The 144,179-nt window shown below is 41.2% G+C and overlaps 3 protein-coding genes, 1 long non-coding RNA gene and 1 pseudogene across 4 annotated transcripts; all 5 read right to left on the reverse strand.

Moving 5' to 3' along the window:
* Positions 1 to 169: 169 nt before the first annotated feature.
* On the reverse strand, positions 170 to 3,233 carry LOC142368243 (saxitoxin and tetrodotoxin-binding protein 1-like). Its single transcript, XM_075450374.1, has 6 exons — positions 3,114 to 3,233; positions 2,645 to 2,790; positions 2,172 to 2,266; positions 651 to 776; positions 376 to 495; positions 170 to 210 (listed from the first exon to the last, which is right to left on the reverse strand). The coding sequence occupies exons 1-6, from the start codon at positions 3,231 to 3,233 to the stop codon at positions 170 to 172; spliced, it is 648 nt and encodes a 215-aa protein (XP_075306489.1).
* Positions 3,234 to 16,546: 13,313 nt separating this feature from the next.
* LOC142368244 (uncharacterized) lies at positions 16,547 to 19,621 on the reverse strand. Its single transcript, XM_075450375.1, has 6 exons — positions 19,502 to 19,621; positions 18,304 to 18,449; positions 17,608 to 17,672; positions 16,907 to 17,071; positions 16,711 to 16,815; positions 16,547 to 16,610 (listed from the first exon to the last, which is right to left on the reverse strand). The coding sequence occupies exons 1-6, from the start codon at positions 19,619 to 19,621 to the stop codon at positions 16,570 to 16,572; spliced, it is 642 nt and encodes a 213-aa protein (XP_075306490.1). The 3' UTR covers positions 16,547 to 16,569.
* Positions 19,622 to 22,848: 3,227 nt separating this feature from the next.
* LOC142368246 (uncharacterized) lies at positions 22,849 to 35,791 on the reverse strand. Its single transcript, XM_075450376.1, has 6 exons — positions 35,672 to 35,791; positions 35,047 to 35,192; positions 24,808 to 24,872; positions 23,172 to 23,336; positions 22,982 to 23,086; positions 22,849 to 22,892 (listed from the first exon to the last, which is right to left on the reverse strand). Exons 1-6 carry the CDS (start codon positions 35,789 to 35,791, stop codon positions 22,849 to 22,851), a joined length of 645 nt encoding a protein of 214 aa, XP_075306491.1.
* Positions 35,792 to 37,558: 1,767 nt separating this feature from the next.
* Positions 37,559 to 70,679, reverse strand: LOC142368247 (uncharacterized; annotated as a pseudogene).
* A 2,160-nt stretch (positions 70,680 to 72,839) lies between these two features.
* Positions 72,840 to 80,203, reverse strand: LOC142367436 (uncharacterized). The gene is made up of 3 exons (XR_012767093.1): positions 79,896 to 80,203; positions 79,537 to 79,691; positions 72,840 to 77,932 (listed from the first exon to the last, which is right to left on the reverse strand). It is a non-coding gene; the product is annotated as an uncharacterized LOC142367436 (long non-coding RNA).
* Between the last annotated feature and the right edge of the window lie 63,976 nt (positions 80,204 to 144,179).

A 144,179-nucleotide genomic window follows, 5' to 3' on the forward strand; every position in this document is an offset into this window, starting at 1 on the left:
CAAAAGCAGGACCGGAGATTACAGACTTCAATTAAATAAAGATAATGCTTTTGGTCTGAGAAATAAAAGAAACACATTCAGTGTTGAGATGTGCTTTTATTATAGATACATCTTATAGATACATCTTTTGATAGATGGTGGCCATTTCCTTTTGTTTCATTCAGGGCGTCTAGGAACTTGCATCTGGAGCAGATTTCTTATTACAAAGATCTGTGACGAGAACACAAAAGGAATGTTAGGTTTTTCTATGTTTTTTTCAAATAAATCAGTAAATATTTCTCATTATTGATTATTTATCTTCCTTTTAAACACTTATAAGCTGGTCATGCTGACTGTCTTTCAGTGATAGTGCACTGGTGGTTCACGCTCGCTCACCTGTGAGTCCATCATAGGTGAACGGTTTGTCATGGATGAATTTCAGACATTCGGCCGTTTTCTTAAGGCCATCGTGGGCGGTTTTCATCTGCTCAACATCCCAATTTGACCCCTTCCTCTCTGTTATGGAAAAATACAAACAAACATCAATGAGATCATACATTTCAGCTAAACTTTGGGTTTAATGCACATCCCTATCACAGGGAAGAAACTTTGAACTATTGCTTTAAGTTTTTATTATAGTTTCATGGCAACAAAATGAATGTGTGTCTTACTGTAGCTGAGCAGGAGTCCGAAGATGGAGGTTTTGTAGGTCATCAGCAGACAGTCGTCGCAGCTCTCATAGAAGTCAACGTCGCCTGTGTCATTGTACTCCTGAACAACCCCATCCTTCTCCACTCCTAACACACAAAACAAATACAGAGCACAGACAACATTAATAACACAGAACACATCAACATTTAACAAATATCAATACAGACAGTAACAAAAGCAGCAATGTAAGGTTAGTATCACACAGTTCTACCTTTTTATATATATATATATTTACTAAGAGTTTACTGCACACAACATTTATGTAACACCAGAATCAATTAATAATTGTATTAGTACGACCAAAACCAAACTTTTTAAAATGTGAGTTAACATTTTTTTCTGACTGAAATAAACAAACAGACAAACAGACCCAGTTAATGGAGCTGGACGTCTAAGTACTCCTTTATGTATTTGCTTAACTGGACTCAAACTGGCCTAGCCCGTCCTTGCATGCTCCAAAGTTTTCATCCAGTATACAGGAGAATGTTAAGATGGTAGCAACAAAGAATAACCACGAGGGATAGAGGGTTTCGTTTTGAAAGAACAGCAAAGTACAAGTGGATATTAAGACAACCAAATTCCAAATGAAGCTGTTGTCATTCACATATTTTGCTCTCTGTCAAATGGCCAAAATTCTAACTGAAAGTTAACTCATTAAGACTAAGTCTGAACACATGGTCGCCCAAAGTGTTTTCTCACACAGTTCAAAGCAGTGTTGCCACATTTCATCAAATGGTCACAAAATCGACTACAGCATCACTTTTAACAGTTTAGATGCCAGAAGAGGTCGAGGATGGAGCCACTCGCACTCATTTGCAGAGTCGAGGAGGAAACTAGGTCTTGTCCCAACCACTTGTATTTTCAGTCAACTTTGACATTTTTGCATTCGTGTGCTGTTTCATCGTATTTTTACACATTACAAACTTCTTGGTTAAGGTTAGGCATTTAAAATGAGATGATATAAGGTTAAACATTATTCATTTAATTGTTTAAAGTTATGCATTTAAGAGGTACTTGGTTGAGATTTGGTATTAAAAGGGAGGCAGAGGTCAGGATCATGGGTTAACATCATGGCTTGCATTGAAACAGACACTGTAACAAGGTATTATATTAAAATATCTCATTTCTGGATAAGTGATGACCAAGTGTCATCCCCTCAACTAAACTCACAAAACACAATTGGACAGATAGACAAACACCATTCTTCTGTCATTCTTCTATCTGACTTGAACATTTCCAGAGTAGAGCAAACCACCCTCTTGGCGACATGACTACAGCATAACATAACACAACAACAGCCCCATTTAACCAATTATTATTCAAAAGGGCAGCTACTACCCAAAATTTAGACATGTATGTTGTATATATGTAGAAGATTAATCTGTGGTTGTAAAGAGCACCACAGAATGGATCACGGATAGGGAATAAAGTAGATCGCACACAGACTGTGGTGTGTATGTTTGTGTGTTAGTAGTACTTACTGTTGAAATCAGCTTTCAGAGTGTGGTGCTCAGTGCTGTCGTCAGTGGGCAGCGTCATGTTGATGAAGAATGTGGTGCAGGAGTCGAGACTACCACTGAAGTCAACACAGAACAGTCAGAAAAGTCAGCCTACCCTCAGAACAGACAGAACCTTTTACAATCTAAAAATCAACGATTGCTTCTGGTTAATGATGGTTAGGGTTACTAAAGTGCAAATTATCTCATAGTAGCTCATTTTTCATCCACTTCAGAGGGTTAGCACAGTTCCTCAGCTCCCCTTTTCTGTTTGTTATTTGTTTTATGGTTGGTTATCATTCTTCAGTAATCCATAGCCGGATGTGTGGAGTGTCTCTTAACTTCTCGATATCTCATTTTAACGTAAAGCATGTGCTTAGACGTGCTTCTTATCATGTAAACCCTCTTTATTTCATCCCGAACCACTACTGGAATTGTCTTTCGTGTAAAAAACTCACAGGTAGACGTTCCTCTCGATGTACTCAATTGTTTTGTTGTCAGCCAGGAGTTTGAAATCAACGTGCGAGCTGGAGATGTTTGCCAGCAAAGAACGACCCGTTTCACGGTCAGTGACAGACCAGACCAGAACCCACTTTCCAAAAATCTGCAGGAGGAGAAAATGACAAGTCAGAGTCAGAGGCGAAGCTTTGATTGTGTTTCTCTGGGAGTGTCCTGCAGAGGAGGAAATTTGTTTAATAACATTACTAACAGTGAAAACAAAATGAAATATTAGTAATGGATCAACCATCATCAAGTAGACTAATAACAGAATTTTACATTAATAGTCAAAATATGTGTAGATAATATGATTAATGGTAATGGAATAAATTAAAGAAACAAATATTTCATGGTAAAAACTACAATGGAACATGGTGGCTGGAGGTGATGATGGATCTGAGGCGCCACGCTGATCAGAACCACACTCACCTTGTTCAAGTCTTTACTTGGCAGCCTTTTGGTCAGACCCTCACACTCTTCGGCGGATGGCTCCGCATAAGAGCCAATCACAGCCAACAGCAGCAGCACCGCTACCTTTGATACACACATCGTGCTCTGAGATGAATGACAAACACACCAGGTCTGTCAGAACAGCTGACTGACAGGATGCACCCTGGTCATTTTATAAAGAACTGGGGCCCCTTGTGACCAAAAGTCAGTCCGAAGAGCATGTGTGCTCAATGGGTTACTTAACTTACCCTTTGATTTACTCTGTGCTTGTCGATCTTCAGCTTTGTGGTTCTTTGATTGTTTGATGTTTATGCATGCATGCTGTTCCATCACAAGGCCAAACCAATAGATGTTCTAAGAATTTAGAACTGACTACTCAGCATATTACCACCTTGATACTCTTTGATGGATTGAGGTAACTGTGTGATCCAGAAATGTTTTCTCCATATTTTGGCACTACCACGCAGAGCCTAAAGTAAGACCAGAAAGAAAATCATAATCTGTCCATGTTACACATTTTTGTGGGGCTCTGAGTGTTTTTATTTGTGTCTTAGAGCAAAACCACCCTGAAACAGTTAGAAAGATATGTTTAATTTCTCTGATTTAACAACTTTCTTGTTAACAAACAGTAAACACAAACAACTTAAAGTTGTGACTTAAAGTACCTATGATACAACTTAATATTAACAGATTTTTTTATGAGCTGGATATCAAACCTGGGAATACTTGACCAGTCAGAAATGTTCAGCCCTGCAGGCCCCAACCCAAAAGTACTTCCAACCATGCTCCTTTTGGGGGCTGAAATTTCTTTTAAATGCTAAATGGACTGTATACTCACGTAACGCTTTTCTAGACTAGTTAACTATTCAAAGCGCTTTTACATTACAAGCCACATTCACTCAAGCATATACACACGCTCATGCAGCATGTCTTAGTCTGTACAATGTTACAGGCTACACCGTGATTTTTTCCTCTTTTACACATATGCACAAACCGATGGATGCATCAGGAGGCAACGCCGTGTTCATGGACACTTTGACATGTGGTTCAGTGAAGCCGCAAACAAAAAAAGAAGTGCTCATTATGCAAAAACTCCTTTTCTGGATTTCATACATGTCCATGATATGCTTGATATCACTGACACATGTGCAGGTAGCCTTTAACTGATTTTATGGAAAAGTGATGCATGATACTTTGCACAGCATCAGCGTAAAAAGAAAACTGCCCTTTGCTTGCTTCTATTTCAAATTGGTTTGCTTTATACATAAATCAGTATAGCTGTCAAATCCAGACTCATACAGGACGCGGCAATAAATTCTGAGAATTTGTTGAATAAACTGGTTTGATTGTTGATACAATCATTCATTTAGAGATTTAAGGGACTGATTTATTTACTAAAATTACACAATAGTAATGTTCTGTGCTGAACTTGGTACCAAGTTGTGTGCGTGGGTGTGTACAGTGGCAGGGGTGGACCCAGGATTAACCAGTCAGATTTCAGGGGAGGGTTGCCAATGGTTCTGTTGTGTTGAAACCAAAGTGTATTACTTAAAAGACTCATCCACTATCTTACGATTACTCCTTTTTTCCGGTTTGAATCACTGTCACTGTTTTGGGACAACAATTTCAACAGTGCTTTGTGAGCGTGTAAACATGATAACATCACCACGATCATAGAAAAAAAATCGTCAATAAATTCAAGCCAATACTGACTTGGTCAAACACAAAACTTTACCGGAGATCCATAAAGTAAGCGTCACAACAAAAATGGAAAGATAATATGAAATAGGAGATAATACAGTCCAGAAAAAACACACATTTAAATAAAAATTCTAGTCAAGAGTCAGACTGTTCAAAATTAAACTGTAAATTTAAAAAAAAAACTACACGTATGTGCACATGTATGTATGTATGAATAGAATAGAATAGAATAGAATAGAATAGAATAGAATAGAATAGAATAGAATAGAAGTACTTTATTCATCCCAGCTGGGAAATTACTTCGCAGTTGCAGCATACAAACTGTAAGGAGCGTTTCAGACCTGATGGCGTGCATCCCAATCGAACTGGATGCAGATTACTTGGTGCACATTTACGTCACGCTGTTGGGACGGCAAACCCAAACATGAATGTACAGTTTAGACTGAAGGACACAGCAGCGAGGCAAACAACCCCCAGCCCTCCCCCCTCACCAGACCCTTCACTCCACATCACCCAAGGTCTCAAAAGGATGTCTCTATCCCAGCTAGGACTCCAGCGACCACCATCAACCGAGAAACGCAGGGCACCCCCTCCTCCTCCTCTCACATCATCTGTCCTGGCAGAGCAGGACACGAGGGGATGTGCAGGATGTTCAAGGAGCAGCACAACACCCAGAGTTCAAAACAAAGATAGCACTGTTCAAACCAAAGATACCATGCCATGATGTGTTCAGGGTCCCTGCTATAGAAGTCCGACTTCTGACAGCTGTTCTGAGAACAAGCTGGGGCCCAATAGGATTCCTGTATTAGTTAGTAAAAGAAGGAATCAAAAACAGTCAACCTGCTGGGTGAATTTATCTAATCTGTTAACGGTACCACGTACAATTCAAAATACAACAGAGACCACTGTAAACTCCACAAAGCTAGCCTTACTTAATTTTAGATCTCTGTCCAATAAGTCACTGTTAGTTAATGACTTCATAATTTCACACAATTTAGATTTTCTTTTTCTGACAGAAACATGGTTAACAGAGAGCACAAGTGTTACTGTTCTTAATGAAGCAGCTCCCCCAAACTTTAGTTTTATGGATAAATGCCGAAATGGGAGGAAAGGTGGGGGGGAGGCTGCCTTATTTAAAGATACATTCCAGTGTAAAGAGATCTCATTTGGGGAATTCACTTCTTTTGAATATCTGAGTTTTATTTTAAAGGGTGTTCCTAAAATCCTGTTCTTAATCATTTACAGATCTCCAGGATACTGTGCAAGTTTTATTGATGATTTTTCTGAATTATTGTCTGTTATTTCGACTGATTTTAACCATTTTATCTTGACCGGGGATTTTAACATTCACATGGATAATATGACGGATGGTCCTGCCAAAGAATTTTCTTCTGTGCTGGACATGTTTGGTTTGTGGCAACATGTAACAGAACCAACCCACCTTCAAGGTCACATTCTGGACCTGGTAATTTGTAAAGGTGTTGATATTTCTTTTGTTGTGGTTATTGATTTGGCCTTGTCTGACCATTTTTGTATTTTATTTGATTTACATATTACTCAGAATGTTCAAACAACCAGCTTCTCAGTTAAGAAGAGGTACATAAATGAGAAAACAAGTTCTCAGTTTAGGGAGGCCATAGTTTTGTTACCAACAATGAGCGCAGAGTCGGTTGAAGGACTGCTGGATCATTTTAACTTGGAAATTTTTAATGTAATGGAAGCTGTTGCACCGATAAGAATCAAGAGCACCTTGATCAAACAGAAAACCCCATGGAGAAACACCACTACAGTCAAAAATCTGAAAAGAGAATGCAGGAAAGCTGAACGTAAATGGAGGAAAACAAAGCTTCAGATTCACTATGAGCTATACAAAGAAAGCCTGCGTAGTTATAACAATGAGCTGTGCAAGGCCAGACAGCTGCCTTTATCTGAAATGATTAATAAGAATGTCAACAAGTCTCGAACTCTGTTTGCTATGGTTGAAAAACTCACGAATCCTCCTAAACAGTCAAACCCATACCTCCTCTCCACTGAGAAATGCAATGAATTTGCCAACTTTTTTAGCCAAAAAATCAAAACAATTAGACAAAACATTAACGCAACACAGACAAACAAGAAAACTAATCTGTGTCCAAAACCTAGTACTAACTCTGACGTTATGTCACAATTTAATATTGTTAATTTAAAAATCCTAGAGGAAACAGTTCGGCATCTGAAATCAACAACTTGTTCTCTGGACATAATACCATCCGACTTTTTAAAAACTGTTTTTACCTCAGTAGAAAGTGATCTCCTACGAATAGTTAACAGCTCACTGGCATCAGGCATTTTTCCCAAGTCACTAAAGACAGCTGCCATTAAGCCACTCCTAAAGAAGAGAACTCTAGATGCCTCTATGATGAACAACTACAGACCTGTCTCTAATCTCTCTTTTATATCCAAGATTATTGAGAAAGTTGTTTTTAACCAGCTCAACGACTTTCTGAATGAAAGTGGAAGTCTTGATAACTTTCAATCAGGCTTCAGACGTCATAACAGCACTGAAACAGCTTTGGTCAAAGTGTTAAACGACATTAGGTTGAATACTGATTCTGGTAATGTTTCAGTCCTGGTTCTGTTGGACCTCAGCGCTGCGTTTAATACTGTAGATCACAGAATCCTTTTGCACAGGCTGGAAAACTGGGTTGGACTTTCTGGAGCGGCCCTTAACTGGTTCAAGTCCTACTTAGAAGGCCGGAGTTATTTTGTTACAATTGGCAGCTATGAATCTGTGCGAGTGGCCATGACTTGTGGAGTCCCCCAGGGGTCAATTCTTGGACCTCTTCTGTTTAACTTGTATATGCTCCCTTTGGGTCAGATATTGCAGAATTTTAACATCAATTATCACAGTTATGCAGACGATACACAACTTTATGTGTCTCTGTCACCGGACGACTGCAGCCCAGCAGACGTACTGTGTCAGTGTCTGGAGGAAGTAAACACCCGGATGAGAGAGAGAATTTTCTACAATTAAATGAAGACAAAACTGAGATCATTCTGTTTGGTAGTAAAGAGAAGAGGGTCAGCATTGGTAAATATCTTGAGACTCGGGACCTTACAATCACTGACCAAGTTCGTAACCTCGGAGTGTTGATAGACTCAGATCTGACTTTCAGCAGCCACATCAAAGCTGTCACCAAGGCAGCTTTTTACCACCTCAGAAATATCAACAGCATTAAAGGTTTCGTCTCCCAAAAAGACCAGGAGAAACTCATCCATGCATTCATCTCCAGTAGACTCGAGTACTGTAATGCTCTTTTAACTGGACTTCCAAAAAAGAGCATTAAACATCTGCAGCTCATCCAGAACGCTGCTGCTAGAGTTTTAACCCGGACTAAGAGATCTGAACACATCACACCAGTTTTAAAATCTTTACACTGGCTTCCAGTCAGTCACAGAATATATTTTAAAAGCCTGCTGATGGTTTACAAATCCCAGAATGGTTTAGGCCCAAAATACATCTGTGATATGTTCAGAGAATATAAACCCAGCAGAGCTCTTAGATCCAAGGACTCAGGTCAGCTGGTCCAGTCCAGAGTCCAGACTAAACATGGAGAAGCAGCATTTAGCTGTTATGCTGCAAATAAGTGGAACAAACTGCCACTGGAGATTAAAGCTGCAGTCTGCAAGATTTGTTGTTGTCATACGTAAAGTCCTACTTTTTGGCATTTTAAGAGTTTACATGATCTATCAGAACGCTTGAAGTTGAAAACAGTGACCTCAGTAGTCGCAAAATGCAAGAAATGCTTATTTATTAACCGAAAAATAAAAAGTTATTCAACTTCCTGTCCCGCCCCTTCAAAACACATGAGAACTCGTGCACGTAGACGTGCACGCCAGATCCGCCTCACGACTCCTCATTCATCAACTCACCTGTCATTTGCGATCATGGAAGACACAGTAAGTAGACTAGCCCGTAATGAAGTTCAATAGTCCAGATAAATAAGCGTGGGGACGAGCCTACCTTGTATCGCGCGTGCACAATCAGTGATTGAAGGGCAGCAGAGCCCAGCTCGTAAACCTGATTGGTTACCTTTTACCGGTCCGGTCTGCAATTTTGTAAACAAACCTGCTGGCTTTGGAGGGACCTAGCGGGACATATAGGGGACCTAGAGAACTCTTTTTTTTTTGTATTGGGGTATTTAATGTACTACTTTCAGAATCCCTGGACAGTTCCAGGCATTATGCTTGAAAAAGAGTTGCAGACTGCAGCTTTAAACTTTCACCAAATGTAGACATTTTTAAATCCAGGTTAAAGACATTTATTTTCTCATGTGTCTTTGCATGAAATATCTTTTAACTTATCTAGACTGTTGCCTGATTTTAAATTCATTGAAATGATTTTATTTGTTTCTCTTCATATTATTTTATGTATTTTTAATGCTTCTTACACTCCCTGCTGCAATGCTTTTATTTTATGTAAAGCACTTTGAACTGTTTGTACACGAAATGTGCTATACAAATAAATTTGATTTGATTTGATACAGAAAAAAAATAAAAATTAAAATAAAATAAAATAAAATAAAATAAAATAAAATAAAATAAAATAAAAATTATATGTACAGCAAAAAGTGCAACAATGCAGTTGTGCGAAATTGAGATGACCATAATGACAATTAGTGCAGAACTGTGGAAGTTGCCTTTAGGCGAAAAGATGAGCTGAAAACTTCTCACATTAAGACTCTGTGAGTCGCGTTTATTAACTGACAAAAACTCTCAGTTCCAACTGACAAAAACTGACAGTTCCAACTGACAAAAACTGACAGTTCCAACTGACAGCTCGTGCATCAACAGAACAGCTGTTATCATGAAACGTCACCGGATCTCTTAAAGAGACCACAACTATTAAATGCATCATAACATTAAAGACGATGAACCAACAACATAACAGATAACAGAACACACATAAGAAAGTGAATTATGCCGTCAGTGTTGAGAGCACTACACATGCCCCCCCAGAATTCACTCTAACAGAAAACCTGAGAAAAAATATCAACGGCGTGGGGGGCGAATCAAACGTCCAGTGCGGCTCCGCCGAATTTGAGAGTGCGGAACCGCCCCCTCAGTGGCTGTCTGTGGGGCTCCCCTGCGGCATGGTCGAGGGGCAGGAGGAACGGAAAGGGGGGGCCTAGTCAAAGGCCGTCCCCGTTTTGGGGGCTGCGCCAACTCAACTGGCCTGGCCAGATCAAGGTGAGCTGGTTTAAGGCGGTCCACAGAAATACAATCCGGTTTGCTCCCAATGTACACCACAAAGTGCTTGTCCCCAGTTTCCACAACACGGAAAGGGCCCTCGTAAGGCGGACGGAGAGGTCCACGGTGCCCATCCACACGAATGAAAACATACCCAGCAGACTGTAGGCCACTGGGGACATGAGAGTTTGGTAGACCGTGGCAGGAGGTAGCAAGTGGAGCAAACAGCTTGGCATTGTCTAACAGGCTGGAGCGCTGGAGTGTGGCTGACCAAGGGGTCGTGGTGCTGGGGACGAAATCCCCGGGGACCCGCAGTGGCTGACCGTAGACCAGCTCTGCGGAGGAGGCCTGGAGGTCTTCCTTCGGCGCTGTCCTGATGCCCAGCATGACCCATGGGAGCTTGTCAGCCCAGGAACTGTCCTTCAGGCTGGCACGCAGGGAGGCTTTCATGGACCTGTGAAATCGTTCACAGAGGCCATTGCTCTGGAGGTGGTAGGCCGTGGTGCGATGGAGTTTAACTCCCAAGCTCCCTGCGACAGCATTCCAAAGCTCGGAAGTAAACTGAGCGCCACGGTCTGAGGAGATGTCTGAAGGGGCGCCAAAACGGGACACCCAGGTGCCAATAAATGCCTGTGCCATGTCCGTTGATGTTATGGATGACAGTGGAACAGCCTCTGCCCACCGTGTGGTCCTGTCGACCATAGTGAGTACATGAGTGTAACCCTGCGAGGGTGGAAGTGGGCCAACTAGGTCGATGTTGACGTGGTCGAAACGTTGTTCAGGCACTTGAAATTGTTCCAGTGGCGCTTTGGTGTGGCGGTGTACTTTGGCACGTTGGCACTCTACACAGGTGTTCGCCCAGTCCCTCACGTCCTTTTTAAGTCCATGCCACACAAACTTTGCTGCCACCAGCCGTTGTGAGGCCTTGGTTCCGGGGTGTGAGAGGCTATGGATGGCGTCGAAAACAGGCCGCCTCCACTTCGCAGGCACAACAGGCCTAGGGGAGCCCATAGAGATGTCGCAAAGCAGAGTGGTGCCAGCGTCGTCGAATGCCACATCCTGAAGCTGCAGCCCAGTAGCGGATGAACGGCAAGCCTGCACGTCCGGGTCTGTGGCCTGCTCTGTTGCCATGCTGCCGTAAACAACAGCAATGGGAGAGGCAGTCTGCAACCTGGTTGTGCTTCCCAGAAAGGTGTGCAATGTCCGTCGTGAACTCTGAGATGTAAGTCAGCTGCCGCTGTTGCCTGCCGGACCATGGCTGAGTGACTTTGGACATGGCGAAGGTCAGAGGCTTGTGGTCCACAAAAACGGTGAACTGGCGTCCTTCCAGCAGTGAACGAAAGTGTCGGATGGCGAGGTACACTCCAAGTAGCTCCCGGTCGAAAGTGCTATACTTCCGTTCTCTGGGACGTAACTGCCTGCTGAAAAAGGCGAGAGGCTGCCAAGCATTACCCACCCACTGCTCGTAAACCGCACCGACCGTGTAGTCCGAGGCGTCCGTGGTAAGTGCGATTGGGGCAGAGGAGGCGGGATGGGCCAACATGGCAGCCTTAGCCAGGGCTGTCTTAGCGTCCACAAAAGCCTTGTCTCTTTCCGGGTTCCAGTCCACAGTGTGCTTAGGCTTGGCACCTTTCAGAGCCTCGTACAGGGGCCGCATGGTTTGGGCAGCCCTGGGGAGAAAACGGTGGTAAAAGTTAACCATGCCAAGGAACTCCTGTAAGGCTCTGACAGTGACTGGGCGTGGAAAAGTGGTGATGGCCTCCACTTTTGACGGAAGGGGAACAACCCCGTCCTTCGTGACTCTGTGCCCCAGAAAGTCTATGGTGGACCGACCGAACTCGCACTTGGCTGGATTGATGATGAGCCCGTGCTCGGTAAGTCGCTCGAACAGAGTGCGAAGGTGCGAAAGGTGCTCTGGAGGTGATGAACTGGCCACGAGGATGTCGTCAAGGTACACAAACAGAAAAGGCAGATCCCGTAACACAGAGTCCATGAGCCGCTGGAATGTTTGAGCAGCATTTTTGAGCCCAAATGGTGTGTGCAGGAACTCAAACAAACCAAACGGTGTGATTACAGCTGTTTTTGGAATGTCGCGAGGGTGTACGGGCACTGGATGGTATCCTCTGATCAGGTCCACCTTTGAAAACATGACCTTACCAGCCAGGTGCGCTGAAAAATCCTGGATGTGCGGCACTGGGTAGCGGTCAGGCGTTGTTGCGTCGTTGAGCCGTCGGTAGTCCCCGCAAAGACGCCAGCCCCCCCCTGGTTTGGGGACGAGGTGTAGGGGAGAGGCCCAAGGACTGTTGGAGCGTCGAACAATCCCCAGGCGCTCCATGGACTCGAACTCTGTCTTGGCTACGGCAAGCTTGTTCGGCTCGAGGCGTCGAGCGCGGGCGTACACAGGTGGGCCAGTGGTGTCGATGTGGTGCTCTACACCGTGCTTGGCTGTAGAAGAGGAGAAAGTGGGCTGGGTGAGTGCTGGAAACTCGGCGAGCAGCCGTTGGAAACTGTCCGTGACAGAGAGCAGGCTGGAGAGGTGTTCTGCGCCAGAGTCGCTGAGCGCGCAAGCATAAGAACAGAAAGTGACGGCGTCGATCAAGCGCTGATTTTTAATGTCCACTAACAGTCCAAATGCACACAAAAAATCTGATCCTAAGAGGGGAACAGTGACTTTGGCAGTCACAAAGTCCCAGCCGAAGCATTGGCCGTCAAAACACAGTTCAACATGCCTTGTGCCGTATGTACGGATAGGACTTCCATTGGCGGCTTCCATGGGGGGGCCGTGGGTGTCAGCCACCACGTCCACTTGTGAAGCAGGAAGTAGACTCCGCTGTGCCCCTGTGTTGCTGAGGAATCGCCGGCCGGAGATGGAGTCGTGGATGAAGAGCAGCCCGCCGGCATGGCCGACGCTCACGGCCACTAGTGAGCGCCGGCCTTGGCGTTTCCCGCTCCACTGAAGCTGCATAGAGAGCGGCATCGTTTGGCCTTGGGGCCAAACCTGGCATGGTAGTAGCACACACCTGAAGACTGCTGCCGACGCGGGGCTGCTGCTGCGATGAGCATGTGATCATCGGATATTTCTGAGACAGCAACAGCACCAGCAGGAAGAAGGGCAGCTGCGCAGGGCTGTTGACTAGCCAGGAAACACTTGTCAGCCTCAGCAGCCAGTTCTCTACAGTCAGTGCTGGCAGTGTTGGCCAAAGCAGCTCTCACATGAGCAGGCAGTTGGCGCAGGAAAAGTTGGAGGAAAAGGAAATCTGGCTTGTTGTCACCTTGCAGATCGAGCATTCGGTCCATTAGCTCTGAGGGCTTGCTGTCACCGAGCCCTTGAAGAGAGAAAAGCCTGCTAGCCCTCTCTGTGTCAGATAGTTCGAATGTTTTCAGGAAGTATTCTTTCAGAGTTTCATACTTTCTCGTCAGAGGAGGACATTTAAGAAGGCTCACTACTCTTGATGCCGTAGAACTTCCGAGAGCAGATACCACATAGTAGTATTTCGTTTCGTCGGCCGTTATCTGACGCAAGGCAAACTGTGCCTCAGTCTGAGCGAACCAGGCAGAAGAAGACGATTCCCAGAATTCGGGGAGCTTGAGAGACACAGCGTTTGCGGTCATGGCGATCTGGATACGTCCAGTAAACAAACGTCGGGGTCACCAGTGTGGAAGTTGCCTTTAGGCGAAAAGATGAGCTGAAAACTTCTCACATTAAGACTCTGTGAGTCGCGTTTATTAACTGACAAAAACTCTCAGTTCCAACTGACAAAAACTGACAGTTCCAACTGACAGCTCGTGCATCAACAGAACAGCTGTTATCATGAAACGTCACCGGATCTCTTAAAGAGACCGCAACTATTAAATGCATCATAACATTAAAGACGATGAACCAACAACATAACAGATAACAGAACACATATAAGAAAGTGAATTATGCCGTCAGTGTTGAGAGTACTACAGAACAATGATTAACAATTATTGTACAGAGGGACGGCAGGAAAGATTTCCTGTATCTGTCCCTTCGACAGCGGAGCTGAAGCAGTCTGTGTGAGAAGGTGCTCCGCTGTCTGTCCACTGTGTGGTGGAGAGGGTGCTGTTTGTTGTCCATGACAGCTTCTTCAGTGTCCTCCTCTCCACCACGGTTTCCAGGGACTCAAGCTTCTGTCCAAGTACAGAGCCGGCTTTCCTGATGATTTTGTCCAGTCTGTTAGAGTCGCTGGCTCTGATGCTGCTTCCCCAACACACAGCAGCAAAGAAAATGGCACCGGCAACAACACTGTGGTAGAAGGTCTCCAACATCCTGCTGCACAATTGAAGGATCTCAGCTTCCTTAGGAAATAAAGTCTGCTCATCCCCTTCTTGCACACAGCGTCAGTGTTGGATGCCCAGTCCAGTCTGTTGCCGATCACCACTCCCAGGTATTTGTAGTCCTCCACCTCCTCCACCACCTCCCCCTTGATCTTCAGTGGCTGTGAAGGGGTCTTCTTCTTCCTCCTGAAGTCAATCACCATCTCTCTGGTCTTTCTGACGTTCAGCCTCAGGTGATTCTGTTCAGACCACTCCACAAAGTTGTCCACCAGTGTCCTGTACTCCCCTCCTCTCCATCTCTTACACACCCGACAACAGCTGAGTCATCAGAAAACTTCTGTAGGTGACATGACTCAGAGTTGTACTGGAGATCAGCGGTGTATAAGGTAAAGAGAAAAGGAGAAAGCACGGTCCCCTGTGGAGCTCCTATGTCACTGACCACCACATCAGACAGGACACTGCCCAGAAGGACAGACTGTGGCCTGTCTGTCACGTAGTCAGTGACCCGAGAGATCACTGAGTTGTGGACACCCATCCTCCGCAGCTTCTCACCCAGTAGCAGGGGCTGGATGGTATTGAAGACACTCGAGAAATCAAAGAATGTGATTCTCACAGTGTCTCCTTCACCATCCAGGTGCATGTGGGCTCGTTGCAGCAGGAAGATGACAGCATCATCAACTCCCAAGTGGGGCTGGTAGGCAAATTGTAGCTGGAGAAGGTGATGGAGGCCTGGGGTTCCCTGCTCAGACTGTTGCGCCTGTGACAGAGTCCTGGATAAGCAGCAAAAATAGTATCTAATACTGTATATATACATATGTATGTATATGTATTTATACACATGTGTGACATAACATCAGAGCTGACTCTCCAAGTGTTCGGCAGCATCTTTATACTGTCACTGTCATCCACTGAGATGAGATTGCTTTTCTGCTGCAGGACGGCAGGGGACAGACATATGCAGAAGAATATATAAAGAATTAACTTAAGATACGGTTTTTGGGACATTTTTATACTGTCTATAACGACCATCCAACAGATCGTTGGTTACTACACGGACACTTTGTAAGGAACCACTGGGGGGGCAGCATATTACCAGAGAGGTGTGGTGTATTTTTCCACATAAATGTCACAAAGTTTTATAAATACAGAGTCGTTACCCTTTCTTCAACATTTCCTTGTTCGCTATAGTAGATTGATGTTTCATGTACAATCTGCACAGGTTACCAACCAGCTAAAGAGTAAAGGGGACTCCGATCTTATTAGTACGACTTTTTTTTTTTTTTTTTGCTGTGTACTTCAAAACATGACGTGGTTATCATGGCAGAGTACAAAAGCAGGACAAATATTCATGCTGATATCCGATCCCCTGCACAACCCGACCCCTTTTTTAGCCCCATAGTTAAACGAAACCAAAAACACTCAGCCATGTGTTCATGTTATGGAGTCTGTGTGTTTTGTCAGGCTCTGAATTAATGATAAAGACGTTTCTCCTTCTTTGCAGCGAGCAGATATATTTGATGTTTGTTAAAGTTTGGTAGAAGTTGACTGAATCATGATTTTACCAGTTAGTCCTGCAGTGTGTGCCTAAAAACACAATCCTAAAGGTGCAGAGCCCCCCACATGTAAAGGAAGATCTCAATGCAAGCACGATCCTTAGAGCTTTGTGGTAAACACATCGCCATCATGTCTGCCCTCCTGCCCAAAAATGATATCAGAATTCTGCCTCAGAACACATTTTTGTAAACACATCACATTTTTATAAACCGCTTGCTGTTTTTCCTGCGTCACATCATGATGGGAATTTCTTTATTTCAGTGAAAGAAAAAACATGAATCAGGCAGTTTGACAAAAGTAAATTATGGCGTGGTAGAATCATTCATGGCTTGCACTACTGCTTTCAAAAGTGTATTACTCTTTCGTTTGTCTGTGAACATTTAATGTTATCTCCACTGACTCACACATGGAGCCACGTTTTAGTCTGTTGTGTCTTTTATTTGCAGAGACGAAAATGTTAAATTGTGATTTAAAAAAAGCAAGTTTATTCCTTCTTTGGGTTGATCACAGATGAGGGGCCCAACAGTCCAAAGATCTTGGTGTTGAAGGGTTTTCTTATATCAAAATGGGAGGGCAGGTTGTCAAGAGGGATGAATTTGGTCATTGCGCTAATCAGGCGGAAAGTATCCTCCTCATTTCCCCCAAAATTCCTCTATGGTATTCTGATGCCTTCACCTTCTTCACATACACCTGCTGAGATATTAAATTCAGCTTGGTCTTAAATCACAGATCATAAGTTAATCTTGATTTCAATGATAGCAATTTTAAAAAGGGAAGTTTAAAAGTAAAGTACTTTTCTCAGGATCGAAGTGGTAATCAAGTTCTCCAGAGAAGCCGAAGCAGCTTGCTTGCTTCTTGAAATGTTCCAGGTCAGAGTCCTTCAGGGTCACCTCTGTGCCTGGAAACAAAAATGTAAAAATAAATGGATTTGGTAGTAAAATCAAGTGTTGTTTTCTACCTGATTTCTGACTTAGTAAGTTTCTTCCTACCATAAAGATAAACGGACCGAGCTTCAAACTCGTCAGTCCCAGTTGGGTTGCTTATTTTCATGGCCTCAAATAGCTTTTTGGTGTTTCTAATTGTACAATTGATAAAAAAAACCAAACAGGTGTCACAGCTTGGCAGCACTTGGCTTGTCGAGGTTGTGTTGGCAACTGGGAAGAGACACAGACAGTTTGGAAAAAGATAAATGAAAACAACATTCCCCATTTGAAACAGATGCCCAACAAAAGGAGATATACTGAAGACCTGCAGTGTAAGGAAAGATTGCGAGTTCGTCACAGGGCCAACACAGAAATAACAAAACAACTGCAGATGTTCAATTATGAAAATGAAAGGCAAAGCAAATGCAGATGTGAAATGACTTAAAGAGACCAAATGATTAAAAAATAAAACATCCACAAAGAGATGTCTTTCCAAACGAGATGTAAAATTACTTAAAAGAAACTTAAACTGACAAAAGACACACAAACTGACATGCACAAGATGTCAAATCAATAAGAAAATACAGAAACTGCTAAAGAAATACCTTATAATGTGCTGTATTATCATTGACATTTTGAGACAACTTATTCATAATTATTCCAGCCGAAATTTGTACAAAAATAAAAGGTCACAAATATCAGTCACATGATCTTTCCGGCTTGATTGTTGACTGAAGCTTTGTGTCAGATCTGCTCAGGAGACTTACATGTCACTGAAACAGTGTTGCCTTCGGTGGTCATGTTTGATGTCGAACCAAAGCAAGTTCCATTTCTGGGAAAATTGTCAGAGGAGGGGGTGATTCGTTAACCTCAAAGAAATCTTTTAAGAAACATTCACATTGGTTTAAGAAGTTTGATTCAGCTGATCGAGAATTTACGATAAATACTTTAAAAAATGCTGTGTGAGTGGACTTGAGTTGGCCCCTTTTCAAAAGTAGAATTAAAACAATTAATATGACTGAAACCACTGATGAAGTGGTGGATCTGTAAAAAGCCAGTAAGTGCGCGTTGAGTCAATGATGGTTGACCTGGAAGTAACTGCTCTAAGGAAATAATCTTGAAAATAATCTGGTCCATATCAGGTATTAAAATGAAACAAACACTACCTTAGATGAATTTCAACATTGACATAGTCTGTACTGTCCTCATCTATTCTTTTTTTGACAAATATTAAGCTAAAATGCAGAAGCAGTGCATGAAAAACTAAACGCAGCCCTATGATCATCAACCTGTAGAACCACTCTTAAACAGCAATAACCTGAAGTAGTCATTTTCTCTATCACGTCGCTTTGTTGTGGAGGAATTTTAGTCCATATTTCTTTACAACGCTGCTTCAGTTCATTGAGCTTACATTTATAAGCAAAGATAATAAAGCTAAATTGTGTTTTGTTTTGTTAACTCACATCTTGTTCTCCTGGGACATAAGAATTTCAGTTTTGCTGGACGGCGATGCTGTGAATTTTGTCCAGGAGCTGTCAGTTATCTTCAGGATGGCTTTATGAACTTCGTGATCAGTATAGCCAGCATGGAAATAAAATTTGCCCTCCATCTGCACACAAACAGGACACAGATACCTTCCAGTTAGCACATCTGAATATTGAACCTCTTTATTTTTGTGCCACCAACCAAAATTTGTATAAAGCTCAATGTTGAAAGTCTGATCTGAAGCTTAATCATGCAATTCCTTTGTTGAATTATTGATCTTTCTCATCATATTCTTTCATATGGTTGTACTCACCTGGAGCCTCTATGTACCAAGCTAGCTAAATTAAACAACAACACAAAAAAGTGTCACAAAATATTTTTTTCAAAATGCTTAATTAAGCTACATTTGTTTGTATTCTTGAACTTAACATGTAACAGGAAAAGAAATACTTTGACCACAATGATTAAACTGACAGCTTGTGCTCGTCAGTGACTTTAAGCACCCACCTGCTTTGAACAAAAACTGTGGGAATCAGGATATGTGAAATATGAAGAGTCATATAATTTGCAATTTTGTAGATTTTCATAATATGACTCATGATGGCATTGTCACTTGGTTAGGGTAAGAAAACAAATACAATACACTCTTTTTACAACGTGACATCACCGTCATAGATGCCATTTTTACCCTTCACATTTGCCCGCACACCCAACAGAGGTTGCATATTCTATTAATGTAATTGCTATGGGTCGTAGTGCTTGCATGAACAAACGACTCATAGGCACATTTTGGAGAGGAGGGTCTCAGAAAAATACACATAATTTTTTAGAGAGAAAATGTTGCATTTGATGTCTTATGTTTTTAAAGAAGATAACTAAATTAAGGCATGTGCGTTTTTTTAAATCTATATTCAAATTATTTGTAATTTTTAAACTTAAATATTAAAACCTTTTTAACTTTTAAGGTGTTGTCATTTGCTTTTTCAAACAAAATAGAAGAAAGCCACCATAGAAACTCTTTGGCAGGTCGTTTGCTGCAGAGACATCACGTAATGAAGATGCATGAAAACTGCACTTAAAGATTACACTGGCTTCTTATGAATGTAGCCCAAGATGGATGTTAAACACATGAGAGCATTAATTTCATAGACCAGTAAGGCAGGAGAGGAGCTTTACCACGGAGGGGTCGGCCAGAGACAAAGGCGTGACCAGCGGTTGGCATTCTTCAGGCGTCAGAGCTGAGCTGCTATGAAACAGCGCTGCGAACAGGAGATGACAACAGAGCCACAGATTCATGATGCTGGTTAGCTGCAGAGGGACACTGTGAAAAGGAGAAAAGTTTTGCTTTGCCCAAGGTGGATCTCTCAGGCACAGACTATGACTGATCCTAAGAGTCCCAGCTTTTATACAACATGACAGTTACATAATGTGTTTTCCGCTATTGCATAAAAAGTTCCTTTTTGCTTTAATGGTATTTCATCATAACACTGTTGAACTTCCATGTTAATTATTTACTGATTTGTTTCATGATCCTTTGCTACAAAAGACTCAAATGAGTGGGTCCAGTTCAACATTTGAACCTTTGGATCCAGGTAAAAAGCTGCACTGAGAAACACCCAGACCTCTACCAACATAATCTGAAATATCAAAGGTCAAACTTCACAATGACAAAATGTCACAAAGAATATCCAAAGCTTGGCATTTGTCATATGGCAGCATGGATTTACACTGTAAACCAATGTACTGTAATGTACTGTATTTCAATAACCACAGAGAGGACAATAATGTGTTAGCTACAACATCTGGAGGACTGTAACTGTCTGTTGACCTGAACAGTTAGAGATCTTTTAGGAATATATGGCTCTGTATATCCGTTTTTTTTAATAACATTTTGAGAAATATTTAAAGCTGAAATGATCTGTGTTGTAGAACCAAATACAGCAAGAGCGAGCAGCTTCCCCATATAGTGTGGGTCGAGGAGACATGGCGTCCCCAATTTTGCCCCCCGGGATTTTATATTTTATGTATCTATATTTTCACACACATTGTGAACATTGATAACATTTTAAGAGTAAAAGTGATCTGCTGTACATACATATACTATATATGTGCCATTGTTAATTTCGTCAACCAGGACGATGACGAAAATATTTCGTCAACCAGGACGATGACGAAAATATTTCGTCAACGCCCCTTTTTCCCATGACGATGACGCACAAAATTGCTTCCAGAAAATAGAAATATGACGAAAATAAAAAAATGATTTTCGTTAACGAGACTAAGACAAGACGAAATTTACAAGCCATGGACGAATGGACATTAAAAAATGTAATTGTTTATAATTAATTTGTAAGATTACGGGCTGTTGCCGTGTTTGTCCCTGCACGGCGCCTGTCCCACAGAACATTAGTTAGCTAACTAGCTCTGACAGCGTCACTCTGAGGGTGTTATTTGTTCGCCTGATTACGTCATACTCACGATTCTAGTCAGAATGTGAGTCTGATACCGCTCAATAGAGTTTTGGGTATGGGGCGTGTTTCAACCAAACCAGGAGAAAAAAATCCTCTTCGCTCAATTGGATAGACCTACAACCAATCAGAGCAACGTAGTATGTGACGTAGATTAAGCAACACACACTTGTTGTAGGAAGGACGGCAAAAACATCTTTTCTATCGATAAAAGCCTTTATTGCGTTCCTCTGTTCGTCTTTCAAAACGAATGCAATGTGGAGATCCTGTAGAACAGACTCGATGGCAGAATCTACACACCCTAGCTCTCCAGCGGCAGCCGTGTTCAGCTCTTTAGTGACGTAGTCGATAATGTCCCTGTTGATCATCTGTCCATCATCGTATAAAGCCCGCCCTGGCAATCTGATTGGGTCGACCGATTCTTGGTCGGGCATTATGGTTTCCCAACTGAGCAGAGCCAGACCGAACTTCCCGACCAAAACTTTTATGGGTTCGGCTAAGTTCGGCTGGCACCCAGGCTAGTTATTTGTCGCCCATATCAAAACAATTGGAGAGAGATGCTTTTACGCACAGAAGCTTTTGGAAACATTGGTCATGACTGATCATTATATTGAATTGGTTATTTTCTGACAAGCATGGTGAACAGCACTCAACGTTAACATGATCAGAAGTGTGTCAGAATCATAACAGTTAGCGTAGTGTGTTCGGACAGTGGGATAATGACAAATACACGTCTGCCTGTGTTGTGTTGATCAGAATATTTTGGCGAGTAAAATATGGTAGTAGATTCGCCAGACCAGAGCTAGCTACTATGAGTGGCAAATACTGACCGAAAAGAAGTCAAACTTAGATGCACGTTGTGTTGAAATTGATTGGGTATAGTTGTAAAGCCAGTCATGATGAACCTACCGGTAACTAGCTAATGTGTGTGTGTGTGTGTGTGTGTGTGTGTGTGTGTGTGGAGAAGTTTTTTAATCTGTACAGTGTGATATATGTTAAAAAGAGAAGCAGTGTGTGGAGGAGTTCTATTATGTACAGTGTTGACTAAAATTAAAATTGATTTTCGACATTGTGACTAAGACTAAGACTAAATTAAACTAGAAATGCACTCAGAGAGTGCAGACCTCCACCAAGGAAGCTTTATTTTATAAGTGCAGTTTTTTGTAATCCACCCATATATTGTAGTGAATGGTCTGAAACGATTAACGTCGTAATCCACCACGTCCGAGAGAAACGGCAAAGACGGCTTCCATTTGTGTTTACCTTCCCGCCTGCGCAGTCAGTGTAAGCTTTCCCCCTGCGCACCTCCTCCTACCCCTCCCTCAACAACAACGAAACAACCAAGCCCCGCCACCTTGTGGCAGGTTGCAAGATTGCAGCACGAACAGACAAACATCCAGACAAACCAACTGACTCGGGCGATCACATAACAAAACCAGAGTCAACTCATGAAACTTTTGCATTCCACTCTTGTGAAGTCCGTATGATCAATTCAAATTGACTATTAACTACACGATGATACAATAATATGGGATCTCCCGACCTACCCCCAGCTAACTACTCAATGTTTACTGTATAGTGACCCTTAAGGAATTATTAGGGTAGTACTTTGCAATTATCAAATATTTAGTCTTTCTTGATTAGTTTCTCACTTTTTTGAATAGCTGGCCATTACCTGATCATGAAAGTGTCCTAATAAGATGAGTTGCTAGTTAATCATTACATACTTTTTTGTGTATCTTATTGTAAAGCGATACCCTTCTTGTGTCTTTTGTTTGCAGAAGGACCTCTGATTGTGATCACGTGTATCGGACTTTTGACCCTGAGAAATGTGTAATGGTGTTTAAAAACATCTGTATCCCCCCTGTGAGGTGACTGCTGATGAGGGGCTTTGGAGTCTAAAAAACCTTGGAATTAAAGTTTTTTATTGAATAAAAAAATTCAAGACATAGACCACACATTATTGATGTTCAACAATCCTTTTTCTCTCTTCACTTTCTCTGTTATCATGATAGGCGAATGGTATCCCCTCCCATCGTCTTCGAAAATCCTCTTTTAATGGAATGGAAACTTGATGCCTTCACCTTCCTTACAGAAACCTTCAGAGACAGAGACATGCAGATAAGAAAATCAGTTATTTCCTGAATCAAAGATCAACAGCTCATTTTGGAGTTTAAAAGTTAAGCACTTTTCTCTGGATTGAAGAGGAAATCTAGTTCTCCAGAGAAGCCAAGACAGCTCGCCTGCTTCTTGAAATGCTCTAGATCAGAGTCCTTCACGGTCAGTTCTCTCCCTGGAAACAAAAGGATAAAAATCCATGAATGTTCAAATGTGCTCTAAGACAAGGTATTTCTTTCTCTCTGACTGTTTGTTCCTACCCAGGAGATAAAGAGAACGAGCACGGATCTCGTCAGCGTCGTCTGCAGTACTGACTTTCATCATCTCAAGCATCTTTTTGGTGTTTTTTACAGTGCTGTTTATACTTAATAGTAGACAGCCATCACAGCTTGGCAGTACATGGAGAGCCCAGGTCATGTTGGGAACTAGGGGTAGACAGAAAAAAGATATGAATAGAAACCACAGCGTTATGCATTTGAAGCACATAGCCAACCAAAGTCCAGGGGCCCAATGCATAAAACTTTGAATCTTTTTGCGTGATTTATAATGCCGTGCATACATATTGTTGTATTTTATGAATCCCAGCCATTGTGAAATTATAGTCACAAGCATGAACCTGATTTCCACTCTTGTCTGAAGCAATCAATCGATATAGACTGTCCACCTAATGAATAATTTGCTTATTACAGCCCTACTTAATCTATATGACAGAGAAAGAAACAGTAAAGAAGAAACTAATATTTTCTGAATATAAAATTGACACATTTTAGTTGTACCAGTTCTGAAAATAACCAAACCATAGTTTCTCTAAGTTCAGGGCAAAAGAGCCAAGAATGCTACAGAGGTAAGAAAAGAAATGCTTTGATTACGAACAAGTGACAAAAAAAAACACATCACACACAAAAAGCATCAGAGCAACAGCGGAGCCGGTCTATCAAACAACTCAATGAAAACAGTCCTATCCAACCGGAAGCAGTGCAGGAGCCCATGATGTACCGGAAAATTCAGGACAATCTCTAAACACTCTTTATCTTCTTAAAGTTGGATTCACAAAAGCTCATCACTTTCCTAAAACGTGACAATTTCACACATCTTCAGTCATTTATAGTATCAACAATTAAACAAGCCTATGTCAATCAAAACAAAATCACCAATTTTATTATGTTAAATCATGTTGTTTGTTATTCAATTTCGACCCAACCATGCCAACTTTGTATTACTCTGGAAACGTGTACACATGGTCTAAACTATGCATTCTTACCACACTTCCTTTCTCTGTGAAAACCACTATTTGTGCAGGAAAAAGTGAATAAATGTTTTTGTATGTGCACATTTCTATGTTAACTACTAAGAGGTGATATAGGTATCTTAAAAATAAACACAAATTAAAAAGATAGAAAATGACCAGGGATCCACAATGGACAATATAAAAAAAAAGAAATATATCAAGAAATAAATGTTAAACAACCGAAAAACTGAAAAATATCACACGTATTGTGTGTTGTCATTTTCACACTTCACGCGCAATGTAGAAAGACAAAAAATGAATTACCTTATCAAACAATACTGAGCAAGTAACTTGTAGTATGACTAAAGAAAGATGGACCAAACAGAAAAAAATACAGAAATGATTGAAAAGGGATATAAAAAGGCCAAAGAAACAGAAAAAAGTGACTGCAATGATGCCAAATCAATAAAAGATATTCAAACTTCTAGAGAAACATATCATGACTGCCTCATTTTCATTAAAAAAAAACCTATAGTTGATCTAAACCTGACAGCTGCAGACTGCGTCACTGTGGGGAATCTGCAACTTCTAATTTGGAATAAGTAACAAGATCTCTCCTGCTAGATTTGTGACTCAAGCTTTGTGTCAGATCAGGTCAGGAAACTTACGTGTGGCACTTGCAATGTCGTCTTTGATGGTCATGTTTGTTCTTGAATCCAAACAGATTCCATTTCTGGAATTAAACATCAGAGGAAGAGAAGAGTTCATCGTTCACGTTGGAATGAAAAGTTTAATTCAGCCGATGAGGACTGTGTGATAAATAAGGAATGCTGTGTAAGTAGACTTAGAGCTGCTGTTTTATAAATTGAGGTTCTTCAACACAGTCTCATAGTGTTGGATTAGCTAAAAGTAAAAAAATGCACCTTGACTTTGATTAACTATATTAATAGCTCAAAAAGTTACAGATACAGTATAAGCCTTTTTTTTCTTAACAATTCGAATTAGAAAAAGTTGACTGTTTTTATATTTTAGAAAAATTACATACAGACAAAACAAGATTTTAATATTCATGGAGGCACTGCAGAAAACAAACAAACAAACAGTCAAACTGAAAAAATAAAAGCTTTCGCACATTATGAGCTCAGTGGCAGAGGAGATAAAAATTAAACCTGAAAGGAAATTTTCGGGGCACCGTATAGTTGGTGTCCCATTTCGATGCAGCTGGCCCCAGTTTGAGTCCCAGCCCAGGGCCCTTTGCTGCATGTCTTCCCTCACAATCTCTGTCCTCTTTCCTGTCTAGCTACTGTCAAATAAAGGCCACCGGTGACCAAAAAAGCCTTTTCAAAGCCTTTTCCACTTTTATTTTTTGTGCTTCAACAGTCCGACACATATTGAAGTTATTGTCTTAGGACCTGAACACTCAGAAACAGCTAACAATCTAGTTATCTATGCCTTATCTTGGCATCTAGTGCAACTCTAAGGATGTCTGGATTTATTTTTGACCACACAAGAAGTTTGTAAGAATGCCTTCTTTCACCTATGTCATGAAATCAAAACTTAGAAAACTTAGAAAAATTTGCATTCTTTTAATACGTCGGCTGGAATACTGTAATTCCTTATTTTGAGACGTCCACACAGCACTCTTGAAAGTCCTTATAAGAAGTGTTATTCTATTTCTTCAAACTTTGCTTCCCATAATTGTCTCGCTGTAAAATCCAGAAAAAAACTTAAAATTCTTCATCTCCAACATAAAGCCCTTAGTAACCAGTGAATCTTAGAGGCCACATGGTTTCATATGTTTTACTTGGCTCTCAGGTTATAGGTTGTGGTTCCAAGAGTTTTGAAAAGTAAAATGAGAGGAGGAGCCCAGTTATCAGGCCCTTTTACTGCAGAACCAGCTGCAGTGATCACGTTGATGCTTGGATAGCAGGTGTTCATGAATGTATGGAGGAAGCAAGAGAAGCTAATGAAAATATTAAACCATCTGATAGCATATCAGAAGTATCATCAAAAAAGTCCAAAGGGTCTAAGGCAAGCTCTGGTCGTTCTTCTGCCTCTTCGGCACGATTGAAAGCAGAACTGGAAAGGGCTGCGCTTTTGGCAAGGGCAGCACTGAAAAAGAAAGAAGCCTTGGATAGGCAAGAAGTAAAGCTGAAAGCTGAAAAGGAAGATCTTGAGCTTCAGACGGCATTAGCTGCCACAGATGCTAAACTTAAGATTTTGAAGAAGTTTGGAGAAGCTGATGCTCTAAAAAAGGATGATGAACAGTCTAAGTTATGGGAGCAGCCGGCTATGAAAAAAGATGATTATGGAGAACCTGGAACAAGCAATGACGTGACTACTGGGCATCATGGGAATGCAAGACATAAAAACAAGTCACAATCACGCCCCAGTGCTGCACAGTCAATTTCATCAGCAACAAATGATGAAGATGACGACGGTTCTTCTTTGTTCGGCAGCTATGCTGAAAGTGTAGCAGTTGCAGTGGTTTTGCCCACTGAAAGACGACGTCAACAGGACATTACAGAATTACTGATCAAGCAACAAAAGCTTTCTACTTTACCACCGCAAAACATTCCCATCTTCAGGGGAGATCCATTGGAATATAGACTTCATTAGAGCGTTTGAGCATGGTGTCGAAGGTAAAACAGAGAGCAGCAAGGATCGGTTGTATTTCATGGAGCAATATACCAGCGGACAGCCCAGAGAGTTGATTCGAAGTTGTCTACATATGGATCCAGATAGTCGCAAGGCAAAGAAACTCTTAAAAGAACATTTTGGAAATGAATATAGGATCTCTGTGGCATACATAGACAAGGCTTTAAGCTGGCCTACAATCAAGGCAGATGATGGCGAAGGTATCAATGCACTGGCTCTCTTCCTCACCAGCTGTAACAATGCGATGTCAGATTTGGATTATATGGAGGAGTTGGATAATGTTGTCAACATGCACGCCATTGTCAACAAACTTCCGTATAAATTCAGAGAGTTGGAGGAGTGTTGCTTTTGATATCCAGGAGCAAACTACGAGAAGACCCAAGTTTAAAGATCTTGTCAAGTTTATTAACACGCAGGCTAAGGTTGCGCTACACCCTCTTTTCGGAGACATCAAGGACAGCAACAAAGGACAAGTCAAGTCTCCAGTAAACCTCACAGCAGAGAGGAAGAGTCACAGGACGACCTTTACTACGTCTGCAACACCTGAGTCACCAAACAGATGTTACCACAGAGTTAAAGGCTAGAAAGAGGAGTCCTTCTAGCTATAGCAGTGCTTTCACCAAGCCCTGTCTTTTTTGTCAGGGTGAACACAGCATGGCGCAATGTAAGAACCTAAGGAAATCGCTTCATAAAGAGAAGATAGACTTTCTCCGTGGGAAAGGACTGTGCTTCAGTTGCTTGAAGCAGGGACACATGAGCAAGTCCTGTGAGGAGAAATTACACTGTGAGGTCTGCAACTTGAAGCTGGTGACATGCTCAACCTCCGTCCCGTTGATGAGGATGGGGTTGTGTGTGCCACTCTTCTTCCTGAAGTCCACAATGAGCTCTTTGGTCTTCTTGGTGTTGAGGGCCATGTTGTTGTCAGCGCACCACTCTGCCAGATGCTGAACTTCTTCTCTGTACGCCACCTCATCATTGTTGCTGATGAGGCCCACCACCGTTGTGTCGTCAGCAAACTTGATAATGGTGTTGGAACCATGTACAGGTGTGCAGTCGTAGGTGAAGAGGGAGTAAAGGAGAGGACTCAGCACGCAGCCCTGTGGGACGCCGGTGTTCAGGGTGAGGGTAGAGGAGGTGTGCTTTTCTAGCCTAACAGACTGTCCAGGGATGCCATCAGGGCCAGCAGCCTTACGTGTGTTGGTCCTGCTCAGTGCGGTGCACACGTCGGTGGAGGAGAGGGTGAGGGGTTGGTGTCCTGTCATGAGTACAGCCTTGATGGCTGGCTCCTGGTTGTCCCTCTCAAAGCAAGCATAAAAGCTGTTAAGCTCGTCTGGGAAGGAGGCGTCATCGGATATTGGGATGGTGTTGGTGGCTTTGTAGTCAGTTATGGCCTGGATGCCCTGCCACATGCGTCGGGGGTCGGAGTTGTTCTTGAAGTGCTCCTCAATCCTAAGCTTGTGGCTGTGCTTGGCCTCCTTAATGCCCCTCTTCAGGTCAGCCCTGGATGAGCTGTAGGCCTCAGCGTCACCAGATCTGAAGGCGGCGTCTCTTGCCTTCAGCAGTAGGCGTACCTCTCTGTTCATCCATGGCTTCTGATTAGGGAATGTAGTGATCTGTTTGAGTGTGGTGACACTGTTGATGCTGGTGTTGATGAAATCCAGCACGGAAGAGGCATATGTTTCAATATCCGTGTGGGAGTCCAGTGTGGCCTGGGTAGAAAACACACTCCAGTCTGTGTGTTCAAACCGCTGCTGAAGTGCAGAGTCTGCTCCCTCCGGCCACACTTTAACTGTCCTCACTTTGGGTTTCACACGTTTGATGAGTGGTGTGTACTTGGGGAGTAGAAACAAAGGCTACGGCTACAGCGAAAACGAAACAAGGTTTTTTTTTAAAACGGGTACGAAAATTCTTGCGACCACACGGAAACGCGCTGCTGTAAAGACTCCGGTCCAGACGAAAACGATGAAACGATGCAGTACACACGCCACTGTGTCACGCCACGCTGTGAGACAATAGAGAAGTGTTAAAATTGGCTCACAGCGTCAACGTGTGACTGACGCAAAAACGTTTTAGCTGTAACAATGGAAACGAAACGAGGCCGTTTATTTTCCCACTCTGGAACCCGTTTTCAAAAACTATCGTTTTGGGGTAGTGGGAACACCGGCTCCGTGTGGCCGCGACAGCGAAACGATAAGAAAAAGTATCGTTTACAGTGAAAAACGTTTTCGTGTAGCCGCAGCCAAAGAAAGGTGGTCAGACTGTCCAAGGTGGGGGAGGGGGACTGTTTTGTAAGCATCAGCCATGTTGGTGTAACCATGGTCCAAGGTCTTGACTCCTCTTGTGGGACAGGAGACATGTTGTATAAATTTAGGGAGGACAGTCTTCAGGTTGGAGTGGTTGAAGTCACCCGCAACAATAAAGGCTGCCTCCGGATGTAAAGTCTGTTGTTTGCTAATGGCAGCATGCAGTTCTTTCATTGCCAGTTTAGCATTAGCATCAGGTGGGATATAGGCTGCAGTCACAATAGTAGATGTAAACTCCCTGGGCAGATAGAATGGTCTGCACTTAACCATGAGATATTCTAGGTCAGGACAGCAGTGACTTTCGATGATGGAAGTATCCGTGCACCACGCTTTGTTTACATAAATACACAGACCCCCACCTCTGGTCTTACCGGAGCCATCAGCTGTTCTGTCCGCCCGGAGCATGTAGCGTCCAGCTAGCTCGAAGGAGCTGTCGGGAATGCTGCTGTTAAGCCAAGTTTCCGTGAAGATCATGATGTTGCAGTCCATAATCCATTTGTGTGTGGTGATCCGCAGCCGCAGCTCATCCATTTTGTTCGCCAGAGACCGTACATTAGCGAGGAAAATGCTGGGTAGAGATAGCCAGTGAGGTGTTAGCTTCAGCTTAGCCCTTAGCGCACCTCTCTTACTCCGTCTTTGTTTACGGTCTCGACGCCGCCTGCGAGCACTTCCGGTCGGCGGGGCCGGGTTGATTGTCTCGGTGGTTTTGGCGATCTCCGGAATGAGTTGGAGACCATCGATAAAGTTCACAGAATTGCGAGATCCAATATCCAACAGTTCCTGGCGGCTGTAGGAAGTGTTCCCAAGACTGTTCTGAGTGAACAAACTTGAAACAAGTAGGCAGATAACTATTATTTTGCTAAATCTGGAGAGCATTACCTGAGAAGGAAATGGCGAACGGAGTAAAGGATCTCGATCTGGATTAAGATTCACTCCCCATGGACAGAGCATTGGGAGTACAATGGTGCATCGAGTCAGACCAATTCAAGTTCAGGATCGTCATCCAAGATAAACCTCCCACCAGAAGAAACATTCTCTCCTTAGTGAGTTCTGTCTACGATCCGTTGGGATTCTTGGCTCCAGTGGTTCTGTCAGCAAAAAAGATCTTGCAAGAGCTTTGTAGGCTAAAGCTCAGCTGGAATGACATGATTCCAGATCATCTTGCACAACAGTGGTTCGAATGGCGCAAGGATCTGCAGTTGCTCACAAAATTTGGAGTTGATCGATGTTTCTAGCCAGCCCATTTTGAAGAGGCTACGCATGCTCGGCTGCATCATTTTTGTGATGCGAGTGAAGAGGGCTATGGCACAGTTACCTACTTAGTCCAGCAGAACAGCAAAGGTCAAGTCCATAGCGCGTTTGTTATGGGAAAGGCTAGGGTCGCCCCACTCAAGCCCACCACCATCCCGCGCCTGGAATTGACAGCGGCGACTATGGCAGTGCGCATGGATGTACTGATAAGGAAGGAACTGGAGCTACAGCTTGCAAACTCAATATTTTGGACAGACAGCACGGCTGTGCTCAAGTACATTAACAATGAAATGACAAGATTCCGCACATTCGTAGCCAATAGAGTGGCGGAAATTCGAAAGGTGTCAACAGGATCTCAATGGAGGCATGTCAGCATATGCTTGAATCCTGCAGATTGTGCATCAAGAGGACAGAAAGTGAATTCCTTTGTGCAGAATCATGCCTGGATCTCGGGACCTGTCTTTCTCACCCAGTTGTCTAACAACTGGCCAGAGAACCCTGATCGTCTGAAAGATCTCAACACCGCTGATCCAGAGATCAAGAAGAATGCCACCATAAATTCTCTTGCAGTAGGAGAAAAGGTTGAGGCAATGCAGACGCTTATTGAGTACTACTCCTCATGGATACGCCTTAAGAAAGCAGTGGCATGGATTCTTAAGGTGAGGAACACATTGCTCTGCATGGTCAAGAAGAGAAAGGAGCAAAGAGCAACTATTGCACTGTCTGACATGGATAAGGATGAACAAATACGACAGTTGCACAAGTTTATGGTGAACTACAAGACAAGACTCAGCAAAGTAACCCTCACAGTAGATGATCTGAAAGAAGCTGAATTGGAGATCATACACCACTGTCAGAGAAAAAAGTTCCAAGAGGACATCAGCTCCTTAAAAAAGGGTGAACTTATCAAAAGGAATAGCCGCATCTACAAGCTAAACCCGATTCTTCAAGACGGTATTCTGAGAGTTGGAGGCAGGCTCAACCGCGCAGCCATGCCAGAAGAATCCAAACATCCCGCTATCTTGGCCAAAGACCTACGGGTGTCAGAGCTCATCCTTCAGGGGGTCCACAAGGAAGTAGGTCACAGTGGACGCAACCATGTCCTATCCAAGCTGCGTCTAAAATATTGGATCCCGAATGTCAGTGCTGCTATAAGAAGAGGCTTATCCAAGTGCCTTGTGTGTCGACGGCTACATGGTGTTACTGGGCAGCAACAAATGGCAGATCTGCCACAAAACAGAGTCTTACCTGATGAACCGCCCTTCACTAGAACCGGAGTGGATTACTTCGGTCCATTTGAAGTGAATTGAGGAAGGGCTACTGTGAAGAAATATGGTGTTATCTTCACCTGCTTAGCCATTCGGGCCGTCCACTTGGAAGTGGCTGCATCTCTTGACACAGACTCCTTCATTAATGCTCTTTGCCGGTTTATCTCACGAAGAGGTCAGGTTGTGGAGCTACGTTCTGACAATGGGACCAATTTCGTTCAGCAGAGCGAGAGCTCAAGAAGGCTATTCAAGAGTGGAACACCTCAAAAATAGAGGACACATTGCTTCAACGAGGCATAAAATGGATGTTCAACCCCCCAGCTGCCTCTCATCATGGAGGAGTGTGGGAGGGTTTAATCAGGCCCATCAGGACAATCCTCAATGCTACCCTGAGGACTCAGAATCTGGATGAGGAAAGCCTCCAAACATTTCTGTGTGAAACTGAGGCCATCATTAATGGTCGACCCATTACCATCCCTTCCAGTGACCCTAATGACCTAGAGGCACTCAGCCCAAATCAACTCCTGCTACTGAGGACCAAGCCATCTCTACCTTCAGGACTTTGCAGGCCGGAGGACCTCCATGCACGTCGAAGATGGAGGCAAACCCAATATATGGTGGACCTTTTTTGGAAACGTTGGGTAAGAGAGTACCTGCCTGAGCTCCAGATGCGCCAGAAGTGGTCAAGGGTGTCACGCAACTTTGTGCCAGGGACATTGTTTCGTTGGTGGATGAGGCTGCACCAAGAAACTCATGGGTCATTGGCAAAGTCATTGAAGCATTGCCAGATGAACATGGACTTGTTCGCCGGGTTCGTCTAAAAACTAAGACCAGTAAACTAGTCAGACCCATCACCAAGGTCTGTCTGCTCCTAGAAGCAGTATGAGACAGAGGTAAAGACTGTACTCGGCATGTCTGAAGAAAGAAGACAAGCCTTAGGATTGTTCTTAAGAATTTAATTGCCCCATGGTTATATCATTCATGTTGTTTGTAATTGTTTCCAAGTTTAGAGAACAATTAGGGGCCGGATATGAATGAGACAAGTACATATTTGCTGATTTCTTATTTCTGCTTAACTAATTTAAGTATGTGTTTTATATTCTTATGTTTGAATATTGTTCTTATTGTCATTGATGAGAAAGTTTTATTGAATACGGCTGGTTGTTCATATTTTCTGTTTAATACAGGCTTTTTCATTTAAGTTTAATACTGGCGGTACTGTAACTTTAAGAGGCTGCAGCTTCGCACGCTGGGATGTTACACCTGTGTTGTGAACGTCAGACCAGCAGTGGAGACACACGGTTTTTTACCGTGTCCCGTCCTATATTGAATTGAAAGCCAGGTGTATGGATACTTGAGTGACACATGTGGAATAAATTTCTATGTTTTCTAACGTTACCTGGACTTAAAGTGGATTTTTAAGGACAACAGCTTTTTAGACACGTGTAAGCCAAGAACATCTGCTAGTTGACTTCTGCACCTACATATAGTTTGGCCTGACTCAGGGGACTCTGAGCAAGCTCTGACTCAGATATCCTCTGCCAGGGCCGTAACCAGGATTTTTCAAATACCGAGGTCAAATATTGCGAAAAATCTTATTTGACAAAAAAAACATCCTAATATGTTGACTTAAAATACAGTTTGGAAATGTGAATAAACAGAGGTAAATCACAAGCCCATCAAGGAGGTGAATATGTAGGTGAACAAGTTTATTATAACAATGTGATCACAAAAGTAGAGTATTTGAGTGAGTGAGTGAGTTAGTGAGAATGAATGTGAGTGAGTGAGTGTGATTGAGACTCAGTTCTTCCCCTTTCTTCCTCTACTGACTCTCTCTCTTCAACTCCTTCATTCTCATCCTCTCCTGTGTCATCTGTTTTAAAATATCATCATCAGCATCACCATTAATATTATTGTTATTATTAATATTACATTATTATTATTATTACTATTGTCACCATCATCACCATGCATGTGCATGACCCACTAAAAGGTCAAATGAATGAGTTGGGTTATTGGTCTAATCGATGTGCAAAATCTTAGACACCATTTGCAATAAAATCCAAATGGTTCATTAGGAAAAATGCAATCATTTTACCTAAGTAACTGGTTGAATCCACCCACTAAATTAACATCGTAGAATGTGCCAAACAGACCACAAGGTGTTGGCTGTATTCTAGATGTAGAGTCTCAATTCAATCCATTCACTCAACACAGAGAAGACAGGTATCATGCTGGGCCTGACAACTAGCTAAATGCTGGTAAAACTTGGCTTCATAATGCACCATGAGCAGCACAACTAACCTCAAGATTGTGTCATATGAGAGAGTACACGGGGTATTTCATTCTGTTATTTTGCCCCATGTGCATCATCAATTGTTTTAAGTAAAATGAAAAATATAAGTTTCTGACCCATTTTCTATTAGTCTGCTTTATTTACATGTAGGAAGCCATATAGCACTGAACAAAACTGTAGCTGGTGAGGCTGAATGACCACTAGGCACAGTTGACACAAAACTGTCAAGCCCCGATTTAAAAAAAGTTAGCTTAACAGCCCAAGCCGTGTCACGATTCCCAACAATTCCATTACAGGTCGCTATTTTTTTTTTTTGAAAATTGAATTGAGAGAGAGATTTGTGTGCAGTGTGTTTGTGCCGACTGGAAAACAAAATTTTAACCAAGGGGCTTTGTGACTGTTGCTTGAAATACTGAGGACAATGATCTAGCATCCTCCTATTCCTAGCCACGCTTTGAACGCATATGAACATTATTAACTGTCACTCATTCTCACTGGCGATTGGCGAAATGAACTCACCTCCTTCTCTCTTTCTTTTCCCCTGGCCAGTTGGCTTTCCAAAGCTGAGTTTAGTTTGTTTAGTAGATTTCTTCATCTTGCTTCCATTTCCTAGCTGACTTTCACGTCGAAGCTGTGTAATATGATAAACATGTTTCCAATGGCGGGTGGTGTAAAAAAAAAAAAAAAAAAAAAAAAAAAAAAAAAAAGTGGGGTGGCGTTTTTACGCTCAGTTTTAAAATATAACGTGATGATAAAGGGATTATGTGGACTTTATTTTCAGAAAAACAAATGAGAATGCATGCTGATCTTTCCACCAATCAAAGTCAGAACGATTTTCATCTTATATTAATTTGACATTTCTCTGAATAAAAAATGAAAAAAATAAAAAAAAACACCGAGGAAAATACCGAGGTCATGACCTGTGTGTCCTCAATGCTGGTTACGGCACTGTCCTCTGCCTTACATGATGCACAATATGGTGCAACACAAACTACCACTTCAACCCTAATTTTCAGATGCTTTCTCACTGAATGTGCCACACTCTACTTCCTTGTAGATGTGGTAACAGGTTGTGTATATGAGTATTGATCCTGGGAAGTTTCTACATTTTGTATTTGTATGTCAACTCACATCTTGTTCCCTTCAGACATGACAGCTTCAGTAGGACTGGACGGCGACCCTGTGACGTTCACCCAGGAGCTCTCTGTTACCTTCAAGATGGCTTTAAAAACATCATGGTCAGCGAAACCCGCCAGGAAGTTCACTTTGCCGTACATCTGCACAAAAGTATGTTAGTTTGTTATCACAGACCGCTTTCATCAGGCCCTTAAAAGTCTGGTGTGTTACTGAATATTTTCTATTTATTCTCTTTTTTGGCATATTTCAAATAGCTGATAAAAAAATAAAATGAAAAAGGTTTTTGAAGGGAACATCTTTTTTTCCAGAGTTTAACTTATTCAAACAATGTCAGCCGCTGGAGGTTGTCTGGGGAGGAGACAGTCACCTCTGGAGACATGGGTTCAATATAATTGCGAAAAACAAGTCCAAGCTAATACAAATCTGCTCCCACCTCCTTTCACACTAAACACAAAGCTGAGTTTCCATTCACTTGCAAAGCAAATCTGAAACCAGATTGCTGCTTGCTGGGGATGCATCACATGATGAAGATGCAAGAAAACTGCACTTAAAGATTAATCATGTTGAACACATGAGAGCATTCATTTCATAGACCAGTAAGGCAGGAGAGGAGCTTTACCACGGAGGGGTCGGCCAGAGACAAAGGCGTGACCAGCGGTTGGCATTCTTCAGGCGTCAGAGCTGAGCTGCTATGAAACAGCGCTGCGAACAGGAGATGACAACAGAGCCACAGATTCATGATGCTGGTTAGCTGTAGAGTGAAAGGAGAAAAGTTGTTTGCTGGAACTCTCAGGCACAGCTAATGGAAGTTATCATGACTGATTCTGTAAGCCACTCTGCTTATATACAGTTTGGCAGAGTTACATAATGTGTGTTTTCCACAAATTGCATAAAAAGTATTACAGTTTGCTTTTCCCCCATAATTATGTAACCTATTTTCAAAGTCAGTACGTCTCTAAGCTGGTTCAGGGTTTGCTTTTTTCTGGTGGGATTTTGTGATAACGTTGTTGAATGTACTGTGTACTGTATGTGTTATTCATTTACTGACTTGTTTAGTTGCCTTTTGCTACAAAAAAATTCAAGCGATTGGGTACAACCTTTGAGACTTTGGATCCAGCTAAAACCTGACCTCTGCCAACACTGTACCGAACTATCAAAACTCTAGTGTGTTTATTAAAATGAGAAAAATATTGACACATGAAACAGAAGAATAAGAACCAAGGAAGTTTACTAGACGTTTGGCATTTGCCACATGGCAGCATAACATTTATAACAATTAAAGGTAAACACAAGAAACTTGTGCTATAGGAAAAAAAAAAAAAAAAAAAAAAAATGAACCAGACTCAGTGAATAATTCCCCAAACTCCCTATATAGATCTGTGAGCAGTGCTGACCAACATGTCATTGGGGTCATCAGGTGGGAACCTCCTTTCATCAGTGTTTCGTCTAGTTGGGCCCACAACACCTCCTGGAGGCTAGACAGTGATCACTGGCGTCCCAGAGTCACCCCCCTAATGCCCGCCAACACTGCTCCTCACACCACAACAACCAACTTTTACAGCCACAAGCTACCTCAGCCTCTCACCAACTGCACACCAGTCACAGCGGGATGGGGATGCAAACCCTGTTTCGGGTAGGGGGAGCAATAAAAGAGGTAAAGATAAGCAGGAATGGGATTCAAACCCTGGTTCGGGTAGGGGGTAATGACAGACATCCCAAGTATCCCGGAAGCTCCGGGAGTCTCCCTGATATTGGAACTTGGGATGTCTGTAATGAAAATATAGAGGGTGCCAGAGGTGGAGGCAGGACAAGACACACTAGCAGATTCAGCAGACAAACTCACCTAAAAAGTCCTACAATCACTAAAAATGCCAGCAAAAACAAAGCCATACAACTCACTCAAAGCCAACTCACCCAAAATGGCCACCTGGTTTCAAAAGGCTCACATGGGCCACACCCTCCACTTAAAACTAAACTCGTGGACGGAATCAGCTTCTTGGATATGTAAATAACCATAGCAACATCAAATTAACAACAGCATCTGGGAAACACAGTGTGGACTTTTAACTCGGACATTTAGAGATGACAACCATTAAATATGGGTGTTATCATTAGGGTATTTTATGTAAATTTTAAAGTGTTTAAAGCTTAAATTATCAGCTGATGAACCAAATAAATCACAGGCATGCAGCTTCCTCTATTGTGTTTTGGCCAAGAAGATCTGTAAATCTGTAATGAAATGGATCATCAAAGTGCTCATTCCAGAAACACTCTAGATGAAACTGTAGAAACTGCAGCGTCTTCCTGGCCGAACCTTAGCAGAGAGGATACTCAGAACATGTAGATGGTCTGCAGACTTCAAGTTGTCACTGCATTTAAAGGATATGCAACACAATACTCCAAATTAACACTTTTTATACACAAATCTTTGATCTCACAAAACTTTGAATGTTGTGTCTTGTTTCATCCACCACTTGTGTTACATCTGTTCATTAACTTTGACTTTTTATGTTTCATAGTTTTGAACCAAACTAGCGGTCAGCAGGTTGGAGTTCTCCGTGGGAGACTCTCCCGTCTGCAGAGCTCTCCAGATGTTCTACCAAAAGACTGCAGAGTGTTGTCTGGCCTGAGGCCAGCTAAGGTAGGTGCGTTTCTTCACCAGATTCCTCATGCGGTAGTATGGAGACAGCTGATGGGATACGATCTCCTCCAGAAACAGTAGGATCAACACGTCTTTTTCCCGTCAAACAGACCAAAACTGCAGCAGGACAGAGGAAAACAGACCATAACTGTTTGTGTGTACAGTTCAGAGGACTTAACATTAGTAATAAAGACTCATGTATTGATTTTCATTCATTTTTAATTTTGAGGAAATTTGTCTTCATAGATCAATGTGCATGAGCAATTAGCCTGTCTATCCATCATAAAGGCACCTGTTGAAAAGGAAAACATTAAAAACTGCTAGATAAAGACAAATATCTTTGTATAAAATAAGACTTTTACTTTGGGTTCAAACAGACAAAAATTAATATAGAGTTTCCTATAGAATGCCACATCAAATACAAGATAATACAATTTAAAAGATTGTATTATCTTGTAATTCGTTATTTGCATTTGGTGCTCAGTGGCATTTTAGTCCTAAGTGTTTCTGTAAATGATGCTCCTTTAGCTTTGTGCTGTATATGTATTTTTATCAATACACCATGAATTTTTAATCCAATAAACAGAGTTAATGAAGTGTGATGGAAGACACACACCCACCAAGCCATCTGGATCTCTCTGGAGCACCACTCGCTGTGCAGATATCGCCGGGTGATCACAGATGGTCTTCCTGCTGCCGTAGATGGCATCTGTGATGTTCTCTATGATGGGTTTACCTGTGGACACAACAGAGGGACTAAACCATGAACTCTCCTGATTCATTTGGGACACATTACTTTGCAATGCTGGCATTGAAACCACTCTCCAATGTTTTTTTTAAAGTGGTTACACCCGCTTCACACAGTGATCACTGATGGAAATCTGAGCGGAACGAGTCTGGCTACTATCGTAGAAAGAGATACAACCAAGGCAAAATGTGACACATACCACGTTAAAAGGAAGAACATAGATAATGACTAGAATCCAAAATAATCCCAAACTGACACAAAATGATCACAGAAAGTTTCAAAACAACCTTAAGTCAGCATGTTGGGTACATGGTAAAAACAGGGGAGCGATGTAAATTAAAGTCAGGTGAGGTTAAAGATTAAAGACACAAAGAAGAAGAGGACCCCTGAATGTAGACAGATGAGAAGACTTGATGTTTCTGTGTCGTTTTTTTCTTATCTTTCACAGTCAAAGACATAAAAATAAAAAGAATAACACCAGGTCTAATTTGGTGGAGCCATTTCTTAAGTGTTACAGCAGTTCATTAAGTTTGCAGTTTAACGCCCGGTCCCTTCACGTGTCAAAGTGTTCTTAAGAAAGACACTCCTGAGGTATAGACTAAGCAATGCTGTATGAATGTATGAAATGCTTTCTAGAACTTAGTCAAGGTTGAAAAGTGCTGTACAAGTGCCGAACATTTGCCGTTTTACAGAAATGATTGTATAACTTTGACTCACACCCAAGGACAGACAGAAAGATAAAGTTTACCACCTGGTTGAAAGTCTCTGTGGTGCAGACAGAGTCTCCAGCCCTGCTCTCCCTCCAGTACTGGAAGCATCTCTTTGTAAACCCATTCCTCATCCTGGACGTTGTAGGAGGCATCAAGGCATCATATTGATGATGATCTCCCTTCCTTTTATTCCTGCTGTTGTAGAGGAAGGCAAGAAAGAGATAGAAGCCATAGACTAGCTGCCACCTCAGAAAGTGGTAAATGAAGGATGTGAGGAGTGTCAGAACAACCCCACAAGTGGTGAATATGAAGCAGAAGAAGTTTGGTTCCGTCAAGCAGGACTGGATGTCAAAGTCCAGGAGCCTGGTTCCTTGTTTACTGGGAGGAAAAAAACAGCTGTACTGGTAGGCGTTTACAACCTGAGTTTGGTTGTTGCTCTTCACCCACTGAATGAAGCCAATCTTAGAGCAGTCGCATGTGAAAGGATTATGATACAAATCCAAATATGTTAGTGCAGGCAGAGACTCGAACACTGTTACATTGATCACAGTCAACTCATTCTTGCTCAGTTTCAGCAGGCTGAGTGCAGAAAGGTTGACGTGGGTCATAAAATCCAAAGATCTGAGCTTATTTTTGGAAAGATCGAGAGCCTCCAGGTCACATGCTATCACATGCTCGGTGAGTCAGTTTCTTTGTAAAGGCAGGGAGATTTACTGTGAGCCTTTTCAACTGTGGTATTCCTTTTAACATGTATTCCCTGATAGTTAAGGGTGAAAGAACAAGTGTTTCCACACTATCAAGTACTTCAAAAGTTCCATTTTCCAGTTCGTAAATTGAGTATGAATTCACATCTAAATACAGGAGGGAAGGCAGATCCCTAAAGTCTCCCTTAGAAAGCCTTACAATGTTGTTGTCTCTCATACTCAAAGTCTGAAGGTTGTGCAAACTTAGTGTGAAGGTGTCACGCACGTTAAATATTGGATTCCCATCAAATCCGAGTGATTTCAAATTCTTTAAGGGTAGGGTATGAGATCCTGGATTTTGAGTCCAGCGAAGCTGCATTTTGAAAATACACCGGTAAAAAGTCCCAACCCTTTTCTTCACTTTCCCCCCGAAGGCACGCCTCTAGAGTACATGAACGCGCACGAGCACGAAGGTGCACGAGCGCTGTTCTGACAGCAAGCATCGATCGTTGCCGTATTTAGTATTTAGTTTATGCTAAATATACGTTTAATAATGCTAGGTGCTAGCCAAGCTGGCTCTAGTTTAGCTTCCTGCCAAGCTTCTGGACGCGTAATTCGTTCACGGAGCAGGGTACGCGCACAGGGGGAAGGAGGGGGAGGGAGGAGCAGATTGCAGTTTGATAGACGGCATCAGAATCCAATCATTGGGAACGGTCCGTTCCCAATGATTGGATACTGTTTTTCCTAGATTGTACGTTCTAGAGGCCACTAAAACTTTTCATATTTGTGTCAAAACTTTTAATTAATTGGTTGCAATGGGGGTGTGAAGAGTATTTCAAGCAATATGTAAAAAAATGTTCCAGAAAAAGATCCCCTACCCTGCCTTTAAGTCCTTGAAAACACAAGCTCTTAGTGTTGAAATACCATTGTTGCCAAGGAAGAGCTTCGTTAATCTTGTTAAATTCAGGAAGTCGAAGCAACCCAACTCTCCAATGTCGTTGTTAAACATTGAGAGAACAACAAGTCTGGAGAGTCCCCTGATGGCGAGCGGCACTCTAACTAGGAAGTTGTAGTCTAATTCAAGATGCTCAATCTTATTAAGTGGTCTAAGAGAATTCTGAGACAGGTTGGTTATAACGTCACCAGCTAAAGTCAGCTTAGTGACTCTAGAGCAGCTCTGCAGCAATGTGTCATTTACAACATAAATGTTGTTAAATCTCAGATCAAGACTTGTCAACGCAGGGATCTGGCAGGCGACGTCTATCAGATTTTTGCCAAAACATTCTTCAACAAGAGGCAACCAGAGATACTCTAGGGACTCTGTGCTCTGAAGTATCATTCTGTACTTTTCAAAGCTTACTTTCATACCACTTAACAACAAACTAGTCAGGCTCCGGAGGAACGTCTGGTTGGAGACATTCCACTCAAAGTCGGTGCTGAATGCAGTCATACTCAAATACTGAAGATCAGGAAAAATGTCTCTTGTAATGCTGAACTTCGTTAGAAGATTCAATTCCAACAATAGTGTCCTGACGCTTGATTTATTTAAAGGCAGTTCATCACACTCAAAAGAAGAGAATCCATTTGCTGTCGCCTCTAGTTTATCCAAGTTTGGTAATTGTAAAATGGATGCAATTTCATTGATCTGATTTAGGTGGTTTCCATTCAGATTTACTCTCTGTAAGCTGACGAGGGGCTGAAAGGCCAGTGGGGAAATTTGTGTGATTCTATTCTTATTTAGAAACCGACTCAATAATTTAGACAAACCCTGGAATTTGTTTTCTGTCAGGTTTGTGAGTACATTATTATTGATATCAAGGTCTGTCAACTCCACCAAGTCTGCAAAAGCTCCATCATCGATATGAGATATTGAATTTGAGCTCAGTTTTAGATAAACAAGCTTAGATAAACTGCTAAAATCTGTTTTGTCGATTTTCACAATCTGATTGGAGCTGAGGTCTAGAGACAGCACATTTCTGGGAATGTCATCAGGAACTGCACTGAGGGCTCGATCAGTGCATAAAACTGCAACATTTATGACATTCAGAGAGTAACCGACGGTGCAGTTTTTCAGTGAGTAAAGCAGAGAGGAGTCAGATGAGGTGGCTCGGGCATCTAGTGAGAATGTCTCCTGGACGCCTCCCCGGTGAGGTGTTCCGGGCCCGTCCCACTGGGAGGAGGCCCCGGGGAAGACCCAGGACACGTTGGAGAGACTATGTCTCTCGGCTGGCCTGGGAACGCCTCGGGGTCCCCCCAGAAGAGCTGGAGGAAGTGGCCGGGGACAGGGACGTCTGGGTCTCTTTGCTCAAGCTGCTGCCCCCGCGACCCGATCCCCGGACCAGCGGAAGATGATGGATGGATGGATGGATGGATAAAGCAGAGAGGGATTAATGTTAAGCAGGAAAGACAGAAGTAAGAAGTGGAAAGATGAGAGGCAAAGCATGGTGGTCTCCAGGATCTGCCCTGTCGGAGTAAAGTTTGTGTTTATACAGTTGGTGAAAATACACAGAAGTAAGGCTGCAACAGTTTTAGATATCCAGATTCCAGCTTCTCAAAATCTCCCAACATGGTTTATCTTATTACATACAGATGATTGGTTTTAGACCGTTGATCGAAGTTAGTATAGAGAGACCGATTATGACTAAACAGAGACCTTAAAGGAAGTAAAATGACTAAAAAGACATGGATAGCAATTAAAAAAATGTTAAACAACTGAAGAAAGGCAAATTGATGAAGGTGAAAATAATTTAAAAAAAATTTAGATTCTAAAGGAGTATGACTGTAAAACAATTATAAAGTAAGAAATGTTGATGAAGATTCTCAGTCATCCAGGTCATGGCAATCATAAGAGCTTGAATAAGGGCAACTGGATGTCAGGGTGGGTGGGTAGGCAGGACATGGATGCGGACTCGAGTAGAAAGCAAATTTGGTTTTATTTTTAACTTAAGGCAAAACAAATGGCGCGGCTGAGCCGGATCACAAAAAACTCAAACTGTGGGACAAGAACATGAACATGACAAAAGAAAAACAAAAGACTTGGCAAAACGTGAAAAACCACTTCACTTTAACGTGGCGTTGTGGCATGAGGGGTGAAAATCAGGTAAAGATCTCACAAAAGGACAGGGGAGCCTGGAAACTAAATAGGGAAACTGGGTGATTGTGAATGAGTGCAGCTGGGGACAATGAACAGGTGATGTGAGCAAACTGTGGGGAAGACAATGGTAAACTAAATGCAAGACATGAACTGAAAAACCAAGACATAAAACAACTTAAAACATGAAACTAAAAACATGGGGAAAATCCCATGGGCTTGACACTGGACTTCTTTTTGGATCTTGGAGAGGTCTCACCTCTCATCCGAAAGGCTTCTTCAGTTCTAAACTAGATGGTGGGGAGTATCAGCTTATAAGCAGAGAGGGCCGTTACAGTCACGGTCACATTCGGTCCGACCGAAACTCGCCGTTTCAGGCAGGGAGACAATTCAGAGGTGATAATGACTCTAGCAACATGCACATTGGTCAGAGGGTGCAGTGACACATGGAACAGCCCTCTCTGCTCATTAGCTGATGAGGGGTGAAACCTCTTCAAGGTCCAAAAAGAAGTCCAGTTGCCCTTATTCAAGCTCTTATGATTAAAAGTAAGAAAAAAACATGCAAACAACATCATTAATAAAAAAAAAGACAAATACCAATATTTTGGTGCAGGCCTTCATGCTCTTATTATGCATTATTTGACGGAAGCGGCTCTCACCTTGATGGACGTCTGGATGGTTGACAGCAGTAAGTTCAGTCCTGAAATATTATTTCACTCTGAAACTTGCAGTATGCAGTACTTGCGGTATTTGTACTTACTGGCCCAATGAAGAGATATTCAACCACAGCGCTTAGTGTCCCTCTACACAAACTTCTTCATTGATTTGAGGAAGCGACAGTTGCACTATAGTCCTTCTGTTAACACTTTAAAAACAAGTAATGTGATTCTGAACATTCATAGGACTACGAAGAGGGAACAGGCGTGTGTGTGAACCCGCTTCATGGCTTTATTTCTAAGCTTACATGATGTACACTTAATGAAAACAAAAATAACACTGTAAGGAGCAACGCAGTGACAAGCATAGAGCTATTTGAGCACAACATGTGAACACTGCTGGAAATCAAGTGTAACACCATTACAGGCATTTTCAAGATGTCAAGAAGTAGAATGTCAAAGATCAAGACATATGGTTATAAAAATGTTTTTTTTTTTTTCCCACCATCATGAGCATCAGCAGGAAACAAAAAACCTAAATGAGGTAAAAGAAAGCTGAGGTTATGAGGTCAGACCAGGAAAAGGAACAGAAACCATCACCGCTCTGTTTGAATGACCAATCTAAGCCTGTTTTAAGTTGTTTAATGTTAAACTTAACTGCCCTCAGTTGCGTACAGCACTACATGGGACCTCACAGCCAACTCAGGTCCACAAGTAATTGTGCAACAAATATCTGTCCCCATGCCCAAAAATGTACTGACACAGAAATTGTGAGATGGTAATATTTCACCTTTTGTTTTGTCTAAGGAGGTGTCCTTGCAACATGATGCAAACCTGCAGCCACACATTTATTAATATCAAGCTTAGAAATGTGTTTTTTTTTCATGTGTTTCTAACCTTTTTCCAAATGTGACTGACAGCAAAGAAAAAAGTGACAAATACGGGGGCAATTTTGAACTTTGTTCTCTGGCATTGTGTCTGACATTTAGTGCTTTAACGCCCACATTCCACCCTTATCTTTCCCCTAAAAGTGATTTTAAACATGTAACAGTTGTGCAATATCACTTGTGGCAGTTTCACAAAATGCAAATTGTAGGTGGAAAGTATCTGCAAAGGAAAACGTAGGCATGTAAAGTTTTTGGAGCCTTGAAAATATAACTTTTACTGTTTTTGTACCTTTATTGTTAAACCGATATGCTTTTGGATGTGAATCAACAAAGCTATGTTGTAAGATCAGTACACAGGCAGTGATGACAGGGCAGTGGCTTGCACTTGTTATTCAAAAATATTTGGAACAATAAAAGCTTAAATACACTGATGAACTGGTGAGCTGAATGACAAATATTGTCTTGTTTATGCCGTGTACTGCAGGGAAACCTTGGATCTGAGCATTTATGTAGATGGCATTTTGTGAATGGGTTCTATTTGTATCCTAATTTCAACCTTTTCATCCTGCCCACCGTATCTTATCTAGAAAATGTGACCCGCCGATCATTCTGGAAAGGTTTCTGAGTTCTCCTAATGGCTGAAGTGAAGAGGCCGGCTGGTGCTTCTATGTCTAAAATGGCACTATAATGGCACTCATAAATATCTCAGGTCTGATTCACTTCTACAGAACTGAGATGAATCACAGTGTCATGGTCTCCAGCTCGCTTCCTGTGCCGACCTTCTTTGGTTCATCTCCTCTCTCTCTGTCTGCACCTGTTTTTGACCCTGATCTCCACCCAGCCCCTGATCGCTTCTGTAAGCTTTTGACCTGTCTGCCCTGTCTTGACCTATTGCCTGCTTCTTGAATTTATACTTTTGAATTGTATGCTTGGATTTCTCTGTAATCCTTGGACCTGACCTGGATTTGATCTTGTTTACTCCCTGAACTTGTTTTGAACAGTTTCCTCTACAGTGTGTATTTGGACTCCTGTGTTCCCCACCTGGCTTTCTGAATCATCTGTTTGGATAAGGAACTTTGGCTCCCAGAACTCGGACCCCTCGCCTGCCACCTACCTGCATCCATCCATCTCCCTGGGGAGGACTGACAGAGTCCTATTATTCCTTCCAGTGTTTTCCCCGAGCATCAATAAACCTTAACTCTCGTCCTCTGTCAGTAGTTTTTGAGCCCTGTCACCACTCAACCATTACACACAGTTTTTTGCCTTTTAGAGCTGTAGCTGTGCTCATCACGAGTTTTAAAGCTTCAGATTCTAGTCCTTGATGGATGAAATGCAGGATGAGCTGATTTAAAATAAACTCCACAAACAGGAAAATAATCATACCTCCATCTCTCTCTCTTATGAATCCCTCATTAAACAAATCCACAAGAGTTGAGGCTTTAAATCCTTATGTGTTAAATGAAGGCACCACATTAAAAAAGCATCACACTGAGGAGAAAAGTAAATCTTCTTGCAACTAAAATTAAATAAAACTATTAGCCGTTTGAACAGTTAATTATGGGGGTATCTGCCTGCTGTGCTCATGAGAAATCAAACCAGATTTTTACAGAGTTCAGTTAAAGGGTACTTGGGTGCTCTGATTGTAAATATAATGTATTACTGATTAGATCTCACAGGTACAAGCTTACAAACCCCCAGAACCAAAACCTCATTGTGAAGCAGCTGTTGACGGCACAATAAGTTCCAACAAATTAATACAAGTAATACAAGTAAGCCCAAATTGGGTCCTAAGCCCCCACCTACTGATGTAAAATAGGAAACAAAGCATGAAAAAGTTTAAGGTTACAAACACCTTGAGTAACTAAAAGAGATAATAATGTAAAATAATTTTTAAAAAAGTGAGGCCAAATAGATGTAAAACAAATTTAGAGACACGAGGACACGGATGAGACAAAACAGCAAAACATTTTATGTAACATGGATGGTGGTGACTAAGACTGAAGAGTCTCAAAGTGACTTAAAGAATTGTACATCAACTACAACAAGACACAAAAGGACTAGAGTCCAAAATGTCCAAAGGTTTGTTTATATTTAGTCACTGAGCAAACACTTTTATCGAAAGCGCCTCACAAGTAAGGAACAACATTCAAGCTGGGGTGTAATACGAAACCTGATAAGAGCGTCAAGTGCTGCGGTTCCATGCAAAGGTTACAAGTAGAGGAAATAAGTGCAATTTAGGGGTGTTTGTTGGACTTTTTTGATGCGGGGGGGATTAATTCAAACAGATGAGATTTTGAAACATTCTTGAAGGTAGAGAGGGAGCCTTGATCTGCCTCGTGCGTAGGGATAGCAGAACCAGACGAGGTTCTTGAGTGGAATTTGATGGTCAAGAATGAGCACAAAGCTTCATCCATTTTCTGCTGCTTATCTGGGTCCAGGTCACGGGGCCACAGGTTCCAGCCACCTCTTCCTGCTCTGTCGTTCCCAAGCCTACTGAGAGATATAGCTAGTATCTCCACGTGGTCCTGGGTCTGCTCGAGGCCTCGTCATGGTGGAACAATGTCCAAAATCCTTCAGTGGCGAACCAACTGGCTCTTTTTGATGTGGAGGGGCAGCCCTTTTGAGTGTACCACTGTTTATATTCAGTTTCATTCTGACTGCTTTAAGACAGCAGGTACAAAACTGGAGTACGGTCATGCAAGCAGTAGTGGCCTGAATTTCATCACTAAAGCCATGTAGGATGAACCAATTGTGGACTGAATGTTCTCCTTGCGCATGCGTCGGTTTTCTCCAAATACTCTTTCTTCCTCCCACCATCCAGTTGACAAAAACATGCCTGTTAGTCAACTGGTGAGACCAAACTGACCTTAAGTGTCAAGGTTTACAGGTGGGCAGGATCCAAAATGTAAGCAGAAATGGAACGGGTGTTCTGTTTACAATAGTGAACTTTTATTGTGCAAGAGTGGAGGCAGTGTTCTCCTCTTATCTATGAGGGAATAGACTGATTAACAGGATTACTTGGCAGCTGGAGATTGGAACCTTGGTAAAACAGTTGAGTACTGACCAATCTACCACCAAATTAGCAGATTAATAAATCACAATTTTTCTTTATCATCGTAATACTCTTGGGTCCCAGTCTCAATATTACTTAAAACGGCATATACAACTGATATGAATTGTATGATAACTGATATAACTCATCAGAAATCTTCACTTCAAAGGAAATTTGAACTGTTTTTTAGTCTTTTGTTATAAAAATATACTGTGTACATCTGTTAAAAACAATGAAAAATGTTATGCACATCTTCAAGCAGTATGTAACTGAATCAGATGCTTCTCAGCTAAAAAACAAACCAATAGTAAAGAAGGGTGGAGCCCACACTGAGGGCTCCAACCCTCTTTTTTTTTTCCCAAATGATACTATGTAGATCTGCTTGGTTTGTTAGATGGGAAGATTTTGATGTCTGTAATAGCAGTTAACAAGCACTAGGGGGAGGCAGAGTTTCACTAATTGCCGAACTCAAAACACACGAGAAGAAAACCAACACAAGCTCAGAGCAGCACATTTATCTATCTGTGTACATTACATTTAAAGATTAAAGTATTAAAACTCCACCTCTACCAGTAACATTAATACCCTAGTGCAGTAATAATTATATTCCAAAACAAATAAAACAATTTTGATTGTTGTAGATGTATATTCTTTTGAAATGACTTGTAACATAACAGATATGTTTGTCAACTGATGTCATTGACTGGTACTGGCAGATGTATCTTGTTTGATATGTGCATACATTTTCATAATTATTATATATATCTATTCTTATTAAACTCTAAGGATTGGGCAGTGTAGACCATCACCTAACTTGCTCTTCTCTCCGTGCTCCAGTTTCTTACCACAGTTTAAACTTTAAAGACATGCATGTTAGGTTAACTGGCTATTTTAAATTGACTGAAGTTTTAATAGAGCATGAATGTCTGTCTTACTGTGCTGTGTGATGGACATGTGACCCGCTTAGAGTATGGCCCACCTCTGATTCTTAATCTGATCAAGGTAGTGAATGTAAAAGTACTGAAAACAAAGAGTAAATATGACCTGTGGTGTAAAAGAATCAACACAAAGGCAGATGTTCTTATTTTGGGCTCCCCTTGTTTAGTTATTAATGTTGTTCTGTTCTGTTATCTGTTCATGAGAAAACATTTCTCAAGGCCATGGTTTGTTCATGTTCTCTAAAAGCTGGAGAATTGCTGCATTTCTTTTTTGGTTTAAAATCTGGGTGGACTTTCCAAAAGCTGAGCTCAGACACTTGAGCAAATGAATATGTCTCAGTCTGGTTCAATAAAGAAAAAACAAACACAAATCTTGATTTATTCCCCTGTCCACTATTGGTTTTAGGGCTTTAAATTCTGGTTCCTGCTGTTTTAAATGCAGGACAAAGTGACACATTTAAACAGCTGAGAAACACCAGTCAACAACATTGAAAATTTAGGTATTTTTTCATAATAGTATTATTATTATTATTAATTCTAACCAAACAACAGCATCTTTCCTGATACAGAATGATTGAAAAAAAAAAAAAAAAACTACCGCCAAAAAAAAAAAACTTTATAAAGTAATGTTTTCTAAAGACTGATTAAACCAATCCACTGTGTAAGAGTTAAAGCTTTAAATCCTCATGTGGGATAATGAAGCTGCTGTTTAACAAAAGCATCACACAGAGAGAGAAAAAAAAAGCAATTTACTCCCAGTAAACATTAAATAAAGACATAAATATTGTGACTAGTTTAACGGGAAGCATTAGAGTTGATTGGTTTTTATTAATATCATAATTATCAGTGAGGAAGAAACATTATGTGCTTAATGAGATCAAGTCTGAAATTCTGGGATTTGCCCCCTGCTGTGCTGGTGATGAATATGACTGATTTTAAAAGAGTTTAACTACCTCATCCTTTCTGCTGCGCCTCTTTCTCACAGCTGGAGGTGGTGCCGGTGTCAAGAGTCAGAAAGTGATGGGAAGTTGACTTGTTAATATCATGGATCCTTTACCCAACCCTCCAATCAGGTACAAGCCAAAGGCCCAGGACCAACACTTGAAACAGTGTGTTTTATTTAATAATAGAAAGTCGAAACAGTGAACACAGACAGGTGCAAAACAAGACCAAACATATATCAAATAAGAAACATTATATGTCTTAGCAATAAAACACATGACAAGAGGAATAAAAGAGACGTATAATGATAGAAAAGTCACGTAAAGCTTGTCATAAAATGATAGAGATGCAATATTAACAGACAAGGGTGTAGGAATGAGTTTAATATTGAGGGGGGGGGGGGCACATATCGTAAAACCTGACAGATATAAAATAATGTTTGGGTGGGACAAATGCGCCCGTCTCCAATATTGGGGGGGGGACACCGGAGACACTCTGGTGTAAAGAAAGTAAACCGTCAGATAGAACAAAAAGCGCTGTAGAGGCAGGTAATCCAAAAAAAAGTGAACAAACCTCCCTTCAGCAGAGCTACTGTGGTTGCCAAAGCTTCATTATAGAGGGTACGTGAGGTCATTTTACGTGTGACAGACATGTGATTGTACTCAATTAGGCCCCACTGAGTGGCAAAAATACTGTTCGACTGGCTTAAAAAATCACAGAAAACACATCTGAAAATGGGGGTTGTGCAACTGACTCTACTAACAGTTTAAGAAGGAAGTCAGTGTAATAAAATTATAAAAAGAAAAGAGCACACAGCTAAATTGATTGATGTAATTCATTGATACAACTGGAATCCAGGCTCAGAAATATGGATGTGCATTGATCATACTATTCTTCATCACCCATTTAACTTTTAAATAACGTTTTTAGCAGCACTGCTTTTGGTCTGCATTGTGGATGAGGGTTAGATGTCTGGTAGTGATGACCTTAAAGTATCAGGGTTGTTATATATCATTATTTATGACTGGGTAATAGGACAGTATTTCATTTACTGCTTTGCTCATAGTTTAGAACTGTCAGTTAACTGTTTTAGGATCCATTTTCTTTGACTAATTTCACTGATTTGGTAAAACCTACACGCCCTGGTTTTTAGTTGCAGTTTTCCTTTTGCGGTGCATCTTTTGTTTTGTCACTTAATACAGAATAATTTTTCCTTAACTAATTCCAACTGGTTCTAATGTTACTTCCCACTTTTCCTGGCTTAGCCGGGTCGTAACTTTAATGAAAAGCAGTGGAGTTATGACATAACGTCATAACTCTGACGTTATGTCACAATTTAATATTGTAGATTTAAAAATCCTAGAGGAAACAGTTGGGCATCTGAAATCAACAACTTGTTCTCGGGACATAATACCATCCGACTTTTTAAAAACTGTTTTTACCTCAGTAGAAAGTGATCTCCTACGAATAGTTAACAGCTCACTGGCATCAGGCATTTTTCCCAAGTCACTAAAGACAGCTGCCATTAAGCCACTCCTAAAGAAGAGAACTCTAGACCAGGGGCGTCTGTAGCTTGAGCAAACATTCGGGGCTGTAGCCCAGACATGAAAATAATTTTTAACGGGGGTCAGGGGGTTTTTCCCCCGGGATTTTTTTTAAAAAAAAGGGGGTGTTAAAATGAAAATTTAACACAGTTCATGACCAGCTGCTTAACATGTTGAATCCCGAGCTGTGAATGTTGGCATTCATGTTTTGATGAAATGCCGAGATCCATATATCCAAATGCTGACATTGTGTCTTTGTTAGCCTAATGCACAAGAGAGAGAGAGCGAGCGATTCTGTTGTCAAGAACCTGGGAGCTAATGTGCGCTGTTAGCACTTAAGCACTTCGTGGATACTACTGAAACGTGAAGATTGTGACGACGTGACAAATTTGTTTTGTTTAGATCAACCACTCTCAGAGATCGCATGAAACACCGATGACGGTGTCTTAGCTCTGTGTTTTGGTAACCCAGCTTGACCGTCGGAGCCCAGTCCACTGACTCAGTAGCTAACAACGCGCTGGGGCAGCCTTCAAAACAAAGCCCAAACGTAGCCCGTATTACATTACTGTTGATTGGCATTTAGCAACATAATACTTTACTGCACTACTACAAAACTGTTAGATTTACCACATACCTTTGAAAAGTGGTCACCGCAGACACGAGCATTTGCAAATTCAGCTCCTCCAGTCTGTAAACGTAGGTTAACTATCCACTTTTTGCGGCGTTGTTCTGTGAGTTTTTTTCCATTTCTCACCTCTATGGGCGATTACCTTCGGTACCCGATAGTAACCCTTTCCCTTCTCTCGGTTAGACCGATTGCTACATCCAAAAACGGCACAAAACTGAGGTATTTTGGGCAAAAAGTGGCAGACAAAACACAGTGTTTTCAATTGGCTCCAGCTCAGGCTGCCCACCACCTGGGTAGAAAAATACGGAAGTGACGTCAAGTGAAACCCTCCTATTAAAGGCACAATGTGCGATTTTTATGTCATTTTGAAGTGTATTGCATACAAAAAACACCTATACATACCATAAGAGTGTGCAGAAATGATCCTACTGGCATGTCCTAACCAAAGTTTATACGCAGCATAGCTGAGTTTTACTGCAGAATTAGCAGGCTAACTGATAGCGCCGGACCGGCAGTTTTTCTGGCCAGGAGGTGGCGATATAGAGTAAAATCAACCTCCGTTCAACCCCAGGCAGGAGAAGAGATCGCTGGTCTGGCGCTGGCGCTGCCCCCGCCCCCGCCGCCCCCACCCCACTCACTCCTCCTCAGAGCAGGTGGAGCCTGCGGTCTGAGCTGGTTACAAAGTTGCATGATGACAGCAGCGCCGCGGTAGTCTATCACCGCTCAAAGTGTGGTCCCGTGACGGAGCTCTCCTTCTTTTTCTTCTTCTTCGTTCTTCTTCTTATTATTATTATACATATTTTTCTTTATGTCAGTCCAGAGAGATTCGGGGCTGAAGCCCGGAGATTCGGGGCTGAAGCCCCGAATGACCAGGTCTCTCGACGCGCATGCTCTAGACGCCTCTATGATGAACAACTACAGACCTGTCTCTAACCTCTCTTTTATACCCAAGATTATTGAGAAAGTTGTATTTAACCAGCTCAACGACTTTCTGAATGAAAATGGAAGTCTTGATAACTTTCAATCAGGCTTCAGACATCATCACAGCACTGAAACAGCTCTGGTCAAAGTGTTAAACGACATTAGGTTAAATAATGATTCTGGTAATGTTTCAGTCCTGGTTCTGTTGGACCTCAGCGCTGCGTTTCATACTGTAGATCACAGAATTCTGTTGCACAGGCTGGAAAACTGGGTTGGACTTTCTGGAGCGGTCCTTAACTCATTGGCTGCCAGCCATTTTCAGTTCAGAGACACCCATACTGCCAAGTGTTTTTCAGTATTTTGATTTTCCAAGACCCACAGAAAAGTGTGTCTTATGACTATGTACACACCGAAATTACCAAAAGAAAGAGTAGACTCTCTTCTTTGATCAGGAAAAAAAAGTTTGTTTCTACCATTTTCAGTCTTTTAGTAATAGACAATAGAACATAGGTTGGTTTCACCAAAATCAGCTGTTTGACCCAAAAAATGGAGAAAACGAGCTCTTTTTTTTGTGTGTGCATAGTGGCACTGCTGCCACCTAGCGGGTAATGTTGCCAGTATATTCTCTGTTTAGTGTTTACAAGCCTAAGATTTAGTGACGAACTCCGCTAGATTGTCCCCCAGCCCGCTCCGTTAAAAACGCAATTGACGTCTATAGACGTCTTTGGCAGTGAACGTTTTTTTTTTAATTGACGTCTATAGACGTCAATGGCACCGAAAGAGTTAACTGGTTCAGGTCCTACTTAGAAGGCCGGAGTTATTTTGTTACAATTGGCAGCTATGAATCTGAGCGAGTGGCCATGACTTGTGGAGTCCCCCAGGGGTCAATTCTTGGACCTCTTCTGTTTAACTTGTATATGCTCCCTTTGGGTCAGATATTGCAGAATTTTAACATCAATTATCACAGTTATGCAGACGATACACAACTTTATGTGTCTCTGTCACCGGACGACTGCAGCCCAGCAGACGTACTGTGTCAGTGTCTGGAGGAAGTAAACACCTGGATGAGAGAGAATTTTCTACAATTAAATGAAGACAAAACTGAGATAATTCTGTTTGGTAGCAAAGAGAAGAGGGTCAGCGTTGGTAAATATCTTTAGACTCGGGACCTTACAATCACTGACCAAGTTCGTAACCTCGGAGTGTTGATAGACTCAGATCTGACTTTCAGCAGCCACATCAAAGCTGTCACCAAGGCAGCTTTTCACCACCTCAGAAACATCAACAGAATTAAAGGTTTCCTCTCCCAAAAAGACCAGGAGAAACTCATCCATGCATTCATCTCCAGTAGACTCGAGTACTGTAATGCTCTTTTAACTGGACTTCCCAAAAAGAGCATTAAACATCTGCAGCTCATCCAGAACGCTGCTGCTAGAGTTTTAACCCGGACTAAGAGATCTGAACACATCACACCAGTTTTAAAATCTTTACACTGGCTTCCAGTCAGTCACAGAATAGATTTTAAAAGCCTGCTGATGGTTTACAAATCCCAGAACGGTTTAGGCCCAAAATACATCTGTGATATGTTCAGAGAATATAAACCCAGCAGAGCTCTTAGATCCAAGGACTCAGGTCAGCTGGTCCAGTCCAGAGTCCAGACTAAACATGGAGAAGCAGCATTTAGCTGTTATGCTGCAAACAAGTGGAACAAACTGCCAGTGGAGATTAAACTTTCACCAAATGGAGACATTTTTAAATCCAGTTTAAAGACATTTCTGTTCTCATGTGTCTATGCATGAAATATCTTTTAACTTATCTAGACTGTTACTTGTTTTTAAATTAATTTAAATTATTTTATTTGTTTCTCTTTATATTCTTTTATGTATTTTTAATGCTTCTTACACTCCCTGCTGCAATTCTTTTATTTCTTTTATTTTATGTAAAGCACTTTGAATTGTTTGTACATGAAATGTGCTATATAAATAAATTTGATTTGATGTTTGATTTGATTTGGATTTTTTAAAAAGGATTTTTTTGTACTGTTAATTATTATACATTTGACTTTAAAGTATCAATTAAAATGGTATTCAACTGAGATGACATTAAGAAATGTCATTGTGTTATTATTAACTTTGACAACCCTACTAAAAAAAAGATATAAAAAGAAATGCTGCATTGATCGTGATGTAGTCAGTCAGAGGCCAGAATCAACCAACGTCCCAAACATTTACCCTTGCGCTGTAATGAATACAAACCTTCACCATGAGCTCCTTATGCCATGAATTCCTTTCAACTGATCGCATTCATTCAATTTGATTCAGATAACACACGTTTTATTAAATCTGTCATGTTGGGTAAAGTGTTGTTAATGTAAACCATCTTCAAACCCTTTTCTTCTTCTTCAGCAGAGTGGTACCCAACGGAAGAGTATTAGGGCCAGGCAGAAGAAAAAATATTTATATTTTTCCTGTCGAGAATAAAGTCGACGTGTCGAGATTAAAGTCGAAATGTCGAGAATAAAGTCGAAATGTCGAGAATAAAGTCGAAATGTCGAGAATAAAGTCGAAATGTCGAGATTAAAGTCGAAATGTCGAGAATAAAGAAAAAAGTCAACTCCTCTGGTCCATCATCAAATTAAGCAACTGGCCGCCCTACCAGAGTGTGTCCTTGGCATGTGATGGTGAGTCTCTGAAGTGGTCCAACTATATAACTGATAGCTGTAGGCTATCATATCTGTAATGTAAAGCCTAATCCTTTTAGCTTAACCTTGACGTTACCAACCTAGCGGAATTCAACTCATAAACCTAGCCAGCCACTATTTTCGGATAGCTAGCTAACTACACGCTATCAAATACAGTGCTCTTTCGATCTTTATTGTCGTAGATCTAACGATAACTATTCAGCTATCAGATATAATAGGTTATGTGAACCTCATGTGACTCTTTTATGACAGTTTTAAAGGACCATAATCCGCGAGAACATCGGCTCACTTGGACCTGGCAGATATGTCAATCACCGTGACAGGTTTCCTACAGGATCGGGGGGTCCCAGAGGAAGCCCTCACACTAATGGAGGAGCAAAAGGTGCGTTGTGGCAGATGAGATGCAGTACAGTTGACAGTCTATAGCCAGGTATCCCCTGGGTAAGGTTATCAAATGAATGAATGTATACAATGGTGACCCACTTCAGAAACCTTTCAGAAAAGTGTCATATTAACTACGGATATGATTATCTCCATTCCATGTGATTTAGTTCCTCTCAATATAAAATCAGGTTTCATTTGCATTTCGTAATGATTTTACACTCCAGCTTTTTTGGCCACCACTCCTGATTAGGAAACTCCTAATTGTAAATTGTCAATGTGTGGCTATCAGTGATTTATGATAGGACATGATAACAATTATCCACATGGGGTAATAAAAGACAATGCAGTGGAATCCATACACACTCGGACTGGGAAAGATTGACTATTTATTTGGTTCGGTACTGATTACTATGGATGTGAGATGACACCACATAAATGGAACATAATTAATTAAATAACCCATCAATGAATACTAACAGGCAAATGCAACACAGAAAACGTTATAAGTACATTCACCTCTAATAGGCATTCAATGTCAGAATATCAACCATAGACTGTTAAACTAAATTACAGTACTATTTCAATGGCAGACCAATTTACGCATGAGCAGAAATACCTGACAGTATGCATAAACATATTATAACAGTCATAACTATGGCCCTCTACAAGTGTGCGTTTAGTGTGGTGAATGTGTGTGAATAAGCGCAGAGAGCAGTTCAGAATGTTCACGTTGACTGGAGCGCTACTCTGAGGAGTGTATGTAGTGTATGTGTGTGAGTTAAGATAGCCAGAGAAGTGTACATAAGATGCCATTCAAACCAAATGCATGGGTCCATCTCACATGCTGCATGTCGGGGCTACATGCATACATAGACCAATGATCCTTCTTTTAGTCCACCCTCATATATTTAACAGTATTTCAGTTCTCAATAAGGTGTACAGTTCAGCAGCAGAATATGCATCTCTAGGAGCATCCCATCCTTTTTCCTGCATCAGAAGACAGCAGAGATCAAATACTGTGTCATCACATGGGTATTGGCTTTTGGGGGTGCACTCCTCCTTACAAAGGGCCAACTCCTCCATGTCAATTGTCTTGATATTGTCCTCAGCACCATACATCTCTGGAAGTGTATATATCAAAATAGGGCGACCTCCGATCACATCATGGCCTGCATTAGCTCTTATCTTGTGCGAATTCCAGGTTGTCACGATTTCATCAAGTTCATCCTGCATAAAAATAAAATACCAGACATAAGCTGGGGTTTTATTCATTATGGCTATATACACAAGGATATGTGAGATATATGTATGTTTACTAATTTTATACTGTGTGTAATATTGAAAATGGTCAGTCAGTTGTTTCACTCTGCACGTGTGTAATTGTGTTATGGAATGAGGAGAAGTGTGTTATCTCCTCCTATTCCATGGCTTTGGACAAAAGCGTCTGCTAAATGACTAAATGCAAATGTATTCGATTATCCATTCTCTTCCATGTGCTCTAATCAAAGCTATTTTGGTTTATATGGTTGGCATGTTTAAGGAAGGAGAAGAGGATAGGATATGTGTAGATATGATTGATAGAAGGGCCATGGTGATGAGTTTGCTGGCCTACCTGAACAAGGTTTAGGAAGCAGAATTGGATTAGACTTCTATCCAAGAAATCACCGGAGAAATGCCCGTCATCTTGGAGGGTTTGGAAAAGGTTGATCCAAAATTGTGCACTTTGTTTTCTCAAGATTCCCCACCAAGATTCAATCCGCTGGTTTGCGGTGCTGCGTCCATAGATGAAACTTCGGTCTCTTGCAAAAGTATCTGAGTGATTCATGCACAAAAACACAAGCATGTTTTCGACGTGCCCATTTTCCGTGCCTCTGTCAGCGCGCAGTCGCTCCGGGCATCCTCCCAAGCACGCAATGGATGTGATGAAGTAGTCTGCTATTACTTTTTGGGTCGTTGTTTGTTCTGTACGCTTCCATCCACACAACATAGCGACTAAAACCATCAATACAGCCATTGATGGCAATGCCGTATGGCTTCAGCTTATCGTACGAATCCATATGCCATAGCGCGTTAGGACCTTGTTGCGGTAATGCCTGCGTCTGAGACGTCGCGCCCGCCTGAGCTCCACACCTACAGGATCCATCATCTTTATCAATTGTCTTATTGTATCTTGTGATACAACATATCCTCTCTGTATTGCACGCAGGTGTAGCCATCGATATCCTTGTATCTGTCCATTACCAGCTATTTCAGTTTGCATGAATGCGGCCACCTCGTCCGAGTTTGTGTGGTTTCTCCTTCTGAACAGACGTAGTTTTCGGCACAATCTCTTCAAAGTCCGTATACTTATAACTATTCTATGCTTATGTGCTAAAAGACAAATGATTTCCTTATTATTAAACCCAATTTTGAAGTACAATGTCACCAATTCATCAAGACAAGGCATTTTGTATAGGCAGCATGTACACTAACGCTTTCTTCTCAAGAGTTTGACATCTTGAAATTTCAAGTTTATTCTCAACATTTCGACTTTAATCTCGACATGCCGACTTTATTCTCGACATATCGACTTTATTCTCGACATTTCGACTTTATTCTCAACATGTAGACTTTATTCTCGACATTTCGACTTTATTCTCAACATGTAGACTTTATTCTCGACAGGCAAAATATAAATATTTTTTCTTATGCCTAGCCCTAATACTCTTCCGTAGGTACCTGAGAGAACTGGCTCCTTTTATTCTACGCATTTGATCAATTAGTCAGCAGCTGTGGGACTGAAGCCTCTGCAGAGGACATACAAAATATATCACTGAACATTTCCATCATTTGTGGCTATATGATGTATTGATCAGCCACCTCATAAATAAATGAAAAGAGCTGTAATGTCCTGGGAGCTGTGCGAGTCTGCTGAACACAAAAATCCTCTGATCCTCCTACTCTGTGTGATCTCAACTCACTTCACTGCTGCTGCATGTCAGGGTGATATGCTGCGATCAATAAATGAATCAATAAATAATGGCTTTGATTTTACACTTTATTTTACACATAGTGTAAGTTGTAAGTACAGTCAGGCACACTGGAAGTCTTTCAGAGTTGGGGGTGCACTGGATAAAATGTTGGGCAATGTAAATTACTTTTGCTTTACTTTAAATAGATACATTTTTAAAGCATTTTTAAAGGTTCCCATAACAACCATGTTAGACGATACGTCATGTAGTGTTTGAAAAGCACTGAGCAAACAAAACAACTATATAGGGGGTTAGTGTTAGGGTGAGCTGTAAAACACACTGTTAAACCTGGAAGGATAGTTTTAAATCATAACCTTAGAGGATGAAATGTGATTGCAAGAATGATCTTGAATAATTGTGCGTTGAAGTCACTTAAACGTTTGGTAAAGTCATATTGAAGAAAATTAAAACTAGAACTCACAGCAATGTGTAACAGTGAAAGTAAGAGCATTTCCACACATACATTACAAAAAGACCTCAAAGTATAGGGACTAAACACCTTTGTAGCCTTTAGAAAACCATTGAGCTTTTAAGCTAATTGGAAAAAAAAATCTTAAAGTATTAAGTATTAACTTATCAATGTTCTGATGGGTCCAGATTTACCATCTTCTTGAGTGATGGGTGCATAGAGCTGTGGATAAAGTGATGCACTCATGCCTAATTTCTGGGGGTAGCTTCAGGATCTAGGGTTGCTTCGTAATGTTCACCAACATTACGTGCCCAAAAATGAGGTCCGATGACTACCTATATATACCAATACTACACTGAATGAGCAAGGTTTTCCATCAAAGATTGTTTTCTTCCCTGATGGCACAGACATATTCCAAAATGAAATGTCAGGATTCATAGTTGTAGCTATGAGTGAAAAGATCCAAATGCGGGACTATGGGAGGGGAAGTCCGGTGAAGTTGAACTGTGATTTCATTAAAACCTGAACAGAGGGTGCTCTTAACAACAAACTACAAACAGAAAGTAACAAGAACAAAACTCAAATGGAACAAAGGAAGAATCGCCAAGTGAAAAGGAAAAGACAACATAGAACCACAAGATAATGAGGAACATATACTGGGAGGGAGGATTGCAAGAATGGGTGCAGGCAAGTAACAATAATAAGGAGCAGGTGGTAACTTGGAGAAGGTAGAAAGGCAGCTGAGGACATATATGGGCAATGGCAGAATTAACTGACTAAACATGCCAGAAAATCTAAACTAAAACCAGACAAGAACCAAAACCAAATATAAACCCAATACGCAGAAACTCATACATCATTACACATTCATCCAGGATTCCTTATGCTCAAACTCTGAAAGAGTGGTTTAGGGAACAAGAGGCATCATTTTCACATGTGGCTTGGCCACTTCAAAGTTCAGATCTGAACACCTCTGAGAATCTTTGCGAGTGGTCCAGTGCTGCCAGTATCAATAGAAGATTGTGGCAAAAATCAATGCAAGTCTGGATGGAGATGAATGTTGTGTCACTGCATAAACATATTAAACTATGCAATGAACAGCTCAATGAGCCAGTTACGTCAGCAGGTATAGGAGACCACATGGAGGGCAAATGTAAATGAAATAATTTCATCCTCTGACTTTTATTACTGTATTTGCTTTTTTAAACCTTTGCTGATTGTCACAGTTTGTGCCTCAGGTTCTGGTTTTTGGTTCTCCACCATAACCAACAGCTCAAATGTATTCTTGCAAGAACTAGAACAAACTTGGATAAATTCACCCCCGGACGTCTTCAGGAAAACACCCGAACCTCATTGGATGAGGGTCTTAACTTAAGCTGATTCAATGGGAGAAAGGTCATGAGATCATGAAAATGAATGAAAATCATTTGCATTTATCATTGCAAAGATATACAGTTTTACTTTGGTAAGCTTTAAACAGCCATTTTGGAGTCATGTTGTTCAGGTAAGAGGATGGCATCATCATCTTCAAGACTTTCTTTGGCAAGGCAGAAGCACAAGGCAAAAAATAATTCCTTTGGCTAGAGTGGGAATTATCAGCATCACTGGAGCATGTCATGGAGCGATTCATACTTTTATAAATGAATTCCTATCATAACCCAACACAATCAGGCTCTCTGACCTGCTCTCTTCCTCTCTGTCCTGATCAGAAACCTGCTCAGGTTTTCCTGGAGTTTCATCTCCTTCATTAAAATGCTTTGCCCTCGGGCGGCTGTCGCCTCATGCATTTGCACAGGTGCAAGATAACGTAAGATTCTCACACACACACACACACACACACACACACACACACACACACACACACTCTGTAATCAAGGGAAAGTGAGGCGAGTCAGCTCAGAGCATCTGTAGGTTTTTACAGAAGAATCATCTCATGTTTTTAAGTGTTTGTTTGAACAGTAGATTTACACTATTCTCTTCCACAGTCTGTCTTGTTATCTGCAGCACTCTAGCTTCTTGCTCTGAGTTTAAACAGAATTCAGTTATTTATACCTGATTTTAACTTCCAAAGACACTATATTTATGGAGAGATTACTCAACGGGCTAAAGTATGTTGTAAAATGACATATAAAAGCAAAGTCGTAAAGGCTAAAAGGGAGTTTTGGGAGGTTTGCCAGTGGGCCGCTTACATGTTCCCATCAGAAAAACAAACAAAAAAAAGTGCCAGTGTCTTTTTTTCAATTTGTCCAATGAGTAAAGAGCTTATGGGACCACCAACAGAAAATAACTGCACCCAGCTTGTGAAAATCTCTTAACTTTTCAGACAGGTTCAGGTTCCCTGTAGCTACTTTTGAGTCAACCAATCGCATGACTGAGAAGCATTCTGTTTTTCCTGAGTTTAAGTTGTTGATCTGTCAGACACAAATGATCACAACAAGCACAGAGAAAACCCATTTAGGAGCAGCAGTTGATCCAGACACTAGTGCTGCTGTTGAGTGTTGTGCTTTTATCACTGTATGAGTTGCAAGTTGTTCTTCTCGTTCCTCTGCAGGTGTTTTTCTGCCATTAAAAAACTGGATGTGGACACACGTATTACTTTTACGCATTCACTTTCCACGCTAGGGACTGACTGCTTCCAGCTCGGGGAAGCAATCCCCCCGTCACAAACTGTCAAAGGTAGTAGAAGCAGAGTCTGAGCCAAGGCTTAACGTTTTTGTTTTATTCAGTCTCTTGTAGCCTTAAAAAGCATTTTGAAAATGTAGAAAATAGATACGATAAAGATGTGAAGATGGCATTAAAAGCTCAGGTGTAAAGACTTAAGGTTGTGGATGGTGACTCAGCTGAAATATGAAACATATTTTTCGAGTGGATAAACAATCACAGACGTGGCTCCAGGTACAGAGTGGATGATGAGACTGGTAATGACTGTAAAATGTCACATTGCCAATATATTATCAAGAAAGGTCAAATCAATGGTCATAGGATTTTCTTTGAATGTCATTTGAAGAGGAAAAATTAAACTGGTTCTTAAAACATTTAAAAATTGAAAAGCATGTACGATAAAAGATCCCTTCATGCTTTTGTTCCCTTTGAGCAGCAATAATATTTTGCAGTTTAGTAGAAAACAATCACACAAGGGATTTTATGTTCATATGATTCATATGTTCAGAGGTTCCTGAGGTTTACTTTGTAAATGAAAGGGACAGCCCAGTCAGTTTTATTCTTACATTACAAATATATTTATCTATTGTGCTGCGCTAAAAACCAGTCTTTTATTAATTAATGATGAATTAAAGTTGTTGAATGTCCGACTTAAGTTGTCATTGAGTAAAGCTTCTCAAAGGCTAACATTTGTGAAGAGCAGGCAGAGGCTCTGTGACTCAGGAGACCTCAGAGGCCTTTATGTTAATATCTATGCTGGTTTGGATTTGCCGCTGGAATTTATTCTGCCTTTAACTTTCTTTTTAAATCGGTTATGATGCACAACCATGACAACAGAAAAGTTGCATGTGGGAGCAGCTGATTCAGATTTCCAAAGCTATTGTTATGCCTGAATTAATGAATTGAAGAGATGACAACTAGGATGAAAAGCAGGAGCAAAACGATCGTTTCTGTCGGATCATATAATTTATCATGATTGTTGACTTTAGTATAAGCTCTAGATTATTACAACTTTTTGTTCTTGTTATAATGGCTGTTACCAATATATTGTTATCATTATTATAATCAACAATGACTGACATTTTTTATTTTAATATTATTATTACTTTTATTAACATCAATAGTTTGTCTCAAACATAGAAGTGGAGCAAGAGACTGTGAAAGCAAAAACTCTCAAAATGTTTTGCTAAACACAGGTGGCTGAGATTTTGCAGAACTAGAGGAGTTTTGCAAAGATCCTGCAGCTTGTTTTTCGCTATTTCAAAAGCCTGCAAGCTAAGAGTTATTGTGACAAACACTCACTTCAATGTACATCAAAAGTCAACCTACAGAAGGCTGGACACTACAGCCTATCCCAGCTGTCATTGGGCGAGAGGCGAGGTACATCCTGGACAGGTTGCCAGTCCATCACTGGGCCACATAGAGGCAAACAAGACACACAACAATGCACGCTCACTCTCACTCCTTGGGACAATTCAGAATCAACCATGCATGTTTTTGGACAGTAGGAGGAAGCCAGAGTACCTGGAGAGAACCCACGCATGCATACACAGGAAGAACATGCAAACTCCACACAGAAAGGTCCTCTTGCTGTGAGGTGACGGTGCTCATCACCACACCACTGTGCAGCCCTAAATATAAACTAAAACAAGAAAAAGAACTGTCTGCAATCTGAAATGAATCACATAATGCTGACCAATAGATATGCAGTATTTGGCATTTCAGCTTTTTGTTTATGGCTCCAATCAGGCAGTGTGATATATCAGTTATATTTGGCAGCAGTACCAAGGACTCTTGCCTCCCCCTTTGTAAGCAGCAGCATGTTGAAATTTGTCTTCCACCCATCGACCATCTGTCAGCCTTCACATATGATGACTCACGTATGCAGATTATGGAAAATACAGGCTAATATTAGCTCTCCATATGACTGTCCACAGAGAGATGATGAGAAGCAGCTTAATGTCCAAATGCTTTTTGAATCTTAAAATGCAACTTCCATCTTTTCATTCTGGTTTGTTTCTGCAGTTGGGCCCACAGAAATGACTTTATGTGAAATGAAAAGGCAGATCAATCCAGAATGAGAGGTTAAAGCTCCACGAGTACAGCAGTTTTAAGTCAGTGAAAGACACAAACAAAATACAACCAAAAGCAACACTAGGAAGCAGAAGGCAAGAGATAAAAAGATGAAAGAAATGAAAAAGGGAAAGTAGAGTCTTGAAAGACAACAGTAAAACCAAACATCCTTAAACTGAACAGTTTATACTAAACAGAACAAAAAGCAAAAGAGACATCATCAAAAATAAACCTGAAAAAAAATCTTCAAAAACAGAAAAAAAGGCCCATAAACAATCAAATTAGGTCCAACAGGAAGTTTTATTTATTTACAAAACAAGAGTGCAGTCTCAAAAAATTAGCTCAGACAGAAGGCAGGAAGATAAATCTACTCTTACAACTTCCAACTATTAAGAAAATGCAGAGGAGCTCTGTTCACACACTGATACACACAATCTGCACGTCACGTATACGGTTGAAAAAAGAGCAGATACAAACACAGCTGAGAAATCACTGCATTGCACATGTATGCAAGCAAATGAGTCAGAACCACTGAAACATTTCTTTATGCTCTCAACACTTTTTTTCCAATTATGTTTTGCAATTCCAGAATCTTAAATTTTTACATTTGACTCAACCAAACCAAAAATTTTTTTATTGTCATTGATCTGTATTTCTTGTCATGTGATAGCGTTGGATTTGACACATGTAATAAGAGAAAAGGCATCTCACAACAACCCAGTCTCACAAGAAAACACATAGCAGTCATGTTTGTCCACAAGTACAAAATGTAATAGTCATACAAAGAAGGCGCCGGCATTGTGAGATGGTTATGTTTGCCTGTTGTTTTATAAAAGGAACCAAGTATTTATCAGTATTCAAGCCTAACCGTATACTTGTCGTCCCTGACACTAAACACGTTTTTATTAATATCTAAACCTAGCGATGTAGTCTTTTTATGCTTAAGCCAAACAAACTGCAATGGAGTCCAAAGACTTTTTTCTTGGTTCTCTTGCATGACAGTCCACAGTGTAAAGACAATGTCCACCCATACCTACCTGCCTCCTTTATAAGCATGTTGCAGATGTGCAATATCACATTTAGGAAAATTTCACGATATGCAAACCATAGAAATGTCAGCCCATACAGCCCAGAATATGTAGAAATGTTAACATTTTTGAGTCTTTCTTGTGAAACTGTAACATTTTGTGCTGTGGACCAACGTACCTGTGACACTGACTCTGTAAGAGGCTGTGTTCATTAAAACTGCATTCATGTAATTAGGATAATTTTTTTCTGGATTTAGTCAGTCAAGATCTTAACTCACAAATTAATCTTAACAAACAAAAAGTAATTTGTGTTTAAATTTCTGTGTAACGCATGTTTCATGAACTCAGCCTAAAACATTTCAGCTTAAGAAATGCAGACACGTATCAAGTCAAAACAGTGCTTTGATTTCAGCTTGGTTCATGTTTTCATTTGACTTTAATAAAAAAAAAAAAAGAGTTATCATACCCATGAAGCGGCTACTTAAAATGTTTATCAAAACTAGAAACTTTGATGAACAACAATACAAGAGTAATATACAGTGTCAAACCTAATAAACATCTCAGATGCTTCAGTCATCTTGAGGCGACATGAAAAAGAACATTAACTCTGCCACCAGATAAAGACACACTGCAGAGAAGGACATGTGATTTGTACAAAATCCCCAAAACATTCAGCTGAAAAGTACATCAGTTTGTTTGTTTGTGTGACACTTTTTCACAGCCATAACACAGAAAAAACCAGTAAAAACAAACAAATCATTGTTATTTATTATTATTAAAAAAAAATCATTTACAACAAGATTTCACAGTTTCAAGGCAGAAACATTTCCAGGACAACAAGGTACTTCAGGGAAAAATCCACCTTTCGACCCCCATCTATAACTTATTTAGTATGTTTTAAATGAGATATTCTAAACACTGTTTTATATTCTGTATTCTAACATTCCCCCAGAACAGTGCTTTGGAATAAAAGCTTTCTCTAGTCTTTCTTTGGGTCATTTTCCATCTGTTTATGGCTGTTTTCTCTCTCTCTTGTTGACCTGGGTCTGTTGTGCTGTTGTGTCTGTGTTGTTTAGCATCCCTCACAGTAATTTAATATCTTTGTGGTTTGTTTTGCAGTAATTTGTGTCCATTTCTACTTCTTTAGGCCCCAGACTTTCTGACACTTCAGGCTTGTGAGCCGATGCCCACTATGCCCGATAACAATCCATTTATGTCTCTGGGTGGATTTTTCCTTCAGGTACAGTGTGAAAAACAAACGGTTGGGGTAAACCAGCAGCTCAGGGGCAAAGTTCATATATGAGGTTATGGCCATTCTCAAAGATTTACATAAATACACACATCATAGAAACAAACGGCCACCAGAGACAGACATCCGGTCTCAACTCCCTTAAAGGGTAAAAACAGCAGTGAGAGTGCTGCTAGAGTTGCTTATCCTTTGTAAACAGACTTAGTGTAAGGCAAGGAGGAAAAGGAGGATAAGCAGCTAGAAAAAGGACGTGAGGTTGAGAATGAGGAGCGATGAAGATGTGGGAGGAAAACAGGATAGTAAAGAGGAAGAGCAGGATGAAGATGGCTAAAAGGCAGCCAATAGAATTAAAGGGCTGAGAGACACAAACTTCTTCTGAGGGCTTAAACAATAAAGTCTGCTGCAGCAGAAAATCCTGCAGAAGAAAATGTTCAAACCATCTGTCAGTTTTTTAACAATGTCCTAAACCATCTGTGATCAAATCGGACAACAAAGGACAATAACCCCTCTTAAGCTCAAAGCGGTAGAGACTTTTACCGTCTTCACAGTTTTTTTTCCAATATTTGCGTCCCTTTCTCTGCTGTAATATTCCCTGATATCAAGTCAAATATCTACGATCTATTATTATAATTCTATATAATAGTTCAGTGAGAAACCACAAAGTGGACAAAGACCCAAACGCAGGACTACAGGAGGAGGGGGCAAAGACAGGCAGTGAACATGACAGTGGCTTTGTTAGAGAAACTAAAGCATGATGAATTAAAGCAGCAAGAGCAAATTATTAACAGAAAGTTACAAGGAGGAAACCAGAAGAGGAACAAAGGAAGGACTGATGGACGAACAGATTGACTGACAGACAAACTGGCTGTGAGGAAATGACGACAGAGGATAACGAAAGTTACGTATGTAACTACGGTTCTATGAATCCTGGATGACCGCCAGAGGCGGTGCTTTCAAGAACTGAATGATACATCTCGCGCATGCGCAGGTCGAGTGTTTATACCAACAAAGTCACTCGTGACCCCCTGCTGACCCCGGAGAGCCTATATCTTCCGGTGGCATCAGCAGATCGGTTCCTTCAGAATCTTCTCGCGAGTACACAAGGATTCTGAGTGACAGAACGCTCTGGCGGTCATCCAGGATTCATAGAACCGTAGTTACATACGTAACTTTCGTTCTATTTCATCCTTACTGACCGCCAGAGGCGGTGCTTTCAAGCACTGGATGACTCATACCAGAAAAGTCACGAGGAATCCAGCACCTACTCACTTTACTGAGAGGAAGCAGCAGAGTCGGGCAGCAGGACCACAGCCAACGGGTGGGGAATGGCAACATTCACTCGATAGAACCTGGAGAAGGTACTCGGTGACGCCCATGACGCTGCTTCACAGATGTCCTCCAGGGGAACGCCCCGTAGGGCTGCCCATGACGTCGAGACAGCTCTGGTGGAGTGGCAGCTCACCCCAGCTGGCGGGGGGTGCCCACTTCCCTTATATGCCTGGGTGATGGTGTCCACCACCCAGTGAGACAGTCGCTGTTTAGAGAGTGCACAGCCCCTCCGAGGGCCACCATAGCAGAGGAAGAGCTGGTCCGACTGCCTGATACCGGCAGTCGCGGCCACGTAGGCTCTCAGAGCCCGCACAGGGCACAGTAGTTGTAACCTGTCCTCCCCCTCCGGGAGAACAAACTGTGCCAGGTGGATAGGTCTGTTGAGGTTCGACGAAGACAGCACCTTCGGGAGAAAGGTGGAGTTTGGCCATAGGGAAACCCCTGAGCCATCCGAGTTCCACCTCATGCAGGAGTCGCTCACCGACAGAGCATGCAGCTCCCCGACGCGCTTCGCTGATGCGATGGCGAGGAGAAAGGCAGTCTTAGCGGAGACCCACCTCAGCCCTGCCTGAGCAAGGGGTTCAAAGGGAGGCGAGCACAGAGCGCCGAGCACCAAGTGCAGATCCCATGGCGGGGTGCGCCACATTTGTGGGGGGCGCAACCGCCGCGCACCTTTCAGGAAAAGGGACACCAACCTGTGGCTCCCCACCGTGCCGTTATCCACTCGAGCATGCCGAGAGGAAATGGCTGCGACATACACCCTCAGGGTAGCGGGGGACCGGCCGCCATCCAGGAGTGACTGGAGGAACTCCAGAATCTTAGGGACAGGACAGTGCACAGGGTTCTCACCCCTGTCCAAGCACCATGTAGTGAACAGCCGCCACCTCTGTTCATAATGCGCCCGGGTAGAAGGCGCCCTCGCGTTTAGGATGGTATGGCAGACATCGCCAGAGCACTCAGTCAGCAGCGGATCGGGCCCTGCAGTGGCCAGACCCACAGCTGCAGGCGGGAAGGGTCGGGATGCCAGATCTGACCCTGCCACTGAGACAGGAGATCCCTCCTGTCGGGGAGGCGCCACGGGGAACCGCTGCAGAGCCTGTGCAGCAGTGGAAAACCACGTCCTCCCTGGCCAAAAGGGGGCTACCAACAGCAGCCTGTGGCCCTGCTGGAGGACCCTCTGTAGTGTAGGGACTATCAGAGGGATCGGCGGGAAAGCATAGAGGAGAACCTCTGGCCAGTCGTGGGCAAGAGCATCCTGGCCCAGGGGACTGCTCTCCTCTGTCCAGGAGAACCAGAGGGGGCAATGGGTCGACTCTTCTGAGGCAAAGAGGTCCACGTTTGCCCTGCCGAAGGTGGTCCAGATATTGAGCACCACCTCCGGATGAAGCTGCCACTCCCCCGGCGGAGGCTTGCAACGGGAGAGCAAGTCCGCCGTCTGGTTGCGTTCCCCGGGCAAATACATTGCCCTCAGGCTGGCTAGGCGTGGTGCTGCCCACAGCAGGAGGTCCTGGGATGCCTGCAGCAGCAGTGCAGACCTGGTGCCACCTTGGTGGTTTATGTGGGAGACGGCCGAAACATTGTCCGACCGCACGAGTACATGTCGGCCCCTCAAGAAAGGGAGGAAAGCCTGCAACGCCCTGTGCACAGCCCGCAGCTCCAGTGCGTTGATGTGCTGTGAGCGGTCCCGCGCCGGCCACAGCCCCTGAGCCGTCCGGTTCTGCCAGACGGCGCCCCACCCCGAGAGGGAGGCGTCCGTGGTGACTGTCTCCCGACGGGATGCAATGGAGCCCATGGGCATGCCCTGGAGGAGAAACGAACGCTTCCTCCACGGGGCCAGGGCAAGAAGGCAACAGTGGGACACCCTGAGCCTCCTGTGCCTGTGTCTCTTGGCTTCCAGGTGAAAGCTGTGCAACCACCTCTGGAGGGGACGCAGCGACAGCAATCCTAAGGGGACCACGGCAGCCGCAGCGGTCAGTTTCCCCAGGACGTGTAAGAACTCCACGTAGTGGAACCGCCTGCCTTTCCGAAACGGGAGGAGGCGGCGGAGGATGTCGTTCACCCGCCGTGGCGACGGGCAGGCCGTCATGGTGACCGCATCGAGGGTCACCCCAAGAAAAACCGTGCCCTGTGATGGGGCCAGGCCACTCTTTGTAAAATTCACCCTGAGGCCCAAACGGGCCACATGGGAAAGAAGACACGTCGTGTCGAGGGCCACCTGAGACTGGGACGGCGCACAGACGAGCCAGTCATCCAGATACGGCAAGATCGTCATGCCCCGCGACTGTAGGTGCGAGAGGGCTGCCGTCACACACCTGGTGAACACCCGTGGGGAGAGGGAGAGACCAAACGGGAGCACCCTGAACTGGAAATGACGCCCCTGAAAGGCGAATCGCAGAAACTGCCGATGGTGTGGCGCCACAGGAACGTGAAAGTAGGCATCCTCCAGGTCTATTGAGGTAAACCACTCCCCTCTGGAGACAGTACGCAGAACCTCTGCAGTGGTCAACATGTGGAACCTCAAGACCTTCAGGAACCTGTTGAGGTTCCTGAGGTCGAGGATAGGTCGGAATCCGCCATCTTTCTTTGCTACCAGAAAGTAAGTCGAGTAGAACCCCCCGGGGTGCAACAGGGGATCTACCGGTTCGATGGCACCCTTGCCCAGGAGGACGAACAGCCCCTGGGCGAGGGCTCAGGCTTTCGCCGGGTCGCGGATGATAGTCATCCTGACTCGGCCATGGGTTGGGGGCCGACGTCGGAACTGAAGTTTGTACCCGTGGGTCAAGGTGGAAAGAACCCACGGGTCCCTGGTGGAAGCAGCCCAGTACCTGAGCTGCTGCTGGGAAAAAAAGCCGACGGTCGGCCCCGTGGCCTCAGCGCCGGGCCCCCCGACCTCTAAAGGCTCCAGGGGCACGACGGGCAGTACGTGAGACCTGAGGTTGCCCAGGGGGCAGCCGCTCAGGCGCCCGAAAGGTCTGCGCCCGCCGCTGAGCAGGCTGTGGGCGTGAGTACTGGGGCCTAGGGAGGCCCCTGGCCTGTGAGTGGCTGCTGCACTGTGGGGCAGCTGGACGGCCCCTAGGGTTGCCAGGAGGCGGCGCGCTTCTGTGAAGCTCAGACAGCTGCTGCCGGGTCTTTCCAGCTTGGACCGTGCGCTCGAGGGCTTCCAGAGCCGCGGAACCATAGGCCTCATAGGCCCTCGACAGTAAATCATCCGTAACCCGGCACTGGGGGCGAGGACACCTCGCCTCCTGTGTCAGAGCCTCATCGGGTGAGATGATCAGGGCGGCTATAGTGGGCTCAACCGCTGGCATGCGGTCCAGGCCGAACTTGGATGCGTCCTGCATGGCTGCCAGGGTCCGAGCATCAGCTGTTGGACGGGTAGGGGCCCTAGGGTCCCTCCAGAATGTCTGCAACTCCCTCAGATACTCTTCTGATGGAGGCACAGTTAGTTCAGCGGGGTTGAGGAGCGCCTGAAAAAGGCAATGGCCGAAGCTAGCTGAGCCTGCGGCACATCCAGCTGCAGCTTGGCTTGAGCCGTACGAATGGCGGCTCCCATAGAGCATTCCTCGCTACCACCCGCAGAGCTACGGGCTGAAGAAAGGGAGCCCGCTGCAGAGGGACGGGAGGCTTCGTCTCCCAGGAGCACGCCCGACGCGTAGTCCTGAAACATAGTAGCCGAAGCTGCTATGGAAAACGCATCCTCCTCCGGCCCGAAGGAGGCCGTCGGAGGAACAAGGGCACCTGGCTGGGTTGCCCCAGCCCCAGGTTGGAGGGCCAGGAGGAGAGAGTTCATGCTGTCAAGCTCTGCTGTCAGCTGATCCACTCTGGAAGTAAGCCCGGACCCCTTAGCCCTCTTCCCGGAGGTGGAGCCTGCAGTCCCAGCAGGCCGACGCCAGGGTCGGCTAGAACCAACCCGGGGCCAGCCGCTGGTCGGGGGTCAACTGGGGAGACAAGGGAGGGCCCAACAGGCGCTCTACCTCAGCCAGCCTTGCAGCTCTGACAGCATGAGGCAAGATACCACAGTTCATGCAGGACTCGTCTGAAAGACCCTGCCTAAGATGTCCGAGGCCAAGGCACGAAGGACACAGATCATGGCCATCCTCAAGCTGAAGAGGAGCCATACAGGCCGAGCAGGAGTGGTTGTCATCCATGTTGGGACCACCGGCTCTATATATATATGTATATATATATATATATATATATATATATACACAATATATTTGAAATATGTATGTATTTATTTATTTTATTTATTTTTCTTCTTAGCTATAGATGAATGCTGGGAGAGGGAGCCGCAAACGGTGCCTTCACCAACAATCAACTACAGGCCACCTGTGCTGGGAGCGGGGGGCGCACACGCCGCCTTCACCAGGAGAGGGGCTATTGTTTATTCGCTTGTCTATAGGTGGATGCCGGGAGAGGGAGCCGCAAACGGCGCCTTCACCAACAACCACTATAGGCCGCCTGTGCTGGGAGCGGGGGGCACACACGCCCCCGTCACCAGGAGAGGGGCTATTGCTGTATTTATACACTCGTCTATAGGTGGATGCCGGGAGAGGGAGCCGCAAACGGTGCCTTCACCGACAACCACTATAGGCCACCTGTGCTGGGAGCGGGGGGCGCACACGCAGCCGTCACCAGGAGAGGGGCAGAACAATAACAGCAAACAAAAGAAGTTGAGAAAAAAAAAACGGCACAACCGAGTTGGCCGCTTCAACATAGGCAGGTTACAGATGCCGGTAGAGGGCTAGCAAACATATAGCCTTCACCTAACCTGGAAAACCAGCGCCAACTGCTGGACGGCAAAATGTTTTGCCTGCGGTTGGGTCTGGCTTCGAACCACTTTTCATTTTGAAAATACTGCCCTGAATCTGGCAGATGGCAACTAAACCAATCACAACGCAGAGATGTGTTTTGAATCAACGCGGGCGGGGCAGAGGGTCAGAGCGTTGGCCTATAGGCACAGACACGGTTTGAAAGACAATGGGTTGTGCTCATCAACAATGTTCCGTTGTATCCATTCATCGGAGCCAGACTAAATTAGACATCCAATCCATTTAGGCTGGTTTATCAGGCTAGCCTTCACCAACAACGTAACTATAAACAAACTGTTACTTACGTGCGGCTGCACAGCACCGGGAGAAGGAGCGAGCACGCTGCCTAAACCGGCGCTTGTAACAACCAGCATTACACTTCATCAGCCGAGGAAAAAACAAAGTTACAGACCTCTCGGCGGAGTTCGTTGCGGTCTCTGAAGGGCGAGCAGCTCGTAGCTTCGACGGAACGTCACGAGACCACCAGCAGCGAACAATGAAGCAATAGTATGGTTTTAGAAATTCGTCTCGTATGTAGACGCGGTAATACCTGCGAGCGAGAAGATGAAAAGGAACCGATCTGCTGATGCCACCGGAAGATATAGGCTCTCCGGGGTCAGCAGGGGGTCACGAGTGACTTTGTTGGTATAAACACTCGACCTGCGCATGCGCGAGATGTATCATTCAGTGCTTGAAAGCACCGCCTCTGGCGGTCAGTAAGGATGAAATAGAACTCTGAATGTATACTGAGCGAAAAATGACAAAATGAGCGACAGGTGAGGGCGATCAGCAGTGGACACCAGGTATGACAAGGCAGCAGCAAAACTACAAGACATGAGGAAAAGATCAGGATCTACCAAAATAAATCAGGAAATAACGAGACATGAACAAAAACCCATAGATCATGAGACTTTGTGTCTTGGCAGTTGTTAATTGTCTCAGTTGCAACCGTCCGTGGTCATTCCTCATGTCCCTGCGGTCGATTAATCTGTTTACATTTGAGCGATGTAAAAAAAAAAAGAAACGCTAATTTACGTTTGATTAAATTTGATTGAATCATCTGTCTCAAGTTGTTTTCTCTGCTGGTTGATGTTGATGTTCTTTGTGCCCACTACTGCAGAGTCACGATTATTGTTTTCCTTCTCTAAATTGCATGTGTTCTTCTCAGGTTCCTATCAACAAATAAAAAGTCTTTTGGGTGTTACTTGGGTACTGTCAGCCTGCCACTCTGAAGGCTTTGTTTAGCCTCGGAGGCTTGATTAATGACTCCCTTTCTCTTTGTTCCTTGCTTCTTTCTTGTTTTATCTGGATGGATTTAGCAACATTTTCATGCTGTTTTTGTTTTGCTTTTAGATTTAAAAAGCACAGAAAAACAGAGGAGAGTGGAGGGAGACACACAGGAAATTTGTTTAAGCGTTTGCTCTAAATGTTCCTCATATTCAGTTGGATCTACAGCACTCGTCTTCTCGTGTCATGTTTTCATTTGTCCCATTGACTCATCTCCACCTGCTCATGAAGAGGCTGATGATGATGATTATGTTGATGAACTGCAGCCAGTCCTGAATGTTTGTTTTCCATATTAAATTCATGGAAAACACAGCTTCATTACCAGTTCATTTTTGCCATAGACTGACTTAAAGACATAAACTTCTCTAAACTGTCTTGGCTGCATGAACTTTGCTGTTTGCCAGAAATGCATTTCGTTATAGAATGGTAGAAATAAACCTCTGTGTTGTATCACCTACATCCAAAGATGTACACCTGACCTGACCATTGCAGGAACGTCTTAAACCTGTAATTTATCAAATGGCCAGCAGGAAGACCCTCCTCTGGTTGTAAACGATTAAATATGCAGAATCTTATCTAAAGTAATGCAAACTGGAGTATTCTTTAATGCATAGATACCATGTGAATGAATGGGAGTTACCTTGTGGGAGCTATCAGACTGAGTTTTCAGTGTCAGCCTATATTATACTATAGATGAGCTCTAATAATACCACCTGAATACAAAATTCAACCTGAATGCAAAGTTTTTGAAGGCCTCTGTCCCAACAATGCTTGCCTGCAAACCCAAGTCCACACAATGTAAGTGTATGACCTTCTGTGTAACCACACAATATTGTCACCAAAAGCTTGTTTGTAGATAAGCTACCTAAATACCAAACTCTAACCTAAAGAAAATAACATAGAAAATGGTCTGTATCCCCACAGTGCAGCTGGATAAATCTATATGTCCCCGAAGAGTAACAATACATAGAACACAGGTGTCCACAGCCTTAAAACACATTACTGCACCTTAAATAAAAGCCCCAGCACGGATTTTTTCAACCTGCAGCAGCTGACAGCCGAGTAATGAGAGTTTTAGCTCTTTCAAGGGGAGACGAGTGCGAGAGAAAGTGAAGAGATAAGACCGTGAGACGTCTTTGAGAGAGAATTATTTTCTTCTTTTATCTCCATTTTACTTCTTTATAAGCTTTAGCAACACAAATGTGTTTTACCTGTCAAGGTGGTGAAGCTAATAGAGATTAACAAAAAAAAAAAACTGACTTGGGTGAGGATGAGTGGGAGGGTGAGAAATGAATTGAGTAAAGGTATGAGGGGACAATATGGAAGGAGAGATGGAGAGCAGAAGAGAAGAAAGGAAGGAGTTTAGCATTTCATGGGTTTAGTTTGGCAGTGAGTAGCTGGGTGTGTTCGACAGTCAGCGTTTGAATGTTTGCAGACAGCATATCCACTGCATCTGTTTGTGTGGTTTCATTAAGTACACGTGTGTCTAAGATATGCATGTGAAAACAGAGGCAGAGTGGACAATATCATGTTTATGACAGAGTGTGTTCCATCAAAAGGAGGTCACTGAGGCAGCAGAAGTTGCCTCAATGTGGCTGTGGATAAGGAGAGGAGGACCGTGGGTGGGGTAGCGCTACCTGGACACAAGCTGGGGCCCGACCGACCCCAGCTGGGTCGCCTGGGGGAGAGTGTATGATGTTTGAAAGACCTGAAACACTCAGTGACCCCAGGTAACATCACTGATGATGTGTCCAGGGTGCATCAAGTTGATGTATATTACAAGTGTTCCATCAAAATACTCCGGGAAATAATACTTGAGCATTTGCTTGTACTTAAATCTTAGTGAGCAAAGAAACATATTAAATAAATACATTTTTATCAATTTAAAAGGACAAATGAAAGGACTTTTAGAACAGTGAGGACATTTTATAAGAGGACGACGTCAAAAGAAAAGTGAGAGCATATTTTATAATTGAGGGCCTTTTTGCAGAGTAGGGATTTATTTTAGAAAAGCTGGAACATTCTGAGACCTCCTTTAAAACGGCAACATTTCCAGAAGTCGAACATTTTCACAGAATTCAGACATTTTGGAACGTTGTACAGTTTTTAACCAACAAAGTATAAATATATATTTATGTTTTTCTTTCTATAAAGAGTTACTTTTATAGAACTGAACCCTTTAATGTCCTAATCTATCATTTTATAAGACACATTTTTAGTGACTATACTGTACTTATTAAAAGTTTGAGGAAGTTAACCTCCCTGATCCAGTTCTACCACTTGGTTTAAAGAGTTAAAAGAGAGTAGTATGGAATAAAATTACTTTTTCAAATTTAGGTCATTTTACCATGCAGTGACAGCTAAACCATTCGCTTCCCACTGCTGTTGTCTTAGGACAACAAAGGGTTAAGTTGACCAATCATCAATCTCTGAAGCGTAAAAGTACAAATGAGTGAGTGTAAACAAAACAGGCTTTACGTCCTTTGTATAGAATTAAAGGATTTTTCATAATCTCAGACACATGTTTCCTGAGGACACCTGGCGAGCCGATTCAATAGCAAAATAAAGCTTTTATAATAATAATAATTAAAAAAAAGAATTAAAAATAGGTCACTCTATTTCAATCAGCTTCATACAGGCCACCCAAAAGTAACTTTTGCCCTATGATAATATATTTTACTCCAAATTCATGACAAGAAAAACTGTTTAATGGGAATGTTATGTCCAACCTCAGACATCCAACTTTAGTTCCCAAACTACAAATTCTAAATTTTTTCAATAAAAACTCTTTTAGCAAGTTCTTACAAACAAAATTCAACATAAGAAAATAGGTTCTCGATTATTTCTACAATTTGGATACAACTATTATTGAAAAGAAATAAAATTGTGAGCAAAAATGCTTGTTTTTTTTTCAGATCAGAATGGGTCAAAAATGATTAAACGTCTAGTAAATTTTATGGCTAAATTTAGACAAATTTAACTTTCAACGGACAAGCAAGCAGCTGCTTTTTCAGCATTTATTTCTAATCTACATGTTTTAGGAAAGGAAATTTTAAACGAGTGGAGCAGAGTTCAGATTTTCTTTCTGTCTTTCTTTGACAATTTTTTTTCCTCTCAGTTCAAACAGGACAAAAGGAAAAATGGAAAACTCTGACAAACAATGAAGAAATCATATTCACTTAAAGCTTAAAATTTGGGAAAATTGGCTCCACACTAAATGCTCTAAATGTAAACTTCGACCCTCAAAACAACAGGCACAACAACGGATATAAATGTGGAACTTTGAGGTTCTTTTCGTGACAAAGTCAGATATGTCGGACCATTTTGAAGATGCGTTGGAATAATGCCAGTAAAACTTAAGCCATAATTTACAAAGTATGTACAAAAAAGCTCAAAAACTGTGAGTCTTTGAAGCATAGCGGGTGACTCAACACTGACAAAAACACTAGCAGGAAGTGACAAACAGCCATGTAGAAACTCTATAATTAGAGGCATTCAGTAAATGAGAATGAAGAGGGCCTGGTTGCTCCTTCAATAGATGGAACAACTTAGAAATAACACTCTCCAGCAATCCTGGAGCTGGGCTGAAGACGTCCCACAGTTTAAAATAATAAGAAAAATAAATCAAAACAGCTTTTTTAAGATTCTATCTCTGATCTCTGGGAAGCACCCTCTCGGATCAGAGGAAGTCCTAGATCTTTTTCTAGTTCTCAAAATATGGAGGAAAAAAAAAAGTGTTTGCAACTTTCAACAGAGAAAAATTCCATTCAAAGTTTCAGTCAATGAAAGTTGAGAGCCTCCCGTCCGCCTGACCCCGCTGCGTTTAATCAGCAGAGGCTTTGACAAAGAGAGGACAAGAGAGGTCTCCCTCTGCTTCGGGAAGGAAATAAAAAATGGAAATCACTCTTTTTCCATTTCTAGCAGAGTTTTCTTTCCCTCAGGCGGCGGTTCGGTCACCTTCCCTGCAGTGAGGACCCCTCTGGAGAGCTTGGAAACCTAAAGACTCACCAAGCGGAGAGAAAATTTGGTCCTGCTGAGGAGAAGGGAGGAATATTGTTGGAATTGTTTGCTGAGCGGCAGGAAGAACGGGGAAATTGTAGGGTTCAGTCTGAAGGTCAGGACACCCAGCAGTGCCGTGGACTGACTACACTGGTCACAAAGTAATGTCCTCTGGGATAATGAACATTATTAAGCACAAATTACCAGAGAAATCAATGGAAAATGCATCTTTTTGGATATTTTTACCATTGTTCCTCTATATCGTCAATGTCTCTATCAATGCAAGAAGTGAACCGTGCTCGAATTTAGTTTTCAAACCTACCAGCAGGAAAAATGTCCAGAGACGAGTGGCTTTGCGTTTCCCTCCGAGTCTTCCTTCTGATTTCAAACCTTTTCTCTGCTCCAGGGGGTTTCCAGCTCAGAGGTTTGACAGGAGACCTCCGACCACGAGGAGACCCATTACACCAGAATATCTGTGGGTTGCCTAAGGGAGCCTGCTGCAAGAGAGACGAAATAAAACATAAAGCCCATCGCTGCAGTTACCTCGTGTGTTGACTTCAAACGTTCATTAAATTCACATGAAGGAAAAGCTGGTCTGTCCTGCTAAAGACACATTCCCACCTAAAAGAAAATTCAAGAAAATCTGATATAATATTTCCAGAAGATTTTATTTAAAGACTAACCAATCCTGTCAGCATTAGTGAAACCTGTTTCGGGGTAATTGATGTGATTTGTGTCAGTATTTAGGTTCAGCTGATAAGAAACATGATAGCTGTCCTTCCTAAAAGGATCCCGACAGGTGGCCCAGAACAACCTATAAGTCAATAAAATGCTTTTCTGAAACTGATAAGTTTTGGCAGACCTACAGGGTTCCAGTTATTTATTGTTTCCTCTCTATCTCGCTTGTTCTTTTCTCTTTTACTGTCCGCCTACCACCCAGGTGATCTTCTTGAGTCTTGTCCTGCTGGACATTTCTTCCCGTTACAAGTGAGTTTTCTTTCTTTTTTTTCTTACTGTCACCGAACCAACAAGGGAATATACAAAAAGATGAGGTGTTTTTTCAGACCAGAATCCTTTCTTTTTTTCCCTCCCACCTTTTTGTGTACGCACTACAGAAATAGTGGCCTATGGTGATTCATTGAAGTGTTTTTTTAGTGTCTACTTGATAGTAGGAGCTTTCCCAACATGAGGGGATTAATCTGTGATGCAAAGTCAACCGTACAAAGAACAGTTCATAAAATCAGCCTCTAAAAAGTTAGAACACAGAAGAATAGACTGACAGATAAACCCAAGATCAGTTGAGCCTGTCATGAAAGAACTGTAACATGAATTTTACGATTATCTTAAATGTACCACCTGCGGAGCAGACCACTAACTCCAGTGCTCCTATCTGTAGCATAAATGCAACCAAAGAAGAAGCCTTTGAAGGGCAACTACTCCCCAAAACCCTCCCTTGGAGTGCCCCTGGAACTGCATCTAAAATGCGCCGGTATTGGTCGTATTCAACTTTTTCTAAAAATGAAATGTACTGTAGTGTCTGACACTTAGCAGAGGTTCAGAAATGCATCAGGTTCAGTGTGTCCAGACAGGAGATGAATAATGGTAAACACCCCATGCGTAACTCCCTCAGTTAAGAATGTCCAGGACAGCCACACCAGGGATATAAACACACATATATATATTTTAGCCTGACGAGCGAGCCCACTCAGGGTCACCAAATAGAAGAAGGTTTACCCTACATAAGGAGAGAAGCACCCTCAGTGGAGGAGAGATGACACAGACTTTCAGGCTTTAAGGATCTCTCTAGATTTAATGCATCATTCTGTAATTCTGACACAGACTAGGTTGGCAATAAAATACTTCTGTGTTCGACCATGTCTGTGTCAGCAGAGTTCTTCCTTTACCCTCTACACATAGGCCGTTTGAGGGTGACCATCCCTTATACACTAGAGTACAACAGGCTAAATATTCTTGCAGATAAGAAACAAACTGTTGGCTAATATTCTATTGAGCATGTCCCCCCCCCTGGGACTATTTTGCAGGGGGCACTGTGGCTGCATCCTGAGCCTAGCACCAGAGAAGATGATTGAGATTAGCTTACAAGCAACAGCACTTTCCCCATTTTGTCAGCAATAATGGGCGCAGGCAGATCATTCTCCAAAGAAGTCTTGCACGGCGAGGCCAATTCAGCTCTAGATGTTTAAGTTTCCAGGATTTTGTTGGAAAGAGTCCTTTTTTTAACTGATAGACCATTGACTGCAATGAAAAGAATGAAGCAGCATTTAGAGGAAATCCTCTAATGTTATACAATGTTCAATGAATGAAACCAAGGAAATTCCATTTCATAAAATGGAAATTAGCTTTTTTATGGAACTCATTTGGAATATTTGGGTTCTTTAGAAAGTTTTGGGTTAATAACGAAAATTAAAAGACACGCTAAGTTTGTGTTAAGTGACTCACCTGTCGATATCTTTTCAGGAAAGCAGTGAGACATTACGTTGCAGCTGACGATCAGTTTTTAACCAAACTGGTAGAAAATGTAGCTGTAGTACAAATGTTGCGTTCATGGTTGTCATTTCTGTTGTGTCATCTCCATTCCTTCTGAGCTGATCTTTTGGCTGCAGACCTCAGCTGGCACTAAAAGCACCAGTTACTAAGCAACGGGAAGGCTGACAGGACAACGGTGAGCCACTGGAAACCGACTTGTCTCGTCTCTGCAGTCAAACCGATTCAACACAGCTTTGTTCAATCTGTGCTCCAGCCTCCAACTCTCCTGGGCCTCCTCCTCCTCCTCCTCCTCCTCCTCCTCCTCCTCCTCCTCCTCCTCCTCCTCCTCCTCCTCCTCCTCCTCCTCCTCCACAGTCACCTTCACAAGTTGTTTGAGTAAGTTTTTCAAAACTGATGATAAAAGTTCACGTTTTTAAGAAAGGGAACACAAAGCAAAAAAAAAAAAGAGAACAATATCTTCTCCCATGAGAGACAGCAACCCTAACATGCTGCCCGGCAGGCAGTTGATGAAATCCCAGCTCACCTTTCACACTCCTACATTCACTTCATGTTCTTGCTGCATCGCTGCTGTTTAATGCAGTGCTGCTGTCAGAGAACTGCAGAGCAGAGGGATTTCTACAACCTTCACATGATCTCAGCAGAAACCACCGCCACAGTTTGGAGGTTGACCATTTTACAAACACCAGATGTCAAATGTGTCCATGGTTTGTCAAATAATTTCACCAAATTTGCACATTTTGCAGAACATCCCACAAATCTTCCTGCATCTTGCGAGCAACAGTCACTCGTGAAATGCATGAAACACAACTGGTCAAATAAAGGAAGTTCATTTTTGAGTGTTTCTATCATTTTTCACCAGTAAATGTTGCCAACTTTCTTAATAAATTTGGCACTTTTTCAATGGTATTCACTGTGTTTAAATTGATGGTGTTTTTTGCCCAGATGTGCTGCCTGCCAGGCAGACTGAGACGACAATCAGACTCAAAGCAGTAAAAACACAAAGTACACATTTTCTCTTTGACCTGCCAAAGTGTGGAGAGGTTAGGAAATGTCTAGGTCATGAAAATGATAGTAATAATACTAATAATAGTGAGTTGTTGGCATGAACGCCGTAAAAAAAACATTCAAACATTAGGAACTTTCAGTATTTCACATTATTGACTATTTTGTCCAGATTTATTATGTCTTTAATTCAACTAATAAAAACAGTTCACAGGTAGTCTACAAAGTATTGCAAGTTGTGCAAACAAATAACTGAGCTAAATGTTTTCTAATTAGCTTTTCAGAACTTTTCACAGGTTATCTTTTGCAAATTGAACTTACTATTCATGGATGTGACTTAGGTGCTGTTTACACATACCCGGGTATTTTGATAAACGCATATTTTCTAACCTTCGTTTGCAAAAAAAACTAGGTGCACACAGCCCCGTTTTAAAAAAAAAACACGTCTACATTGATCCGCATAAATACGCTATCAAGAGCTGTTAAATTACGCCAAGCCTGACGGTGGCAGTGTTAGAACAATGAGAATTCCACACAAGCCAATCAGAAGCCTAATAGAGAACCGCTGACAGGAAGAACTTCCGGATCCTTTTCAAGTATCAAAATATGGCGCCAGGCTCATGTGTGTGGACTGATAGCGAGACTGAGCTACTTTTACACGTTGCGCTGGACTATAAAACTGCTAAAGCCGTGAAAAATGTCTTTGTTGTTCAATACATTGTATGACTGTAATTTTCAAAATCACACAAGCGAGTATAGCTCTCAACAACAGAAATGCTGCTAGTACCTCCATGCTTGCCAGATAAACAATGGACGGAGAGAATGGCGTTTTCACGCTAGCATCCTGCCAACATGGCAGATAGGGGTGGGGCTCTGTACTATGACGACAACTCCTCATTCCATTCCCAAAACTCCGTTTGTCTCTTTCAACCAGTTTACACACAAACGCTAAACGGAGTTTTTAAAAAATCTCCACTTTTGCCGGAGTTTTTTTTTAGCTTCGTTTTCGGATGAAAAAACTCCGTTTGTGTATAAACGAAAGGCAGAAACGAAGGGTCTTCGTTTATCAAAATACCCGGGTATGTGTAAACAGCACCTTACTGTAAGTGCTTAAAGTTGTCATAAGGTTTTTTTTAGTATGCAGTACCATGGCAATAAGGACTGTTGAAGGAAAGCTAAGGGACAAAATTAGAAAGGCAACTACAGTTAATACATAGTGTTGTCTCTTTTTTAGATTATTGAATTTTATGGTTAATTATTTTCAAAATACAGTACATTATAAATGTTGGGTGTAGTGTTAATGTAGTTTGAAACTAGTGAGTTAGTTAAGTCCCCACCCAGGTACTGAGGTGGATAATTGTTTAACAAGCTGAATCTTAGTTTTAGTCTGATGTAGATTCAACTGCCCAAAAATGTTTTTGCAAGTAAACATTTTTGGAGATGAAATCAAAGGTAAAGGTAAATCAGGCAGGTAAACTTCTAACCAGTTTTGCCAGGTTTGAAGCTAACTTTGAATTTGGAAAAATTGGTGGTTCTGATTGATCTTTGTGGTTATTACCAGTGAGAAAATGTGCACTTCTCTTTCTGCTTTTCTACTTTCTCAGTGCGATCGTCGTCTCAGTTTAAGCATTCAGTTGTCAGGGTTGCTGCCTCTCAGGCTGCCTGTCATGAAATCCGGTAATCGAAGGTGTCCTTCTCCATGTAGTCTGTCCAGGTGGAGGACGGCATGCTGCGATACGGGTCCAAAAGGATCCGGAAGCAGCGAACAATAAGAAGGCCCAAGAAGATGAAGAGGATAAGGACAAAGACAAAAGCCGCCCTCTGCTCGAGTGTGATGAAAGAGGCAGAGGCTGAGGATGATGAGGAGGGGGGGAAGTCTGATTCAGATGCAGAGAAGGTGCTGCTGTAGAGGTCATCAGCCATGTTGAGATGATGATGATTGGTCTGTTCAGACTGTGACTGTCCTCATCGGTCCACGGGACATCATCACTTTCATTGCAGATGCGCGTTGAAGTCAGAGAGGAGACGTCTGCAGGGAAAAAAACAAACAGCAGAAGTAATAAAGTGTTGATGCCACGTATTCCTTTTTACTGTCGAGTGTGACAAAGTTATGCCACAAAAGCTCAAAGTTTGGGGTTATAGGCAGAAAATCTTGGTTTATTATTTTCTAAAATCCTTTCTTGATTATTGAGATTATTTTCTAATCATCAACAATACTTGGCAATTATTTTTACGTTGATTGTGTAAATAAATGACTCAGGCAGTCACAGCGGCTCTTAACAGAAAAACAACATAAGAATGCTTCATGTACAAAATGGGGATTAAAATTAAAACAGAGGAAAAGACCCAGATGGAATCAAACACTTTTTCTTTTTAAGGTTTTTTCTTTTGGTTAATTCTGCAGACCTTTTCTGCTCCTAAAAGGTCATAATTCTTAAGACAACACTCACCTAAAACATCTTTAATAAAGTAAAACTCTTATCTTAATCATTCAAAATATCAGTGGAACAACACAACAAATACAGACAGAAATGAGTAAAAGTAAGAAATTTAAATTCACACTATTATCATGTATATAAATTTTTATATACAGAACAATTTATGATGTTAATCAGTCACAGTTAAACAAAAGAGGCTTTTCTAAGCTTGTATCTGTTAGCAAATAAACTGTAATAAAGTTATGTTAACTGTAAATAACACAATATTATTGACCAGCTGATGAATAGGATGTTACGCTTATGTGAAAAAGATGATTGCCTTATGAGTTATTGTTTTTTTATTCATTATAGAGGTTAGGCCCCATATCTTCTTTATTTATCCACATAACTGTCCATTTCCTAGCCTGTCAACTGAGATCATAATAACTTGGTTTTGACTGGCACCTTTCCTCTGATAATCCAAATTTCCGTTTATCTTCACAAAGCTTGAAGAAGTGAATCATCTTCATATACTGCATTATTCACAAATGCAAACACCGTGTGCTTCTGGTGGAAGGACATGAGGAGATAGTTGGGTAATGTCTGCAGGAAAATAAAAAATGCCTGAATAAAATCATTCCTAAGATCGAGGGCTGAGGGGCACCAAAGATTCAATGATCCAGAGATGAGTTTCCCAAACTTTTCAACCCTTAAGGGGGACATTTTTTTTTTTTTAAACCCGAACCTTATTTCTGGCATAAAATACGTTCATCTACTCACTGATAACAGTTTGGTGAAAGTCGGCGTCCTTTCGGAAGATATTTAGGTCACTCGAGATTCGCGTATATCCATATAACGGGAGAGAACAGGGCATAGACAACACAGCCTCTAAATAAGGCATTATCTGTCTTTATTTCACCAAAGACAAATTAATGAATGAACACGTACTATTGCACTGTTAGCTCATAGCTGCCGTGTTGTTGTTATCCGGGGCTATTGGGAGGCTTATAAGAAGCTTTCTGCATCTAGTGGGATGACTTCATTGACGCGCCCCGCTGCAGCACAGCTAGTGATCTAAATATCTTCGGAAGGACACTGACTTTCACCAAAATGTTATCGGTGTGTAGATGAACGTATTTTATGCCAGAGATTAGGTCCAGGTTTAAAAAAAATGAACTTCTCCTTTAAGTATGCAAACACACAAAACATCACACTATTCTTATCCCTTGGTTTTATCTCTTGTGATAATTATGACAAAAATATGCTATTCCCACTTTTGAATTTAATTTGAGTACTTCAGAGCATCTCCAGACCTCCAATAGATCTGGGACAGTAATAATGAATTTCAAGAGATATTTTATTTGTTCGTGTAGGGTTTAGGCTGTATGGTGGTCACAGCAACATCAGCCCAGTTCTTTTTATTTCTTTTGCCATAGACAGTATTTTTAAGAATCCATTTTTTCCTCAGAAAGACTCTGAGTTATAAAAAAACTCAGTTTTCTAACTCCAGTTTTTCTTCTCAAATGTTTTCATGCCAGCAGTCTGTGGGTGGGACTGTGGGTGTCATTTGTTTTAAACACATAAATCTGGGAAGAAACTGTTCATTTGCTTCCCACATGCAGATTAAAGCCAAACTCAATTGGCTTATAATGTTGCCATGTTTGTCTGTTTCGTGATCTGGGTCCAAAACACGAAGGTGAGGAACTACAGTGAATGTACTGGACTAAATCGAAACTGTAGATTAATAAAAGAAGGATGAACACTGTCTTCAGGTGAATGTGTGCCCATGAAGCTGCATTTTTGACTGCTCGAGGGGAGAAAGGATAGTCTTTTTCCAGACAATAGATATTTTGTGATCTGACTCACAAACAAACCAAAAAAAAATTGTGTTTATTTTTACATATCTGTGGATTTCCACGATTTTTAATTTTTTAAAATTTTTTATTTATAGAGCACAATTCGTACACAAGGTAATTCAAAGTGCTTTACAGCTACATAAAATCACAAGAAGGCAATAAAATCATTTAAAAAAAACAACAACATTAAAAATAATCATTAATTAATTAATTTAAAAGTGAAGAGTGCAGATAAATACTTTCAGGTGTCATATGCACAGCTAAATAGAACTGTTTTCAGCCTGGATTTAAACATTGTCAGAGTATAGGCCTGTCTCACATCTTCTGGAAGGCTGTTCCAGATGTTAGGAGCATAAAACTGAAACGCAGGCTCACATTGTTTAGTCCTGACTCTGGGCCCCAGCAGGAGACCCCTCCCTGAGGTTCTCAGAGCCCGAGTTGGTTCATATGGCTCTAACATGTCAGAGATGTACTTTGACGCATGACCATGAAGAGACAAGCAGAGCTGTTTTAAAGTCTATTCTCTGACAACAGGAAGCCAGGGCAGAGACCTGAGCACTGGACTAATATGGTCGTATTTCCTGGTTCTAGTCAGGACTCGAGCAGCAGCGTTCTGGATGTACTGCAGCTGTCTTACAGCCCGTTTAGAGCCCAGTGAGCAGGCCGTTACAGCAGTCTAACCTGCTGGAGACAAACACATGGATCAGTCTCTCTAAGTCTGGTTTAGACACTATTCCTTTGATTCTGGCAATGTTTTTTAGATGGTAAAAAGGTGCTGATGTTACTGATTTAATGTGGCTGTTAAAATTCAGGTCTGAGTCCAATATTACCCCGAGATTTCTAACTTGATAATTAGGTTTTAGAGAGAGAGTCTCAAGGTGACTGATAACACTTTCTCTTTGTTTCTGTGGGTCACAGACAATGATTTCACTTTTGTCTGAGTTTAGCCGGAGGAAATTGTTTTGCATCCACACACTGATCTGTTCGATGCAGTGACACAATGTATCTACAGGCCCGTGTTCTCCTACCGTCAGTGACACGTAGATCTGAGTGTCATCTGCATAGTTGTGGTAGGACACATTATAGCTGCGTATTAGCTGGCCTCATTGAAACATGTACAGATTGAACAATACGGGTCCCAGGATTGACCCCTGGGGAACCCCACAGGTCATAGTCATTTGGTCTGAGACACAGTTACCAATTTCAACAAAATATTTCCTGTCCTCCAGATAGGACTTGAACCAGTTTAAAGCACGACCAGAGATTCCCACCCAGTCTTCTAACCTCTGTAATAAGATCGCATGGTCAACTGTGTCAAAGGCAGCACTAAGGTCCAGCAGAACTAAGACTGTGACTTTGCTTGCATCTGTGTTCAAGCGGATGTCATTTGTCACCTTGATCAGAGCTGTCTCAGTGCTGTGGTGAGGCCTAAAGCAAGCCTAAAGAGTGGCCAGTGCCTTATCCATGTGACTATCCTGTGCCAGACGCTGTGGTGACGCTGTGGTGACGCTGTGACGCTTTGCTTTGCGGTAAGACGTATTGCATCACTTCCTGTTACCTTGCTTGTGTACTGTGGAATTTGTTGCTCCTCTTGGACTACTGATAATCACTTTTTTTCTATCTATGACTTACACAATTTTAGATAGTTAACTCTATAGCTTACCGTTCTGTTCTAACACACTCCTACAGATCTTTAATCTTTATTCTCACTTTTTAGCGGTGTGTCTGGTTCTCTAGCTTAGCATGGCTACCAGTTCTCTCCCTCCATCTCCTGCTTTCACCTGCTCCGTGTGTCAGATGTTTAGTTACTCCTCTGCCTCCTTTAGCGATAATGGTACATGTAAAAAATGTAGTCTTTTTGTAGATTTGGAGGCAATCTCTGAACTAACAACAGCAATAGTCTCTTCTAAACCATCAACTTGTGTTTTAGACCCAATCCCAACCAGACTGTTCAAGGAGGTTTTCCCATTAATTGACACCTCCATATTGGATTTGATCAATCTGTCTTTGTTGACAGGATATGTACCTCAGCCTTTTAAGGTTGCTGTACTTAAACCTTTACTTAAAAAAACTCTTGATTCAGAAGTGTTAGCTAATTATAGACCTATATCCAATCTCCCTTTTATGTCTAAAGTTCTTGAAAAAATAGTTGCAGCTCAGCTTTGTGATCATTTACACAGAAATAATCTGTTTGAAGAGTTCAGTCAGGATTCAGAGTGCATCATAGCACAGAAACTGCACTGCTGAAAGTTACCAATGATCTCCTCTTAGCATCTGATAGCAGACTTGTGTCTGTGCTTGTCCTGTTGGATCTCAGTGCTGCATTTGATACGGTCGATCACAGTATCTTATTACAGAGACTTGAACATGTTATTGTGATTAAAGGAACTGCATTAGGCTGGTTTAAGTCATATTTATCTGATAGATTTCAGTTTGATCTTGTAAATGAAGAATCTTCCTAACACACCAGAGTAAGTCATGGAGTTCCTCAGGGTTCTGTGCTTGGACCGATTCTTTTCACTTTATACATGCTTCCATTAGGTAACAATATTAGACAGCATGGCATAAATTTCCATTGTTATGCTGATGATACCCAGTTGTACTTATCTATAAAACCATATGAACCCAATAGGTTAGTCAGACTACAAGCAAGTCTTAAAGACATAAAGACCTGGATGACTCAGAACTGTCTGCTTCTAAATTCAGACAAAACTGAAGTCGTTATCTTTGGACCTGAGCGCTTCAGGGAGAAATTGTCTAGCTATATAGTTACTCTAGATGGTATTTCCTTGGCTTCTAGTTCTACAGTGAGGAACCTTGGAGTTATTTTTGACCAGAATTTATCATTTGACTCGCATATAAAACAGGTTTCTAGGACTGCCTTCTTTCATCTTTGTAATATTGTTAAAATCAGGAACATCTTGTCTCAGAGTGATGCAGAAAAACTAGTCCATGCATTTGTTACTTCAAGATTGGACTACTGTAATTCTTTATTATTGGGCTGTCCCACATATTCTCTGAAAAGCCTTCAGTTGATCCAAAATGCTGCAGCCAGAGTTCTGATGAGAACTAACAGGAGAGATCATATTTCTCCAGTTTTAGCTTCTCTTCATTGGCTCCCTGTTAAATTCAGAATAGAATTTAAGATTCTTCTCCTTACATATAAAGCTCTTAATGACCAAGCTCCATCATATCTTAAAGATCTCATTGTAAGATATTTTCCTAAATGAGCACTTCGCTCTCAGACTGCAGGTTTACTTGAGGTTCCCAGAGTTTCTAAAAGTAGAATGGGAGGCAGAGCCTTCAGTTATCAGGCCCCTCTCTTGTGGAATAAGCTGCCAGTAAATGTCCGGGAAGCAGACACCCTTTCCACTTTTAAGACCAGGCTTAAAACTTTCCTTTTTGATAAAGCTTATAGTTATGGATGGCTCAGGTGATCCTGAAACATCCCATAGTTAAGCTGCTATAGGCCTAGACTGCTGGGGGCCTCATCTGTCACACCTTTCCTCACTTTACTCTCTTTTTCCCCTGTTCAATTTCTCAAATGACATTATGTATATGTGACATTATTGTGGTCATTAACTCGTGTTTCCCTGTTCCAACAGATATCCTTTGAATGGTGTTACAGTGCACCCCCCCCCCCCCCTTTCAGTCTTCTCAAACCCCAGCTGGTGGAGGCGGATGGCCACCCTTCCTGAGTCTGGTTCTGTCAGAGATTCCTTCCTGTTAAAAGGGAGTCGTTTCTCTCCACAGTCGCCTCAGGCACGCTTAGGACGGGAGATTGGACCGAAAAAAAAAAGTTTCAGTGCAATCTGTTGGTTTCCTTAGCTAGGAAATTGTTTTTGAATTGGCACTATATGAACGAATTGGATTATTTTATGAATAATTATGATTACAATGAATTGAATTCCAATTGGCTTGAATTGGTCTTTATTATCTAAGTACCTTGAGATGACATTTGTTGTATTTGGCGCTATATAAATAAAAATGAATTGAATTTAATTGAAAGCCTGATTGGAAAGTATCAAAAGCATTGTTAGACAGGAGAAAGTCACTAAACTGTTGGTATACAACTTTTTCTAGGACTTTGCCTAAGAGTGGCAGATTTGATATCGGCCGGTAGTGCTGGGCGGTATGACCAAAAATACATATCACGGTATTTTTTCACGGTATCACGGTTTCACGGTATATCACGGTATATCACAGTATTTTTTTTTCATGCATAATTAGGTGTTCACAGCATTTTCTACAGATTGAGAACAGAATTAAAAATAAAAATAAAAATTCTTTCCTTCGTTAATAATTGGTCACACAGAACTTTATTGTATTAATATTCACATCTTCATGGTAAACAAATTAATAACATAGCTAATTACACTGGTCGGACTGTTCAGCTCTGTTTCAGACTGATACCTCCGGTTCAGGCTGGTCCTCATCCTCAACACGCACGTCTCTTTTTCAATCGCGGAAAATATTTTTCAATACTCATCTGGATTGAAGCAGCAAACATTCAGTGTAAGAGTTTAAAAAACCTACTTTATTTGATTCGCAGCTGCTAGTGTTTTGACCTCGACAACCCAACTACATTTTTTTTTTTTTTACGGCAAACTTGCGACTAGTTAACTTTATGAAGAAGGCGTAATCGCTTGTTTGCTATGGGTTGGGACGGGACGGGACAACATTGTATTAAAAATATAAAATATTTTTATAGGACTTTTTAATGGGAGCTAATCTAACGCGACGCTGAAGCTAGCAAGCTTCCACGCTTCCAGGGATGATCTCGCTGATGGAGACACAAGCGGTGTGCACGGAGGGGAGGGGCTGTGTGTGTGTAGGCTGACAGAGAGACGGAGGGAGAGGGAAAGGAAATGCAGCTTAACGAATACGAGTATTTTTTAAATAGCGTTAAAAATAATAATAATAACGAAACGCAATATGTGGCGGCCGGTGTTGAATCTGTGGCGCACTGCCACGAATTAGTCTATGTGTGGGAAACACTGCTATTCACCTTCGCGTAACGCAAGTGCTTATTACCACCTCGCACCCAGACAGTAAACATGCTTGTTTAGAAGCGCAACACTGAAAAGGGTCCCGTCCCGTTGTGTAATCAAATACACCGGTATGGCGGTATATTAAAAGTTCATATCATAACGAAATTATAAACCGGTATTCGGTGTGAACCGGTATACCGCCCAGCACTATCGGCCGATAGTTGTTCAGTACTGTGGCATCAAGATTGCTCTTCTTTAGAAGACGCTTAATGACAGCGGTTTTTAAGGCCTTTGGAAATGTTCCAGTCTGGAGTGAGATGTTGACTAGATGAGCAAGTTGTGGTAACAAACTGCTCAGCACAGACTTTAGGAATCTAGTGGGCAACTCATCAAGGCAGCACGTTTATGAACTCAGACTGCAGATGGTCTCTTCGACTGTTTTGTCAGTGACAGGTGTGAAATGTGTCAGCTCTAGGTGTCTAGCTGGCTGCAGAGTAGTTATTTGTGTTTTGGAAATTACTGCATTTTTAATGCCTTGAACTTTGTCATTAAAGAATATTGCAAACTCATTACACTTGGATGTAGAAATGAGTTCTAAAGGCAGTGAAACTGGGTCCAGGTTCTGAGCTCCATAAGTTCACTTTCCTCATACACGCAGCTCCGAACCAATGCTAAAATGACCCTAGATGTTTTTGTTAGCCTTTTTAAAAATTTCGTTTTGATATGAAATCTTATAAAATATGACTTTAAATGGACCACATGACTCTGAGTCTTATTACTTAGAACTAGATGAGAGCAGGACGTCTTGAGGATCTGCTGAGTGTGCACATTTAAGCTCTCTCTTCCCACTCTAGTTAATATTTCACTGCCAGTCTTCGTCTCCTTCCTCATTTTTATTCAGTTCACCTTTAGTCACTAAACTTCTGCAGGAACCAAAAGAAAAGTCATCTGGCTTGCAGAGAAATTAATCCTTTAAAATGGATGTTTTTCATAACATGTGGTTATTATTTATATTTTGAACGCTTTTGTGCTGATTCCTAGTAGTAGAGGTCTAAACACACATTTTTTGCAATGTCTTCTTTTCTTTTGAAGCACATAGAATAACGCCCATGAGTCCTTCTGGGCTGCAACTGCTGCCTCTGAAGAAGTGTGAAACCCAAAAAATGTAATTAGGTGGAACAAATCACTCTGACCTCACTAAGGTGTGAGTGGAGGTGTCACTCTGACTAAGAAGGCTCATCACAGCAAACTGGGCCCACGCCTTTAAAGAGCCATCTGTGTAAAATCATAGATATTTAAAAAAGTTCTTGCAGAAGTTTGAACCTGCCAAGGTCAGAGCTTTGACACACAGCTACAAATCAAAATCCAGAGATTATTCCTGCCACAGATTGAACAGATGATTAAGAGCTGGTTGTGGTAATGGTGAATAGTCCAAATGTGAAGCATGAGTTTACCCCTCATCCTTGCTTTCAGTTAGCCTATACAAACTACTGTAGAAATTCTTCTGAATTATTTATTGCTGAAAGTGAGAAATGTAACAAATTCCAGCCTGGCCTCATGAAATAGCTTATGAAATAACACACTTAGCCATGTTGTGTGTCATTGCAGTGCATTTACATGCCCCTGCACACCACACACTGTGAAACAACGCGACCCTGCAGGCTGGTGTCTTGCTTTTGTGTTATTTCATGCTGGGTAGAATGACAGGATGACACCCCGGCCTGTACTTTCACCCTAAATCTAATCAATTGGTGAGCCATTTTTTTGTTTTTTTCAAAATTTTTTTTGGGGGCTTTTTATGCCTTTAATGGATAGACAGTTGGAGAGAGAGACAGGAAGCAGGGGGCAGAGAGATGGGAAAGACATGCAGCAAAGGGCCGCTCGGTGCGGGACTCGAACCGGGGCCAGCTGCAGCGAGGACCGCAGCCTCTGTACATGGGGCCGCTGCGGTCCTCGCTGAAATAAATGTACAGAGTTTGGCACACTCTGGCTCCATATGCATTAAACTTTATTGATTATTAACGCCTTGGCCCTCTGGGCTGTGAATATTATATATTATACATAATATTATGTCATATGACGCATATCAAGTGTCGCACTGCAGTCTTTATCTAAACACACCAATAAAAATCAATCATATCACTCCAGTCCTGAGGTCTCTACACTGGCTTCGTGTCCATAAAAGAGTTGATTTTAAATGAATGCTGTTGGTCTATAAATCTTTTAATGGTTTGGGGCCAAAGTCCATCTCACATCTACATTATGAACCTTCAAGATGTCTGAGCAACGGGTTTGAGTTGGAAATAAACCCACAGAAGCCGCTTTCAGTTTTTATGTACCATATTTGTGGAGCTCTGGATTAGCTCTTGCCTCTTTTAAATAAAATCCAGGACTTTCAAGTTTACCGTAACATTAAATTAATTAAAAAATTATTTTACCTCTATAAATTGTGTTTTATGTTCGATGTAAGGCCCTTTGAATCACCTTGCTGTTGTATCGTGCTATACAGATAAATTGACTTTGCTTTGCCTTTTAGGCTGACATACCTGTTGTTTTCTAGAAGATGACTGCAATATTCCTACATTTTATACTCAAATACAACATTTTTATACTAAGAAAAGACAATGCAGGTACCAATTTATATCAACATAATGGCATAGTCATATTTAGTGGGATTTAACATGAACTTCCACTGCTAAACATACAATAACTTTTACATTACTAAAATTATTGGGATTGTACAATTGAATGTTTACCATCAAATATTTCAGTCATTAGTGTAAACTTCTGTGTGTTTTTCAGGATCGGTGATGCTTGAAAATGGGACAGAGTTTAGAAATGACAATAGGTGGCATGTCTTAGTCATGCAGTTGCCCTCCTCCAGTCTAGACAGAGATAAAAGATAATGACAGGAGCGGATATTGTGTCTCATGTGTGTCATTTGCCGCAAGGGTCTCCTAGCCTTTAGATCCAAAATGTGGACAGAAGTCAATTATCATTTAGCTCCATAACTGTTTTTGAAAGTAAATGTTTGGTTTAAAGTGCAATGCCTTAAAGGAGAAAACCTGGCGTGTTTCCTTTTTCTATTTATATACTTGTACAGAGCTTTAAGCCTCAACTTCTTCCTTAAACTCCAACAGAGGTGTTAATTAACATGACCCAAAGAACTACTAAAGAGGTATTCATGGGAGATACAGAGAAATGAAGTCAAGTGGAATTTTCTCTTTATTGTACAATAATTGTCACTGTAAAAAGAAACAAACAAACAAAAAAGAAAGGATCTACGTTTTTACAATTTTTGAAAGTATTCTTTTTTTTTTTAAAGTCTCCCTCATTCACTTCAATACAGTCAGCGTTTTATTACAACAGCATCTTGTGGATGATGGAGGAACTACACCAAGACACACAGATGATATATTCTCTGACAGCTCAGTTATTTGGACATTGTTTCCATACCCGCCACAAATTGTGAGTTCATTGACATTAAACATTGTCATGTTTGTCATTAACGGTACCGTTACATGAGTAGCAGTGTCCTCATGGTGACTGCTGTTCATTTCCTTTGCCTAATCTTTCTCAGGACGAAAAGAGACAGGATCCGCATTGCTGCCATTTTGGTATCAAAATGCACACAAGATGTGTTCCTCCATGATGACATTCTAAGTTTTCAGGACCATTAGCTTGAACAAATATGAACCCTACAAGCCACCTGAGCCCATCTTTTCTTAAAGTGATTGGACAACCTCTCTTTTCTTTCTTTAAATGACCCAAAAAGGTCTAAAACTCCAGTCACAAAGAAGGGCACCTTACGGGCACACATAGTTATTGAATTAATGGTATATCAGTGACATTCATCTGTTCATTAAGATGCATAAAGTAATTACTACTTCACCATCTGAATTTTAAAAGGACATATAAAATCCCATCATCAATACCTAATATCTACTTGTTTCTGCCACTTCAGAGGACATCTCATTGACTTTCATTCCTTTTCTGAGCTAACCTTCCTCTGACACTCACCATTGTTACTGCCTGAGGTGGAAATGATACAAAGTGAAGCGTCCTGCTGCAAAATTCAAAATGTGTTGGTGTGGAGAGCAAGCGGAGGAGTGAGAGTGGGTGTGAGAGGAGGATGTCAGTCTGTGTAGGAAAGATGCAGAAAAGCTTTTGCAGAGCTGCAAGCCAGCATTTAACATGTTATTATTGTTGTTTTTAATCAATTTAACCTCTCAAGTGATAATTTCGGTTGGTAAATGAGATTGAAGAAACCCCAGCAGCATGATTTTTCCATGTTGAAAGAAGATCATTATTAGAGTGAATGTTGTAATAATATATGACAGATTTCCTATCAGTATGCACTGTTTTTATTTACATCTTACACTGAATTTGTACACAAGGTTATAACATGCTCAATGCTAATGCAAATTGATCCATGCCTCGAGCTCCAACGCTCAGCAGCAGTTCAACCCTACCTCCTAATCATCTCTCCACATGCCACACAGGGATGTAATACTGGAGTAATTCAGCCATGCAGTTGATATTGAAGCAGAACAAAAAGGTGAGATATTGTGCAGTGTAGCCTGTTGGCCGATTTATCAGAATTGTAAAGTACTTAATTACTCTCTGCAACGTCACAAATATAATGGCAATGTCGGTAACAAGCACTTTAGAATTGATTAGGTCAGTGAACGGGTCATAAAATGTTGATAATGTTAGATAAAAGTCCCTCCCTGCTGGTTGACAGGATCGGTTAATTAAATGTGTTACACTGGAAATCCTTGCTGTCCGAATCTGTTTTCGTTAGACTGCCACCAGAACAGTAAGCTGCAGTTTGAAAGAGTAATTGCTCAGCCATTACACCCGTTGCTTATTTCACTCGTTGACTACTGTGCAAAAGTATCCTTTGAATATTATTGGAGTAACAAGTATGTTTAGATGAAAAACATATTCTTTGTTCATATGTTGTCTAAGTGCTACTGTTTTGTGTAACTACTATGGTGATAAGAAGAGGTTTTGATAGCCTCTGTCTTTGGGATTGGTTTTGTATCTTGATTTCTTTTCTACTTTGTTTTGGCTCCTCTGCTATTGGAAACCATAGAGATTTTCTCACATGCCGTAGCCATTTTAGGACAGTAGAAATGGCTGTGTGTATATTATCTTAGCATTCCTCTAGTCAAGTTTTTGTTGGTGCTGGAATATTCTCTCATAAGGTCTTTGCCTGAATAAAATGTATAAAAAGCAAGTGTTGGATTTCCACTCTTAGTTTTTTAATCTCTCCAAGCGAGGGGATTCAATTCCACCTCAATATTAAGTTACACATTTATTGGATGGGATCGTTATCAGATAAGCTTAAAAGTTAAGTGCTGCAATTGACACTCTAGGTCCAACATTACTGGAAAACTGAGCAGTGCTTTCCTGATTAGTTCTGAATAGTGTGAGGTCTGGGATGGTGAAAGTCACTTTGCCACTATAGAGAGAGTTCTGAATCTCATAGGATAGCTGTGACATATGGAATTCAACAAGGATCAGTTCTCAGTTCCCTTGTGTCAAATCTCCTTATGTTGCCTTAGGGAAAAATTCTACAGAATTACAACACTGATTTAACCTGACACAGCAAACGGTTTGTTTTACAGAACCATCTGGGAAGCTCTCTGTAAAAACTTTGGAAAAGGGCAGCTTCTTGCATACTACTACAACGACTACCCATCTTTCTGTCCCAGAATGGCACCATCCAAGTGGCAGCCCGCTGCAGTAGCCCTGGAAATATTGACCCTTTCTTTGCATGTTCTTGAGATTTTCTAATAAAACCTTTTTTCTGTGAAAGCACTGATATTGTAAAGTTAATCTATAATAGCTGTGCTGTTGGACTGATTTCTGCTGATTACTCTGGCAGTTGTTTGCATGTTGCAGCAGTTGATTGAGCTATCCAAAACTCAAGTAATGCCTGGAATAAACCAGGCTGGCTGAAGAGGAGATGCTGTGGATGCAGGGCAGGAACAAAATGGAGAAAAAGGAGGAGGAAGTTTAAAACATTTCCTCCTCTGATCATCATGAGAAATGTGAGCTCACTTGCTGATGAAATGGATGAGCTTGAAGTGCTGACAAGGATGATGTGGGAATATCAGAAAGACAATAGTTGTTTCACAAGACATGTGGCATGGCTGCAGGAGCACCTCTAATACCTCTCTGCTTGGCATTCAAACTATATGGGCTGACAGAGTCTGCAGACAGAGAGGTAACAGTGAATGAGGAGGATCACAGTGTTCATTAAGAACAGACGGTGTGACCCTGGACATGTTACTGAGAAGGAATGTCTCTACACTCCAAATGTCAGCTTTGAGTCCATTTTCATGTTTATACTGATAGAGTTCACCTGTGTTACCTGCTGGCATTGTGTGCGACATAATCAGCTAAATTGCTGCCTAGCTACAAATACAACACCCCAATTCATTCATGGTGAGCTCTGAAGATTTCTACCACTCCTTCCTCTCTGCTACATGTTTTTCCACCTGATTTTTATCTATTTTGTTATCCGTCTATGATAAAAACATATATTTTGTAATAAATTATATTGCAGCAATATAATCCCACTACAGGGATTAATAGAGTATTATTAAATTGAACTGAACATATAAGGTAAACCTTGTGGGACATCATGAAGCCTCTTTGGGACATGTAGCTCAATAAAAGTTGACCAAAAACAGAGACTAAACAGAAACAAAAAAAAATAACAATATATATTCAAACAAGCACAAATGTAACAACATAAACCCCAAACCATGACAAAAAGGTTAAAAATCTAAGTACAAACTATAATACCAAAACCACAGACCATGTAAAAAAAAAACACCTGTAGCTGCCCAAAACAGGATGATGAATGGCTTCAACATTAGTTTTTCTGCTGGATAGTGTGAAGGCTGGTAAGATGGATTCTCCCATGATTTTAATCTTGTGAATCTCATGAGATCCAGCAGCAATGTTCATTTTTGACACTTTAGACAACTATAACCCAGCTGTGTCAGTCAAGAGCAAATAAATAAATAAATGAGACAATGTTTTTCTCTTCATTTAAAAAAAAAGAACCACTTTCCGCCCTATAAAAACAAAGTCTGGGATCCAGATCCAGATCTCACCCTCACAAACCATACATCACTCACCAAAACGGCTCTTTAATATCCTAAAAAGTCAGTAAGAATTGAAGTGTTTGTAGCCAAAAAAAAAAAAAAGAACAAGAGAAGCTCATTCAAAATCTAGCTTGATGCATCAGAATTCATCCTGCGTCTGTCAGAAGCCACATCATTAATATAATCTCCATCGTGCTTGGTTGGTGATGTGTTATACTTGCACAAATCCTTCACTTTGATTTCCATACTCTTCTCCTCCCATCTCTTTGGTACGAGTTGGTCTTTGTTTTATTCGTCAAAGAGTCTTCATCCAAGCATACTTGCCTTGAGTGACCTATAATCACAGACGCACAACACACGCAGCGATCTGACTAACATTTAAAGCATTCACCTGAATGTCAAGGGGGTATATTCAGAGTTACTGTGACTCAGAGGGAGACTGTGGACACATTACTGGGAAACATGCCAGACTGAAATGAATGGTGGTTTTGCCCTCAGCAGCTTCACTGACTGAAACACAAAAGTGTCGACGTTCTGTCGAGATTGCTGGATCCACTCCTGAAAATGTTATGGTGTTGTAGCCAAAGCATATAGAACAAAACACAACTCTGCATTGGGTTTTAGATGACAGTCATATGTCATATGTTACACAAATTGTATCTGTTCACATCTGCTGAAAAAGGCATCCTTTTATTGTTTAGTATAATAGTACAACTGTTTCTTTTTTAGTGGTTTTACATGTTTTGCATCTTTTTATGAGTTTTAATATACGACTTCAGTTGTTTTCCTTGTCATGAGCTGTTTATATTTCACTACTATGTGTCTCTTTTTGATTATTACATCTCTAACTGTTTTAGGTTTTTTTTATTATTACAAACCAGCTGTCAGTTTGGGTTTGTGAAGCAGACACCCTCTGCTTAGGCTTACAACTTTCCTTTTTAATAAAGCTTATAGTTTGGGATGGCTCAGGTGACCCTGGAACATTCCTTATTATGCTGCTCATAAATCTTTGGTCATTTTATGTCTCTGCAGCTGTTTCACACCTTTGTAAATATTCATGGCTCATTTTTCTCGTTTTATTTCCCTTATCTGCTTTTAAGAGTTTAAAGTGGTGTGGTAGGGGATTTGAACTCTTATCTGGCTGTTGAATCCAGACTATTAAAGGCTTTTCTAGTTGTTTTGAGGACCTTTAACATTGGTGTTTTCTTCCCCCTTGTGAGGGACCAAGCTTAAGTAAGGACAAAGGTATTCAAAAAATTAGGAACTATATCAATTTAATAGTTCAAAAATGAATAAATCCAAAAAAATCAAATATGAATAACAATTAAATCATACAAAACACAAATTTGGGCCCAACTAAAATGAGGTCAACTAATTGAACACTAACAACCCAACCAAAAACTGACCTCCAAACAAAGAACCAAAGGCTGCTTAAATAGGGACGGAGTAACCTAAATCTGCCACATGAGGGAGCATAATATAAGGGACAAATTACAAAATTATCTACAGCAAGATATAAAACAAATAAAGCAAAACTAACTTTAACTTAGCACAAATAATAAGTGAATGTTAAAGTGACAAAATTAAGGAACTAAGGCCAAATTTAACAAATAAAGTCCCCCCCCAGTCTTTTAGAAAGAGTGGTATGTTCCAGGCTTCCTCCTCCAGCTGATCTGAATTTGCAGCACCTCAAAGCAGAAGAACAAGTGTAAGTAAATCATTCAAAAAATTATCTAAAATGCAAATATAGAATAAGTAAATACTAACACGATGTGGTGGTGGTAAGAGCATCCACCACATCCCTCAAGAAGGACACCAAAATCTTTGTGGTCAACTGAAACTGGTTGAAACTCCAGCTGCAGATCTGAGTATTTAAGCTGGACATGAAGCACTCATTATTATACACATTCAGATCAATCATAAAGTCACTGTACTGCAGATATGAAGAAATGTGTGTCCTCTGACTAATATACGTATAGCTTATGTCCATCAGAGTAGATTTATTTGTTATAATGCCAGAATTCACAAAGATCCAGTTCACAAAGATCCTTTTCACAGAACTACAGGTATATTAAAAGTCTTTTCTAGAGGCTGCAAAACATACAGGCATTCAGTAGGTATAAAAGCTATGAAAGGGAAGAGGACCATCTTCTTACAATGTTATTACTCTTCAGGATTAGGATACGATCACATGTATTCCATTTATCTTCTGGAGAGTCCGTTTGTCTTATGACTGCAGAGCAGAGGGATACTGAGCCTTTTTCATTAATCTTGCCTCAGACAACAATAACACCTGTAACCATGGTTACCTAACTCAAAAATAGAGATGGCTACAGCCCCAACGTGCCTTGGAGATATGAAAATTAAAGAGAAAAAAAACACACAAAAATGACTAAAATGCCACTGAGGAAAAATGTGAAAAAAGATTCAAATATTTTAGTCTCTGTAACTCAAACTATTCAAAACTAATCAACCACATTTAGACAAACCTAATCCCAATTTAGTCAAAACACTAAAAGTAGACACGGTCAGGTGCCATAATTTACACTCCTGTTCACTCAAAAAAACAGCTTGTAATTTTAAGATGCCCCTTTCAAGATAAACCCCCCAAAAAGGCAATATTTCACAAAAGCTTTAAAAATGGAGATCATGTGACTGGTCTTTTAAGCCTCGTTTCCAATATGCAGTCCGGTACGGGTCGGTTCAGAACGGTTCGCTTATTTCAGTGTTTCCACTACCACAAAAGCGTACCGGTCCCATGGAGCCCGTTACCATTTTTGTAACCCTTGTGCTTGGGGTACCTAGCACACAGGACCGGTTCCAGGCTCTGCTCTCCGTTACTGGTGAGGAGGCTGTGCAGCGGGAGCTCGATGGCGCTGTGCGAAACGAAAAAGTTTTCCAGCTGATTGCCGCAAAAATGGCAGAGAGTGGTTTCAACAGGACCGCGAGCTGGTGTGGCATTAAGTTGAAGAAGCTTGGAGGTGGTTCGAAATTATGGATGTTATTTGTTATTTGCTGTTATTTGCTATTTACGCTTCGGCACGCACTCCGCCCACCCCTGAGGGCCCCCTTTGTACAGTGGGAACGCAAGCTGACCCCAAAGCGACCCCACCCGTACTGCATAGTGGAAACGCGGCTTTAGACTGATCGATCTCTGAAGTAACTGTTCTTGCTTGCTGATGCTCAAATCAAAACCTGTAACGCAAACATATTTTCCTCTGAGGAGTTTGTGTCCATCAAATCTCTCAACTTTCTTTGAACAAACCTACTGTCATCACTTTTAAATGTCAAGTCAATGCCTCAGTTATCAGTGGTTTAATTTTTTCATTTTGGGAAATTGAGACGTAAATCAGGGGGATAAGGAACAATGAATGAAAAATGGATTATTCATTCCATCAATTTACTGCTCTGGTGTTTTAATACAGTGGGAGTGTGTGTGTGCGTGTTTGTGTGCAGTCCAGCTTTCATGCAAGAGAGAATTCAATTAGGGGATGATGTAGTTCCACAGAGCCTCCAGTTTGGAATTGACAGCAGAAAGATGATGGAGTTTTATTCATGCAAACAGTTTGCAACTCATCTCGGTCTGTGACATAAACACACAGCATATTTCAGCTGATCATTGTTAATTATCCCGTATTATCCAATATTCTGTCTCATGTTTCTCCTTTGTGACATGACTCGGTAGGACAAAAGCAATAAAATAGTACAGAATTGAGTTTTTCCAGGACAGTTTAGTAAATATCATTGATCACAGATACATTTTCCCTCTCCCACATACACACAAAACACACCAACCGTTTTCTTTCCGTCACTTTTAAATCCATGAAATGTTATTGAAAACAGTGCAAAATCTTTGCACATTATTTTCACATTTTTCTTGTTTTACAAAATGTCTTCATTCTATCACAAAGGTGCATTGAAAGCCAAAATAAATGGAAAACTCAAGAAAAATCATGACACAAAAGCAGTTTTCTTCTTCAGTAGTGATAAAAACCATAAAACAGTAGTTTGGTAGTTAGCTACACCGTGATTTCAAATGAAAAAACTAAAATGGTTGTACTTCAATGTTAACAGGATGAACAGTAGCTACTACAGTTGTGAGCGACACCAAGCTATATATTTCAGAACATGAGGATTGTTACATATTAACATAAAGTGAGTTTAAAGTGATGGTAAATTCCGACTTTATATTTTCCCTGATAGCCTCCCACACTAAATGCACATATATGTAAAGATTTCAGGGGTTTTTGTTGCTGCAGTTTCACATGTTAGTATCGTATGGCTGGTTTAACAAGGGGACACAATTCAGAACATTGAGATGACAGATGAGACATTCACCACTGCTGCACTCCAAGTTACCAGCACCTGGCTTATCGTTGAATCCTCATCAGTACCTTGCTTCGGCAAGGATGTAGCCCCCTTTGTCTTGGTAGCCCCTCAGTAGTGAATTTTGCACCATTTGGCTGCCACATTTTTATTGTCCTGTATCACCATAACATACGATGTACGGTGTGCTTCAGTTACTACAGTATCGAACCAAGGAAAATCAATGTTTTCAAAAGTTTGGCATTTACTTAGCTGTAAAGGATCAGTTGTCATGACATCTCAAATGGAAACTGTTTACACACCTTTACAGGACCAATCAACCAAAAAAAAAAGAAAAAAAAACAGCACTAGTATCACTACAATTATTTTTAGAATGATGTAATTACTTTCTAGAAATCAGAAAAAGCTGAGCAGTAATGACAGAAGAGGACAAATAGAGAAATAATTAGGAACTCAAAACACCTTTGGTTAGCATAGGTGTTATTACTTCACTGGTCACTTTATATTTTTAAACTGTTTTTTTAAAATTGTTTTTTAAATTCTTAGATTGTTTTTAAAGTGTTTATAATTGTATAAACATTTTTATTGCTTTATTATGTGTGCTACTGGATGCTTGAATTTCCTTCGGGATCAATAAAGTATCTATCTATCTATCTATCTATCTATCTATCTATCTATCTATCTATCTATCTATCTATCTATCTATCTATCAAATCAGGACGTCATTACCTATAGGCCACAATTAAAATGCCATAAGTACTGGGTGGTCTCCTTTCAGTAATGACATCTTTACTTACTTATTTAGGATGCTTAAAAAGTAAAGGCGTATCTATAATTAAAAAAGTGTGACCAATAATCAGTGACTAAAACAGCAGCTTGATTAGTAGTAACGACCAAAGACGTCTGTCCAGCACATCCCAGGACTTGTGTGAATTGTTTTAAAGCAATATACTTTTAAATCACACGTACCCCAACATTTTTTAAATTGGATGCATGTTATGTAATTCTGGCAGTGCACGGTGAGGCTGCAGCCAAAAGCTCCCTCACATTTTCCTAAATTTGAGCTTATTTTAGTTTTTTTTTTACTGAAGTGCCTATTACTGAGACAGGTACACACTGATCACTGGTGGAAAACATAGTGCAAGTATTGGTGCAGCAGACTCTCAGGCCATACCTCCTCTATTCTCCAATCAGCTAGCAAAATCAGCCAGACCAAACATCACTGCAAGATCATGGATTGACCCAGAAAGAGATGAAGAAAGCTGGGATAAAAGTTAAACTAAGCCTGCTTTTACTCAGAGCTTTTCCCCTGATCAGCCCAATTCTGCAGAAGTTTGGTCACAGGTGAATGGAGCAGATGTCATAAGACTCTGGCTGTTGGTGCTTATAGTGCTGCAGAGACCCGTCTCATCAGCTCGATACATGGATGCTGGATCCTGTGTTGACACAGTGTGGAACAAGAGGGAGGACTTTGAGATAGTTGGCCCACAAATGCAGTCAGTGTTGACTTTTTTTTTTAAATTCTGGAATGTCAATGTTTGCTTTCCCCCAGATGCTAATAGGAAGAAAATGCATTCATGGTTTGCAAGAAATCCTGAGCAGTCACGATAATTTTGACCAAACAGACCTCAGAACTGTTGCCTAATTGGATGTAACATCACCAACAGAGAAATAAATACTCCACAAAGATCTGTAACATCAAGTTTTCCCTGCCTCTTCTGACATCCCTGTGCTGATAAAAAGATAATCTGCTCAATGTCAGTGGTTTACTTATGACCTAAGGGAGTTCATCTGTAGTTTTTGTAGCCCTGTATAAAATTCATAAAGGTCAAAGTGTATAAAAATTATAATAAGATGTTGTTTAAAACTAATTCATGATGTAAAGAGGAAAAAGTTCATGATAAATACAGTTCAAGGTGTTATAAAATGGTTAGCGAGTTCAAGAGCCAATCAGAATGTTTTTCGATGTGTCAGGGGCGGGACTATTGGTGCAGGTCAGTGAGCACGTATGGGAGAGACACAGACGCTATCAACCAGAGAGCTATCGTCAGAAGTTCAGAGTGAGAAACATTTTGGAGTAATAGAGGTCGACTACCCGTGGTCCTTATATTGCTTTTCTATGTGATCTGCAGAAGGTGAATATAATGTGTGTGCCATGATTTGTGCTGTAACTTAATGTTGTAGTGAAAATACCGGAGTGTGATGCATTTAGCCACCCGCTAGCTAGCATAGCATCCCGTGTTTTGACAGCATAGCTTTAGCATGTTGCTGATTTCTAAATGCTAAAGTGGGCTAACGTTAAGTCTATATGATATAGCGTGACGATATTATGGCTCAACAGAGTTCATGTAATTAAAGGAGACGGACGCTGTGAAGAGAGAGAGATTGAGACGGTTGCTGGTGGATGGACTCTGCTGTTTTATTCTCCCTGGATTTCGTGTGTTGCTGTGTTTGGACTTGACTGCCATCACCCCCATCTGTGAACGCCATTGCCTTATTCCCCCCCCTGTTATCCACGTTTGCCCCTTGTTTGGATCCGTGAGTACTGAACTAACATGAGAATGCACGTGCTTTTATTTTCTGCTTTTGACTGAGTGAAGCGGTCATAACAGTTTTTAGGCCTCACCGCACCCGAGCGTCATTACAGGCCTGCAACGTAATTTTGAGTTTTTCCTTTTGATGTGGGCCCACATGTGATAAATGTGAATTTATAAATGTTTTATTTTATTTTATATTTATCTTCCTGAGAGTTAACAACCATTTCATTTATTTTTCTGTGTAAATAAACACCTGTTGAAGGTTTTCTTTAAAACACAGTCGTGGTGGTCCTTTAAATTTAATTAGAAAAACTGAAAAAGGTTTAGATTCATTTAAGATATTTTACTGAGATCTTAGTAATTATTTTTCCCTGTTTTGGTACGAACTCAAGCCCAGTCTCACTTTAGTAAGTAGTTTATTATCCTTTAACTAGAGATTTGGGTTACATAAATGGAGGCACCGCTGGGATTTTTTTATCGTAAATAGGGATTAATCAACATGAAGTAAACATTAGAAAATCAAAAGTAACTGGACCCCACCACTTTAGAGCATTAGTATAAAAGTAACGTGTTAACAGTAACTAAAGGATATTAAAGTAAAGTACAGTAATGGCAGTCCAATCAAGCAGTTCATCACAAACTCAGTTAATTAACTGGTGTAAAGGAGAGTCAGTAGATTTAAAACATGCCCTCATGTTATATGGAGTGCCTGAAAGTTTTTCACGGGAAGACATTGAAGAAACAGCAGAGACTATTAAAGCCTTGGGGAAAGTTAGAGTTCGAGGCAAAATGTTTCACCCGCAACAACAATCGCTGATGGTGTTATGTGAGTGCCGTGAAGAGATAGACCCGTCCAAAATCCCTCCCGAGATAATGCCTGTAAGTGGCGGAAGTGAATGGAAAGCCGTCTATTATACAGAGCCTCAGTCTGATAACTTTGCAGCAAAATTGCTGAGCTTTCTGCAGAGTGAAGGGAGAACCTTCGAGGACATCCAAGGTCTATGTCCCCCTCCCCAAGAGACCAAAGAGGGTAACAGCAACCCTGAAGACATCATCCGTGCAGTCGGTGATGTTATGAGCAGAACAAACAAGCAATCTGACAGTCACCCATACAGACGTCTGCGTACATTCTCCGGGGTCAGTCCCACCCCAGCTGGAGAGGAGACATTAGACAACTGGTTGGAGCAAGCAACACTCTTAGTAGAGGAAGGTGAGTGTTCGGACAAAGAGAAACGACGTCGAATATTGGAAAGTCTCAAAGGGCCCGCCTTTGAGATCATTCAAGCTGTGCGTCTGACTCAACCTGATGCTGGTCCCCATGAGTACATGGAGGCTATAGAGAGCATTTTTGGTACAGTAGAGTCCTCAGAAGACCTCTATCTGTCCTTTAGAGCACTCCACCAACAGCCTAGTGAACGTCTGTCTGAGTTCCTACGAAGATTAGAGAGATCCCTTGTCAAAGTAGTACAAGTAGGTGGTTTACCTGTAAGCGCTGCAAACAGCGCTCGTTTAGAGCAGCTTATTAGAGGGTCCACCTCTGAGCTCATGTTGCTTCAGTTGAGAATTAGGGAGCGGAGCAGTAATCCCCCTAACTTCCTGACTCTGCTACGAGAAGTAATGGAAGAGGAAGGCCGCCAGTCAGTCAGACAAAGCCAAGTGGCACCCATGCGTCCTCAGCGAGTACGCACAGTTCAAGCAGAAAAGGAGAAAGAACCTGATTCAGCTTCTCAGAGTGAACTGCAAGCTCAGATTCGAGAGTTGAGAGCGCAGTTAGAGGAAAGAAACAAACCACGTCCTCAACCGCCATCTGATGATTCTTTCAAAGGTCTTAAAGGGAAACAAAAACAGAAAAATGAGTCCCAGAGTGAACTACAAGAACTGAGAAAACAAGTGAAAGCCCTGGAGAGTAAAATGAGTGTAATGGCAGTAAAATACACATCAGACCTCCCACGAGAACACACACCACAGCCTTACCGATACAAACCTGCTCCAGGTCACAAACCCGCTCCTGTTCAAGTGTCCTCTCCCAAAGATAACGATGAGTTTTTTTGTTATAGGTGTGGGGAAAATGGTCACATAGCCACCAGATGTACTGCCCCTGAGAACCTTCAGAAGGTTGTCAAAAAGCTCATACGCTTGGTGCGAGTATCCCCCTTTCCTCACAAAGAGAATCCAAAGCCCGAGGCTGAAGAGCAGTGTGTAGCTAGAACCAATAAGGTTGAAGTCCCAGAGAACAACACTGATTTACCTGAGGGTCTTGTAGGTCCATCATTTATTCACACCATCAAAGTTAATGATGTGGTCTGTGAAGCTCTCATCGACAGTGGGTCTAATGTGACTATTATCTTTGAAAGCTGGTACAACAAACACTTATCAGACGTCCCGATAAAACCCCTCTCGCGCCTTGGACTCTGGGGCCTCGCTGACACGGAGTATCCGTACAAAGGGTACGTCGTGGTAGAGATGGAGTTCACTGAAGAGATCACTGGTGTGTCGGGACGTGTAGAAGTGCTCGCCTTAATCTGTCCTGAGCCAAGAAACCAACAACAAACCCCTGTGCTGGTTGGAACCAATACATCTCTTTTCCGCCGCTTATGGGAGCTGGTGAAGACAGAAGGTGACAAGAACACTGTGCACTCAATGAGAATTCAGTCTGTGTACGCCCCTGTCAAAGCACAAGAGCAGTTACCAAAAAATGAAATTTTGGGACAGATAATGTGGAAAGGACCTGGTCCTCTCTCTATTGCTCCAGGTGCAAAGTACTATGCAACCTGCAAAGTAAAACGACAGAGTGCCCCATCTAAAGACTTTGTACTGATTGATACACCCACTGCCCAGTTACTCCCCGCCGGTGTGCTGGTACAGCCTGGAGTGCTCTCAGATGCCGACGTAGACGACAACAGCTTCACTGTGCTAATTCAGAACGAATCAAAAAAGACAACCTCCCTCCCAATAGGGACCGTCATTGCTGAGATGTATGCCGTTGACACAGTTACCCCAATCCGGCCATCTGACCTTGCAGCTGAAAGCCTAGACCCAAGTCTCTTTAACTTCGGAGACTCCCCCATCCCCGAAGAGTGGAAGAGCCGGCTTCAACAGAAGTTAGCTGAGAGGCGGAATGTCTTCTCACTGCACGAGTGGGATGTTGGTTTGGCCAAGGGGGTTGAACACCACATACGCCTGCATGATCCCAGACCTTTCAGGGAAAGGTCAAGGAGACTAGCCCCTGCAGACATAGATGACGTGAGACGGCATATACAACAACTGCTGGCAGCTGGAATTATCACTGAGTCCCGTAGTCCATACGCTTCACCGATCGTTGTAGTCCGCAAAAAGAACGGGACTATAAGAATCTGTATCGACTACAGAACACTTAACAACCGCACCACACCAGACCAGTACACAATGCCACGCATCGACGACGCATTGGACTCCTTGTCAGGCAGCCAATGGTTCTCGGTCCTAGATCTGCGTAGTGGCTACTACCAGGTCGAGATGGCCCCGGAGGACAAAGAAAAGACAGCATTTATTTGCCCTCTCGGTTTCTATCAGTTTGAGCGCATGCCACAGGGAATCACAGGAGCACCGGCAACGTTTCAGCGCTTAATGGAAAAAGCTGTCGGTGATATGCATCTTCTCGAAGTCCTTGTGTACTTAGATGATATTATCATTTTCGGTAAAACACTTGAAGAGCATGAGCAACGTCTTCTCAAGGTGTTGGATAGACTTGAGGAGATTGGATTGAAGGTTTCTATTGACAAGTGTCAATTTTGCCAACCTCAAGTTAAGTATGTGGGTCACATTGTCTCCGCTAACGGAATAGCTGCTGATCCAGACAAAGTGGAGGCAGTAAAGCATTGGAAAGAGCCCACACACCTGAAGCCGCTCAAGTCCTTCCTCGGATTCTGCAGTTATTATCGAAGATTCATTGCAAATTACTCTGCCATTGTCCGTCCCCTCTCCGAGCTCACCAAGGGTTATGCCCCCACTTGGCAAGACCCCAAGTCCAAAAAGAGTGTCGACCCAAGCAAAGTCTATTTCAAGCCATCTGAGCCCTTTGGAGAACGGTGGACTCAGGTTTGCCAGGAAGCTTTTGAGCAGATCCGTGACTGTTTGATCAATGCCCCAGTGTTGGCATTCGCTGACCCCACTAAGACATACATTTTGCATGTGGACGCGAGTATGAATGGGCTGGGCGCTGTCCTAAACCAAGAATATTCTGATGGCCTCAGGCCAGTAGCTTTTGCCAGTCGGAAGCTTAAAGACTCAGAGCACAACTATCCAGTCCATCAATTGGAATTTCTGGCATTAAAATGGGCTGTCGTGGACAAGTTTCACGATTACCTGTATGGAGCTAAATTCATTGTAAGAACTGACAACAACCCATTAACATATGTGTTGACTTCTGCCAAACTCAATGCCGTCGGGCATCGTTGGCTCGCCGCCCTTGCCACCTACGATTTCACCATCCAGTATCGTCCTGGGAGACACAACATCGATGCTGATCTGCTGTCTCGGCAGTACACTCCCAAGGAGGTGAAAGAGTGGACCAGTGTCCCACCTGCTGGCGTCAAAGCCCTCTGCAAGCAAGCCTGCATCAGTGGAGAGACAGATGCGCCTGATAGATTGGTGGATCAGTTGGGAGCTCCTGCCACAGCGGTACCTGAAGCTTATGTGTTCCCAGTGAACCTTAGCTTGAACACCCTTGACCAGTTGAGCTCAAAAGATATTCAAGCATCACAAGACATGGACCCAGCAATTGGGCCTGTAAAGAAAGCAATGGAGAACAATAAAGTGCTGACTCGCTCCAACAATGATTGTCCAGAGACTGTGTTATTGCTACGTGAAACTCGCAAATTGGAAGTAAAGGATGGCATGTTACACAGAGTAAAAGAAAAAACATGTGGAGAACGGATCAAACAATTGGTCTTGCCAGCGAGATATCGCCCAATGGTGTTAAGGTCTCTACATGATGAGTGCGGACACATGGGAGTGGAGCGTACTACCGAACTGATCAAAGACAGATTTTATTGGCCAAGGATGACAACTGAGGTTGAGCAGTACATTCGAACCTGTGGAAGATGTATCTCCAGAAAGACACTCCCTCAGCATGCCTCACCCTTGAACCAAATAACAAGTAATGGCCCTTTAGATTTAGTGTGTATTGACTTTTTGCAGATAGAGCCTGACTCTAAAGGTGTTACTAATGTGTTGGTGGTGACAGACCATTATACACGTTATGCACAAGCATTTGCTACAAAAGACCAAAAGGCTGTCACTGTTGCAAGAGTGTTGTGGGAGAAATATTTTGTGCACTACGGTCTACCTGCACGGATACACTCGGATCAGGGCCGAGATTTTGAAAGTCGCCTGATCAAAGAGCTCTTGTCCATGCTTGGGGTTCGGAAGTCAAGAACATCCCCCTACCACCCTCAAGGTGATGCACAACCAGAAAGGTTCAATCGAACACTCTTAGCAATGCTCGGTACCTTGGACACTGTAAAGAAACAGTGCTGGAGTCAATATATCACCCACCTGGTACATGCATACAACTGCACAAAAAATGATTCCACGGGATACTCACCGTATCATCTCATGTTCGGAAGGGAGGCAAGGTTACCCATTGACATCTGTTTTGGGATCTCGCCAAATGGTGAAAGTGAAACCTCCTACCAACAGTATGTCACCAGGATGAGGAGAGAGCTGCAAAAAGCCTACCACATGGCATCTGAAGCCGCTACGAAGAGTCACTTGAGAAACAAAGCACGCTTTGACCAGCGCGTGAGAGACTTACCTTTGGAGAAAGGAGACCGAATCCTCATTCGGAATATGGGTTTAAAAGGCAAGCACAAACTCCAAGATCGATGGAAATCAACACCGTATGTTGTTTTGGAAAAGTTGCCAAACCTGCCCGTGTACAAGGTCAAACAAGAGCTTGGAACAGGTGTGGTAAAAACTCTTCATCGAGACCACCTATTGCCCATCGGTTATATGGTCAGGATGTCAAACTCCTTGGATGAACCAAACACCGCTCGGAGACCTGTCACGAGAGCTCAACTTACCCGAAAACGTCAACCAACCAAGCCCACTGACCCAGTAGAAGAAAGTGACACAGTTTCATCAGGTTCAGAGTTGGAATTTGTCCATCATTCCCCAGATTTTGATGTGGATGAAGTCAGGAGACAAGTGGAAATGGTAAATCCAAGCTCTGTGGAGAATGAAGAGAGTGAGATCTCTGAAGAGAGTGAAAACTCTGAAGAGGATGAAAGATCTGAGGTGGAAGCAGAACCCCAACCTAATACCGAAACAGAGATTGAGGAACTGCCTGAAGGTGCTGTGCTTTCTCTGTCAGACTCTGATATCCCAGAGACAACTAATGAAGAAGAAGAAGAAGATTTGCAAGATTTAGAAGAGGGAGCAAGCTCACCTAAGTCAAACAGAACTAGACGTGATAAAGTCGCTAAAAGCACAGGAAGTGAAAGATTTTCTACAGTCCGAAAATCGCTGAGAAAACCAAAACCAACTATGAGATTCAGTTATGAGAAACCTGGTCATCCATCCTTTGAACCAGTTACTATCATGCACCATGGCATGGTCATTCAACTCAAGTTGAACCCTCCAGATCGAGACAACGAACCAAGGAAAAAGTCCAAAACATCCAAAAGGTACGCGGAGGAGGAGAAAAGGAATCACCCTTCCAAGTTGAAAAGAGACAAAAGGTGTGATGAGGACATCTACACAGTCAGAAGAGGGAGGGTGTAGCCCTGTATAAAATTCATAAAGGTCAAAGTGTATAAAAATTATAATAAGATGTTGTTTAAAACTAATTCATGATGTAAAGAGGAAAAAGTTCATGATAAATACAGTTCAAGGTGTTATAAAATGGTTAGCGAGTTCAAGAGCCAATCAGAATGTTTTTCGATGTGTCAGGGGCGGGACTATTGGTGCAGGTCAGTGAGCACGTATGGGAGAGACACAGACGCTATCAACCAGAGAGCTATCGTCAGAAGTTCAGAGTGAGAAACATTTTGGAGTAATAGAGGTCGACTACCCGTGGTCCTTATATTGCTTTTCTATGTGATCTGCAGAAGGTGAATATAATGTGTGTGCCATGATTTGTGCTGTAACTTAATGTTGTAGTGAAAATACCGGAGTGTGATGCATTTAGCCACCCGCTAGCTAGCATAGCATCCCGTGTTTTGACAGCATAGCTTTAGCATGTTGCTGATTTCTAAATGCTAAAGTGGGCTAACGTTAAGTCTATATGATATAGCGTGACGATATTATGGCTCAACAGAGTTCATGTAATTAAAGGAGACGGACGCTGTGAAGAGAGAGAGATTGAGACGGTTGCTGGTGGATGGACTCTGCTGTTTTATTCTCCCTGGATTTCGTGTGTTGCTGTGTTTGGACTTGACTGCCATCACCCCCATCTGTGAACGCCATTGCCTTATTCCCCCCCCTGTTATCCACGTTTGCCCCTTGTTTGGATCCGTGAGTACTGAACTAACATGAGAATGCACGTGCTTTTATTTTCTGCTTTTGACTGAGTGAAGCGGTCATAACAGTTTTTAGGCCTCACCGCACCCGAGCGTCATTACAGGCCTGCAACGTAATTTTGAGTTTTTCCTTTTGATGTGGGCCCACATGTGATAAATGTGAATTTATAAATGTTTTATTTTATTTTATATTTATCTTCCTGAGAGTTAACAACCATTTCATTTATTTTTCTGTGTAAATAAACACCTGTTGAAGGTTTTCTTTAAAACACAGTCGTGGTGGTCCTTTAAATTTAATTAGAAAAACTGAAAAAGGTTTAGATTCATTTAAGATATTTTACTGAGATCTTAGTAATTATTTTTCCCTGTTTTGGTACGAACTCAAGCCCAGTCTCACTTTAGTAAGTAGTTTATTATCCTTTAACTAGAGATTTGGGTTACATTTTGATTTGCAATATTGTGCTGTGTTGTTATATATTAAATGCATCTTTAGCCTTGAAATACCGCTACAGCTGATAAAACACAGCAAATGCAGATGACTACGAAATGATTGATGCGTGTGCCAGCTCAATATAAAAACATACTGTCCATCACTGCTGAAGAAACAGCACAGAAATGTTTAGAAGGAGAATGGGAGCACAGGGTGATTTTTTGGTTATAAAGAAGATATTTAAGTAAAATTAAGGCGTATACTGTCACTAGATCTTTGTGTACAGCCTTACATTCTCATCTCATACGTCTTGGTGTCCCCTGTCCATCACTGTGTTTAACCTGACGCCTGTCTGCTAGTGCACAGTTTGTACTCATTCTCCTATCCACTGTGTTTGTGTGCGCTGTATATTTAAATGTGTCTTTTTTTCCCTCACAGCACACACTGAGCTATAAAACTATGTATATACTCCTTTCTCAGCGTGTGAGGCTGCAGCTGTGAATGACAACAACCCTCAGACTTTTTTCTGCAGGCTGAAACAAGAAATCCACTGCAACATCAGAGAAAGAACATACACACACAGACACGCACTGTGGTAATGGCTTCTGTAGAGGCTGCTCAAGGTAAACCTCCCGCTGTGTCACAGAATCTCCGCATTTCTGACTGACTGCACAGTTAAAACCAGATGTTTGGGGTGAGCATCCATGAAATGCACACGTGTCAAAAATAGTTGTCAGTCTGTCAGTGGGGTGGAAAAAAAAGGAACTTTTAAAAGCTCAAAGTCACAACCATCAGATCCAGGTACAATTGATAAGCATCAGCAGCTGATACAGCCATGTGAAAACAAATACAGCACACCCTCTTTGATCTCTAAGTTTTGATGTATTAGAGCAAGTATGAATAAATCCCTTTTGTTCTTTCCTAGGTCTAAAACTTAAAATGAAGTAAATAAAATGTGTGATAAACAATAACACATGACATAATACCAGGTCATTACTCATCTAACAAAAACAGCCAAAACGCAGAAGCCCAATGTAAAAAACCAAGTCTACTCTTACTGTTTTCCTAGGAATTAAGAGGGTAAGTAGCAGCCAGGTGCTGCTAATTAAGTGCACTTGATTGATAGATCATCAGCAGGTGTGAGCACCTCTATAAATAGTGTTTTTTGGTCAGTTTGCTGGAATGCTTGATGCAGAATTTACTATGTCAGAGCTTAAAATGGCCCTAAATACTACTGCATACTCATCACCAGGACCTGACAATTTATGCTATGCTATGTTTAGGAAGCTACCTGATGGATTATTGGTTAAGATTTTAGAGTTATTCAATAATGTATGGAAAAAGGGCAAATTACCAAAGATATGGAAAATGGCAAATATTCTTCCTTTCTCTAAGCCACAAAAAAATCCAAGCAATCCAGGGAATTACAGGCCTATAGCATTGACGTCACATTTAGGAAAATTAATGGAGAAATTAATTGTGGCAAGATTAAATTATTTCTTGGAGAAGAAATGTTTTCCTAAAAATTATCAAACCGGATTCAGAAAGGGTAAATCTACGACAGATGCTTTGGTGAAGTTGTGTAATGAAGTGGAGAAAACACTGATGATGAAGGAGATAATGGTGGCAGTGTTTTTGGATATAGAAAAGGCATATGATACTTTGTGGAGGGAAGGGCTACTGATTAAATTGGATAGAATGGGGATTAGAGGGAAAATGTATAATTTCATACTGGATTTTCTTTCAAAACGTACTTTTAGAGTTAGAGTGGGCTCAGAACAATCTAAAGAATTCACAGTAGAGAGTGGAATCCCTCAAGGAAGTGTTATCAGTCCCATTTTATTTAATTTAATGATTAACAACATATTTATTAAATTAGGAAAAGGAAGTGAAGGACTATTATATGCAGATGATGCAGTAATATGGAAAAGAGGCAGAAATTTCCCATATATAATAACAATCATGCAAAAGAAAATCCAAATTTTGGAACAATGGGGAGTTGATTGGGGATTTAAATTTTCTATTGAAAAAACAAATGTTCTGTATTTTACAAGAAAGAAAATATACTGAAAACTACCAGATATTTATGTATAATCAAGCTCTGAAAAGAGTCATGAAATTTAAATATCTAGGAGTATGGATGGATTAAAAACTTACATGGAAAGATCATGTGCATCACATGGAAACTAAATGTAAAAGAGTCTTGAATTTGATGAGAATGATTACTGGACATAACTGGGGTGCAGATAAGCAGTCTTTAATTAATATTTATATTGCATTAATAAGATCGATCATAGATTATGGGAGTATAGTGTATAGCACAGCATGCAAATCTAATTTAGCAAAGTTGGACAGAATTCAGTTTAGAGCTCTAAGAATGGCCATAGGTGCTATTAAAACGACTCCAACAAGTGCTATTCTGGTAGAGACGGAGGAAGCCAAACTTCAATTAAGACATATTAAGCTGGCTTTAACATACAGGGTGCGATTGATGGGAGATAGTAATAATCCAGCAGCATCAGTACTAAATGATTGTTGGGAATATCAAACTAAGGCTAAAGGATTTGGATGGAACATAAACAAAGTAGCAGAGCAATATGACATCAAAGATTTAGAATTTAGTCCTACAATAGTTCTGAGTGAGGTCCCTCCCTGGATGCTACCAGTTCCAGATGTTGATACAGAAATACTGAAAGAAAAGAGGAAATACCCTGATGATCAGAGTTTTGCATGGTTTAGTGAAAGATATTTATCCTCTTCATTTTATGGTTTTGTTAAAATTTTTACTGATGGATCAAAAGATCAAAATGGTCACTATGGAATAGGAATTTACATTCCTGAATTTAAAAAAGGATTGAAATACAGATTAAATAATCACCTTTCAGTATACACAATAGAAATGACGGGCATAATAACAGCTCTAAGATGGATAGAAGAGATAAAACCGTTAGCATCTATAATATGCTCAGATTCAATGGCTGTAGCGCAGAGTTTTGAAAGTGGACAATCAGTCAGAGAAGACTTAATAATAGAAGCTAGACACATCTTATTAAGTATTAGAAGCCTAGGTTTAATGGTTCAGTTTTGTTGGGTTCCAGCACATATTGGAATTAGAGGAAATGAAAAGGCAGACGGATTAGTCAAAAAGGCTCTAAAAAATAAAGAAATAGAAATCAATGTTCTAATTGGGAAAGGAGAAGCGAAAGCTAAACTTAAGTCTGAAATGATAAAGAGATGGCAACAGGAATGGGACTCTGAACCAAAGGCTAGGCACTATTACAATATTCAGAAAAATATTAGAGGAAAAAGAATGAATATGCAAAATAGAAAAGAAGAAATAGTGTACTCAAGATTAAGAATGGGACATACAAGATTGAATTCAACACTTAAAATATTAGGTAAAAGTGATGGTCTATGTACTGAATGCCTAACACAGGAGGATGTGGATCATGTTTTATTTAGGTGTAGGAGATACAATGAGCAAAGAAAGAGATGGCAAAACTTAGATGATCATATTGAGGATATTCTTGGGGAACAAGGAATGCAAAGAGACAGAATTAGAGCATTATTTACCTTCCTAAAAGACACTGAATTAATGAAAATAATTTTATATATATATTTATTTTTATTTATTTATTATTATTATTATTATTATTATTACATTTTTATTGTTTATTTGTTGGTTTTGTTTTGTTATTACTTATTATCTCTAGCTTTATTTTACCATAGTATCACTCTACACACTCCTGTACAGTAGGTGGCGGTATACAACAACCAAAAGATGTAATCTGCCAATCAACGAAAGAAGAAGAAGAAGAAGAAGAACAGTTTGCTGGTGCAGAGCATTCAGGTGTGCGTTAACACAACGCCAAGGAGGAAAGTCATCACCAGTGATTTTAGAGAAGCAATTGCTGCTGCCTGTCACTCTGGGAAGGGTTATGTAGCTATTTCCAGACCATTTGGTGTCCATGATTCAGAAATATTATTACCATGTGGAAAACAGTTGGGGAAGTTGACAATCTTCCTAGGAGTGGATGTCACCGCAAGTTTATTCCAAAGTCAAATGATAAATGGACCACAGCTAAAGAGTGCATTTTCACCATAGTTTAGACTGAGCAAGTATGGCTTGTTTGGAAGGGTTGTAGGAGAAAGCCTCTTCTCTTGAATAAAAAAATGACAGCACAGCTTAGGTTTGCAAAGTTACATCTGTACAAACCACAAGACTTCAAGATCAATGTCCTTTGGACAGAATGGACCAAAGTGTAGATGTTTAGCCATAATGTACAGAACCATGTTTGGAGAAAACCAAACGCAGCTTATCAGCACAAAGACCTCATACCAACTGTCAACAACAGTGGTGGAGGGCTGATGATTTGGGCTTGTTTTTTTTTCAGCCACAGGACCTGATTCAACCAGGAACTCCTCTGTATACTGAAGTATTCTTGAATAATGTGAGGCCATCTGTCTGACAGTTAAAGCTTGGCTGAAATAGGGTCATGCAACAAGACAATGATCAATGAAAGTGTTATAAATTGGCTTTATTCTTAGACTTTATGTATTCATATTCTGTAGTTCTCTAGATAATCTATTTTCCTAGTTTGTACGGTACACTCTGCTCATACAACGCAAATGTATGTCCAACACTTTAAGATGACGTAGCGGGATAAAATAACTGGGTCAGATAAAGCGTCTCTTAGGACAGATAGGTCTGGTACAGTAGATGCACGCCTGAAACAACACTCACACACACACATCGCTTATCACATCCAAAGAACATGACAAAGACGGTGGATGGCTTGCTCACAGCATTAGTAAATATTCAATGATGCGTCGTCAAATGTAGGTACAACCTCTGAGATAAGGGTGAACATAAATATGAAATGTTTCCAGATCTCGGGACTTGGTCGGACGGATTTCATGCGAGAACTCTGTCTCTCCGAGTCCAGCGCTGATACTTGACCTGTGACCTCCAATAAACACTTTGTTTAACTTACGACTGCTCCCACTGGTTCTTGGGCTTCCAATATAAAGAATCGGCTCTAACAAAAGAATGAAAAAAATCAAGATGTTGCAATGGTCCAGTCAAAGTATAGACCTCAACCAATAATGTTTTAGCTGAACTGAAGCACAGAATTACTTAAAGTTATTGCTGCTAAAAGTTTTTCTACAAACTATTGAATCATGGAAGGAACTTTGTTTTCACTTTTACTGCTTTTACTTTGGACTTAGACCCATATGTTGTTGTTTATCTAAAGTTTTATTATTTTAAGACCTTGTCTCAAAAAAGTCCTGATATCTTCAACCATAATATTTAAAGAGAATGTACTTTCTTATTCACATGGCTTTATTACAGAATAAATAATCACAGAGTCGCAGGGGAACAGAGAGATGAAATAGCAGAGTTACAGTAGAGGTGACTGTGAGTCATTGTGGATTTACAGTTATACAGTGTGGATAAATTCAGTGTACAGTGTGGGGAGGGTGGAACAGAAGCTGTCCATCAGGCTGCTTTCAGAAACAGCCCTCCCATTCATTTAAAGTAAGCTATAAAAAGAGTCCACACTGAAACTCACATTGTTGTTTCGCTGCACCATTGTAACATAAAGCTTGAGAACATCTGCGGCTTTTTCCCAGGAGGCAAAAACCCTATTTTTAACACAACGTCATTTTTCTCATCTCCCCCTCGGTGGAATGTGCTTTTTTGTTTCCAAAAGGAAATAAAAGTCCCTAAACCTTTTTCTTTTTTAGACATATGTCACCACAACAAGAGTAAAACAAAAAGCACATGCTCAAACTCTCCTAAAATACCTGCATGTATGCAGATTTTCACACTGACTTTGTTTCCCATTATTATTTGGCAGGTCAGAGCATCACGTCACCTGATGCTGTCAATGTCAGCGGTTAATAAGCACATCACATACAGACATGCGTCGTTTGTGTTCTTGCTGTCTTGTTAGCATCTCTTCTGGTGAAATCAATTATCTTGTCAGTTTCAGGAGTCGTTAAAGCATCCAAAGTTCAGCGGTTCAGAGGTAAGGGCTAGGTGTAGAGGTTGAGAGAAAGGTGAGTGATTGGTGTCTAATGTGGGAATAAATTCAATAAAAACATTTAGAAAATATAAAAGAAAAGTATACCTTAAAATTTCAAATCTGACCCTGTGATTGGACTGGCAACTCGTCCAAGGTGGGTACAGCTGGGATAGTCTACTGCAACCCTGAATTGGATGGCTTAGAAAATGGACAGATTTAAATTTTTTTTTTATAATTGATAAGATTATATTACAAAATGTTGTTCAAATCCTCCCCATTAGTACAGTAATGTACAGTACAGTAACTACAGTAAGTCTTGTTTGATGGGTAAGTTCAATGTTTTCCTTATTTTGGTTCTAATTTAGATTTTTTCTTTTTATTTATCTCTACTTAAATTGCAGTTATTGTGTTAATGTGGGGACAATAAGGTTAGGGCTTAGATGTAGGCCCCATCCACACGTAGCCGGGTATCTGCTAAAACGAATATATTTTTCTACGTTTGGACCTGTCATCCACATGAAAACGCATAAAAACGCATCGTAAACGAATGTTTTTAAAAACTCCGGGCAAAGTGAAGATTTTTGAAAACTCCGTTTATGCAGCTGCGTGTAGACAGAGATAACCGGAGTTTTGCGTTTTCGAACGTCACAATATGCGCCAAAACAACAACAAATCTGCTTTAAAGTATAAAGTGCGACCTTTGTTTACTGAAGAAGCATGGATGTCTTGAGAACTGTGGTGGTTATTATTGTGCAGGCGCTGTTTACTGCCTTGATTTTACACGCCCGAGTCGTACTCCCAGAGGAATGGCGTGACAATTTTGCATGTCCCGGTCCTCAGTCCTCTCGCTGTCGGAATTAATACGTCCTCATATCGAGGACTGTCATGCGATCACCTGTCAGTGTGCTCAAAAAAGTTGCGTGCACACTTTATTATTTAGCTGATTGGGCAGATTGCGCAAAACAGCAAATTGCATTTGGGTTGTCAAGACAGGTGAAAACGCAGATGTTCGTTTATGTGTGGAAGGAGTTTTTTTCGAAAACGAGGTAATGTGGAGACAGATTATTTTATAAACGGAGGGGGGGGGAAACATTCGGTTTTAAAAATACGTGTGTACATAGCCGTAGACTTCCGTTAAAGTGAATAGAAGTCATTGCAATGTCCTAATAAGGACAGCTGTGCAAACTTGCGTGTGTGTGACTATGTGTGTGAGATGATCACAGCTCTCTGCATTATTTCAGGCTCAGCAGATTCGGTGTGAGTCGACACATCAACTTTGTTCCTCTCTATAGGGAAAAGATGGATTTGTTGCCAGCTGCTTCTGACAAATGGCTGTTAAATGCCAGCAAGGTGTTTGTGTGTATGGGGCTAAGTATTAGTGTAGCAAGTGGCCCTTCTTCAGCAGAAAACAAGCCTTTGGTGCCAGCCTGCAAAAAGAACGAGTTAGAATGACTTTGGTGAAAAGTATATGGTGCTTTATATGTATATTTGTTCAAGTATTATCATTAACACACACTCATTTATTCTAAATCATATGATATATGTTTTCGGTATTAAAGGCAGGGTAGGGGATCTTTTTCTGGAACATTTTTTTACATATTGCTTGAAATACTCTTCACACCCCCATTGCAACCAATTAATTAAAAGTTTTGACACAAATATGAAAAGTTTTAGTGGCCTCTAGAACGTACAATCTAGGAAAAACAGTATCCAATCATTGTGAACGGACCGTTCACAATGATTGGATTCTGATGCCGTCTATCAAACTGCAATCTGCTCCTCCCTCCCCCTCCCCCTCCTTCCCCCTGTGCGCGTACCCTGCTCCGTGAACGAAGCTTGGCAGGAAGCTAAACTAGAGCCAGCTTGGCTAGCACCTAGCATTATTAAACGTATAGTTAGCATAAACTAAATACTAAATACTAAATACGGCAACGATCGATGCTTGCTGTCAGAACAGCGCTCGTGCACCTTCGTGCTCGTGCGCGTTCATGTACTCTAGAGGCGTGCCTTCGGGGGGAAAGTGAAGAAAAGGGTTGGGACTTTTTACCTGTGTATTTTCAAAATGCAGCTTCGCTGGACTCAAAATCCAGGATCTCCTACCCTACCTTTAAGTGATATTTGAGTGAAGTTTAGTCTGCAATTAATTATTGGTCTGTTATAAGCAAATGAATTAATATTCATAATCATTGTTAACACAGATGTAAACTCCTAATACACGGATCCACAGCCCCTTCCTAAAGGTGTTCCCCAAGGCTCTATACTTGGTCCAACATTATTAAACATTTACATCAACAATATAACCCATGCTATAACTAACTGTCACGAGTTGTGGGTGAGTAGGATCCAAAGGCAACAGGAACTCCTCGTTGTGGAAAAGGAATGTGTTTTATTAACAATAGTCCAAACGTAAGGAGCAACATATACAGAAACTAAAGCACTGGGAGACAGTGAGAGTGATCAGGGGAACTCAAAACATCTGAGGCAAATTAACAAGGGAAAACCAAAAACACAGGAGAGAACAAGGTGACCAAAAACACGGATCCTGACACTAACTCTCATATCCACCTGTATGCCGATGATACTATTGTCTACACTTCTAGTTCCTCTCTCAACTCTCCCTTCTCCGCACTGCAAATTAGCTTCAGTATTATTCAACATGCTTTTTCTGACCTTCATTTAACATTGAACACAAGCAACACAAAATGTATGATCTCCCACAGTGAGTGTCCTAGCAAAATTCTTTCATTGGATGACTCTGAGGTTCAGTTCGTTAACTCTTACAAGTATCCTGGCATTTGGCTAGACTACTCACTCTCATTTGAAACACATATTAGTACTCTGCTCTCAGAAGTTAAATCTAGAATAGATTTTCTTTGCCGCAATATGTCCTCACTCGGACACACTCGGCTCAACATCTTTTGGTTAAGTTGCCATCATATTGACACCTCTCAATCACAGACTAGTGTGATGAAATGTACAGATCTGCCTCTAAAACAATCCTCCCTAAACTGGACATCATTTACCACGCTGCCATTTGCTTTATTATCGGAGCCTCTATTAAAACTCACCACTGCAGCTTGTATTCCCTGGTAAATTGGCTTTCTCTTCACTCTCATTGTCAAACACATAGGTATCTGTTAATTTATAAAACTTTAATTGGCAGAACACCATTGTATCTTCACTCATTACTCAATTTTCATAACATTAGCCATACTCTTTGCTTGAGTAGCCTCATAAACCTGCTCATCCCCAAAGTCCGAACAACCTTCGGTTGTTCATCTTTTCAATTTCCAGAAACTAAAGCTCAGTTCTTTTATATCACTCTTATCTTTTAAAAATTTGGTAATGGAAACAGTCTGTGATTGTTGTACTTTCTTTTAGCTATAGTTAGTTTTATTAGTCTTATTATTTCATATGTCATATTATAACCTGTTTTAAATTGGCATGGTAATGTATTGTTTGATGTGTATATATGCCTTATTGTATATGTTGTTTGCTGGTTTTTGACCTGCCTCTTGCCAGGTCATCATTGGAAATTAGAATTAATTGTCCATTGACTTATCTGGTTAAATAAAGGTTTAATAAAAGTTTGGTGATCTACATCATCAAACTCCTTTCGGTGTCCCTGCCAAAAGGAGTTTGGTGATGTAGATAGAAAACAGCCTGAATATTTTTTAGATTGAGATTCGAAGCAGGTGTTTCTGGTCCTATATATGTAGAAATAACAGAGAGGAAGAAACAAACAGACACACAAACATGGACAGTAATGGTTATTGATCTGTGGTTGTAATTGATCAGTGCAACTGTCAGTCTGATGTGAACTGGATGCAGGCTGGACGCCGACAAAAACACACACTCCATTTATCTTTTACTTGTGTAAGGACGCTTAATGTCGTATGGCTTTCGTAGGCTCCTAACACGATTACAATCCTGCACCAGTCATGGTTAAAAACTCACACTGGTCCTCACAAACATGAACATACATGTGCTCACACGCACAAACACGTGCGCATAGAGTCATCTGTTAAACAGACTGAAGCTCTGTGCCGCTTATCCACCTCCCTGCAGAAAGGAAGCTGTGTGTGTGTGTGTGTGTGTGTGTGTGTGTGTGTTTGTAATGAAATAATGCTTGATCATCATCTTTGTTTGTATTACATAACAATTGCTATTGCCTTTCATTACCCTCTTCTTATTGACTAACATATGTGTATGTGTGTCTACATTAATGACTCATTTTGTGGGGACGGTCATCTGTTTATAGCCAGATTGGGGGAATCTACGGGGGTCAAAAACAAGTCCATATGAGGTAAATCATCAACATTATGGATGGAGACCTTCAAAATAAGTTCCCATGAAATGAATATAAGTCAGTGCAATGTCCATTAAAGATGTCAAAATAGAATCATGCCACATTTGCTCTATACAAGGTGTTATGATTTGGTAATGGAAGAGAGGAGAGGACCCAAATGCTGACAGAAAACTGGACGCTAATAGAAACTTAACTTGAGCTTTATTATAAACTGAAACCAGAGATGTGGCCGAAAAACCATGAACTTAACTGTCCAAGCAAAAAAACTAAATTACAGAACAAACAAATTGGAGAAAACCAGACTTGCAGAGAAGAGAACTACAGAGAATAACAAAGACAGGGCCCAGATGATTAGACGATGAGAGGCAGCTCAGGACATCTGAGATGGTGATAAGTAAACTGAGCAAATGACTAGAATGACGACTAAAAACTAAAAAGAATGCTGAACTAAGGCAAAGAACATGAGCGAACCAAGGATGAACCAGCAAAATCAAAACATAGAAAACCAATGCACAAAAACCCCATTGATCATGACACTGGGTATATTCTATTTATATTGTACATATTGTCAGTACCTTGCGCAGTTGTTTGGTTCTGACCGCATGAAGCAGTCAAATATGACTGTGGTAGCCTCATTATAAACCGACAAAAAGACTGCCCTGTCGGAGCTTTTCCCCTTCCCTAGTCTTTTATGATGATTTCCACAATACGCACTCTTAGACAATAACCATAGCGACAAACGCCAACAAAAGCAAAAACTGCTTTCATAGCGCGACCCACAGAAGGATGTACAGGTTTTTACAGACTCACAGAGACGGATGCCGATATTTATTTTTTTATATTCCTCCTTGTGACCTATTTGTTACATTTTATAGACTGCTTTGTAAAAGATGTAGGTGGTTTGTTTTTAATTTCCTACAATAATGATATTGGTGTGACTGGTAATAAATAAAAAATAAATGCTTGAAACAACTTGATATGGCTTAACAATGTTTATTAACAGAACAGGAAAAAAGAATAAGGGCGCAAGGTGCAGAATGCAATATACCTCTAGGAAAAGTTAACAGTGCAAAAGAACATGTGTGCATTCAGAATAAAAAGTATAAAAATTTCCAGCATGTAAACATTGACAACAAGCAATAATAAAATAATACTGTTACTAGTGCAAAAGAACAAAGAAACACTATTCAGCACAAGAAGAGCAAAACCATGGCGTGTCAGCGGAGGGTCTGTCCACAAGCCCCACACAACTGAAGTGATACCACTGGACTGGTAAGTGGAGGCTCAGAGTCTCCGTGAATGCAGGACCTGTAAAATAAATAAAGTGAAATAAACTAAACAGTAAAAAGCATTTATTTCAAGTTACAGTCTACACTTTAGACACATTGATAATGGCTGTAATCTAACCAGGACATGTACACCTTGCATTGAAAATGTTAATGGCTTAAATCTAACCAGGAATGTACGCCTTGCAATCACACATAAGTACCCTAGCCAACCCAGAACTGGTTTGTTCACTTTGCAGCCCCCAACACCCAACACAATAACCTGCTACAGTATGTGTCGTTGGGCTAAAATCAAATGACAACTAAATACCTAAACATAAGCTTTAGCATATATCAAAACATTGGAAACGTTTGTGTACATTGAACATCTCGTTAATCTAGTGTTTACAAAACAAGTCGCAGTTAATTACGTTGTCATTTTGGTCAAGAAGTGTCTAAATGCAATGTAATTACAACACACTAAAATGCATGACAAGAACCTTACCTTTGCCAGTACAACGCTGTTATCATCACCAGAGCCACCTGGAGGCTTGTAGATGGCCAAGTGCTGCACCCAGCCACAGCAGAAAGTCTCGTACGATTCCAAAGATTTGTGACTTTTAAACTCCTGCATAGTGTGGTAACTTACACCAAAGACAAGATAATTGACTATGTCCATATATGTGCACGGAGGTAACTGGTCCAGGTCTCTGTGCCATTCTGCTGCAGGGAGCTCGTAAGGATCAATATTTTGGATGCTGGACAGTTTCTCCAAATACCGCTGCTTTGCGCTTGTAATAAGCTTGTCCCTGTAAGGTCCCTTTTCTTTCGCCTTATCTCTCTCCATTGCTTTGCTTTCTTTCTTTCTTTTGTATTCGTCTCTGCCCTGCCGAAATGACAAATGTGGGAGGATATCCGTTAAGTTAATGGCGTTGCCCCTGGCAACCAATAGATTCTTCTGCCAACATGGCCGACCGGCCGACCGGAGTCACGTGACTCCTCATTCTCAATAGAAAAAGGCAGTTTAAAAAAAGAACTGGAATTTTTGTTCGTAAAGAAACAGACGACTATCTCTGCCATAGACATAGTGTTCTATGTCTATGATCTCTGCAGTATTTGGTGCATTAATCCCAGCAGCTGTTACTGGAAGGCTACTGGTAGCGCTGAGTAACTGACTGATACAGCCCCTAGCTCATCTAAAAATGCTGCAGCAACAGCCGATAAGACACCAGGTGATAGGGGGAGCCAGGGGAACCAGGTGAAATAGGAAGTGTAGCTACTCTACAGACAGAAATCTGTATGGGGGCACGAACAGTTGGCAGAGTTTCCTCAGCTGAGAGAGAAAGAAGTGAAACAGCTGAACTGTGGAATAAACTGCCACAACACAAAGTTTGCAACTTTTAGCACTAACAGCATACAGCTCAAGCTCTGTGGGGAGTCCTGCGTCTGCCAAACCACAGCTCCTTCTCACCCTCCTTCAGTGTCAACAAAGAGCTATTCAGGAGCGAGAGAAAGCAAAGCTGTGAGCCAGTTTCACAACAATTATAAAGAGGTGGCACCTTATACTGAGTCTTCATCAGAAGCTCATCTCACGATGCAGATAAACTCGTCTGCAGTTAATACTTGTGACTGTGAGTGATGTTGGGTATGTCTCTGCACGTGATATTTGGGGGAATCTTGTAGTGTCTGGATACTTGTAATCATTTTGGTTGCTGGATGGGGATATATATTTTTTGTGTTATGAATCTTGAGAAGTTCAGAGGTCAAGTCAATGCTTTACGTGTTTTTTGGCGTTCCTTAAGGAGTTCCTGAGAGTTTTTGAACTGTGGCAGAGGAAGACGCTGCCATTCATAATAACAGTTAAATGTGAAAAGATTCATTAAGCAGTGAGTACATATGGTTGCAGATACATGCCTGATTTGTCATTTGCACATAAAAAAAAGGCACGGCAACTGAATAGATGTGAGAATGAAAGCAATAAAGGTGAAGTGCCGTTTAACCCGAAAGTCCAATCGAAAAACTGTCCAGTGACAAAGAGAAAATTAAATGTGATTTATTTGGACTGTATCACAAACAGTGGAAAAAACTGCTGAAAGGAAAAAAACAACAAAAGCGATCAGCTCTGTGAGTTCAGAACAAACAACCCTGCAGAGGTAAAAAAAAAAGAATAAAATAGGGGAAAGTTACTTCTGCTTCATGTGCTGCAAATGAATGTATAACCTGAACAGCATACAGCATTGTATGAAGCTGAGGCAGACACACATGTACAGATGGATCATGGTACTTAGGCTGTTTTATGAACAAGCCATTTAAAACCTATAAGAAGGTATGAGACAATGAGAAAATTGAGCACAATCTCTAAATACTCTTTTTCAGTCTCATTACCAAGGTCTTCCTTACGGTAGGCGTCCATTGTTCCGTCACGTCAACTTAACTCGCCGGATTGGATGCCTAGTGTCGCCGTGTTGCTACTACAGTGGGCGTGTATACGAAGTTGTAGATAGAACATACGGTAGAATGGCTCCGGGGGAAAGTAAATAACTTGTGATTTTAACCAACCGAAGTTTCTCCCTCTAAAAATTTGAGTTTTGGAGGGAAATTAATGTGTATAAATCGTCAGCAATGGAACATTATTTCATATTGCACCATGGATGTGGATCTGCGAGCGAGGAGAGCTGCTATTGTGCTGCTGCTGCGACACAGGAGATCTCCTTCTCGCTGCATCACCTGTCCCTGCACCTTTTCTCTGATTTAAAAATGAAACATGAACAAGACATCTTGTGAAAACATGGCCATGGGTGTGATTTGGTTCTTTTGTTGAAATGAATGCCTATCACAATTATTGATAACGTTTAATCCACTACTCCACCTCTGCCCATGAAAGAATTTGATGCTCTGGATTGAACCTCTATTCCTTGATGGTCATTACTTTACTGCAAAAGTGGAGATGCTCACACAATTGCCTGATGTTTTAGGTGTGTTTATTCGCCTACAATCGTTTTAGCACAGCCATTCTGGCCACTGCTGCTGTTCATTTTGCCAGCAATAGCAATGACATGAGCAATACCCGAAACGTTCAGGGGTGAATAAACAAAGGGAAAAAAACTACATGGTCTACTGTCATTTGGTAACGCACTCCGTCTGCCGTGGCAAATTTGCATAAACTTCGAGCGAGCCCAACTTTTTGACGTGCCACCGGTCCCCCGCTCGCCGTGCCGGAATCCCAGCATGCTTTGCGAGCACGGCGACAACGATCGGCCGGATTTCATTGAAAATGAACTGAATGCGTTGGATACGGCTTGCGTTGACGGAACAATGGACGCCTAGCGTTAGCCATTATGCTCGACCAAGTCACCCAGCTGCAGTTATTTATAGCACCTACAGGGAAGTAAGAGTAAATTATAGAAAAAAATTATTTCATAGTTATCTGATCTAATTACATTCATACAAGTCTGTGGAATGTATTTGTTTGATATTTGAGTTGCTCTAAAAATTGTGTGTGTGCAAAATTTGAGGAATGCTTCAAGTGTCCACGTTCTCACCATTCTTCATTAGGTACATTGAGGAGGAATACATAAGCATCCATTGGTCATTGCATTTTTTATTAAATACAGTGACCAAACAATGACCATCTGTCCTGGCTATTGCATACGCTAACACCAAAACTGGCTCATGTAGCTCAGTTGGACTGAAGTAACCTTCTTGCTTGATATTTCCCTGAACTTCAATAATTGTAAAAATGTAATCAAAGTTATAGTTAAACAGTTCTTTAAATTTAAATATTTATGCTGATTCAAAGGTTGTAGAGCAGAGCTGGTCTGACACAGAGCTGGTGGGACAAAAACATCCTGCAACTTGTGTGGTTAAGATGGGGATTTTGTGTTTCTCTTTGAAAATGTCGCGTTTATGACTTTTTGTCCAGGTAACCTTTAGACAACAAATTTCAACACTTTCAGCAAAACAGACTTCTTCAGGGGAAACAAAAATGATATAAGCTTTTTTGTGTGTGTGTGCCGACAAACAGACAGACAGAATTATTTCTTGTGAAGGTCTGAAGTACGACAGAGATGGACCTGTATCTCAGTCCAGTGCATTTTATGAGCTGGTTTTTACCAGGTTAATAAAGTGTGGGCAATCACTGTGTTAATCTCTGTCCAGACAGTGAGCACATCGATATCTGTTGCTGCACAAGGCTGAGCAACAGCAGCACAACCACTGTATGCACTTCCTAACGAGGGAAAGTGATTGTTGCCACGGTAATCCCTGACAGCTTGTCAATAAGTCATCTCAGCAGGTAGACCAATGGACACCGATGGGCAAGAGGCTGTCACTGCCCACAGGACACACAGGAGAGAGGATACAAGGCTGAACATCAAGACATGTTTTGCTTCCCGCTTTATAATATAAGAGCCATTTTAGCAGCCAATGAAAAAGAAACAACAGCTGCTGTGAAGTCCAGCTGTGTTTCAGTCAGGAGACTGATTGTTGTGCTTATAGTGAACCAGAAAATCACATCCGTCTGTACAAACAAGGCTGCGGGGTGGACAAACACTGCTTCACTCAGGTCAAAGAAACTGAGGTTGATACTGATGCAGTGAGTAATGATTTGCTTTGCTGATACAGAAAACATGTTTTTGGATTTTCTTTAGTCAGAGCTTATTTCTTTTTGTGAGCATGAAAAAGTTCTGCAGCATTACAAAGCTAAAGAGCTTAAACTACGAAGGAAAAGCTGCTTCTAAACTGCCTGAAATACCTCGTTTTTGTGACCAAGCTTTGTTTTGTGTGACTTATTGACATAAGCATGTAACAGATTTCCATAATGCCATACTATCGAATAGTTTGAACCACGTAAAAGTAAGAATGAGCAGCTGCCTCTCATGTTGACATTTTTAATCAATCAGAACAGACTGGGCCTTAAAGACAGAAGATAAAATGACGTGTTTCTGTCCAAAGGTGACAACACGTTCAGCAGAAAAGCTGTTTTTTTCTTGAATGTTACAGCACTAAACTCTATTGTATTCTTGTAAATAGGTATAATATAGCTTTTATCATAAAAAAATGACAAAATTATTAATGAATATGTAAAATAAATTCAAGTAGGATCATTGAATGCACACATCTAAAATCAAAAGTTCTATCAAAGATATACTGCCAGATATAAAAGTTTATACAAGATGGATATATTCGACATGTCAAGCTCCATGGTAGAAAGAGGACCCAAACACTGGACGAACAGGCAGGAGGCAGCAGAAGTGAAGGACAAAATAAACTTTAATAATTAACAGGAAAGCATAAACTGTCTATGTGCACAGGTAACAGGACTGAGGAGGAGTGACACAGGCAACCAAGGAAAATATATCCTGGGGGAAGCAATCAGATGAACAACAGGTGGGAGGAGGCAAAACTAACTGAATTCCAACAAAAAAGTAGACATTAGAAAATTAAAACAGGAGATAAGGTTAATGAGAATACTGAGGCATAAGGCAACACTAACAAAACACAGAACAGGAGCAAAACAAAAGCAATGAGTATGATAAAATCAAAAGTAAGCCAATTAAACCATCACATATAAACAAAACACACATCAGAACCTCCAGACCATGAATCAGTTAGTGTCTGAATACATGTAAAACTGCCAAATCTTTACTGTTACAGCCGCTGACCTGAGATGATCATGGACACTGGATAGTGTTTCTGATCTCAGTCTCTTTGTTTTGCTGCATTTGTAGTTTCTTGAAGCTCATGAGGATATTTCGAGTGTGAACGTGACAGTGGGGTGTTCGATGCGTTTCTGTTCTCAGTTTTTTTATTGACTGTCTGATTTTAGCTCATGCAGTTGAACTTGTGTTCTGTCTCTCCACACTTCATCTCACTTTATTTCAGTGCTGTAATTACTTTCTCTGTGTCTCATCTCAAATCAGTCTGATATCAGGAAGTGTTATACTGTCAATGCCTCTTCCCAGTCCTCCATCTGTTTATCCTTTTTTTTATCTTCCTCTCTCCTTTTAACACTTCTTCCTCTCTTGTTTTATTTCAGGTTGGTTGTGATTCTCTAAGATTAGAATCAGTTTTTAGCTCCAGAAAAGGATCCAGTCTGTCTTTGAGTCTGTCTCATCCTTATGCACAACCATCATGCCAGCATCTCATCATCTCCTCCACCGCCGTCTCCCATTATTCCATCTCTGTTGTCACTTTGTGAGGTTGATTTGCATATTTTTGTGAATATTTCAAGTGTGTTTGTAGATGTTTGGATTTCTTAGTAGATGTTTCTATTGTATGAATGTTTTTATGGTGTTAGTGGTCATCCATTCTACCTCATTACTGCCTCCACGGTCTGTTATTTGTATTTATATTTTATACTGTTTTTGCACATAATAGCATATATTTTATACTTTTTCTCCTCATACTTCTTTTAATATTTTCTTTTATTAAGACTTTTTTTATTCAGTGTTTACTGTTTATTTTTATTTTTACTGTGTTGTTAGGGAGACCGAGAGTCACGAAATTTCAATTCCAAATATCTCTGAGTATGTATTACAGAATTGGCAATCAAGCTGACTTTGACTTTGACTATTTTTTGGAGGCTGTTTTTGTTTTTATTTGTGAATCTGTGTGCATCTTGAGTCTATTTGTGGTTGTGCTGAATGCGTAACTTTGTGCTTCGTCTTAATTCTTTGTCTCTGTAGCCGGTTTTGATCTGAGGTAACTTTAACTCACTTTATGTGTCTTTGAGGTGTTTTGTCTTTTTGTATAATTGTGTGTCTCTTTGTGGTTATTTTTGTGCATCTTTGAAGTAATTTTGTCTCTTTTTGTGAACGTTTTGAGTTTGTCTGTTAGAGTTAAGATGATAATGAACTGACACAATCTCACTTTAATAGTTAAAAGTATTGTTGCAGTCAGTTTAATTAAATAAATCATTCCTAAAGGGAAAATCTATTCTTAGAATATAGTTATGAAATGGGTAAAAATAAGTAGAACAAATAGTCAGTATAATAATGATGAAATATTGTTTTAGGCAGGTCTGACCAATCAGAGTTGTCAAATATGAATTGTAACTTATTCAACATTTTGTTTGAATTGATTATACATTTATTTTCTTTCTTTCTTTTTCTCCATCTGTGAGTTTAAATCCAGCTGATGACACCACATGCAAGCCGAGCACAAAAGTGACATTACAGTTCAACCTAATGCAAACAACAAGACATGGCCATATTGTGTCTCTTCGCAGTCATTTGACGCCTCTGGTGGTTTTCTTTAACATGGTACGGTATGATTCTTTTGATGTTGTCAGTGGTACCACATCACTAATAATAACTCCTAATTTTTTCCCTTGTTTAATTAAGCCATCTTAAAGTCCTGCATACAAGTGACAACATGAATGACAGATATCTAATTTGACTGCACGGATCAGATAGTGTGAGCATGACTAGTAAATCCATGAGAATCTTTGTGGATTTACAGACGGATTTGTTCGACCGTGTTGACCAGAAGTGATCCCTCTTGCACTCAGTGGTTATTACTGTTTCCAAAAATATTCAAATGCTTTTGTGCTAAAAGCCATCACAAACTTACTTAGCCTAACCACTCCATATATCACCTGGATAAAAGCTTCTGCTTAATCAGTGTGATATAATGAACCCTCAGGGAAGTTGCCTTGTCGCTGCATCTTCACGTGCACCGTGATGATAAACAGCTGATCCTGCCCACATCGAGGGGATACCGTCTGCACTGCCTGGTTAAACTGTATAAAACCATGTACTGTAAAAAATGCTCTCTTTGTGGTGTGCGCTCTTTGTATCTGTTTGTTGTTGTATTCGTTTCTCATTTGTGTTTCTCCGAGGTGTTATTTCTGTCTTCCCCTTGTTTTCCGATCTGTCCAACTTTCCCTCTGTGAGTCTGCAGGTGTGGACCACGTAGACACATTGAAATTGCATTAGAAATCTAAATTTAAATGAAGTTAAAAGAGGTCAGTGAGGATATAAATATTCTGACAGCTCATCGGTCTTAGCTTCTCTTTATTTCCTCCGTCTTTGTTAATCTGCTCTGTTCTCAGGTTTGAGCTGAGCATGCTCAGTCCACCCTGGGACTGTTTCTGGAAGAAACATGTCGACAGATTTAGTGACAGTGTTTTCATTCGTGATGTTTTATCTTGTTTTACCTCTCATGGTGTGAAAAAAACCTTTTGATGTTGCAGTTTCTATGATAGCTGGGGCTTCTCGAGCAGCATTTACTACACCGGTCTCAGCTTTGGGGTTTAAAAACAGATGTGGATCATCTGTGAGTTTAAATTTAGGTGGATAATTTTCTCTGCCTTGAAAGAAAAAAAAAAGCTGAAACATGCTGAATCATTCTGGGTTCTAAGCAGAAAAAGAAAATGTTTAAAAATGTTATCAGTTTAATTTCTTACAATTAGCAGTGTCCTTTCTGCATCAGATCGTATCAGTTATGTCTTATTTCCTTTTCTCCTCCTTTCTTGCCTTCAGTCAAATGCAGATTGTCTTTTAAACTTAATCACTCAGACCGTCTTTAAGTCTGACAAAGCCAGATATTAAATGTCTCTGTAACATTTCTAGACAAAAGGACTAACAATAAAAACTGTCACCTTTTGAACGTTGGAATCATTAAGTTAGAAAATGTGAAAGTTCCAACTAGATTAATATTCAGATAATTTTTCTGAAATGTCATGGTTCTACTGTTTTATCTTCCATACAGCTGCTGTAATTCTTCATAAATCCTCATTCAGACATACGTTCAGTCGCCATCTGATTATAGCATCGAGTGCATGTCTGAAAGGAGCTATGGAGGAACTCCTACCAAAACAAATCAGTCATCGTAGTTATCACCTATCACAGTCACATGCTCAAGCTTATTGCAGGCTCATTACAGTTCTCATTCTGGGAAAATGAAAGATATTCAAATGGAAGCTTTGACACCCTTTTCCTTTTCTGCAGCGTGGCCACTGCAGCTGAAAGACAGTAATGTTGGAGATCAATTGTGTTCCTCATTTTCGTAATATTGTTTGCACAGATTATTTTTTATTATTATCAGATAATCGCACAGGCAAGTAATATGGAAATGAAATAGCATTTAAAGCTAACTCAGTTAAGATGATTAAAAACCTTGAGCTGGAACTTTGTCCCAAAATTCTACTTGTTTACAGCAGCAAGTCTGAAGCAGCTGTGGGACACGTATGGGAATCCTATACCTTCAGTTCAGTCTTCTTTTGGGATTTTAATTGGACCCCTTTACAAATTATCTAAATTTGTAATCACACATAAACTAGCTACTTCTCCCCATCATTAGCAGTGTCAGTACTTATCTATTCACTATTTAAAACGGCATTCTAACTGCAGGAACTTTTTCAGGGAACTATGAACTTTTGGACCTTGACCCATTCCCTTTCCCCCCCCAGGAACCAGACCCTAAACAGAGTTTCTTCCTGCCTCCCGGCAGTACTGTTAGCGAGGCAGTAAAATGATCTGGAACCTTTAAGATAGGGCTTAATTTTCTGTATTTTCTTGGTCGCATATTCCTCTGTGTTTTAGAATCATCTCGTGTTTAATCTCCACCACAGCTTGTTGAAACCTGTGAACGTCGTTGTATAGCAGGAATAGTTGTTCATGTTTGGAAATGACTTTAAAACTCGACCATTGATCCCCACTTCAATCAGCTGAGAAGACACAGGCGCACTTAGAGCTGCTGTACATGGGTACGGCTGAGAATAAATAAGGAGAAGCAGTGGCGATTGTGATGGTAAAGCAGCAAATCTGAAGAAAGATACATTGATTGTTCAACAGTGGTTACATTTAAAAACACAAATAAAAACACCAACAGCCCTTTAAAAATGTGTAACGTTAAGAATTTTGAGTTAGCAGAACTGGAGCACACGTCATGGTTTGACCTGCTGCTGTGTAACCAGCTCTACACCCCCAACACTCCAGCAAGGTGCAGTGTTTTACATTTCAATTGGCTCAATTTGCATAATCTACCCTGGACCTTAGATCTCGACTAGAAAAGTGAAAAACCCAGAGCTTATATAACCTTTTAGCTCCTTGACAAAAGCCATGTGGCGTTTAAATTCTAGGCGCTGTTGGTCGAAATGTGTCTTAAGTACAATAAAGGCTGCTCAAGGGGCGAGACTGAATTACATGACGAGCCTCTATAATGACTTTTAATGATGGGTTATTGTTGTTGCTGACAGTAACACATTAACACTTTGTTCATGAATAAAAAACATTTTTCTCATCTATATCCATTTATCCATCAGCTAAACCCACTTCACTGGAGCAAAAGCCAGCTGAGGGTGGGTGGAAACGAGGGGCAGATAATGGACAAGAAGCCAGCCAATCACAGAGCGGTGTTCTAATTCCTATTAGAAAGGTAAGTATTTAATAGCAAACAATCACTGCTGATGTTGGGCTCTTAAAATGCTTTACATTTGATTGTGAGGTGTGGTGCCTTCAAATGAAGCATAACCAGAGCTAATGCCAATCAAAATGAAAAAAATGAAAAAAAAATTTCAATTTTAAAAATCAGTGCTTTCATTTAGAGACATTTTCTGGCCATACAAGAGTTGACTTCGTCAAAAGATTTAAATGGATGCCCTTTTTTTCCTTGCTGTGAAATGAGCTATAAACTAGATAAACAGCAACATTAGGGAAGGTGGACTGTGACCAAATCTGTCAAGTCTTGACTGAATTTTCATAACATAATTTCTCAAAGCTGCCAAAAATGAAATAAAGTGAATTTGAATTATACTAATGTGCATGTTTGTCTAAGACCAAAGCCTCATGCAAGCAGGGTAAACATTACATGGGGAGACTGAAGATTAATCATTCCCTGTGGTTCCTGCAATTGAGACTATAAATAGGTCTGTAACAGATATGGACATTCAGCAGGATGAAGCAGAAGAGAAAGCACACAAACCGAACTGAATGCGTTAAAATCGGCTGAAAAAATTCAGTTATCCAGCCAGAAAGAAAAAGAGGCTCTAAATCTTTGTAAGTTTGACAAACAGTAAACATATAGGGTCTTAAAACATGTCTCACACAGAAGAGCGACCAACCTGTAGCTGCATCACAACAGCACATTAATGAGCTCACTGGGTGCAGCTCTCCTGACACATTTCATTTATTTCTGTCGTAGGTTCCCTGATAAGGTTTTATGTCTGTGTTAATATTCTCCCATCTGATTTTCCTCCACTTTTCACTTTCAGTGAAAGCAGAATTTTATCCCGAGATGATAAATTGTTGTCCAATAAAACAAGAAAAGGGAGAGATTTACTTAAGAAAAATAAAGGGTGAGGCTCTCGATAACTGAGAGGCAATTTCAACAGATATTATTGTAACCATTATCATTATTTTTGTTATTGACTTATTCAAAATCTCCCGATCTATCCCAGTGTAAAAAATCCCATTAAAATGGATTTAAGAGCAAAACTAAATCAGAATGAGGTTTGTACGTTGCTTCATAACCATAACAATCTTATTACTGCATCCACTTGGAGGTCCTGACCCTTCACCACTTTTCTGTATGATGGTTTAAATGCTGTTTAGTCCACCAGACGGGATCTATTTTCATTATTTAATGAGTTTGGATTTGGAATATAGTCACGATCCCACATTAAAAAGCAGACATGGTACCTTTAGGTGTTGCATTTAGATACTTCTTGACACAAAAATATCTAAACAATCATGAACAAGATTTAAAAAAAAAAAACGTCTTCGGATGAAAATGGTAGTTTTTGGCTCCCTTTGGTGCCACAGTTTTTGTTTACCAGCTGGGGACGTCATCACACACGCCTGTCACGCATGCAAAGGTCTATGACATTCCTCACCTCGCTGCACCACCCTGAACCTTTAAATTCTGGACCCACAGGACAGCTGACAAACATGATTTAGATAAGATTATAAACCCCAAACTGAAATGAAGGGAAGTTGGGACTCACCCTGCAGAGACAGCAGCGTCAGCAGTAGTGGCGGTCGTGGTCTCTGAGGTTTCCGTTAAGGTTTTGGGCGTCGGGGTCACCGCCTGCACTCCGACACTGTCGAGTGCTGAAGCAACACTTTCCTGGATGAACAAGTTGTCACCATCCTCTCACTGCCTCTCCAGAGGCGGAATCAGAAATAAAAGAATCCAGTTGTCTGATTGGATCCCTTTTTTACTTTATTTTTTACATGTTGTTGGTTTTATTTTGGCAAGAGAAAAAGCCTCTTCCTCTCTCTGCTGCTCTGCTCTGCTCATGCCTCGCCTTCTCTCCTCTCTGCCTGCCTTCGACAACAACTGAGAATGCTGGCTGGCGCTGGCTGTGTCTCGTCGCCCGTGGCAACCAGTTGCTATAGCGATGGACTTGAGCTCATTGGGAGACGGAGCAGATGATGGAGATGTGGGGAGGCCTATGGAGGGACGGAGAGGAGCCGAGTTAAATGGAAGTTTACCGAAAAATAGACAAAATCAGACTGTCAGAGAAACTGGGAGATGAAAGTGAAGAGGGAGGTGAGGGCGAACTTTAGGTTGTGAACTGCCTTCAGATGCTGGAAACTAAATCGTAACAAAGTAAAACTTGAACTGAGAGGGTAAAGTAAGTAAAAACACAGAGTGGGGAGAGAGGTTTTTTTTATTTGATATTCAATTCTTCAATTAAAGCACTCAGATTTTCTAATGAACATAAAATCTGCCTGACATTTAAAGAAACTGAACGCCCTATCCCAGAGAACACGGGTCCCCATTTTCATTTCTTGTTATCTACTGAAACCGAAGCTAAAATAGGCAGGTCAACATAAGTGAGGAGAATCTTTTTTCATTTTCACTATGTTCTTCATGAGAGCGGACAACTCATGCCAGTTTAAAATCTGAGCATTATTAGCTGTAGATTTAGTTTCTGCATCGTTAATCAGCAAGAAACAAGACTAACACTTAAGATGACACTTAAGTTGTCATCTCACGGCATTGTTTCAGGCATTTTGTGGTTGTCTTTGAGTCTCTGGCCCTGATTCTGCTGCCCCAACAGATGGCTGCAAAGCAGATTGCACTCTCCACCACAGACTTTTAGAAGATATTTAACGTCTTGCTGCGATGCTCCAAGCTTCCTCAAGAAGTGCACTCTGTTAAATCCCGTCTTGTAAATAGCCCCAGTGCTGCATTGCCAGTCCACTAGTGATGGGAAGTTCGGCTCTTTTCCGAGAGCCGGCTCTTTTGACTCGGCTCCCAAAGAAGAGCCGGCTCTTTTGACTCCCGAACGGCTCTTTATTTAGGATCTTTTGTAGCCTATATTTTACCTTAACTTTACAAAAAAAAAAATCATGGTTTATGTGTTGAAAACCCTTTTGCTTTCAGAGACCTTATTCTTTGCATTTATTCAGTGACAAAACCACTTTTACATTTGTTTATTTCAATTAAACTTTTTTATTGCACAAATTAACAATAACCTTCAAACAAATCCACAGAACAGAACCAAAACCAGAACCAAACTCCTTAATTCTCACGTGAATACCTCATGCTGGTCGCCATGCTGGCCAATCATAACAAAGCTCTGTGGTAACCAGAGCTGGGACTGAGCACTGAAAGTGAAACCTAAGCAGCGAATGGAAAAAAACTGGGAGTCGGCTCTCACTTGATGCGAGCCGGCTCTTCTGATTCACTACAAAGAGCCGGCTCTCAGAGCCGATGCTTGTGCGCATGACCCATCACTACAGTCCACTCTGTTGTCCTGGGGAACATCAAGGTATCTGTGGTCCTCCACCTCTTGCCAGGATTGAAAGAGCATTTGGCTTATCCCTAGTTTCTCTAAAATCAATCAAATCATCTTCTTTTTCTTTTTTACATCCAAGATGAGGTGATCATTTCCACACCATGCCACTTGGTGGTCAACCAGTTTCCTGTACTCTTGTCCCTCGCTGAAACACTCAACAACTGCAGACTACTGAACATTTCTGGAGGTGACCGAGTTGCACAGGAAATCTGATGTGCACATAGTAGAGAGGAAATATGAGCTCCATCATATCTTAAAGATCTCCTTGTAAGATATTTTCCTAAATGAGCACTTCGCTCTCAGACTGCAGGTTTACTTGAGGTTCCCAGAGTTTCTAAAAGTAGAATGGGAGGCAGAGCCATCAGTTATCAGGCCCCTCTATTGTGGAATAAGCTGCCAGTAAATGTCCGGGAAGCAGACACCCTTTCCACTTTTAAGACCAGGCTTAAAACTTTCCTTTTTGATAAAGTTTATAGTTAGGGATTGTTCAGGTGATCCTGAAGAATCCCATAGTTAAGCTGCTATAGGCCCAGACTGCTGGGGAGCTCATCTGTCACACCTTTCCCCCGTTTAATTTCCCAAATGATATTATGTACATGTGACATTATTGTGGTCATTAACTAGTGTTTCCCTGTTCCAACAGGTATCCTTTGAATGCTGTTACGGTGTTTGTTGTCCCCTCTTTTTTGTCTTCTCAAACCCCAGCTGGTGGAGGCGGATGGCCACCCTTCCTGAGTCTGGTTCTGCCAGAGGTTTCTTCCTGTTAAAAGGGAGTCGTTCCTTTCCACAGTCACCTCAGGCAGGCTCAGGACGGGAGATTGGACTGAAGACAAGTTTCGGTGCAATCTGTTGTTTTCCTTAGGTAGGAAATTCTTTTTGAATTGACTCTATATGAATGAATTGGATTATTTTGAAAATAATTACGATTACAATTAATTGAATTCCAATTGGCTTGAATTGGACTATACTATTTAAGTGCCTTGAGATGACATTTGTTGTATTTGGCGCTATATAAATAAAACTGAATTTAATTGAATTGAAAGATAAGAGTACAGTCCTTTGGTGTGTTTGGATGTTGGGGAGAGGTTGGTGAGGCTGCGCTAAGGTCTATATCTGAAGTGGAGGGTGACTCTGTTGAAGTATAACATGGAAGCTGTGATTACAGGGAGGGTATGAGGTTTGTGTGTCTGAGAGCAGAGGAGGAGCATGATGAGTGTTGATCTGAATGCAACCTTCTTGAAAAAATGTTCAGTTCTTCAGCTCTGTCCAGACTTCTGTCTCTCTGGTCCTGCTTCCCCTTGAAGCCTGTGATCTTTTTCATCCCTGACCAAAAATCCCTTGCTTTCTTCTCCTGAAGTTTGTTTTTCATTTTTTTTTGTCTACACCCCCCCAACTCTCCATTAGCTCTGTACACACTCCTCAATTGCTCCCTGTCTTCCTCCCCGAAGGCTCTTCTTGTTCTGCAGCTTTTTCAGATCACTGGTGACCAAAGGCTTATTATTGGGGGAATGCATCACTTTGTGTGGATGATAGTCACCACACAGGTTTATTATAGTCTGCCACACACAGTCATGTGTCTGATGTCATCTCTGTGTCTCACAGATTGGATCCAATTCTGTAATTGGATGCATTTTCACCCCTGCAGAGTTTCTTTAGCTTGCTACTACGACATCCACACAATTCCTTTGGTGACAAGCTGTTGTCATATGGGTTTGCTTGTAGTTAATTGTCTTTTATTAATGAAGGAAGGTCAGAGGAGCTGTATGCATACCTGATATTTACAAACTGTAAAGTAACTCAAAAATGAAAGTGTAGCAGAAAGAGGTGTGGTTGAAATTCTCCAGAGATCATCATGAATGCTTTGGGATGTTACTGAGCTGATGATGTCGCATATGCACTGTCAGAAGTGGCTTAGGGATATATAAATATATATACATATATATACAGCTACAAACACAAACAGGTGAATTCTCTTGGTTGATGAAATGGTTGGAAATCACTTCAAACGGTTTCATATAAATATATCTATATATATCTACATCTGTACATATTACTGGGATACTATAGGAATACTACAAATAAAAACTAATCTCATCTTTTTATTGATCTGTGATTTTGAGTCACCAATTTGCTTTAATGGCAGCTCTCTTGCTCAGATAAAAATACATATCAGGCATTTAGAGTTGTTTTTAGTCTAAAGACATCTGTTTGGATTTATATTTCAACCTAAAATTCTATGTTACAGGACCGCATTTAAGATAAGGATCATTAAATGCTTGTGAGTGCTCTCTGGTGGACAAACTTTGTAATAGAGATAGTGTTTCTAATACTAACAAACTAATACTGTCCATACACTCATCATAGTAAATCTGACTACATAAGTGACTGTTCAACAGTGTATGATCCAGTACTGGACTTCTGAACTGTTCGTGTTCTAAGTGTGTATTTCTACAAGCAAAGAGGGGACATGTGACTGTAAATCAGTGCAAACCTACAATTATCCCAAACATTCATGTGTTGCTTCAGCTGCACCAACAGACAGCTGTGTTATTACCGGAAGATCATTTTAATGCTTGATGGAGTAAAGCAGCTGCAACAAGACCCGAGGAAATCACAATTTAGAGTCTGTATATGTTGTAATTATCACCTCTGCTTGTGTGGAAACTTTGGTTATAAAGAAAACAAGAAGCAAGAAACAAGAAGGAATTTGATGCTACTAAATACAGCTTCAATCTGATAAAGGATGTTTTATGCTCTTCTCGCAGTTGTTAGTGCAATTGAAAGGTTTAGATCAGAGATACTCAATGCTCGGCTCGCGAGCCACATGCGACTCCTCAAGCTTTAATTGGTGGCTCACACTCGCATAGTAGCTTATAACAATATAGTAACAGTACATTTTTTCAAATACCATACAGTGAATACTGCACAGTATTAAGTATTTTTATTAAGTATTAATTAAGGCTTAATAGTGTTTCCTAAAGGGGGCACACTGTTAAACCTGGCAACGCAGCCCGCTTAAACCACCGTCACACTTGACCGCAGAGCACGCTAGCTCCTTTAGCCAGTGAGATGCAGGCACAATGGATGGTTTTTTAATTAAAAAAGGGGCAAAAACCAGCACAAAAACCATGCTCATCTTACTGTGATTACAACAACAAACTACAAATACAACATGAAGAAAGTCAAGGACATGCATGCCAGCTTTAATTGAAAATGTATTGGCTGTGTTTTCTTTTTTTTGTGGGATGTTTTACACGTAGAAATGCACATTTGCAAAAGGGGACTTAGTATGTTGTCGTAAAAGTGGCTCTTCCCTTGATTTTGCTCTGCCAATGTGGCTCTTTTGAAAGAAACAGTGAGTATCACTGGTTTAGATACAACAGCTCAATTCAATTTGAAAAAAAACATTTTGTATTTCTAACAGAGCGGAAAAATCAGCTTCATGAGGTTGACATTGGTTGACTTTTCTTTAAAGTTGCCATCAAATAGCTAGTAGGGTACAGTTTTTCTATACAATCTACATATTCTAAATTAGTTATGCTTTGTGTAACCTACATAAGTTTAAAAGATGGTATATATATATATTGTAAATGCAGACCATTTGAATAGATATTAAGGAAGATATGAGGTTTATGAACGTGTCCTTTCCCCTGATAAACCAATGAGAGCAGAACATCTTTCATCTCTTAAGTCCTGCTTACAGCAGCGTTTCCAAAGGTGACATTTCTCTGCAAATTCACTTAATTAAAAAAATCATAGTCTAGATCTGACAAGGCTAATGCTGCGTTCAATGTACATTGAAAATGTGAACCTAGAGGTCAAAGGGATATCCTCTAAGACTGCCACAGGTTTGTTGAACAAAGTGCGAGAAAAATATCGCTGCTTTCAAGTGTGCTTTGCCTTCATCAACAACTGTTTGGAAAAGACAGCGAGGAAACGGGCAGTGACCATCATCAACTGCTCCTACATACAGATGTACGTTGGCTATCGAGGGGAAAAGCACTACAGAGACTATTCGAACTGAGAGAGCAGGTGCATGATTTTCTCTCAGAGCATGGACATCCCCTGGCTGCTAAACTTGAAGACCAGACCTGGTTGGCTCACCTGGCTTACCTCACTGTGTTTTGCCATCTGAATGAGTTGAACACAAGCTTGCAAGGTAATGACAAAACTGTTCTTCAGATGTATGATAAAGTTTCAGCATTCATGAAGAAAACTGACCTCTGGTTGAGAAGGTGTGACAAGGGGGATGTCAGTAATTTCCCTCAGCTTAACTCTTGGATAGCTGACATGACACTGAACAAGAAGCAGAACATCCTAAAAACTGTAAAAATGCACCTGGCCAAACTGACAGCTGAGTTTGAATCCTACTTTCCAGACATTGAGGACAAGTCACCTACACTTGACTGGATACGCAGGCCGTTCATGCACAGCTGCATGGATACAGCACCAGAACAACTCCATGAGAGCCTCATTGACCTGTCTTCAGACAGTGGCTTCAGACTGAAGTTTTCAGAAACCTCACTGACACAGTTTTGGTGCTGTATGGAGAAGGAGTACCCAGAGCTTGCAAAAGAGGCTCTCTACCACTTGCAGCCATTTGGGTCGACATACTTGTGTGAGGTCACTTTCTCAGCTCTAACACACATAAAGACTAAACAGAGAAACAGACTTCAACTGGAGAGGAGTATCATTACAGCTGTTGCCACTATTCAACCCAGGTTACAGAAACTCATGAGTGGCAGACAAGTCCAAGTGTCTCACTAACTGTTACACAGCGCACCTCACCACACCACACCCAAGTGACACAACAAAAGAAATGAGGATGCTTTGCTTTGATAGCACGCACACACACACACACACACACACACACACACACACACACACACACACACACCATCTGCCTCTACTGATAAAACTAAGACTTAATTCTATGATATTCATTGAGATTTCATACTTATGTATGTTTTTTGTTATAGAGTGCGTAAAAAAATAGTTTTATGACATTCGTGTTCCTGAAAGCTACTGTATAAATAATTTTGTTGTTTTTTTTACCATATCTGAAAGTTAAAGTTCATAAGATGCTGCATAAATGTTTTCTTACATGTGATATTTCTGGAAATGGCATGCTGTTGTGTTACTTATGATTTTTTTGGAAGTTGCTATAGAAAGCTCATATTTGGCTCAAAGAGTGAATAAATGCCAAAATGCAATGTAAAATACAGTTTCTGCTGTTTCTATCAAATCGCATCCCACCCTCCAGATTGGGCGGGGGGTGGGGGGTCCTCGGGGTTGATCAAAAATATGCAGGGGGTCCAGGACCCCAAAAAGGTTGAGAACCACTGATCTAGATGGAGGGAGAGAGAGAGAGACAGTGATTTTTAAATTATGATTTGATCTGAGTTGGGTTACTGTGGCAGTTTTATTGCTTTACGTGTAAAATATGAAACAGAAAAATGTAAAACTGGGTTTTAGTTTCATTCTTAGAACTTATGCAGCCTCCATATTTGGCATTTTTGCTTTTAAATTGTTGTCACTGTAGTCTTTTTGTACAATAAGAAGATAGCATAAGAAAATAGGTCTGTCAGTTATGATTTTTAGAGCTTCTCCTTTCTGATTCTCGCTCTGAAAGAACTAATTAATACTTCAAATGAAAGGTTTTTAAATCAGCAGCTCAGCAGTCTGAAGTCCAGTTGAGTGTGACAGAAGCGCACAGCCCAGGATTAAAGTGCTGCAGTTGAACAGCTTAAGCTGAATTAGACTCCAATTCAAATTATTACTGCTTCTGATTTTTATTAATTGGTGCAGGATGGAAAAGTTGATGTCAGGTGTGATACCTGAGAAACCACTCAGACAGTAAACTAGAAACCACCCGACATTGGGTAAAGGACCTGTAAATGAAAGGAAAAGCATCTCTCTCATGGCTACTGGGAGCTCTAGGACGAGGATGTTTTGTTGTTTCAGAGCTACTGAAACACAGTTCCTATTAATAGTATCCACATCTCAAAAAGTTAAAGTGTAATACTGTATCGGTGCGGATCTAGAACTACCTAATGTGGTCCACATTAGATAGTAAATACATTTTTCTCAGCTAAACTCCAGGTTTTTTAAACTTTAACATAAAATCATTTTTGGATCTAGACTTATAGTTTAGGTCAGCTAAATGGAAAGGCTCGCCTCAATGAAATATGAAGCTGTGCTCCCTCATTGTCACCAAGCTTGTGTGTATACAATGCAAAACTTTAATGCAATTATTTCCACAACAATCTGATTAAATAAGTGTGATGCTTGTTACAACTAGGGTGTTGAAGGCTCTGACAGGTACATAAAGCTGAATTGGTTGGTCTGTGTGCAACAGCACGTCCTTAAAGGGGAACTCCGGGGCATTTGAAGCGCGTTTCCATTGCTAGAGGTTGTCAAATACTGATAGTAGGACACAGAGAGGTGCAAATCTGCGGTCCCTGTGTGGAGATCGCGCTGTTCGCACAGCGTGTCATGCGAGGCTAATACGTGGTGGCTAAGGGGCAACTGCTAACCCTTCCACGTAAAACAACAACTTGCACACAGCAGAAACGTCACACCACTTTATAAACCATCCGACAATAAAGACACAAGCCTTACCATCAAAACCAAATGCATGGTTCTCACATTACTGGCATGGGGACGTTACAAAACAACTTTATAAACAGCATGTAACTCAC

Source organism: Odontesthes bonariensis, chromosome 18 (genome assembly GCF_027942865.1).
Source record: "Odontesthes bonariensis isolate fOdoBon6 chromosome 18, fOdoBon6.hap1, whole genome shotgun sequence".
Classification (NCBI taxonomy): Eukaryota; Metazoa; Chordata; class Actinopteri; order Atheriniformes; family Atherinopsidae; genus Odontesthes; species Odontesthes bonariensis.

Excerpts from the sequence above, each read along its gene's own strand:
- LOC142368243 (XM_075450374.1), bottom strand. The coding sequence starts at position 3,233 with ATGTGTGTATCAAAGGTAGCGGTGCTGCTGCTGTTGGCTGTGATTGGC. Across the intron at positions 2,791-3,113 it reads CAAGTAAAGACTTGAACAAG|ATTTTTGGAAAGTGGGTTCT; the intron begins GTGAGTGTGGTT and ends CTCCTCCTGCAG. Across the intron at positions 777-2,171 it reads TCTGAAAGCTGATTTCAACA|GAGTGGAGAAGGATGGGGTT; the intron begins GTAAGTACTACT and ends TTTGTGTGTTAG.
- LOC142368244 (XM_075450375.1), bottom strand. The coding sequence starts at position 19,621 with ATGAATCTGTGGCTCTGTTGTCATCTCCTGTTCGCAGCGCTGTTTCAT. Across the intron at positions 18,450-19,501 it reads CTCTGGCCGACCCCTCCGTG|ATGGAGGGCAAATTTTATTT; the intron begins GTAAAGCTCCTC and ends GTTTGTGTGCAG. Across the intron at positions 17,072-17,607 it reads CAACACTGTTTCAGTGACAT|TTGCCAACACAACCTCGACA; the intron begins GTAAGTCTCCTG and ends GTCTCTTCCCAG.
- LOC142368246 (XM_075450376.1), bottom strand. The coding sequence starts at position 35,791 with ATGAATCTGTGGCTCTGTTGTCATCTCCTGTTCGCAGCGCTGTTTCAT. Across the intron at positions 35,193-35,671 it reads CTCTGGCCGACCCCTCCGTG|ATGTACGGCAAAGTGAACTT; the intron begins GTAAAGCTCCTC and ends ACTTTTGTGCAG. Across the intron at positions 23,087-23,171 it reads TCGTTCTCTTTATCTCCTGG|GGAGAGAACTGACCGTGAAG; the intron begins GTAGGAACAAAC and ends TTTTGTTTCCAG.